The following is a 134,914-nucleotide window of genomic DNA, read 5'->3' on the forward strand; positions in this document are numbered from 1 at the left end:
TAAATATTGGGCTATATGTTAGTAGACCATGAATTTGAATATTTTACATGACTAAAATGACTGGGTACAAGTTACTAGATTTTTTCTTCCCCTAAAAAGCCCATAAGCAGTTTATGATAAATATTGGGCTATATATTATAAGCCCATGAGTTTGAATTTATTTTACAAGTCAACTATGTATAAGCCTAAATCTAATCCAACCCTTTTACATTAATATAGTTGTCATCTAATTAAAGTTGGTGAGAGTCTCGCTGTCTGATTCAATCTCGTCTGCACCAGAAGATTATTCGTAAAGGTAAAAACACACTTTGAATCTCAAATTCAACTCTCGTCTTTTGTTTTTTGTTTTTTGTTTTTGTCTTGTGAATCTGTGTGTTGTTGTTGTAAGGATAAAACAAAGATTAGGGCTTTGACTTGAATTTGATGTATATATATATAAATGGTTAGGATTTGAAGATGAGTAGCAGCAGCCTGGAGACGACGAGAGCAGAGCTAGGTCTACTAGTTGTGTATTTGAACAAGGCGGAGGCGAGGGACAAGATATGCAGAGCTATACAGTACGGATCCAAGTTCGTGAGTGATGGACAGCCTGGCACTGCTCAGAATGTCGACAAGTCCACCAGCTTGGCCCGTAAAGTCTTCCGTCTCTTCAAGTTTGTGAATGATCTCCATGCTCTCATCAGCCCTGTCCCCAAAGGCACTCCTCTCCCTCTTGCTCTCCTCGGAAAGGTATATGATCTTTGCTTTGCTTTGCTTTGCTTATCGACCTCTTTCTCATCTGATTCTTCTGATTTTTTCGGGGCAGTCCAAGAACGCATTGCTCTCTACCTTCTTGTTCCTCGATCAAATTGTCTGGCTTGGCAGGACTGGCATTTACAAGGTAAATACCGCACATAGATAGAGTCTCTGCATTTTAATATAAATATAGTGTAAATCTTCAGTTTTAAACTAAGGTTTCTTTTGAATCTGCTGCTGCTATAAGAACAAAGAACGCGCTGAGCTTCTTGGACGTATATCCCTCTTCTGTTGGATGGGTTCTTCCGCTTGCACATCCTTAGTCGAGCTTGGGGAGCTTGGTAGGCTCTCTGCTTCCATTAAGAAGCTTGAAAAAGAGATCGGCAACAAGGACAAACACCAAGTAAGCTTTGCCTCCAAACCATTTATATTCTCCTAAGAAGAAACTATGTATGCTTGATTTTTATATATTTTTTGACATTTTGTTTTTGGGCAGAATGAGCAATACCGAGCGAAACTGCAGAGATCAAACGAGAGGTCATTGGCTCTGATCAAAGCCGGAATGGATTTCGTTGTTGCTTTCGGTTTGCTTCAATTGGCTCCGAAGAAAGTCACTCCCCGTGTCACTGGCGCTTTCGGTTTCGCCTCCTCTCTTATCTCTTGTTATCAGGTATTACTTATTCATGACAACCCTTTTCCTTACTTTTATATGTGTTGGTTGCAGTCTTGGGGATAATTTCAGTGACTAAAGCCTTCGTCAATCTCTTGCTTTTTGCAGTTACTGCCATCGCATCCCAAGTCCAAGACGGTTTAAGAAAAGATGAAGTAGAGTGTCCTAGTGTCTGGATGTTCCTTAGTGTTCTTCTGCTTTAACTACTTTTGTGTTTGGTTTGTCCTTCCTACTTTTATTTTGTGATAAACGTTTCAGTCTGTTTGAAGAATCTATATATTACAATAAAGTTGACAAGTCTCACTTCTCATAAAGCCACCTCAGCCAAGAGGATTCTTCCTTTGGACACATGTCCTCTGTTTTTCAACTTTGACAAATTACGTTCGATCTTCGCTTCTTATGGAAGCCTATTGAAGTTTGACAAATTACGTTCCACCGGTTGTTACATACTGAAATTCTTTCTAATCGATGTTTGTGTAACATAAAATTGTTATTTTCTAGAGAAATAGAAACAACAAATGTTTCAAACCTCTTTGAACATCACCATTTTCAAACCTCTTTGAACATCACCATATATTATACAAGGAGAAATTATGCATTAAAGCAATATTGTTATATTTTTTTCAAAATTTATGTGTTAACCCCTACGGAAATATTGAGTTTTACGTTAAACGCTCTATATAGTGAAGCCTAAACATTTTAGTGTTGTGTTAAAATTTCTAACCACATTCTACATTTGTATTAATGTATGTTAAACTCTCTTTCATGGTATATGAGAATCATTATAATTTTTTATCAATTAATTTAGTAAAACTTCATAATACTCCCTAAATCGGTGGAATAACCACTATAAAATCATTATTTTCTTGAAAAATGGAGACAGCAAAGGCTCCAAACCTCTGTCAACATCATCATATATTAGTTCATGATGCAACTATGCATTAAAACAATATTCTCATATTTTTTTGAAATTTTCTCAAAATCTATGTGTTAACCCCTAAAATAATATTGAATTGGTAAATGCTTTATATACTTAACCATATAATCTTTAGTATTGTTTTAAAATTTCTAACCACATTCTACATTTGTATTAATGTATGCTAAATTTTCTTTCATGGTACATGAGCATCGTTAAATTTTTTTATAAATTAATTTAGTAAAATTTCATATACTCCCTAAATTATTGAACTAACCATTATAAAACCGCGAGAAATTAAGACAACAAAGATTACAAACCTCTTTGACCATCATTATACATTAGTACATGAGACAACTATGTATTAAAGCAATATTGTTATATTTTTTGACCTCCTACGAAAATATTGAGTTTTACGTTAAACACTCTATATACTGAAACTTATACTTTTTATTCTTGCTCTAAATTTTCTAATGACATTCTAAATTTATATGAAAGTATGTTAAACTCTCTTATATGGTATATGAGAATCATTTTATTTTTTTTAATTAATTAGTAAAACTACATAATACTATCTAAATCAACGGAATAACCACTACAAAATCGCAATTTTCTTCAAAAATGGAGACAACAAATGCTCTAAACCTCTTTCAAATTCATCATATATTAGTGTAGGATGCAACTATGCATTAAAACAATATTGTTATATTTTTTTGAAATTTTATCAAAGTATTCGTGTTAACACCCCTACAAAAATATTAAATTTTCGTAAATGTTTTATATACTTGTGTTTTTTACCGTTCTTTCTGGAAACGCTTAAATCAAGAAAATTTGTGTTTTTAATCGAGATCTTTGTATACAACTTTCACCTGAACCCTGTAAATGCCTTGATACTAATTTACAAACTCAACACACTCTAAACGTTCGTTAGAGAGCTTTTAGTATCCTCCCTTGGGTTGCAAGGCAACAGTTGTTCAACAATCTCCGTGAAATGGTAAGGTTATTTTTTACCGTTCTTTCTTCTTTTCTTATTTGACAAAAGGAAATACAGTTGTCACTTGTCAATCCCAAGTGACATGCATGCGTGATAGATTATTACCGAGTCCCGAAAAAATACGACCGTTACACGGTAAGAAAATTTATTACTTTTGTGATCAATTTCCATTTTTCTTTTGCAGCATTAATTGGAAAAGAAAATTATACAACGGACATATCTCTTACTTCTTCTATAAATACTCACAACTCTTTTACTTCACTCGACGCATCCAAATTTTCCACTCTTTATTTTCTTTATAAAAATTCATGTTTCTTCTCGAGCAAAGCTTTTTTTTTTCTGAAAAGGAATTTTTTGTTACGGGGAAACTTATATGTTGCATCACTTTGTTTCATGCATGTCATTTACTGTGTTCTTCTGGAGGATTTTCTGGCTGTGACAGAGGTTATTACCAGAGTGGAAACGAGGGAAGCGCAAGCCAGATGATGAAGCCATTTCGATCATGGAGAGGTTTACGAGCACCTTCTCGAGCCGGAATGTTTTACTGAGACGAACTCTTTCTCTCCGGGCCTCATGGCCCTCATCCATAATATTAATACGAGGAAAGCATCTTGTTTCGTGTCAAAAGATTGACATCGGATCCGGTCAGTTTTTCTTTTTAAACTAAGAAAACTATTTTTTTAACTTTTTATTTTTGGTTTTAAATTTTGATATTATATAATATATATTGCACAATTCTGTCTATAAAATTTTCTATGGTCCGTTAACGGGATATATGTTTAATATGTTATTCGTATTGTAAATTTAAGACTTATACTAGTTTTCATTTTGGAGAAAGGTGTGGGTGATAAATTTCAATATGTTGAAAACAGACCAAACTATTGCATCCAGTCTATAGAATTTCTATAGTCCGTAAGTTTTGGTGTACATGTTTAACATGTTTTTTTTATTGTAAATTTAACACTTACACTAATTTTCATTTTGGGAAAAAGTTTAAGGTAATAAATTTCAATATGTAGAAGCAAACCAAACTATAGTCCGTTAGCCGGTGTGTATGTTTAATATGTTATTCGTATTGTAAATTTAAGACTTATACTAGTTTTCATTTTGGAGAAAGGTGTAGGTGATAAATTTCAATATGTTAAAAACAAACCAAACTATTGCATCCAGTCTATAGAATTTTCTATAGTCCGTAAGTTTTGGTGTACATGTTTAACATGTTTTTTTATTGTAAATTTAACACTTGCACTAATTTTCATTTTGGAAAAAAGTTTAAGCTAATGAATTGCAATATGTAGAAGCAAACCAAACTGTTGCACCATGTCCATAGAATATTTTATGGTCTGTTAAAAGTGTAATATATATTTTTAGTATTGTAAATTTAACACTTAAAACTAATTTTCAAAGTTTTCCTTGAGTATGCAAAGTGTTTTGATTTATTTTTAAAGTTTTCAACAATATGTTTAATATGTTTTTTTCCCTGTTGTAAATTTGACGAGGGAAGGGCAAAAGTCATCGCGGAGGTGATCAAAATTTATTGATAAGAAGGAATCCGAGATCGAGGAGATGCACTGAAACAGAAAGAGGTATCAAGAAACTCAAAAGTAAGTTTAATATGTTTATAAAGTGTTTTGATTTTAATCACTTGCTTCATAGCACTTACTGTTTTGTCTTCTTTTGGAGGATTTTCTGGCCGTACCAGAGTGGGGACGAGAACCAAGTTAGATACTAAAACAGAAGAGTAGCAAGAAACTCAAAAGTAAGCCAAAGTGGAGCTGTGGAGAGTTCACATTCACAGCATAGCGAGATTTCCTTAAAAAAGAGAGAGTTCAAGAATGCATTTATTACAATGACTATTAACATACTTATGGGCGTAGATAAAATTTTCATAACAATTTGCAATAGCTAAGTTTATATTTCCCGAAATCAGAGTTAATAATATTTCAGACTGAAACTGAGAAACAGAATCATCAGAAGATTGAAAAAAAAAAACTGAGAAAGGGAAACTCCAAGTATCATTTTATTGGCATCATAAAAAAACAAGAAGATGTTGCGGAAACAGAAGAGTAGCAAGAAACTCAAAAGTAAGCCAAAGTGGAGCTGTGGAGAATTCACATTCACAGCATAGCGAGATTTCCTTAAAAAAGAGAGAGTTCAAGAATTCATTTATTACAATGACTATTAACATACTTATGGGCGTAGATAAAATTTTCATAACAATTTGCAATAGCCAAGTTTATATTTCCTGAAATCAGAGTTAATAATATTTCAGACTGAAACTGAGAAACAGAATCATCAGAAGATTGAAAAAAAAACTGAGAAAGGGAAACTCCAAGTATCCATTTTATTGGCATCATAAAAAAACAAGAAGATGTTGCGGATACGTGTTGAAGGGAAAGCTTTACGATGAATGATTCTCATCGGATTTGTAAATTTTGTGATCATCATCAGCCTCACTACTCTGATGTACATTAAGGATAAGAGAGTGTCAATGTTTGACAAATGACAAAGTGCCAATAAAAAGTAAAATAAACATTAGACTAACATTAGACTCAACAAATCTTTTAATTATAAATAATACTGGATCTCATGACAATGCAACTACAAATAGCCAAATCTTAAGTTTCACAAACAATATAAGACCGTTTTAAAAGATAGAAACTTTACGATGAATGATTCTCATCGGATTTGTAAATTTTGTGATCATCATCAGCCTCACTACTCTGATGTACATTAAGGATAAGAGAGTGTCAATGTTTGACAAATGACAAAGTGCCAATAAAAAGTAAAATAAACATTAGACTAACATTAGACTCAACAAATCTTTTAATTATAAATAATACTGGATCTCATGACAATGCAACTACAAATAGCCAAATCTTAAGTTTCACAAACAATATAAGACCGTTTTAAAAGATAGAAACTAACAAAACACACATATAACGCTCTTTGTCTCGAGTTTTAAAATGCATGAGAACAACACAAAGAACAAACATCCCAGAGCTCCACATGATCTCTCTTTGCCTGCAACACTCTTTTTGAAACCGATCCAGTAGGGAAAGAGAGAAAGAACGGTTGTATGTGTGTCCAAACGTGGCTCCGCCACTGTTCCCAATCATCTCACTAGTAACCCACTACATACATTGTTTACATGGTACAAAATATAGCTTCGAAGCTCCACCGCTCCGGCGAACTCAATCTGCACAACCCCGGCGAAATTCAAAACCGCTTCCGTGGATACTATTCCCAAAAACTCGACCAGCAAAGTCCCAGCAAGTCCACCACCAAAGTTCCAGCGAAGTCCAACACCGGTTCCTTAGATAAGAAATAGGATTTGCAGCTCCAGTGCTCTGCCAAATAGCCGCAGCATCCGCCATTGTATACATATTCTACCGTCCTCGCTAGTGGACTCCAACGTCTCTTCTCTCAAAGTTTGGTCACTTCGCTGGTACATTAGATATATGATGGTCACAAAGGCGTGGTATGCTGCAGTTTGTAAATCATTTAATTGATATGAGCAGTAGGAAGTTTAAAGGCCAACTTTTAGAAACGAAACAGAAGGTGGTATTTCGGCGTTTTTTTGTGGTCTTTCAAGACAAGTCCATCAAGAAAAGGATCAAACAAGCGTCCAATGATTGACCTGAAACCACTACATGTTCTCGAGAGTCTCTCTAATATTGTTTGTTTTGACTGTTTATTTGTTACTATTGTCTGAATTTTTTTAATGGTTTTTGCAGCTGGATGCTCATTTTGTGAAATGTAGGCGGCACGGAGATTATGGTAATGAAAGGTATTATATACTCAAACAACATCAAAGAAGCCAAGTATAATAAAGGCAGTCAAGTGGTCATCATTGGCTTATCCGCTTATTCCCTTCTTAACGAACTTGTACGCTATATCAAATCCAGTTCCACCGGTTGTTACATACTGAAATACTGAAATTCTTTCTAATCGATGTTTGTGTAACATAAAATAATTATTTTCTAGAGAAATTGAGACAACAAATGTTCCAAACGCTCTATATACTGAAGCCTAAACATTTTAGTGTTGTGTTAAAATTTCTAATCACATTCTACATTTGTATTAATGTATGTTAAACTCTCTTTCATGGTATATGATAATCATTATATTTTTTTATCAATTAATTTAGTAAAACTTCATAATACTCCCTAAATCGGTGGAATAACCACTATAAAGTCGTTATTTTCTTGAAAAACGGAGACAGCAAAGACTCCAAACCTCTGTCAACATCATCGTATATTAGTGCATGATGCAACTATGCATTAAAACAATATTGTCATATTTTTTGAAATTTTCTCAAAATCTATGTGTTAACCCCTAGAAAAATATTGAATTGGTAAATGCTTTATATACTTAACTATATAATCTTTAGTATTGTTTTAAAATTTCTAACTACATTCTACATTTGTATTAATGTATGCTAAATTTTTTTTCATGGTACATGAGCATCGTTAAATTTTTTTATAAATTAATTTAGTAAGATTTCATATACTCCCTAAATTATTGAATTAACCATTATAAAATCGTTATTCTCTAGAGAAATTAAGACAACAAAGATTTCAAACCTCTTTGACCATCATTTTACATTAGTACAGGAGGAAACTATGCATTAAAAGAATATTGTTATATTTTTTGACACCCTACGAAAATATTGAGTTTTACGTTAAACACTCTATATACTGAAATTTATACTTTTTATCCTTGCTCTAAATTTTCTAATGACATTCTAAATTTATATGAAAGTATGTTAAACTCTCTTATATGGTATATGGGAATCTTTCTATTTTTTTAATTAATTAGTAAAACTACGTAATACTATCTAAATCAAAGGAATAACCACTACAAAATCAGAATTTTCTTCAAAAACGGAGACAACAAATGCTCTAAACCTCTTTCAAATTCATCATATATTAGTGTAGGATGCAACTATGCACTAAAACAATATTGTCATATTTTTTTGAAATTTTATCAAAGTCTATGTGTTAACCCCCCTACAAAAATATTAAATTTTCGTAAATGCTTTATATACTGAATTCTATAATCTTTAGTGTTGTTTTAAAATTTCTAATCACATTCGACATTTGTTTTAATGTATACTAAACTTTATTTCATGATACATGAGCATCGTTAAATTTTTTTATAAATCAATTTAGTAAAATTTCATATACTCCCTAAATTATTGGACTAACCATTATAAAATCTCTATTCTCTAGAGAAATGAGGACAACAAAGGTTCCAAACCTCTTTGACCATCACTATATATTAGTACATGAGACAACTATGCATTAAAGCAATATTGTTATATTTTTTGAATTTTTCTCAAAATCTATATGTTTAACCCCTACAAAAATATTGAGTTTTACGTTAAATACTCTATATACTGAAGCATAAACTTTTAGTGTAGTTTTAAAATTTCTAACCACATTCTACATTTGTATTAATGTATGTTAATCTCTCTTTCATGGTATATAGGAATCGTTATAATTTTTTATAAATTAATTTAGTAAAATTTCATAATATTTCTTAAATCGGTGGAATACCCACTATAAAATCGTTATTTTCTTGAAAAACGGAAACAACAAAGACTCCAAACCTCTTTCAACATCATCATATGTTCTCTTTCATGGTACATGAGCATCGTTAAATTTTTTTATAAATTAATTTAGTAAAATTTCTTATACTTCCTAAATTAGTGGACTAACCATTATAAAATCGTTATTATCTAGAGAAATGAAGAAAATAAAGGTTTCAAACATCTTTGACCATCACCATATATTAGTACAAGAGACAACGATGCATTAAAGCAATATTGTTATATTTTCTAAATTTTTCTCAAAATCTATATGTTTTACGTTAAACGTTCTATATACCGAAGCCCAAACATTTCGAGTTTTATATACTGCTCTATATACTGCTCTCAAAATCTATGTGTAAACGTCCTACGAAAATATTGAGTTTTACGTTAGACGCTCTATATACTGAAGCCAAACATTTTAGTGTTGTTTTAAAATTTCTAACCACATTCTACAATTGTATTAATGTTTTTTAAACTCTCTTTCATGGTATATGGGAATCGCTATAATTTTTTATCAATTAATTTAATAAAATTTCATAATACTCCCTAAATCGGGAGAATAACCACTATAAAATCGCTATTTTCTTGAAAAACGGAGACAACAAAGGCTCTAAACCTTTCAACATCATCATATATTAGGGTAGGATGCAACTATGCATTAAAAAAATATTATCATATTTTTTGAAATTTTCTCAAAATTTATATGTTAACGTCTACAAAAATATTGAATTTGGTAAACGATTATATATTTAAGCCTATAATCTTTAGTGTTGTTTTAAAATTACTAACGACATTCTACATTTGTTATAATTTATGTTAAACTCTCTTTCATGGTGCATGAGCATCGTTCAATTTTTTTAATAAATTAATATAGTAAAATTTCATATACTCCATAAATTAATGAACTAACCAATATAAAATCAGTATTCTTTACAGAAATGGAGACAACAAATGTTCCAAACCTCTTTGGCCATCATCATATATTAGTACAAGAGGCAACTATGCATTAAAGCAATATTGTTACATTTTTTTGAGTTTTCTCATCATCATATATTTTTTGAGTTTTTCTCTCCTACGAAAATATTGAGTTTTACGTTAAACGCTCTATATACTAAAGCCTAAACTTTTTAGGGTTGTTTTAAAATTTCTACTCATATTCTACATTTGTATTAATGTATGTTAAACTCTCTTTCATGGTATATGAGAATCATTATAATTTTTTTTTAATTAATTTTGTAAAACTTTAAAATACTCCCTAAATCGCCAGAATAACCACTACAAAATCACTATTTTCTTGAAACACAGTGACAACAAAGGCTCCAAAACTCTTGTCATATTTTTTTAAATTTTCTCAAAATCTATATGTTTACCCTACAAAAATATTGAATTTGGTAAATGCTTTATATATTGAAGCCTATAATCTTTATTGTTGTTTTAAATTCTCTAACCACATCCTACATTTGTATTAATATATGCTAAACTCTGTTTCATGGTAAATGAGCATCGTTCAATTTTGTTTATAAATTAATATAGTAAAATTTCATATATTCCCTAAATCAGTTGACTAACCAATATAAAATCGTTATTCTTTAAAGAAATTGAGACAACAAAGGTTCCAAACCTCTTTAACCATCATCATATATTAGTACATGAGGCAACTACGCCATTAAAGCAATATTATTATATTTTTTGAATTTTTCTCAAAATCTATGTGTCTACGAAAATATTGATTTTTATGTTAAACGCTCTATATATGGAAGCTAAACTTTTTAGTGTTGTTTTACATTTCTAACCACATTCTACATTTGTATTAATTTATGTTAAACTCTCTTTCATGGTATTTAGAAACCTTAATAATTTTTTATTAATTAATTTTGTAAAACTTCATAATACTCCCTAAATCGCTGGAATAACCACAACAAAATCGTTATTTTCTTGGAACTAGGTGACAAAAAAGGCTCCAAACCTCTTTCAACATCATCATATGTTAGTGTAAGATGCAACTATGCATTAAAATAATAATTTCATATTTTTGAAATTTTCTCAAAATTTATGTGTTAACCTCTACAAAAATATTAAATCTTGGTAAATGTTTTATATATCGAAGCCTATAATCTTTAGTGTTGTTTTAAAATTTCTAACCACATTCTACATTTGTATTAATGTATGCTAAACTCTCTTTCATGGTGCATGAGGATCGTTTAATTTTATTTATAAACTAATATAGTAAAATTTCATATACTTCCTAAATTAGTGGACTAACCAATATAAAATCGCTATTTTCTAGATAAATTGAGAGAGCAAATGTTCCAAACCTCTTTGACCATCATCATATATTAGCACATGAGGCAACTATGCACTAAAGCAGTATTGTTATATTTTTTGAGTTTTTCTCAAAATGAATATGTTAACCCCCTACGAAAATATCGAGTTTTCCGTTAAACGCTATATATATTGAAGCCTAAAATTTTTAGTGTTGTTTTAAATTTCTAACCACATTCTACATTTGTAAATGTATGTTAAACTCTCTTTTATGGTATATGGGAATCGTTCTAATGTTTATCAATTATTTAGTAAAAATTCATAATACTATCTTAATCAAAGGAATAATCACTACAAAATCGTTATTTTCATGAAAAACGGACACAACAAAGGATCCAAACATCTTTCAACATCATCATATATTAGTGTAAAATGCAACTATGTATTAAAACAATATTGTCATATTTTTTGAAATTTTCTCAAAATCTATGTGTTAACCTCTACAAAAATATTGAATTTTGGTAAATGCTATATATACTGAACATTATAATCTTTAGTGTTGTTTTAAAATTTCGAACCACATTATACATTTGTATTAATGTATGCTAAACTCTCTTTCATTGTACATGAGCATCGTTCAATTTTTTTATAAATTAATTTAGTAAAATTTCATATACTCCCTAAATTAATGTACTAACCATTATAAAATCACAATTTTCTCGAGAAATGAAGAAACAAAGTTTCCAAACCTTTTGACCATCACCATATATTATTACATGAGGCAACTATGCATTAAAGCAATATTTTTATATTTTTTTGAATTTTTCTCAAAATCTATGTGTTAACACTTACAAAAATATTGAGTTTTACGTTAAATATACTATATACTGAAGCCTAAACTTTTTATTCTTGTTTTAAAATTTCTAACCACATTCTACATTTGTTTTAATGTTTGTTAAACTCTCTTTCATGATATATGAGAATCATTATAATTTTTTATTAATTAATTTAGTAAAATTTCATAATACTCTCTAAATCGCTGGAATAACCACTACAAAATCATTATTTTCTTGAAACACGGTGACAAAAAAGGCTCCAAACCTCTTTCAACATCATCACATGTTAGTGTAAGATGCAACTATGCATTAAAACAATATTGTCATATTTTTTGAAATTTTGGTAAATGAATTTTGGTAAATAATTTATATACTGAAGCCTATAATCTTTAGTGTTGTTTTAAAATTAGTGTAACATACCTTTACAAAAATATTGAATTTTGGTAAATGATTTATATACTGAAGCCTATAATCTTTAGTGTTGTTTTAAAATTTCTAACCACATTCTATATTTTTATTAATGTATGTTAAACACTCTTTCATGGTGCATGAGCATCGTTCAATTTTTTTTTATAAATTAATAAAGTAAAACCTCATATACTCCCTAAATTAGTGGACTAACCAATATAAAATCGCTATTCTCTAGAGAAAAAGAGACAAAAAATGTTCCAAACCTCTATGGTTATCATCGTATATTAGTACAAGAGGCAACTATGTATTAAAAGCAATATTTTTTTTATTTTTGAGTTTTTCTCAAAATCTATGTGTTAACAACCCTTAGGAAAATATTGAGTTTTATGTTAAACGATCTATATACTGAAGTGTAAACTTTTTAGTGCTGTTTTAAAATTTCTAACCTCATTCTACATTTGTAATAATGTATGTTAAACTCTATTTCATGGTATATATGAATCGTTATAAATTTTTATCAATTAATTTAGTAAAAACTTTATAATGCTCCATAAATCGATGAAATAACCAATATAAAGTCGCAATTTTCTTGGAAAACGGAGACAACAAAAGCTCCGAATCTCTTTCAACATCATCATATGTTCGTGCATGATGAAACTATGCATTAAAACAATATTATCATATTTTTTGAAATTTTCTCAAAATCTATGTGTTAACCCCTACAAAAATATTGAATTTTGATAATTGCTTTATATACTGAAGCCTATCATCTTAAGTGTTGTTTTGAAATTTCTAACCATATTCTACATTTTTATTAATGTATGCTAAACCTTCTTTCATGGTTTATGAGAATCGTTCAATTTTTGTATATACTTCATAAATTAGTGGACTAACCATTATAAAATATCTATTCTCTTGAGAAATAGAGACAACAAAGGTTCCAACCCTCTTTTACCATCATAATATATTAGTACTGGAGACAACTATGCATTGAAGCAATATTGTTATATCTTTTGAATTTGTCTCAAAATCTATGTATTAACCCCTACGAAAATATTGAGTTTTACGTTAAACGCTCTATATACTGAAACTTATACTTTTTGTTGTTGTTGTAAATTTTCTAATGATATTCTAAATTCGTATTAATGTATGTTAAACTCTTTTTCATGGTATATGAGAACATTGTAATTTTTTTTCAATTTATTTAGTAAACCTTCGTAAAAATATTTAAATTGGTGGAATAACCACTATAACGTCGCTATTTTCATGAAAAACAGAGACAACAAAGGCTCCAAACCTCTTTCAACAACATCATATTTTTAAAAATTTCTCAAAATCTATGTGTTAACCTCTACAAAAATATTGAATTTTTGTAAATGATTTATATACTGAAGCCTATAATCTTTAGTGTTGTTTGGAAATTTCTGACCAGATTCTACATTTTTATTAATGTATGTTGAACTCTCTTTCATGGTGCATGAGCATCGTTCAATTTTTTTTTTATAAATTAATATAGTAAAACTTCACATACTCCCTAAATTAGTGGACTAACCAATATAAAATCGGTTATTCTATAGAGAAAGAGAGACGACAAATGTTTCAAACCTCTTTGGTCATCATCATATATTAGTATAAGAGACAGCTATGCATTCAAGCAATATTTTTATATTTATGAGTTTTTCTCAAAATCTATGTGTTAACGCGTACGAAAATATTGAGTTTTACGTTAAACGCTCTATATACTGAAGCCTAAACTCTTTAGTGTTGTTTTAAATTTCTAAACACATTCTAAATTTATATTAATGTATGTTAAAATCTCTTTTATGGTATATGGGAATCGTTATAATTTTTTATTAATTAATTTAGTAAAACTTCATAATACTTCTTAAAATCGCTGGAATACAAAATCGCCATTTTCTTGAAACACGGTGACAACAAAGGCTCCAAACCTCTTTCAACACCATCATATGTTAGTGTAGGATGCAACTATGCTTTAAAATAATATTGCCATATTTTTTGAAATTTTCTCAAAATTTATGCGTTAACAATCTCTACAAAAATATTGAATTTTGGTAAATAATTTATTTACTGAAGTCTATAATCTTTAGTATTGTTTTAAAATTTCTCAACACATTCTACATTTTTTTAATATATATTAAACTATCTTTCATGGTGCATGAGCATTGTTCAATTTTTTTTTATAAATTAATATAGTAAAACTTCATATACTCCCTAAATTAGTAGACTAACCAATATAAAATTGCTATTCTTGAGAGAAAGGGAGACAAAAAATGTTCCAAACCTCTTTGGTCATCATCATATATTATTACAAGAGGCAACTATGCCTTAAAGCAATATTTTTATATTTTTGAGTTTTTCTCAAAATCTATGTGTTAACCCGTACAAAAATATTGAGTTTTACGTTAAACGCTCTATATACTGAAGCCTAAACTCTTTAGTGTTGTTTTAAATTTCTAATCATATTCTACATTTGTATTAATGTATGTTAAACTCCCTTTCATGATATATGAGAATCATTATAATTTTTTATTAATTAATTTAGCAAAACTTCATAATACTCCCAAAAATCGTTGGAATACAAAATCCCTATTTTCTTGAAACAGGGTGATAACAAAGGCTCCAAACCTCTTTCAACATCATCATATGTTAGTGTAGGATGCAACTATAAATTAAAACAATATTGTCATATTTTTTGAAATTTTCTCAAAATTTATGTGTAACCCTCTACAAACATATTGAATTTTTGTAAATGATTTATATACTGAAGCCTATAATCTTTAGTGTTGTTTAAAAATTTCTAACCACATTTTACATTTTTATTAATGTACGCTAAACTCTCTTTCATGGTGCATGAGCATCGTTCAATTTTTTTATAAATTAATATAGTAAAACTTCATATACTCCCTAAATTAATGGATTAACCAATATAAAAACGCTATTCTCTAGAGAAAGGGAGACAACGAATGTTCCAAACCTCTTTGGTCATCATTGAATACTAGTACAAGAGGCAACTATGCATTAAAGCAATATTTTTATATTTTTGAGTTTTTCTCAGAATCTATGTGTTAACCCCTACGAAAATATTGAGTTTTACGTTAAACGCTCTATATACTGAAGCCTATACTGTTTAGTATTGTTTTAAATTTCTAACCACATTCTACATTTGTATTAATGTATGTTAAAGTCTATTTTATGGTATATGGGAATCGTTCTAATTTTTTATTAATTAATTTAGTAAAACTTCATAATACTCCTTAAAATCACTGGAATAAAAAATCACTATTTTTTTTGAAACACGGTGACAACAAATGCTCCAAACCTCTTCCAACATCATCATATGTTAGTGGAGGATGCAACTATGCATTAAAACAATATTGTCATATTTTTTAAAAAAATTCTCAAAATTTATGTGTTAACTAACCTATACAAAAATATTGAATTTTTGTAAATGATTTATATACTGAAACCTATAATCTTTCGTGTTGTTTGAAAATTTCTAACCAGATTCTACATTTTTATTAATGTATGTTAAACTCTCTTTCATGGTGCATGAGCATCATTCAATTTTTTTTATAAATTAATATAGTTAACCTTCATATACTCCCTAAATTAGTGGACTAACCAATATAAAATTGGTTATTCTCTAGAGAAAGGAAGATAACAAATGTTCCAAACCTCTTTGGTCATCATCATATATTAGAACAAGATGAAACTATGCATTAAAGCAATCTCTATTTATAAAGTTGGGTTTGCTTCCCTCCGAGGCTATCTAAGTAGGCGGACATGTCAATAATTCGAGTCTTGAGAAGCCGACACGTGTTCGCGTCCAAAACGCGGCGTTTCATTAATTTGGAGTTGGAGATCGTATGGGCTTTTGGTGTAACTCATAAACATGCGGAAATATTGTTGTGTGGGCTTTACATCAAATTAAAAACAACAATTTTAACAATATATTTTTATATTTTAGTAAATAAATAATGTTGTGTTCTTCATCTTATGAATACGTCATAAAAACATATCTTATGATACTGTTTATATTCAGTCTGATCGTACCGATATGACAAATTAATATAAATCAACAGAATCGAGTACGATGATTTTAATTGGATTTACATGTGTTAAAAATACAATAAAATGTTTTTATTTATTTTAAAGTGTAAAATGGCCCGTAAAAACCAAAAACTAGATGAACCAATAGGTTTATAATATATTAGTGAACGTACATATAAAATATATAATATTATATAGTGAATGCAAAATTGAGTTTACTAATTTGATTTACATATACTGAGCAGTTAACATATGAATAATGTTTTAGCAAAATAAACATAGGAATAATTATTTTCTTTACCCATTTACATCAATTTAGTTTTTAAGGTCTATGATTTCATGATAAGTACTACTCCTATAATTATTTGCTTTAACGATTTAAATCAATTTATTTTTTAAGGTCTATGATTTCATGATAAATAGTGCTCCTAACTTCTTATTTCTTTTTCACACAATAACGCAAACATATTATTATATATTACTCCTACTTAGCTATTTGAATAAATGAACACTTTGATATTTGAAAATTTTGAATAATTCCCTTTGTATGGTAAACATTTTTATTTCAAAGTATTGATACACTAATGCAAAAATATATTTTGCAAGAAGATTACACATATTTGCAGCATAAGCTCTTTATTACATACGACTACGAGCATGGATTCTATAAAAAATGTCCATGCAATATTATCATTAAATTTAACGCAAATTTCAACAGTATTAATAACTTCTAAATTAATAATAAAGTCTATCTAATAAATTCTAAACTTATTTAATAACGATAGACCGTATTCAATTTAAAGAGTGGCAGAGAAGTTGAATTATGACATTATTAGGAGAAAACTATCACATTTTAATTAAAACATACACAAACCAAGTTACTCACTAACAAAAAGTTGTTTTGGCTTAGATAATATAAGTTTTTCGTTAACATATTTCTCTGGCATGATCATTGCATAATTATATCCTGACATCATTAATCTTATTATAGATTGTTTTTCATAAATTAATGAAAGTTAATGTCATTTTAATTCAGTCAAAAGATATTTATTAAAAATAACAACATGATCTCCGAATTTTATTTATTTATTAATTTTTGTTTATAATATCTTTTTCAATTTACATTTTTTTTTAAAAAAAATGCTTCATAAAATTAATGTAAATTCATATAAAAAGGTTTTTTTTTAACTTCCCACCCGTAGGGCGGGCTGACCCTAGTATTTTTATATTTTTGAGTTTTTCTCAAAATCTATGTGTTAACCCCCTACAAAAATATTGAGTTTTACCTTAAACGCTCTACATATTGAAGCTTAAACTCTTTAGTGTTGTTTTAAATTTCTAACTACATTCTACATCTGTATTAATGTATGTTAAAATCTATTTTATGGTATATGGGAATCGTTATAATTTTTACTAATTAATTTAGTAAAACTTCATAATACTCCTTAAAATCTCTAGAATACAAAATCACTATTTTCTTGAAACACGGTGACAACAAAGACTCCAAACTTCTTTCAACATCATCATATATTAGTGTATGATACAATTATACATTAAAACAATATTGTCATATTTTTTGAAATTTTCTCAAAATTTAAGTGTTAACCTCTACAAAAATATTGAATTTTTGTAAATGATTTATGTACTGAAGCCTATAATCTTTAGTGTTGTTTGAAAGTTTCTAACCAGATTCAACATTTTTATTAATGTATGTTAAACTCTCTTTCTTGGTGCATGAGCATCGTTCAATTTTTAATATAAATTAATATAGTAAAACTTCATATACTCCCTAAATTAGTGGACTAACCAATATAAAATCGGTTATTATCGAGAGAAAGGGAGACAACAAATGATCCAAACCTCTTTGGTCATCATAATATATTAGTACAAGAGGCAACTATGCATTAAAGCAATATTTTTATATTTTTGAGTTTTTCTCAAAATCTATGTGTTAACCCCTACGAAAATATTGAGTTTTACGTTAAACGCTTTATATACTGAAGTCTAAACTCTTTAGTGTTGTTTTAAATTTCTAATCATATTATACATTTTAATTAATTTATGCTAAACTCTCTTTTATGGTATATGAGAATCGTTATAATTTTTTATTAATTAATTTAGTAAAACTTCATAATACTCTTTAAAATTGCTGGAATACAAAATCGTTATTTTCTTGAAACACGGTGACAACAAAGGCTTCAAACCTCTTTCAACATCATCATATGTTAGTGTAGGATGCAACTATGCATTAAAACAATATTGTCATATTTTTTGAAATTTTCTCAAAATTTAGGTGTTAACCTCTACAAAAATATTGAATTTTTGTAAATGATTTATACTGAAGCCTATAATCTTTAGTGTTGTTTGAAAATTTCTAACCAGATTATAAATTTTTATTAATGTATATGTTAAACTCTCTTTCATAGTGCATGAGCATCGTTCAATTTTTTTTATAAATTAATATTGTGAAACTTCATATACTCCCTAAATTAGTGGACTAAAAAATATAAAATCGGTTATTCTCTAGAGAAAGGGAGACAACAAATGTTCCAAACATTTTTGTTCATCATCGTATATTAGTACAAGATTCAACTATGCATTAAAGCAATATTTTTATATTTTTGAGTTTTATTCAAAATCTACGTGTTAACCCCTACGAAAACATTGAGTTTTACGTTAAACGCTCTATATACTGAAGCCTAAACTCTTTACTGTTGTTTTAAATTTCTAACCACATTCTTCATTTGTATTAATGTATGTTAAAATCTCTTTTATGGTATATGGGAATCGTTATAATGTTTTTTTATTAATTTAGTAAAACTTCATAATACTCCTTAGAATCACCGGAATACAAAATCGTTATTTTCTTAAAACAAGGTGACAACAAAGGCTTCAAACCTCTTTCAACATCATCATATGTTAGTGTAGGATGCAACTATGCATTAAAATAATATTGTCATATTTTTTGAAATTTTCTCATAACAACTTCTACAAAAATATTGAATTTTGGTAAATAATTTATATACCAAAGCCTATAATCTTTTGTGTTGATTTAAAATTTCTAACCTCATTCTACATTTTTATTAATATATGTTAAACTCTCTTTCATAGTGCATGAGCATCGTTCATTTTTTTATATAAATTAATATAGTAAAACTTCATATACTCCCTAAATTAGTGGACTAAACAATAAAATATCTCTATTCTCGAGGGAAAGGGAGACAACAAATGTTCCAAACCTCTTTGGTCATCATCATATATTAGTACAAGAGACAACTATGCATTACAGCAATATTTTTATATTTTTGAGTTTTTCTCAAAATCTATGTGTTAACCCCTACGAAAATATTGAGTTTTACGTTAAACGATTTATATACTGAAGCCTAAATTCTTTAGTGTTGTACTAAATTTCTAATAATATTCTACATTTGCATTAATGTATGTTAAACTCTCTTTTATGATATATGAGAATCATTATAATTGTTTAGTAATTAATTTAGTAAAACTTTATAATACTCCCTAAAATCGTTGGGATACAAAATCGCTATTTTTTTGAAACACGGTGATAACAAAGGCTTCAAACCTCTTTCAACATCATCATATGTTAGTATAAGATGCAACTATGCATTAAAACAATATTGTCATATTTTTTGAAATTTTCTCAAAATTTATGTGTTAACCTCCACAAAAATATTGAATTTTGGTAAATGATTTGTATACTGAAGCCTATAATCTTTAGTATTGTTTTAAAATTTCTAACCACATTTTACATTTTTATTAATCTATGTTAAACTCTCTTTCATGGTGCATGAGCATCGTTCAATTTTTTTTATAAATTAATATAGTAAAACTTCATATATTCCCTAAATTAAAGGATTAACCAATATAAAATCGCTATTCTCTTGAGAAAGGTAGACAACAAATGTTCCAAACCTCTTTGATCATCATCATATACTAGTACAATAGGCAAATATGCATGAAAGCAATATTTTTATATTTTCTCAGAATCTATGTGTTAACCTACGAAAATATTGAGTTTTACGTTAAACGCTCTATATAATGAAGCCTAAACTCTTTAGGGTTGTTTTAAATTTCTAACCACATTATACATTTGTATTAATGTATTTTAAACTCTCTTTTAAGGTATATGGGAATCGTTTTAATTTTTATCAATTAATTAGTAAAACTTCATAATACAATCTTAATCAGTGGAATTGTCAATACAAAATCGCTATTTTCTTGAAAAACGGACACAACGAAGGCTCTAAACCTCTTTCAACATCATCATATATTAGTGTAGAATGCAACTATGTATTAAAACAATAATGTCATATTTTTTTAAATTTTCTCAAAATCTATGTGTTAACCTCTACAAAAATATTGAATTTTGGTAAATTCTTTATATACTGAACTCTATAATCTTTAGTGTTGTTTTAAAATTTCTAACCATATTCTACATTTGTATTAATGTATGTTAAACTCTTTTTCATGCTAAATGAGCATCGTTCAATTTTTTATAAATTAATTTAGTAAAACTTAATATACTCCCTAAATTAGTATATTAACCATTATAAAATCAATATTTTCTAGAGAAAGGGAGACAATAAATGTTTCAAACCTCTCTGGTTATAATCATTTATTAGTACAAGAGGCAACTATGCATTAAAGCAATATTTTATATTTTTGAGTTTTTCTCAAAATCTATGTGTTTAACCCCTACAAAAATATTGAGTTTTACGTTAAACGCTCTATATACTGAAGCCTAAACTCGTTAGTGTTGTTTTAAATTTCTAACCACATTCTACATTTGTATTAATGTATGTTAAATTTTATTTCATGGTAAATGGGAATCGTTATAATTTTTAGTAATTAATTAGTAAAACTTCATAATACTATCTTAATCAGTGGAATAATCACTACAAAGTCGTTATTTTCTTGAAAAATGGATACAACAAAGGCTTTAAACCTCTTTCAACATTATCATATATTAGTGTGAAATGAAATTATGTATTAAAACAATATTTTCATATTTTTTGAAATTTTCTCAAAATCTATGTGTTAACCTCTACAAAAATATTGAATTTTGGTAAATGCTTTATATACTGAATCATATAATCTTAAGTGTTGTTTTTAAAATTTCTAACCACATACTACATTTGTATTAATATATGCTAAACTCTCTTTCATGGTACATGAGTATCGTTCAATTTTGTATAAATTAATTTAATAAAATTTCATATAATCCTTAAATTAGTGGACTAACTGTTATAAAATCACTATTCTCTTGAAAATGAAGACAACGAAGGTTCCAAACATCTTTGGCCATCACCATATATTAGTACAGGAGGAAACTATGCATTAAAGTAATATTGTTATATTTTTTTATTTTTTCTCAAAATCTATGTTGCTACGAAAATATTGTGTTTTACGTTAAACGCTCTATATACTGATGCCTAAACTTTTTAGTGTTGTTTTAAAATTTCTAACCATATTCTGTATATGAATTAATGTATGTTAAACTCTCTTTCACGATATATTAGAATCGTTATAATTTTTTATTAATTAATGTAGTAAAACTCCATAATACTCCCTAAATCGTTGGAATAACCACTACAAAATCGTTATTTTCTTGAAACACGGTGACAACAAAGGCTCCAAACCTCTTTCAACATCATTATATGTTAGTGTAGGATGCAACTATGTATTAAAACAATATTTTCATACTTTTTGAAATTTTCTAAAAATTTATGTGTTAACCTCTACAAAAATATTGAATTTTGGTGAATCCTTTATATACTGAAGCCTATAATCTTTAGTGTTATTTTAAAATTTCTAACCACATTATACATTTATATTAATGTATTCTAAACTCTCTTTCATGGTACATGAGCATCATTCAATTTTTGTTATAAATTAATATAATAAAATTTCATATACTCCCAATTTAGTGGACTAACCAATATAAAATCGCTATTTTCTAGAGAAATGGAGACAACAAATGTTCCAAACATCTTTGACCATCATCATATATTAGTACAGGAGGCAACTATGGATTAAAGCAATATTGTTATATTTTTTGAGTTTTTCTCAAAATCTATGTTAACCCCCTACGAAAATATTGATTTTTACGTTAAACGCTCTATATACTGAAGCCTAAAATTTTTAGTGATGTTTTAAATTTCTAACCACATTTTACATTTGTATTAATGCATGTTAAACTCTCTTTTATGGTATATGAGAATCGTTCTAATTTTTTTAATTAATTAGTAAAACTTCATAATACTATCTTAATGAGTGGAATAATCACTACAAAATCGCTATTTTCTTGAAAAAAGGACACAACAAAGGCTCTAAATCTCTTTCAACATCATCATATATTAGTGTAGAATGAAACTATTTATTAAAACAATATTTTCATATTTTTAAAAAAAAATTCAAAATCTATGTGTTAACCTTTTCAAAAATATTGAATTTTGGAAATTCTTTATATATTGAACCCTATAATCTTAAATGTTGTTTTAAAATTTCTAACCACATTCTACATTGAGAAATACCCTAGGATAGCATTAGAAAAGTTTTTGTCACAAATATAGACTCTAAGAATCAAAATGACCACATTCTACATTTGTATTAATGTATGTTAAAATCTCTTTCATGGTATATGAGAATCGTTATAATTTTTTATTAATTACTGTAGTAAAACTTCATAATACTCTCTAGATCGCTAGAATAACCACTACAAAATCGTTATTTTCTTGAAACACGGTGACAACAAAGGCTCCAAACCTCGTTCAACATCATCGTATGTTAGTGTACGATGCAACTATGCATTAAAACAATATTATCATATTTTTTTGAAATTTTCTCAACATTTATGTATTAACCTCTACAAAAATATTGAATTTTGGTAAATGTTTTATATACCGAAGCCTATAATCTTTAGTATTGTTTTAAAATTTCTAACCACATTCTACATTTTTATTAATGTATGCTAAACTTCTGCGTATGTCCATACGGTGTTATGGTTAACACATAGCTCGACAACTTCACATTCACTGACAATGATCTAATAAAAATAGATGACACCGCCACTGGGAAAATCAGACACACCCCACCCTCGCCGTATGTTCATAAATTGATATGATTAACAAATTTTAAACTAACACAGAGGCCGAACATGAACGGAAACCAACCAAAGTTTTTTTTTTTGCTGAAACCAACCAAAGTTTCCCCACATCAACCTGTAAATTATTACAAACTCAACAAAAACTTCAACACATCCACTTGAAATCTGACCTACAACATCATCATCGCGGTTAGATCACCTCATATAACAAAAAAAAATCTTGAATGCCCCACCAAATTGTCCTCAAATGAATAAATAATTCCAAAACAATAACATAACAACATTCAAATCTCCCAGAATAAGCTCACTTAAAACATTCTTCAACCAGTAGAAAGGGAAGCATGGAAACCAATTATCAGAAAGCATATAAAGAGTTCAGTTCAAAAAACTCATGTCCTGCAACTACGATTCAAAAAAAAATATTTTTTAAGGGTTTCAACTTCAACACCAGCTCCTACCATCCCAGTTCATTACTATAATAAACACTTATTAAACATATAATCAACAAATTCATTCCAACATCCTTAATCAATAGCCCATCATATAATCTCAGCCCACCAACTTCAAACACTACAGTGGAAGAACTCAATTATTGGATCACAACATGAAAACTCTAACCACCACACTAGCTTAGCACATACATAAGCCATTTGTATCTCTTTACAAAACAACCTAAGTTCAAAAGTGGCAATCGATAATGGAATAAAAGTGTCATCGTTGACCTTAAAAACCTAATAAGTATATATAATTTTGACATTATCCTTATCATGGCCATGTTAGCCATTGCCACACTAGCACCTCTTCCCGTACTTGCATTTAAAACACTAGCTCCTCTCTTTCTTTCAAATACTAAAGTATATTACTCAAAGATTTAATTTGCAATTTTAACAAAATTTCAAACATCATCGTAAATTTTATAGAAAGAATATGAAGAAACAACACACAAACACGTGCAAAAAAAACAATTCACCAAAACAAACCTCCCCCGAGCCCTATTGTTTACAAACAACATTAGGCTACAAGTTCTCAACATCCTTATACTATACAGAGTATTAAAATTGGCAAATATTATAGCCAAACATTGTTTCACTATTGAGAAATATCAGAGTTTTTGCTTAGTATTTTCCACAATTTCTTAGTAACATTCTTCCTTCTTTCATCAATTCTCTCTCTATGACCTTAAAGACAACCCTAAGCCAAAACATTTACTATGTTACGCCCACTATATTTATACATTACACACATTACATAAAACTTTACACTAGCATGCCAAACACATAAAATGCAACCATATTAAAAGCTCTACATCTATTGACAATGAAAATTATCCAACAAAATCATAAATTTTAAACCAAACAACCTGCGCGAAACGCGGACAAACCATTGGTAAAATGATAAACGTTTCAGTACCAATCAACACTAGAAAATGGGCAAAGAAGAGGAGTTAATACCCACACACTAAATAAAATGTTCTTTAAGGTTTTGTATTTATTACCGACTGTGTCAACAAAACAGTACAATCGCCCTCCTAATATATTGATCAAAGGAGAACAAGTAATTTAATAAATCTCCCTCTAAAAGGACCCACCACAACACAAGAATGTTAAAGTTGTCTTTGGTTATAAAAAGAAAGTCCCATCAGATGGCGAGTGAACCACTTCCTTCGATGTTCTGGTTCTCCTCAGTTGCATCAGACGTTTGAGTTTTAGGCTTAGTAGTTGTCGTCCTTGAAAACCCATAGCCCAGAGAGCTTCCGCTTGCTTCACATAGCTGCCATTATCGTTATACACCATATCCCAATACAAATTAATCAAAGACCAAACCACTCTGATCACAAAATACAATTTTAAAAAACGTTGAATTTGATTGAAGACGCACCTCCGTTAGTTCAGACAGGTGACGAGTTCTGAACTCGTTGATCGTGTTTGCGATTTCTGAGGTTGGTAATTTGACCTGACAAGGTTTTAACAATGATCATACACTGTGATTATTACTAGTTAATATTTTCACAGACAAGAGATCATTTATGTTTATTACCTGAGCAAGAACAGCAGCTGCCAACTGTAGACTTGGCTCCAGCGTCTCCGGTACAACCTACAAAGTTTTTTTTGTGATTTAACATTTTTTAGTGTACGATCAAGAAAACATATGAATGGGAAAGTGAAGAAGTTTTTGTGAACATTACAGCGGTGGCACCAGCTTTTTCAAGATTAAGACCATGTACAACGTCGTGTGCACGGACAAATGTCTTCACATTGGGGTAGTACTTGCTCAGAGCCCACACACATCTGTAATTTGCTCCTGGTGCGTCTAAAGCAACCACAGCAGCACATGCTCTCTCAGCTCCAATTTTGTGGAGAACCTGTTCGCACAAGTAAGAGTAATGTTCAAATGCTGGTATAATCTGAAAATGTCTCGTGCAAGTCTTTTTTTGGTTCTCTATGTACCTCTTTACTACCAGCGTCTCCAAAATAAACAGGAAGGTCCAAGGAACGGGCGATAGTCACTCTATCACTGCAAATAATATATATGAGGTACTCAGGTAAGCAAAGAATGTTTAGATATGCAATTTTATATCAGAGAGGTTAAAACGTGATCTCAATGTGCGTGAATATAAATAGGTGATGTTATGTTACCTGCTGACATCGAGGGCAACGAATGGTATAAGTCTTTCTGAGAGAAGTTGAGCAATTATCTGCAAGTAACAAATATACAATGGACAAGAAGTTGGAAACTCCCACATACACTGTGACACAGACTATCTACACAAACGTTCTCGTCAAAAGAGCATAAGCTGTAGAAGTTCAGATAATGTATAAACCTGCCCAACTCGTCCAAATCCGCAAATAATTATGTGATCCTGCAAATCATCCGTCTGCAAAATAAAATCAGCCAAAAAAAAGTGGAATTAAACATCAGGCAGACTCGTAATGATTTCCTGAACCAAAGAATGTGTGAGCTTCAGAATGACACTAAAGTCAAGTGGTACCATGATTGAAATAGAGCTAAAATTCTCTACAAGTATCATCAAGATTCCTACCTCACTTTCAACCGGCAATAAACTTCTAACATCATGCAACTCAAACCGGGATGCAATTAACTGGCCACCAGCAGCTAACCAAGGTGTGATAGCCATTGAGATTCCCACCACAAGAAACAGCAACGAAGATAACTGAGGAGACATTATACCCTGGAAGAACCACCGGTTAGGCCTCTAGGGAAGAACAGTTGAAATAAATATATACATGATGTTGAGAACAAACCTGATTGACAGCTTCTCCAAAAGCAACAAATGCAAACTCTCCACCAGGGGCCAGAAGAAGACCCGCTCTAATTGCAGATATGACTGAAATTCCAAACAACTTTCCCATTACAACGACTAATATAGTCTTGCCCAATATCAAGAGTCCCAAAGTCCCAATTACGACAGGGAAGTTAGAGAGAAGAAGTTTCGGATCAATAGACATGCCAACCTGAAATGAGTATAACTCCTCTTTTAGTCTTATGACTGTGCTTACATATGTTAACAGTTGAAAGAAACATCAGAAGTGATACTTTCTTTCACCATCCACAGTTTCCTGCTTTTTCGGAAATGATAAATATATGAAGTTATTTCAAAACTCATAAATTACCGTCATGAAGAAAAGACCCAGTAGAAGACCACGATAAGGAGCAATATCTGATTCTACTTGCAGGGAAAACTCCGTTTCCGCAAGAAGTAGACCAGCCAAAAACGCTCCTAATGCCATGGAGAGTCCCGCCTGATTTACAGAAAGGAACATTTAGCAGAAAAGAAAGAATGGCATGGCGGCATAAATGTAAAAGCCAAGAACCAACAAGATGAAGGTCATACCCTAGCTGTCAGTAAACTAGTCCCAAGGATAACAAGAAGTGTGTTGGCAGAGAATATCTCAGCATTTCGATTTTCTGCAATCTGCTTGTAGATTGGTCGAAGAAGCTGTGGGCCACAAGAGTGTCAATGCCTTAGATATTATCTCCACAGGAATATATCTGGCATCTCAAAAGTTAGAGTATCTGAGACTTACAAGGCGGCCACCAGCAATTATGGCAGTAATAGCAACTGCTGCTTTGACTGCAGCAAGTCCAAGAGCTTCAGCAATGGCTTGAAACCCAATCTGAGAAGAACAATTAGAAACTTAGCCTTTTCCTACCATTAATACTTCCTAGACATCATGGAGTGTATGCAAATATCTGGCACTGAACAATACAGCTAACCGTACACAATTATAAGAAGGAAACCTAGAGATGAGCTTACCCCTCCTTTCGATGAATTGGGTGAAATAAGTGGGATGAGAATCAGTAAAACAACTACAGCTAGATCCTGAAAAAAATAACAAAATGATGAGAATCCCAGCATAGCTGTCAGAGACTCAGAATGAACTCTGCTCTGAACCGACCTGAAAAAGCAAGACGGAAAATGTCGCCCGTCCATGTCTAGATGTACTCTCACTCCGTTCTTGGAGAACCTGGTACCAAGTACATTGTTTTTATTCAACAAAATTCCTTTCAGTAAGATAGTAATCTGAATGCAACTAAAGATGTCACCTGAAGGACAACAGCGGTGGAGGACAGTGCCAGGCCATTTCCTATAACTATTGCCGCAGGACCAGCCTGACCAGCAACGTAATGCGCAACCAATCCAACTACTGCCGCTGTCACCAGAACCTAGATTACAAAAAGAAATGTAGATTAGGAACCTTGGACACCGAACTTGGATATATTATGTGGAATGAGATATGGGGATCTAATCAAATCACCTGAGCCGAGCCTAATCCAAAAACATACTTCTTCATGGAACTCAGTCTTTCAACAGATAGCTTTCAAATCAAAAGAAAACAAACTATTTGATCTTCTACCAAACACATATCAAAAGCAAAAGTACAGCATACGTATATATCAAATAGTACCTCAAGGCCAATGTTGAAAAGCAAGAAAACAACTCCAAACTCGGCGATGGCCTTGGTTGCGTGCACATTACGGATTATCGAAAGACCATAAGGACCAATCAATATTCCAGCAGCCAAATACCCAAGAACAGGGCTGCCTGTGCATTGAAGCAGATGAAGCCATCAAGACAGCATATTAATCTCTATGCAACATGATTGCGAGACTAAATATGTTTTTGACTGATGAGAACATGGAAATTGTAGGAGTTTGAGGAAAAGGGATGTATTGGAGAAATAACAAAAAAAAAAGAAAAGACTTCTACTAACCTCCAGGAATTTTCTGAAATAGAGGCACAAATATGACGCTTGCCAACAGTAACCATAAGAAATCAAGCAGGGAAGCTTCTTCCTCATTGACCTAATAATTGCACAAGTTTCAGCCTGCATTCTATAAAATTTGCTTGGGACTTTGAAAAAGAACGAGAACGATCATTCATACCTCCTGGTGAGGGATCATCGCAAGCAGTTTCTTAATTCTCTTAGGAAGTTTCTGCACTTGCCGTATCAACGGCTTCTTATTGGAAGAGACATCTTCGGTACTAGTGCTGATAACATCTTGCTGTTGAAGCAGCTGATTGTTCCCCCCTACTCCATTGGAGTATAATGTCAGTCTGGAACATTTAAGAAGCTCATAATCAACAAAAAAGACCAAGTTTAACGTACTAAAATGATCCTTCAAAAAATATTGAAAAAAAGAAGATTAGATTTTGAAACTGACCCTGCGCCGAGAAGTGCAAAACCAAAAACTAGCTTGGGCCATTGCTGTTTGACAGAATCAACCAGACTTGCAAAAACTGTTGTGGTCCCATCTGGGTTGGAAGAGAAGAAAGATGCAGAAAAGAAACGGGAGGATTTATTAAACGATGCCTTGGGAGCATTAAGAGAAGAGCCCTCTTTTGGCAGATCTTTCTGTGTTTCCTGTTTTTTCGTCTGACCAATAATCTTTGACTTTTCAGAATCTGATTCCACCACTTTAGAAGACTCTACACTTGGCTTTCCATTCTCAAGATCGCTTGAATCAGAAGGGTGCGTTAGTTTTAGAGCCTTCAGAGCAACTTTATCAGGCAAATGATCAGCTGTGTTCTGTACCGATGATATATCTTCATGTATTGGTGATTCAATTTCAAACTGAAGGCTAGCATCTTCAGTATTACTTAGGAGTACCACCTCATCCCCAAGAAGAGTTTCTTCATCGGAGAGTTGGCCCTGAGTTTCTTCTGGGGTCTGGGAGGTGGAAAGAGACTTGTCAGCTATCTGCAAAGCAATCTGTGCATCATTAACGCGTTGAGTAGCCTCAAGCTCAAAAGCGACAGCTTGTTCAGCCAATTTCATGATATTAGCGACATCCTCATCTGCTTTCAAGGCATTGATCTGTATAGTCTCAGCAAGGTCATTCAACTTGTCCACTTGCTTCTGCAGCTCGTCTTTTTTGCTCTGCAAACTACACAGCTGGGCCTCACAATTCGCTAAATTCAGTTGGCATTGTTTTATGTCATCTTTGGCAGCTAAAAGTGCTTCTTCTTCTTGATCTTCAAGATTGTCTCTTTTCACAGACTCCAGGGACGCTTCTCCAACAGCATTATCTCCGCCAGCTTCAAGTGACTCCTCAACAATTTGAAGCCTAGCTTCAGCGAGAGATAAGGCCATAGTAGCGTTTTGAAGAGCTTCTTTAGCAACAGATTGCTCATCAACGGTGTCACGAATGAGATCAAGGGTTTTGTTGACCTGAAGCCAGACACCAGCGGCTTCGTCCTTGAGAGCGAAGGCAGTTTCAGAAATCAGCTGAGCCTTTTCCTCGAACATAGTACTGTTGAGCCTAGCAACTTCCAAATCTTTGATAGCCTTGTGAAGTAACTCCCTGAGTTCCTCCAAAGTATCAGTTTCGTTTTCCACTGTCACATCTTTATCTTCGAATTGATCATTAGTTTCTTCGAATTCCACATTACCAAGAGAATCATTACTTTGACAACTTATCCTAAACCCAAAGGGGATATGTTTAGCTTGGGAGCAAATTGATTTTGAAGAATGCAAATGAGCTGCATTTCTCCTCAATCGATGACCAAAGTGCGATCTGTGATAAGTCGTTGGAGCCCAGAATCGAGTGCTGATTACTCTTCTGGGACTAAGCAGGCGATTAGAAACGCAGGAAGTGGCAGGATGAAACACGCTCGGCCGCTGAATAGTAGAAGCAGATTCCATGAGGACTCGATCTAAATTAGTATTTCCTCAAACCTTTATATACAACACCACCCCCACTGTGAAGCAAATCGAAAGAAAGGAAAAGACAATCACATTCATAGCTGTTACGAAAATCAGAATCAAGAGAGAAGGAGACTAACCAATCAAGCGAAATGGTGGGAGACAGAGAGAGAGAGAGTTTAGCGAGCGAGTGTGAGTGGCTTCGTCCGTCGTCGTTTCAACAGATTTTCTCGTCTCTCCAAAGTTTCTCCGGTCAAAGTTTAATTTCTCTCCTCCGTCCTTCTGAGGCGAGTTTCTCGCCAACCACCACCACCACCACAGTCCACAGACATGCTCAGGTTTTACTTTTATTTTTTTCCGTTTCTAATGACATTTACCAAAATACCCCTCCTCGTTTCGTAAACGCAAACAAATAATATTTTTGTATGATTCGCATCATTCGATAACCACACCACTTTGGTTACATTCGGTATATTACGCCTTAACCGACCACATATTCTTTCCCCCATGCAAAGCATATACGTTGTAAACAGATATTTTTCCATAAATTGACAACGATTTAATTCAGATATGGATTTTATTACATATATCATTGAAAACAAAAATAAAATAAAAAGATCAAGATTACGAAAAATGACACTTCCAAATGTTAGAACATCAGCAAGTAATTAATATGCCATAATCGCACCGTACGTGGATATCAAATTTTGCTTTCTTTGTGTGTAAATTTATGTATAAATAACGAAAACAAAAATATTAAATAATGTCTCGATCATATGGAAACAACTCAAATACAAATGAAATCAAATATTTTGTCGCAACATTAAATTCAAATCACTCACAAACTCACTGGAATATATTTTTGTTTTTCAAGACTGTGAATCGCCGTTCTCTTCCTTGGCTTCGACGGCGACTTCTTCAGTGGTCTCCGGAGGAAGAGTGTTACCTGACGCCGTGCGACGGTGGTTGGCGGATTGGAGGACGTGAGCGTAGTTGCCTTTCTCCAGGAAGAGTTGGTTAAAGTGATGCCGGCAATAGAGAACGCCATCTAGGGAAGCGTACGAGGAGTGAGTCAGCATGCAGCCACCGTGAGCGCACTTGAAACATGTCTTGTGGAAGCATTCTCCTTCCATTTGCACCTTTTTTTTATATAGAGAAGGGACACGTTAATTAACCGAACATATATATATGGACTTAATCCATAAGTCTCATTAAACCAATTGATTGATCCACACTTTCTTGGACCAGAGACGTTAACAATTGCAAAGAACACAAACAAACCTTTTCAAGAGGGTAGACAGTTTTGTCACAAGCAGCACACTTGTCTTGTGTTCCACAGAAGATTGAAGATATCTTGCTTGGAGTCTTACTCTGTAATTAATGTTTGATATCAATACATTTAAATACACATATCCTATATTGGTCAATCATAATTAGAGATGGGGAAAAAAAAAAAGAGATTTGGAGAGAAAGAGAATTATAATGAACGTACCTGCTCCGGCTTCTCAGTTTTTCCTGAGAAAAGAAAATGAACATGCATGTGTTCAATCAATGATGGTTCTATAAATTAATGGAGAAAGATGAGAGAAAATATATAAAATAATAAGAAGGGAACCTGGTTGGAAATTTTTGCTGAAATTGCCAGATTCCTTGAAGAGTTGCTCAAAATGAGTCTTGCAGTACAACACTCCATCCATGGATGAATAGTTGCTCATCTGCCATATACATCATCATCAACAGTTTCTCATACAATGAGTATTGTTTCTACATGTGGAATTACTAATAGACCATGGCATAGTCATATATATATAGAAGATCTAACACACAAAATCTAGCAAAAAAAAATAAGAATTGAACCAAAGAATCTTGTAAGTGAATCATATATATATACCACAAGGGTGCCTTTGCAATGGGTGCATTTGAAGCAAGACTTGTGGTAAGGCATTCCTTCAATGGACAACATGTCCATCACATAGACTGTCTTATCGCAAACATTGCATTTGTCGGTTGTTCCTGTGAAAGACATTTTTTTTTTGCTTTCTCTCTTTCTTTTTTTGGGTTTTTTTGTGTGTGTTTGTTGCTTCCTCGTCTCCAAGATCCTAAATGAATCAGATCAAGCGATCGCTGAGGAAGCAATTAAAGAAGGAAACCCACAAAAACAAAAACAAAAACAGAAACAAAAACAAAAGAAATTGACAATGATTTTTGTTTTGGTTACCTCAGACAAAAGAGGAACCAGCGAAATTTATGTCTTCTTTTATACGAAACTTGGTTGCAATTGTGAGGCTGTAACGGAACAAACTTTCTTCTTCTCTCTTTCTCTCTTTGTGTGTTTGCAAAATGAATTGAGATAAAATTGGGTGGCAAAAGTGATTGGAGTTGAGCAAAAGAAGGGTTTGTGGTTTCTGACAATTTCAACCCATTGAGAATGTTACTTTAAGCCAACTGTCTCTGAGTTGGTGCAACCCATGTCATATTTTTTAAACATAAAAGCTACCAAAGGAATATTTAACAACCTAACATTATACACACCTTTATTATTCTCTTGGTCAATAAACTATGCTTCCTAGGCGTATATATCAAGATATCGGGTTGTAAATGGAACCACTTTTTCTATATAGTATATAATTTAAAGGGATAAACAGAAAGTGAAGCACCACTAAAGACGATTTCTTGAATATAAATTATATATAGTGCAGTAGTACAAAGTCTCATTTGCACAAACATGATTACCACACAATTATTGAATTGAATAAAGTTAAAAAATTAGTAGTGTCATAACACAACTTGTTGACACAAGATGAGATCTGAGATTGTCTTTCCATGTCTATCAATTCTCCTGGAACAGTTGACTCCCCCATCTAACACGTTCCGTACCACAACATTCAAAGCATGAATGCCTTTCACATCATATATCTCTACTGACACATTTCCATCGACTGGTACTTTTGCATCCATCTTCATAAACGAAGAGGTTGATAACAGAACTGACATCACGTTTTTAACCCATTGAGGAGTAATGATGAGTTTCAGACGCTCTATATCTGGTGGATAGTGCGGGATTAGTGAGAAGTTTATGTCGTTTCCTTTATCACCTGCCCTGCTATGAGCAACAGAGTAGAGTGGGATCTTTTGGCCAAATGGAGCAGGAGAGCGATGAATTCCAGATAAATCCGTCCATTGATCCCCTCTCCTTGTCAGGATATTTTGATTATCGGTAGAGGTCTACAAGTGGAAACCAATACCAAGCTGTTAATTGATCATTTTGATAATATAACCGACCTGACCAACTACTGTCTCACTAACCGTTCCCATTTTCTCTCGAGAAACTGGAAAATGATATTCAGTGGCCTCTGACTCTGACGTGTTGGTGTGCTCAACTCCAGTTTTCCACATTACAGATCCACGGCTGACCTGGATAATCAACCATATAACATCAGAAGCCGAGAAATTGTTTTATGCAAGGCTAATATTATATATAATGCCATGAGGGAGACCACGTACCAAACGCTTTTCAAGAACAATCTCCATCTTGTGTCCAGTACTGCATTTTATCTCAAGCAGCCAAAGTCAAACCAAAAAAAAAAGACAATCCAGAATCTCATATATGCTCTCTTTTAACAAACAACTAGTTTCAATACATTGAGATTGCCAAGATATTAGATTATCAGATACAAAGACAGAAACCCACGTTTGTCAAGTACCAAGTCAGTCATAAGATAAGATGTATCAAATCAACTGGCTCGGATATCGCGATGCTACAAACAAGAACTGGATAGTGAAACGGCTGTAATGTATAGCAAACATGAACGTGAATAAAGTACCTGATTCCACCACCACCAGCTGGTCCGTTTGTATATAAAGCAGTAAACTCTTTCGTTAACTGGACCGCATGTTCCTTCAGTTTGAAAAGACCATCCATGCGTAATCTAATATCTCCACAGGACTTCCAAGATGATTCTGCGCCATTACTTGCGGCCTTCAAGCTATCAAGCCCAATCACATATGAAATAATACAGTTATCAACACCAGGAACGGTTTCTTCCATCCAAGATCGAACCTGAAAACACAAGTAAAGTACATGCACATTTGATAAGAAATAGAATTTTTATAGAGGCAAATAATATGCTCTACTACATCATAGACATTTTTAACCATAGACACACCAGAAACTCTGAAGCTTTAGCACGTTGAATAGATCCATGTCCTCCATATGATATCTCTCCCCATCCTTTCCAACCACACTCCTGCACAGAAAGTTTGATATTATAGAACCAAACCTAGCTTGCTCTTTAGTATCAATCTACTGTTACCATATTTTCTATGGATAAAAAAAAACCTTTGGAATTAACCGCAAGAGTTTCTCAGGCACAGAGGTATTAGCAGATGGTTTTGCTCCAATGCATTGTACTTTGCAGTCTGACAGGGGACGGAAAGAAACGTCTTGAATATCAATTACCTGCAAAGAAGGTTTACAAATCAACTCTTTCCGCTCTCGTTATAATTATTTCTTCTACATTTTGTACCACTTAACTTACCACATCTGGTGTAATGTAGGCGCTAGGATCAGCAATTTCGTATAGAAGTTGCTCAGCGCAAGTGCTGGTGTTTAATATGCCACCACTACCTTCAGCCTTTAATACACATAATTTTCCGTCATAGCCAATCTCAGCATACGGAAGTGACAAGTCCTGGAGGAGAGGGAAAGCCATGTCTCTATACTGGTCACCTAAATAACATTGAAGAATCAAATGACCGGTAATGAAAAGAAGAATGCTACTAATAATACCATGAGCCAGCAAGTGTGAAGCGCACCTGGATGCATGAAGTATCCACCAGTGAGCTGACAACCGCACTCAAGAAGGTGGCCAGCAAGAGTTCCCTGAGCTAGAAGCTCCAAGTCATTCCAATTCCAACCTAGTTCATAGACCTAACGATGCAACAAGGAGATGATAAAATTATATAGCCAAAAAAAACACTAGCCTCTTGAGTCTAATTCAAGCCAAATGAGATGAATAGTGAGATATGATTAAAAAGTCAAAACTAGGACGAAATCGCAGCAGTTATCAGGTACAACAAGAAAACCGGACTGGCAAATCAATGGTTGGGTAGCTATCCTCACCATAGGAGCCAAGAATAAGGCGGCATCAGCAACTCTTGAGGTGATGATAACGTCAGGTTGGTACTTCTCAAGGCATTGAACAATAGGAGCTGCTCCAATATAAGTGCTAGCACCCTTCAACAAAGAGAAAAGCAACTAAGGAAACCCACATATATCACTAGTAGAAGTGAAGGAAACAGGATGCTACCCCCTCATAGCAATATTGACCCCCAAAAGATGATCCAGAGCCTTAAAAAAAAAAAGGATTCAGAGCCAAAGGTTAGATTAGACACACACAGAGAGAGTGTAACTTAAGGGGTGAAAGTAAATTAAAAAAAAAAAAAAACTGTATTAGTACCGGCTTCAGAATGCAGCTCATGAGCAACAGCCACAGAGATAGTGAGGCCTAAATGAGTGGCTACCTCAAGAACTTTCTTCTGAGCCCCGAGAGGGTCAACTACAAGGGAGAAAGCAGTATAATTTATATGAAACAGAAAATAATAGGTAGGAAAGAAGGGATGAGATCATACTAGCACCCATGTTAGTGATAATACAAGTGCCTTTCTCCACAGCTAAAGGTAGTAACAAACTCATCCACTCTGATACTGTAAAAAAAAAGAGCAGAAAAAAACATGAGCCATTCACTCTGATGACATATATATATATATATAATCAAATCTCGAAACATATATACCACGAGGGTCGTAACCGTCGCCGCGAGAAGACATAGAGAGCCAGCGATCAGCCAGGGTTCGTTCGGCTAAGCACTCAAGGACAAGATAGTTTAACTCTTCCACTCTCTGGAGTAGTTTGAGAGCCGCCAGTGGCCTGTCCCCGCCGAATCCAGCTCCACATCCCACGTAAACCGTATCCTTTCGCCGCTTTGGGTTCTCTCTCTGGAAATTGAAATCCAATCAAATCTCATTATCGCCCCAACAAACAGAAAAAGAAATTGAGTTTTCCCTTACCAACTTAATCACACAGTCGCAGTGAATCTCGTTGTTCGCCATGGAAGCACCAGTGCGCAGGAGATGATGATGTAATCTGCCAAATAGTTAGATGATCGCCGATTGGCTAAGCTGAGGAATGTTTGAATTTTGGAGAGACGTGACGGATTCGAGTGGCCGCCGACTGTCAGAGTTTATTCTTTCTTTCTTTTTTTTTAATTTTTGAGTTGAGTGTTCATGCTTATCCCCATTTGATTAAAGTTGTAAATATTTAAAAAGAGGATTCCTATTTGTTTACAAGGTGACGATTTATTTGTTTGTTTGTTTGTGCAATTAAGTGGGAGAGCCTTGTTATCCAAACCAATCATCACCCGAGTTATGTATGTATGTCTTCCTCCTTTCTTTGCATCATCAGCTCATTATATAGTCAACAAGTTACTTAATTTTGTTTAGGGAAGCAATATTATTATATTTTGAATATTGCCATTCCAGAAAGAATGGTGAGACCTTGAATCACAGATCATACAAAGAGCCAATAAGTAAAACCGTAACAGAAGAAGAAGCAAAAACAGCAAGAAAACGAAAGCACAAAATATGAATTTGACTGAAAAGCACTAAGATGATGCATTCAGAGATTGACTCGGCCTTTGATGATGTCCAGGCTCATCTCGCTAGGGTCTGTTGCTTGCAACTCAACCTGAATCCCATCCAGTTCCCTCTTGAATCTGTCCTTTGAGCTTGCGTACAACATCTTACTCCTCACTCTTGAAGTATCTGGTGACCTGAAAGCATACCAATGTCTCAAATGATTGTGAGATAAAAAAAAGTCCACTTTATAATCATGAGGAAAAGAAGGTTGTACCATGCGATGAAAAAAATCTTGCTCTTCTGGCAATTCTCAGGAGTGGTGAAATCGAAGTCATAGACAGCATATCTGCACTCGTTCTCGGGCATACATTTGGTGAAATCGTCATAAGTTTTTTCTGGATTCCCAACCATCTCTATCATAACTTGCTGAGCCTTCTCATCAATTTTGAACACTATAAACCTATAGTTCCTCTTTGCTTTCAACTCCAAGAACTTGAGCTTGCACTCATCGTTTACATGCATCCCAGACGCTGAATTAGCCTGCATACTCAACACGATATATGATCAACCACAACACATTACATGATTGGTAACAAAAATGAATTACAGGAACTTACCATGTTCTCTGCTTGTTGATGATCGGAAACTAGAGGAGGAAGAAGAGAGAAAGAAGTAGGTTGGGCTGGGTCATTAGACTGGTCACGTCTTATAAAACCAAACAAGTCTTTGATGCTCTCACGTTGTGCCCCATATAATATCTATATTTTATTCATGTATGCATCTATGTGTATTGTGAAGTTTGTTCCGGACATGATTGAGAAGTTGAGGTTTCATGATGTCCATGTTTTTTCTTCTTGTTTTTATTACGAAATTTGACTTCTTTTTTAAAAAAATAAATTCCCCAGGATTGGTGGTTATTAAAGGAATGCAAAACAAAAGCTAAAGGTAATCTTCATTGTTTGTGTTCAATTGGTAAGCGTTGAGAACTGTTAAACATTGGTACTAATTAAACATTCATGGCAAGAGCTCCCATTGGTTTCAGTTGATACAACAACATAATGGGATGTACAGACACCAAAGTGCATGTACTAGACAATATTAAAACAAACAACATTAACAGGAAGGCTAAAGAAACCTTTTATAATTGAGCCTCTACATGTGCCTCTGCTTGAACAATTGGGTGAGAAGCTCTGTATTCTTCCTTGGAGAGGCCACAGTAAACAGCATCAGTGCCTCCATAGGTGACGAAGTTCCAGCCAAAAGCAGACCCTCCAACGACCTTGTCGTCACCAACAACAGAGTTGTTGTGCTTATTATCAGTAGTGCTTGTTGCCTCAGGTGTTTGACTGAATGCCTTGCCGTTGGATAAGGACTCGGTCTTAGTTGATTTCTCAAGTTTGGGTGTTTGTCCAATCATCTCTTGGTACAGTTGAAGCAAAAGCTTCATCTCTGCATATAATACTCAGAACAATCAATAATTTTAAAAAGAAAACAACAGAGTGCTATAATGAGAGAGAGAGAGAGAGAGAGAGAGACTCACTCTCTTGAATTTCGACTGCTGCCTTGCAGTTTCTGAAGTCGGGAGCTCGTAGTACCTATACAATTACCAGAACATATACTCTCCGTTGATATCTAATTAATTCCACAAACAGAGAGAAGAGTAGTGGAGATTTCATACCTCGAGAACGTGAGGGCGAAGATCCTTGACAAGGAGACGCATCTTGTAGTAGTTGGAGTTCTCCACCTTCAGATTCCCTTCCAGCCCCCTCTTTCTCCCCCTTGACGACGGATCTGACGGAGCCACCTGAGCTCCTCCTATATGTGGCCGACTCGGAACCGGCGGGTTATCTAAGTCCATCGCCGGCGAAGATCTCTGATCTGCTGCAGCTGCTGTAGGAAGCGGGAGAGATGAAGTAGCGGAAGGAGGAGGAGGAGTTGCCGCGGAGGTCGATTTCTCCATTTTCAAAAAGGGGGTTTTCTCAACCGTAACACCCCAGCACGGGACGCAGCAGCCGGGAACTTAAAACGACCGCGTTGTAAGAAATCTACTGATTCGGTTAGGGCCTACTTGGGGGCCCATTATCTTTTTTCTTTGTCTAAACGGCCCGTCTGTATCCGATGACCATCATATAGAAGGGTAAATCATCAAGTAACAACAACACTGCAACAGACAAGGGACATATGTAGCTGAACAGAGAACTCTCTATTCATTAGACTGAGATATATGTTCATAATAAATTAAGTCAAATCCTGCATAATAGCTCAAAGCTGGATTTAATCATTCATAATTCCATGAATTTTTTTTACATAGATATAGTCTTCAGTTTGACCCCAAAAAAAAAAAATAGTCTTCATATACTCATCTCTCCAAAGTGATTGCTAGTACAGGGTGATCATCTTCTAATCTTCACAACAAGTCAAGCATGAGCTGTTCCAGTAATTCATTTAGAATCAGTTCACTAGTCTCAAAGCCAATGCACTCAACCTCACTTCTAACGTCATCTAACCAGTTTCCGCGTTTATCCATGTCTTCTCTAATGATTTGGTCCACCGAGTCAGCAAACTGCAACGGGAAGAGACGAGAATAAACCTCTTTCTGAACCTCGTCAACGATGCTCTCATCACCATTGAATGAGAAGACTTGATCAGTTCTTGGTTTAACAAAGGATACCCATTGAGGAAACCTGCAAAATTCGAAGATGAGTTCGTTGATGGAGTCAAAGAGGAGCTCATGGTCATGGTCAGCAGCACAAAGCCGACTTGGATAGAATGGTATGTTGTTGAACAAAGCCGGGTTGAGAATCTGGTCGGAGAATTCTGTTTTCAGGTGCATCTCTTCCCAGCTTGAGTCTATTGCACCCAACACCGCTTTAACGTACTTAAACACTCTTTCTTTTTCATTCATAGGAACATCTTTTTCTTCATTGTGGTTAAACAGAGTCTGTCTCTTTGCTTCACCTGATTTTTTTGTTGAAGATGAGTCAATGTCAGCTCATAACTAATTTAATTTTTCTAAATCTTATGTTCAGCAGTAAGTATAGTTTTTTTTTAAAAGAACTCATACCTCTTGCTGGACTAATTTCATATCCAATGAAGAGCGGGTCAAGAACTAGTTCGTATTCATCGGTTCTAGATATGTAGTGAGATGGTGATGACGCAGAGAGAAGAGACGGTTGTGGTAGGCTCTCTTCATGGGAGCTCTGCTAGAACCCAAACAAAAAAAAATAACAACCATATAACTCTTCTCTGCTTCTCCATGATGGATGACAAAAGAATATGCATAGAAACTGTAATAAATTCAAATTTTGTAAGCAAACCTCATCATCTTTCTCTACATCAGAAGCTTCTCGAAGTTGTGATATCTCAAAGGTGACGAAGTTGTGGCTGCTACTGGACACGGAAGGGCTCCTACTATCCTGGCTTAACGAAACCACCCTTTCTTCTATCTCTTTGAATAAGTATATGCACAATATCAAAGACAAACAAATAGTTTAATATGTTTCTCAAACATGGGAGGATATATATAAACAAAAAGTACCTGCCAATGTTTCAGACTTCATAAAATTGTCTGAAGCAGATCTGGAAAGGAGAGTTGGATTCTGGTCCCATATTTTCCCAGGGCTCCTAAAAGGGGACGAATACCCCGGAAGCAGCGATACAATCCTTCCTTGAGCCTCTTCACTCGTTGCCAAGTGTTGATCGGAATCTCCATTCTCAGACAACAGATTATGTTTCTCCTTGAAGACATGGTGTTGTTGTAACTTCTGAGATATTGAAGCCATCCGCTCGATAAAGAAATGATCTTTAGTTGTTGTTGATAAACTCTTTCCCTTCTTCTTCCGCAGTACTAGTAACCTCTTATTGTTGTCATGTTGCGGTTTCTCCTTTTTGAAAGAATGTTTCAACTTCCTCATCAACTCAGAGAGAGACATATGCACATTCTTATTATTAGTTTTGTCTCTTCTCATCATCAAACGCGGATCTTCATTTGATGGTGATGATGATCCCTTCTTCTTCTTCTTCTTCTTCCTGCTGAACATACCAGATAGCAACACCTTTACTGATCTCTCGCTTGTCTTTTCTTCTTCTGCTCCCATTTTTTGAATTTTTAGATTTAAGAATTGAACAAGGATTTGCAATCTGCAATCTCTGATTTTCCTTTACAAAAACAGACAAAAGATTATTTAAAAGCCTAAAGTTCTTTGTTATAATTTTGTTTCTGACCAGTCAAAAAATCTTCAGCAAACAAATTGATTATGGGGTCATTGTCTTTGTTTATAGAATAAATATCTAAACGCAATCTACAGTTATTTATCATCTGTCTTTATATATACTAGATAAAGTATTATATATTGGTTCTTGTACATATCATATTTGGATGAAAATAACTAAACTTTGGTAACTATTCTTTTTTTTTTTTGCTAAAAGGTTTAGGTTTGGTAACAAAATCAAAGACCAAAAATAAGTTTCCTTATAGAATTCAATTCTTTTGGTACTTAATTGGAAGAATATGATAGGATTTGATTTACCCTTAAAACTCTGAGATAATATATGCAATGTAATTATAGGAAAAGAATATGCGAAGAGTTTCTTTATAAGGATTAGACAAATCGGGGAAAATAAAAGGCGAGATCAATGTCCAAAAGAAGAAGAAGCACTTGAAATATATTAAAGTGGGCATTCAGAAAAGTCAAAGTCGAGATTAATTTATCGATTATATATAGTTGCATGCAGCATGTGGGCAAAAATATATCCCTATCGACATTACATAGTTGCATGCAGCATGTGAGTGATATATCTCTATCGACATTACTTAGTTGCCTACGACATGGAGGCTGGAGCCTCGCATTAGTACTATGAGCATAATGCTTTATACATTCGATCTTACATTCACAATGAATTTTTCTTGTTGAATCTATAAGGTGGATTATGAAAAACGAATCTTCTATCTAGTTTGTGGTTTCTTGGTTGACACGGTACATTTGAGTTTGCGGTTTTGTTTTCTGTAGGGCATTGTTCTGTAAATTCACACTAGCAGCTAGCCTAGTTTAGACGTTTTGAAGTCAATGATTGGTTTTTGTTTTTTGTTTTTTGTTTTTTTTTTTGTGAGGAAGTAATGCGAGAGCCTCGTGTTGCAGCAGATGGTTTCACCTACGGAGATGGCGCCTTAAGAGAATGGCTCCAGGATGGTCACGAGACCTCACCCGTGACAAAGTTACAAATCTTAAGCTTGCCCACAATAACCTTGTCCCTAACCACGCCCTTGGTCTAATTAAGTCCAAGATGCAAACACAATAGTACCGCATAAAGTAAACCAAGAGACAAAACAATACAACCAACTAATATGTTTTATTAGAATCTCATTTAAACAATCTATTACAAGATCTGCTTAATTCAGCTTTTACACATCTAGTGTTAACACCCTAACACACGCTACTGAAAAATTTCTAAGCTACCCGCTTATGTCTCTCTACCATCAAGTACTTCAGTCACTGCTTCAGCATGACCCAAAACACTTCCAAGAGTTTCTCTCTCTCTATAAGATCAGCCTATGTGTCAATGTGTCGATACAGACGACCTCATAGCTATCTTATATTATTCTTCACATTCCCGAAACCCTAGTCTCCAAGGAATCCACAATATGGACATCTTCCATAACATTAAGTGCAATTTTCCTTTTCTTGGAATGCACTTATTCATCTTTTTTTTAAGTCATAAACTTGCTAGTCAAGTTTATTATTCTTTCCATATCTCTAAAATACTATTTTGCTCTCCAAGTTTACACGACTCCAACTCAGCATCTTGACTCCACATGGTCTTCGCCACTCAACACGACGTCTGCTTCAGCAAATACGTCATCGACTACTTCATGGCAGACATCTTACATCAACACTTGGTTCCACCGTTCAAGAGTGGCTTCAACGTAACTTTTAAATGAAACTCCGTTTAGCGTTTTGAATGTCATAAATCTCAAGTTGAGTTGGTTAAAACCTTTTTTTACATGTCCTGTGACGAGTGGACTTTGTAAAATATACAAACTGTTTGGTTCTCTGATTAAACAACCTGAAAGAAAACGACATAACCCATATACAAAAATGCTTGCTGTTTTGCTCTAACTCTGGAAACTTGTCTGCCGGTCAACCCTTTCAAAAAAACAACCTGTAGTGTGTATCTTGGCCTTTCCAAAACAACATACGTCCCTTTCTATGGGCCAATCTAACCATCACTTTATTAAACATGGCCCAACAAGGGTTTTTGCACACGTGAGATTTGGATAAATAACGGACGCGTGTGCAAACAAACAAATGGGCTTTTTTGGAACGTGGGATGGTCTTATTGGCCATTACACTGATCTCACTATGAGGTGAGGTCGGCCACATAAGATTTTCAATCTGATTTATTAAAACAGAATCCTATTTAAAAATTACTTTGACATGATTTTTTTAGACCTATTGAAAATATTGGGACTTATCTGTTAATTAACATTTACTAGATATTTTACTGCGCTACGCGCGGTTTGTTGGTTTATAAAATATATATAATTTTAATATTAAATATAACTTAAATCTTAGAGTTTTTTTACAGTTTTTTTTATGTTTATATTATATCATTTTTTTTTGAAAGATTATATTTTTTTCTTTAAAATATCATTATATATATATTATCTTAAACATATTAGATGTTTCTATTTATATTTTAGTAATCATATTTTAATCTTTCTTAAAATTTAAAATACTCTACATTTAAAAAAATATAAATGTCTTCTATTATCTAATGTATATTATATATTTTCTTATAGATCATCTGATTGATTTTTTAAATTATTATTTGAAGTACAGGTAAATAACCTTTGCTTCATATAAATATATAATTTTATAAATGTGTAATAATTTTGAATATTGAAATCTGTAAATATTGATGACCAATGAAAATACTTTAGTAACTATTTAAGTTTTGAAGCCATCATTTATTTTTAATATTAAAACTGTTTGGCATTTATTATTTGTGAAATTATTTATTATGAAAATGTGAAATCTGTAGTAGATTTCAATACGAACGATTCCATTTTTAGTTAGTTACTACATAAAAGTACTTTGAATAGATTTCATTACACACATGAAGATATATTAGTCATTGGTAATATGTAAAAAAGATTACAACCTTGGAATATCTTTTGTATGTTGAAGTAGAAACATATTTCCACTATTCTTAACCTTTAGACGGTGGAATAGCGAGATGTAAATTACAATTTTTTAAAAAAATTGTAAAAAAAAATCATTGCATTGATTGGTGATGCTCTAACCTTGATCTTTACACACATTTATTTCATATAACACTATAAACAAACGATGGACAAATCGAATGATATATTAAATTATTAATAGACTTGAGGTAACAATTTTAAAAAGTCTTTGTAATGTGATTTACTGATGTAATCAAAGGCTCTAAACAGCTTATAATTTTATAATGTTCATCTTATAATTTTGTAACTAAAATATATCAAAGCTTATTTCTATTTTATATTGACATATATGATTTTTAAGAATTTTAACACTTTTAATATTTAATTTGTTTCTTTATGTTAGTTGAATTTTGTAATACTTTAATAAATATTAAAATATTATATGTTAATTTTAAAATAATTAAAATATTATATGTTAATTTTAAAATAATTAAAATATTTGAGATGAATCTTTAATATTAATAAGTACATAAATATAAATAATGGTGAAAATATTGAATAAATAATTAATTAAAAATTAATTGTGATTAAGTTATTCACTTATCTTATTTTTTAGTATTGAAATATATTCTAAACCCTAATTGAATATATTCATGATTCACTAATCTTTAAATATATTATCCTATTTAAATCAATCCTAAACCCTAACTTGTTAATGAAGGTTTTCTAAAATGAGAAATTTTATTGATTTGCAAAGATCTCTACGGTTGCCTCGTATAGTCGACATGTCATGACCATTAGAACTGTATAACCCAGCTGTTAACTCATAAGGGTATGATCTTAGCCTGGGTCATGGGTATAAGAGAGGTAACTTCCCAAATAGAGACACCCCACCGCTAAATGTGGAGGAAGCAACAGAGAGGACTTGGTTTGCATAGGAGGTGAGAATAGACGAATACCAACTCAAGAAAAAAATCACCATACTGAGATTCCCAGGATCTTTGTATGAGAAGAAAGAAGTGGAATGAGGCTGTTGGTCGTAGGTAGGGGCGTTGTGCGGAGGACGAAGTCCCCAAAGAGGGTTTCCTGTGGATACGTACTGTCTAAGAGCGGAAAACATGTGTGTCTTGTTGATGAGAAGGAAATCTTAGCTTCCCGTCTGGTCCCAAACCAAATTTGATTCTCTGAAAATCATGTGAAAAAAATCAGAAAATAAAACCAGAGGGAACAAATTGAGAATGCAAGTACCAGCAATGACATATATAATACTTTGATAATGTTGCTCATATAATATGAAAGCAGAGTTGACGCTCTTGCAAAAATCACGTAAGAATTAGAATAAGAAACACAACTAATCATGAACTGCATTAAAATTATAATTCAAGGATAATTTTGATTAAGAATTTGGTTTTTTAATTCAAGAAAGTGTATTTACATGATTCAAATATGGAAAGATTGAATACTCTGCAATAACCTGCAATACAGCTAAAACAGATTAGTAAAAAAATCATCATTATCATAAGAAAGAAAGAGAGTGGTGAAGTACATGCTGCAAGACAATAGCTTCTTGAGAACAGGTAGGAAACTGCATTATCATGATTCCAACCATTAGTAAACACTACAAAGCATACCAGTATCTGGTGCAAACCAAAACATGGTTACATCTAAAAAATATTAGCTGGTTGAGAACAATAAGTAGCAAAAAAATGACAAATCAGCAGGGTCGTTTACTCACCAACCATGTATGAGCATGCAGAGTAACTGCAGCCAGAAAAAGAGCAATCTTGAAGGTAGAGACTGCCGCCAACAGCCTCAAGATCTTCACCACGTGCATCATTGTCCTTGAAACAAAGATTATGTAAGATGTAAGTAAGGTATGTAGACAGCAGAAAACAACACTAAAGCAATGCACTTTCACAATGACCCCCATAACTGGAGCTGGTTATAAACACAAAACACTCAACTTAAGACTATAGAAATTGCGTTTGAGCAATGAATCCCTTTTGAAGAAAAAAAGAAAAGCAATGAATCCCAAGCTCTAGAGCTAACCTCGGTCTGAACGCCGCCGCCTGAGTGTTGCATCCAGAAGGCTTGCAAAGATAACACCATCCATGACTTTCTTCCCCATAATCTTTGCACGTCGAAGGAACTGCACACTCATAAGACTACCTGCATCATTCATCGAATGCGTGATTGCAGCCTTCCAAACCCATAAGAATACAAAGCTTAATAGAAATTTAGACATGAGAAAAGTAACTGATTTTATAAAAAGAGCAAGGGCATTTGAGGTTCACGTATATTCATTGCTACGGTTAGACTAACGTGGATACTGACTCACATGTTCAACGCCTCCAAAGTCAACTTTCATCATTAGAAGAAACCATCTGCAAACCAATATATGCACACAACTCAAAGCTAAATCTCGGGTTGATCAGTGAGACAAAGTGTTTAAGCAAATTAAAGGTGTTACCATAAAGTTGAAACATGAAGTTCAAAAGCTAATTAACATATTCAATTAGCATATAAATTCTCAGTTAAATCAGTGAAGGACAGAAATTTTATGCATAAACTTGAAAACCAAACCACTAATTGGTATGAAAGGTATTACAAATTTGAAACATGACGTTTGAGACTTGAGAGAAAAGAGAATATGGATTTTTTATCTACCTTATGGTTGAGACGAATATTCTTCCTGCAAAAAATAAAAACAGAGCAGGATAAAAATTCAAAGATATTAAATAAAGAACGGAATAAAAAGTTTGATTATGAGATTAATAAAAAGTTTGATTATCAGATTAATAAAAAGTAATAACTTGTCACCGGAATGGATAAAATACTATGATTTTGAGATTTAAGATCAAAAACACCTGAGCATCAAGAGGAGAACGCTTGACATTTCGAGCCGCCCAAAATCTCAGCAATCAGACCTCCACTGTCGAAGACATCGGCCAGCCTTAAGATCACGAAGAAGAACATATGAAGTTTCCATTCTACCTATTTATAATTCTAAAATTACCGCCTTGAGCAGGGTAAAGTAACATAGAATGTGGCTTTGAAACGGGGAGAATATGAATGAACACGAAACAATTGTAATGAAGCGTAAGTGGAGTCTCAGCGTAGAGAATCTCAGGCGTCACCCCGCCGACCATCGAAGCCTTGTAGGGTTTCTTTTGAACTGGGCTTTTGGGCCAAATTTTACAACTCACGGATCGAGTAAAGAAAACATCTCAATCCCAGCGTGACATGGCAAAAACACAACTTTCCATTGGACGATTTAATTGGCTGACGTAGACACTCTCCCTATAACTTATATTGCCCTTTTAGTATTGTATTGATATTATTTCTACATATCCTTAATCTACAAATATTAAATAGATACCTTAATATTCGCTAATAATTGTTATCCTATATTAAAGCATGGATGCTTTAAAGTAATAAGATTCATAATTTAGAACTATACTTGGCATATCTCATTTGTTGGAGCTATCGATTTATGCTCTTCTTGACATATGTTTTGCATTTGTCTAGGTTTCAAACTTTTTTCAATTACTGTTAAATCAGCTCAGCATCCATTGATAGACTTATACTTCTTCAACTAATTTTAAACTCCTTCAAACACTACAAGAAAACACACCGAATTCCGACGGAGGTTCCGACGGACACCAAGGTCGTCGGACATTTGCGACGGAATACTGACAAATTTCCGACCAAATCCAAAAAAATGAAGTCGTCGGAATTCCGTCGGCCATTTCCGACGGAATTCCGACGACATACGGTTCGTCGGAATTTTCCGACGACTTTTTGACGACATTCCGATAAAAAATGTAACCGTTGTAGTCGTCGGAAGTTCGTCGGTATATTCCGACAGAATTCCGACGACATTCCGATTAACAGCAAAGTCGTCGGAATTCCATCGGTATTTTCCGACGGAATTCCGACGAACCATGTGACCGTTGCCGACAAATACATATGACCGTTGTATAGCCGTTTGGGATTGGACAATTCCGACGGAATTCCGACGGACTTCTTTACATCCGTCGGAATTTCGTCGGAAAGTCGTCGGAGGTCCGTAAGCAATTTCCTATAAATACAACCCCTCCTCATTCAACTCATTCACACTTCATTCTCTCTTCATTCTCTTTAGTCATAACAATTCCGTGAAAATCATGTCTTCAGAAGTTTATTATCGTTCGTGGATGGATAAACCTCATTTGGATCCGAACACCAATTTGCTTACGGAAGAATACGTTCAAGGGATTGGAGAATTCATGAGGCTTGTTCAACAGCAACCGGATGCAAAAAGTGGTATGTTAAGATGTCCCTGCTCTTCTTGCAATAATAATAAGGTTATAAAAGAATTTGATGTTTGGACTCATTTGTATATGAAAGGGTTTTCACGTAATTATAAAGTTTGGTACCTTCATGGGGAAACTGGTTATGAATATGGTAGTACTAGCGAACCTCAGCCTGTTAGTGAACCTCAGCCTGATATTAGGTTAGAAGAATCTAGAACGGATATAGATTATGGTGTAGGTACTGAGCAGATGGTACATGATCATTATAGAGGGGAAGAACCAAACCCCGAGTCTAGGAGATTTTTTGACATGTTGGATGCAGGAAAACAACCTTTGTATCAAAATTGTAGAGATGGTCATTCAGTCTTATCATCTGCAACTAGATTAATGGGTATTAAGACAGACTATAATTTGGCTGAAGAATGTATGGATGCGATTACTGATTTTGTCAAAGGTATTCTACCTGAGGATAACCTTGCACCGGGTTCATACTACGAGGTTCAGAAACTTGTTGCAGGTCTTCAACTACCGTATGAAGTGATAGATGTATGTATTGACAACTGCATGATCTACTGGAGAGCGGATGAGACACGGAATGTATGCAAATTTTGTGGGAAACCTCGTTATCAGGAGACGAGGGGAAGAGTTCCGATCCCATTCAAAAGAATGTGGTATTTGCCTTTGACGGAAAGATTGAAGAGGTTGTATCAGTGTGAGCGCACAGCAAAAGCAATGAGATGGCATGCAGAGCATTCCACAAATGGTGAGATTAGACATCCTTCAGATGCAAAGGCTTGGAAACATTTCCAGTCAACATATCCAGAATTTGCGGAAGAGAGAAGAAATGTTTATCTTGGATTATCTACTGATGGTTTCAGCCCATTTGGAAAGCATGGAAGGCAGTATTCTCTATGGCCAGTTATTGTGACACCGTACAACTTACGGCCGAGCTTGTGCATGCGACGAGAGTTTTTGTTTCTCTCAATTCTAGTCCCCGGGCCAGATCATCCTAAAAGATCACTAGATGTGTTTCTTCAACCACTAATATATGAGTTGCAACAACTATGGGCGCATGGTTTTGAGACATACGATGTTTCGCGCAAAGAAAACTTTCAGATGCGGGCAGTACTTATGTGGACAATAAGTGACTTTCCAGCATATGGTATGTTATCTGGATGGACAACACATGGGAAGCTATCATGTCCATATTGTCAAGATGACACAGATGCTTTCCAACTAAAGAACGGAAGGAAAACGTGTTGGTTTGACTGTCACAGACGATTTCTACCACCTGATCATCCATACCGCAGGAGTAAGACTTCGTTTACGAAGAACAAGCAGGTGTTTGATGGTCCACCTGAGGAAGTTAGTGGGAAAGATTTGTTGAAGCAGTTTAGGTATTTTGATGCAGAAAGGACGCCAGATGTAGGTGGACATGAAAACATTCGAGTCAATGCGGTTGGAGAGCTACATAACTGGCACAAAAAGAGTATTTTCTGGGATCTACCATATTGGGAGAGTCATCTATTGCGGCATAATTTAGATGTCATGCATATTGAGAAGAACTTCTTCGATAATCTGATGAACACAGTCCTTAACATCCAAGGTAAAACGAAGGATAATTTGAAGTCAAGGTTGGATTTAGTCGATATTTGTGATCGTTCTGAACTTCACGTTGATGAGAACGGTACGGCCCCTTTTCCCATTTATCGGCTAGATGGTGCTAGAAAAGAAGAGTTCTTTGATTGGATTACAGAGAAAGTGAAATTTCCTGACGGATATGCATCAAATTTGGGGAACTGCGTTGATAGAAGCGAAGGAAAGTTTACTGGCTTGAAGAGTCATGATTGTCATGTAATTATGCAGCGCCTCCTTCCGTTTGCCTTTTCAGCATTATTGCCACGTAATGTTCATGAAGCAATTGCAGGGATTAGTGTTTTTTTCCGTGACTTATGCAGCAGAGTATTGACTGAAGAGGGTATTAATAATTTGAAGACAAACGCACCAGTCAGCATGTGCAACCTTGAGAAGATATTTCCTCCATCATTCTTTGATGTAATGGAACATCTTGCTATTCATCTCGCAAGAGAATTGGAACTTGGTGGTCCTGTGCAGTACAGATGGATGTATATTTTTGAGCGTTATATGCATCATCTGAAGAAGATGGTCAAAAATCAAAGCAGGGTGGAAGGATCTATAGTGGCACAGGTGATCAATGAAGAAACTGCAATCTTTGCTGAAAATTATTTTCCACCAGAAGTGCAAACAAAACACCGAAGACCTGCTCGGCATGATGATAGAGGGGAGAGAGCAACATATCATGTTACTGTCCCAAGCATGTTCAAGGAAATAGGACGACTTAGTGGAAAATTCACGAAGCGGAGACTTACGGACACTGAGAACGCTCATTTGCAAACATATTTGCTCACCAACTGTGAAGATGTTCTACAATATGAGAGGTAAAAATATTTATTCATTTATTGTTAGATTAATATTCAATAAATTTATTTCATATTGATAATATTTTTGTATATAGTGTATATATGGCGGAGTTGCGTATGACTCACAGGCATGCAACAGAAGATGAGCTTCGACAACTTAGAGATAACGGATTTGCTGCGTGGCTTCGTAGTTATGTGAGTCATATATCCTATTACCCTATGCAAATGATTAGTTTAAATTTAATATATATAAACTAATTAATTTTGCAATCATATATGTTTTTTTTATAGGTGAATGATGGTTTGGCCAGAGGTCTTGTGTTCGATGATTGGATACGCGAATTTGTGCAGGGACCAAACTATGTGGTCAAATCATATCCTAAATTTTGTACGCGAGGATATGCATTCACAAGGAAAGGTCATTCTAAGACAACATATGATGCTGGTGTTTCATCTTCTTCTGGTGACGATGTCTACTACGGCAACATAAAAGAAATATTGGAAATCCAATTTCCTGGAATGGTTGGATTGCGTTGTGTAGTATTCTATTGTGATTGGTATGACACCACCCCAGATAGAGGAGTGAAGATTGATGCGTTTGGTGTTACATCAGTTCATTCGCGGCGGAAACTTCAATATTATGATCCCTTCATTCTTGGTTCGCAAGCTGATCAGGTATGTCAATATATTCATAATTTTTTACCAATATAATTAATTAATGTTATATATTGAACTAATACTTTGTATAATTGATATGTATAGGTGTGCTACATCAGTTACCCTCGGGTGACGTACAGAGACGATCCATGGGTTACTGTAACGCAAATCAACCCAAGAGGACGAGTGGATGGAACTTCTGATGATGATGAACCATTGCAACCAGAGTCTACCAGCAACGCCCAGGCAGTTGAAGATTTGGAAAATGTTCAACTCGTTGAGAATTTGACTGTGTTTGGACATGATGCTGTCGTACATTCAGAGCCGGAAGCCGAGGTTGGGGAGTTTGATGAAGATTCAGAAGATTCTGATTAGTTTTTTTTTTTTTTTTTTTTTTTAATGGTCCGTCGGAAATCCCTCGCAATATACCGACGACATAGCGACGACAACGGGTTTCATTGAAAATTGGAAAGGTCGTCGGTATTTCGTCGGAAATTACCGACGACATTCCGACGAACTTGTCGAGTTCGTCGGAATGTCGTCGGTATTTTCCGACGAAATACCGACGACATGTTTTTCTATAAAGTTTCAATCATAAAAATCTATAAATTTAGATGCCAAAACTATGAAAATAACACATAATAAGTGTTTAGTATAGTATTAGATCGCAACCGTTCAAATATAACAACTCATTAAAATATTTATGTATGCATATCATTGTTTTCATAACATCTCATCTTAACATTATGTACTTATACAATCATATTTATATAAGCTTACACTACAAAAAATATTGTTGTGTAAAATCGTGTTATAAAACATTTTTATTGTTAAATCTTTATGCAAATACTATATATATTATCAAAGGTTTGGATTTTGCATTTAGAAACTTGAAAAGAACACCCTAAACACTAAGTCGTCGGAATTCCGTCGGAATATACCGACGGAATGTGTCCGTCGGAAAATACTGACGGACACGTTCCGTCGGAATTTCAATTAGCCCGGGAGAACCAAACCGCTTGAAAATTTTCGCGAATCGGCATTTGGTATATTTTAAATATACCGACGGAATACCGACGAACCCGTGTCCGTCGGAATCCACGAAATAAAAACCCTTCTCCTTTCTTCTTCGTTATCTCCGCGGCCTCTCTCTCTCTCTCAAACTCTCCGACTCTCCGGCGATTTCGGCGACTCTCCGGCGATTCCGGCCTCTCTTCACCGGCGAATCCTCTCCTCACCCTCCTATCTCTTCCCCAAACCCCAAATCATGTAAGAATCATCCCAAACCTTTTTTTTTTCAATTGTTTAGGGTTTTGGAAGTTGATCTCGGATTTTAGGTTGTTTGATTGAACATTTTAGGATTGAATGGATAGTTTAGGATATATAAGTTAGGATTGTTGTTTTAGTTTTTTTTGGAACATTTTTTGATTTTTAAAAACGTTTTTTGTTTTTTAAAACGTTTTTTTTTTTATTTTTGAAAACGTTTTTTGATTTTTAAAAACGTTTTTTGATTTTTAAAAACGTTTTTTTGAAAAAAATATAAATATTTAACACCATTTTTCTTCATTTATAAATTTTAACAACATTTTTCTATATTTATAAATTTTTTATAATTTTGTATACATATATATATATATGTAAATCATGTATAGTAAAAATTTTAAAATTTTAAAATTTTTTATATTTTTTTTTAAGTTTCCACTAATAAATATTTAACAACATTTTTTTAAAAAAATATAAATATTTAACAACATTTTTCTTCATTTTAAATTTTTAACAACATTTTTCTATATTTATAAATTTTTTATAATTTTGTATACATATATATATATATATATATATATAAAGGTTTAATAGTTTTTTTAAAACGTTTATAAAACCTTTTGTAAATATATAAATGAAAATATGTTTGATGGGTTAATTTTTTTTTTTAGGGCCGAGGATGAAGCCCGCCCCGCAGCCCGTCTTCGACGTAGTTCGGTGAGCGGTTCCCGTGCATCGGTATCGTCTCATGACTCGGTTCCCGCATATATTCCCGCTCCAGCTCCCTCTGCCCCTCACGCTGCCCCTCACGCTGCTGCTCAACAGGATCCGGGGGTCATGCCGGTTCATCTATTGGTTCAACAACCAGGTCGAGAGCATCTCCCGTTTCTCCAACTCAACCCACGACGAGGCCATAGCACTTGGTTAGTATTTTTTTTTATTTGTACCGTTATATTTTTTGCTTTAATTAACTTGCTAACTTGTATTTTTTTTTAAAGGTTCACCAAGTCGAAAAATGGCATTAGCCGGAGCATCAACCAGATGATGTACTCCATGCTCCGTTTTGGATATCCAAAGTGGAGTGTGATCCCTTCCGACGAACGAGAGTTGTGGTTTCGTCAGTTTGCGGTATAGTAACCCTTCATTTTTTTTAAGTTTTTACATTTTTTTACATATATTTACTTATTAAATTGTGTTTGTTTTGTAGCAAGAGTTCAACTGGCACTCCGATCTTACGGAAACAGTCCGTAAGAAATTCAACGAAAAGGCCATGGACTCTTACACAAAGCAGATAAACGCGTGGAAGACAGTTTGGCAGAAGAACAAGAAGCCACGGTTCATCAACGGGGGGGTGTGGGAGCAGTTGATAGCTCATTGGGAGAGGGAAGACACTGCAGAGACGTCTTCTAGGAACTCCAGGAACCGGAAGAGCGATCGTGGCGGGAAAGGTATGTATGTGCACAACCTCGGCGCTTGCTCCATGTCTACTAAGGAGGATGAACTTGTAAGTTTTTTATTATTATTTATCTTTATATTTTTTAAATAAATATTTTATATATTTTTTGGCTAATAATGGCGGTTTTTTTAGATCGAAGCAAATGACGGTAATCCCGTTGATCGTCTCCAACTCATTAAGGTGGCTCACACTAACAAGACGACGGGTCAAATTCAGGACCCCGTGATCAGAGGTGTAGTTGATTTGGTGGAAGCTGAGATAGTTTCTCAATCTCAGCCTCTCTCTGATGACGGCGACTCCACGGGAGCTTCAACCAACCTGTCTCTATTGCAAATAAATGAGATGGTTGAAAAGGTAATTTTTTTTATTAATATATTTTTTTTATAATGTCGATTACTTACTTGTCCATATTTACTTACTTTAAATATTTTTGTAGGCGGTTCCTAAAAGGAAAGGAGGCCGTTTAGTTGGGTTGGCCCGTCGTGCTTCTTCGTATCCGGCATCTTCTTCGCAAGCTCCGTATGCCGATCCCATGATTCTCGAGGAGCTACATGACAAAGATGAACGGATTGGGGCATTGGAGGAGCAGAACACCACTATCCTTTCGGAGAATGCCACTATCCGTTCGGAGAATGCCACTATCCTTGCTGAGTTGGCATCCCAGAAGAAGTTCAACACCGAGATTATGCAGAAGCTAGATCGTTTGATGTCTTCGAGTTCATCTTAGTTTATTTCGGCTTTATAAAACTTTCGGAATGTTTTTTTTTTCTATTTCGGTTTGTATGAATTTTAAACTTTATGAATGTTTTTTTCCTATTTCGGTTTTTATGAATTTAAATTTTATAATATTATTAGTTTTAAATTTCCAATTTTTTAAATTTATTAATATCAAAAAATATATAAAAATGCAAAATTAATTTGTAAAAAAAAAAGGGTATATACCGACGGACAACGGTCGTCGGAATATACCGACGGACATATATCCGTCGGAATTTACCGACAAACTCATTTCCGTCGGAATATACCGACGAACGTGGTTCGTCGGTATATTCCGACGACCGATGTCCGTCGGTAAATTCCGACGCCCAAAGTTCGTCGGAATAAACCGAGGAACCACGTTCGTCGGAATTGTAGTTTTCCGATGAACTCTGGTCTCGTGTAGCCGCATCGTAATATCGTCGGAAGTTCGTCAGAATGACGTTTCTCGGTATTCGTCAGAAAGTCGTCGGAATTTCTGACGAAAGTCCGACGAATTTTTTTTTTCCGACGAAACGATACCGACGGACGGGTTCGTCGGAAATTCGTCGGAATAGACCAATTCCGACGAATTTCCGACGATTTCGGCCATCAGAATCCCCCTGTTTTCTTGTAGTGAAAAAAGTAAGTCTTATTTTGTTGTAAAAAAAAATAAGTCTTATTCATAATCGACATCAGACTAACTTATTAACATTGATAGACTTATACTTATGTATATTTGGTGATAACTGCATCAGACTACAACCATGTTACTCAATCTACTTTTAAAAAAAGAACATAAAACGATAGTAAAAATAACTGAAATAGAATAAATACTAGATTTGACGTGCAGATATATGTTTATTTTTAAAATAATATTGAAACTATAAAGTAAATATATATATATATATATATAATATCAAATTTTAAGTATATAATATTATTTTGAAAATTTCATATTTGTTAAAATTTGTTCTTGATGAAATTGTACTAATCATATATTAATTACTTATTTTGTTTATTTCTTTAAAAATGTAACATCATATTAATAGTTTAATTTTAAAATTAATTACTGATATATATATTACTGAAAAAACAAACTATACATGTTGAAAAAATTAAAGTAATATAATATTTTGAAATCTTAATGAAAAATGAAAATAAAAATTAATATTATAATATCCAAAATTATCATATACCAATAAAAGTTTCTAAAATAATATGATAGGTGATACTATGTACAAAATTTACTAAAATAATTGGGCTACATTATTTAAACAAAACAATGTTTCTACTTATAAAATCCCGTAAAAAACTAAAATAATATATGTTAAAGTATATTTTCTAAAACACAAAATGTAAATATAAATTATCTTAAACATATTTCTTTTCTATAATATAAATAAATTTTAAGATGTATTATTGCAAAATGTATAAATAAACGAAAACTCATATTTTTAAGGAGGTTATTTATTTGAGTGTTTCACATTGTTATTTTATTGTACCTAACTCGAAAATATATTAGTAAGTAATAAAAAATAATAATAAAGTAAAATGTACTAAACAAATCATTATATATTAATAACGCCGAATAGTAAATATAAATAATAATATTATAGAGTTACACAATATATAATACTAAAATAAAAATTATATATTTAAAAAATTATAATGATATCAAATATATTTATAAAATAAAAAAAAATTGCGTGGATTAAAATCTAGTTATAATTATCTAATGGTTAACTGTAACATGCCGTCTTGTCGGTACGGTTCACACGGATTCAATTTTTTAAAATTAATTAATTAGAAATTAGAAGTTATTGGCTAGCCGGTGATCGGTAGATTTGATGTACTTATCGCATTCATGTTCCACGCACATGCAAGTTAGCTCAGATGCATAAAACCGGTATTTTATTTTATTTAAGAAGTGTCACTTTTGTGTTGCTGAGGAAAAGCACTCAAACATATAGAAGATTAGCATCATTTTAACTTGTAATGGTCAGTAAGTAAACATACAATGATATCCTACTCATTGTGGTAGGCCTGGGCATTTTAAACTGGACCCGAAGACCCGAACCGGAACCGACCAAAAAATACCCGATCCGAAACCGGACCGAAAATTTACAAATACCTTTTGGGTCTAAATTTTTTTTACCCGAAAGAACCGGAACCGAAAAAGAACCGACCCGAATAGACCCGAACCCGAAAAGAACCGACACGAATAGATCCGACCCGATAAGAACTGATTTGTACCCGACTTAAAAACATGTATATCTAAAACTATGATGTTTTTGTGTTCTAATTTATATATATTATTTTATGATTTAGTTGAAATATCTTTTGTTAACAACATTTGTTATTATTTTTTTAACATTTTTAAAGTAATATAAAGCTTTAAAATGTAAAATTTAGAGTTTTAAAATGTTTTATTTTAATTATTAATAGTCTCATTTAAGTTATTTTGTAAAATTTTAGATATATATGACAAATATTCAACTAAAGTTGATGGAATTCGGTATATCATGTCCTTTTCAGATCCTAAATACCCGAACCCGACTCGGACCTGATATGGTCCCGAAAAATTACGGGTATTTTATGGGTATTTTAATTATAGACCCGAACCGACCCGGACCCGAGAAGAACCGACCCGAATCCGAACCGAAAATTTTAAGTACCTATTGGATCTAAATATTTAGGATCCGAAAAGATCCAGATCCGAAAAAAACCGGTCCGAACCCGATCCGAAGACCCGAACGCCCAGGCCTACATTGTGCTGTATGTACACATTGCAACAGCTAAAGGTTCCTGCATAAACTGTGTACGAACTTATCTTTTACGTGGTGATTGTGTATAATCATATCATTTAACACCAAATTATCATTTTATAGTTTTCACTTTATGTATATTAATCAATAAAATATACAGAAATTACATGAATTAATAATCACATCAAACAACATTTGATAAAAATAAGTGAGAGATGCATGTTGATGTTCCAGAAAGTTTACATCATTTAAACAAATATAGTCAAAATATTATAAAGTTCAGATATATGGGAACAAAATAGTCAATCATTCAAAACATTATTAAAAAAAAAAAGTCAGCAAAGCAAATGTATAGTTATGATTATTAGGGCTTAGTGTTAGTTATGTTGTATTCATTTGGTACCAATCCCGTTCATGACTCCACATGTGTTTGTTCTACAAAACTAATTTTGTTAATTGGCATATCACTTATCACTTGGATTATAAATGGAAAAGAAAATGTCGTACGGACAAATGAATTAAAATTGAATGTACGAGAGAACTCAAATGGTCTAAAAAATCACGCGACCCACGCGCAAAAAGGGAGAGAGTGGTACCAAAAAAAAAAAAAAAAGAAAGTCAAAACCACCGTTTCACTCTTGCTTATCTCTTTTAAACGACATCTTTCTTGTTGATCTGCCTTTTCATCTCTCTCTCTCCCACCAGAGTTTTTTCCCTCTCTCTCTCTCTCTGGTTCCTTGTACCTTCCTCTCCAATCTCCATATCTCTTTTATCTTCGACCTAGTCTTCTTCTTCTCCTTGGTAGAGTGAAAAGTATGATCCAGCGGAGATCTTTCAGCTGTTTGTTGTATGTTTTGGGGATGTTGTTGTTGTACAGTGCTAGTTTGGTTTGTGGTGGAGACATAGTTCACCACGATGATTCGATTCCACAGAGACCTGGCTGCAACAACAATTTCGTACTGGTGAGAAATCTCAGTCGAATCAGTTTTGTGTAGAGAGAGAGAGAGAGAGAGAGTAAAGTTTGGATGAGTTTCTGTTGGGTTTCAGGTGGAATTTAGGGTTTCCGTAAAGTTATCTGAATTGAATCTGTTTGATTGCTAGCTGTTGACCTACTATTATTTGTTCTTGCATAGGAACATTTGGGTCTGTAGAGAGGATGAGTTTGATTTTTTTTTTTTTTTTTTTTTAAAGTCAGATTTGACTCTACATTTTTTTCACAGCTAAAAGTTCTGAGAATAGCTACCTATAAAAAGATCGTTAAATGCAAAGAGGAAATTCATTGTTGTTTGAACTCTCTGATAAGAACAGGTTCTTATACTTTTTAGTTTAAAGTTAAAAAACACAGTTCCGCTGAGAAAGAACCCGGTCTAAGAATCCCTGGTTAATCATGGTCTAATTGTTAGAGCCAGTTTAGTTTCCCTGTCTGTTTCTCGAAGGTGTATTCATCTTCCAAACATAATGATGAACTAGGAACATAATTTCCATGGGTGACAGGTCAAAGTCCCAACTCGAGTAGATGGGAAAGAAAAAGAGGAGTTTGTTGGTGTCGGTGCTAGGTTTGGGCCTACCTTGGAATCTAAGGAGAAGCATGCTACCCTCATCAAACTCGCCCTTGCCGACCCTCCTGATTGCTGCACCACCCCCAAATCCAAGGTTACCCTTTTTCTTTGACACTTTTTTTATATCCAGTTTTAATTCTCATATGCTTCGTTTTCTTTTTGGGTTGGTAGCTTACTGGAGAGGTCATTCTTGTTCACCGTGGTAATTGCAGTTTTACCACCAAAACTAAGGTAGCTGAAGCTGCTGGTGCCTCTGCCATCCTCATCATAAACAACAGCACTGGTAATCTCTACAAGATGTTCCTTCCAATTACTTTGAGAATTCTCTTGAGCTTTGAATGTTGTTGCCTTTTGCAGATCTTTTTAAGATGGTATGTGAGAAGGGTGAAAACGTTTTAGATATCAATATCCCTGTTGTTATGCTACCTATTGATGCTGGTAGAAGCCTCGAGGAGACCGTTCAGAGTAACTCCATAGGTATACCACTCTTAGCTTGCTTCCAGTTCTACTTCACCAGAGATTGGTCTTTTTCGTGAGTTGTTATTATTGTCTTCTAGCTTTCTCTCTTTTATTTTCAGTGTTGTTGTTGACTGTATTTGTTCAGTTACCTTGCAGCTATATTCGCCTAAACGTCCAGCAGTTGATGTGGCTGAGGTCTTTCTATGGCTTATGGCTGTTGGTACCATCCTTTGTGCTTCTTATTGGTCTGCTTGGACCGCTAGGGAAGAAGCCATTGAGCAAGACAAGCTGCTAAAGGTGCATTAATAATCTTACATTGTGGTCTGTACCTTTTGGCTGCCAAGGAAAATGGAAGTCCTTTCTCTAAGGCTTTGAATGTAAATATTGCAGGACGGATCAGATGAACTGTTGCAGGTATCAACCACAAGCTCTAGAGGGGTTGTTGAGATCACCGTGATATCAGCAATTTTGTTTGTGGTGGTTGCTTCTTGTTTCCTCATCATGCTCTACAAGCTCATGTCATTCTGGTTTATAGAAGTGTTGGTGGTCCTCTTTTGCATCGGTGGCGTAGAGGTAAAGTTCGTTCATCTTTTCTCCAACTGAATCTATAGTTTACTGAGATTATTGTTGGTGATGTCAGGGGCTGCAAACCTGTTTGGTCGCTTTGCTCTCATGGTATGTAGTTATTATCACTCGTTAAAAAGAAAAGGCGGGACTGACGTTGGATTTTAATAATATAGTTTCAGATGGTTCCGGCGAATAGGAGAATCATATGCGAAAGTTCCTTTGCTGGGGGCAGTCTCATACTTGACTCTGGCCGTTTGTCCCTTGTGCATAGTATCTGCTGTTATCTGGGCAGTTTACCGCCAATACCCTTTTGCTTGGATAGGCCAAGATATCCTTGTAACCACCTCCCTTTCTCTCTTAACTGACTTCTCTTTCAGTCCCATGTATTATAATGTTTCATTTTTGCTTGCTTACAGGGAATCTCGCTGATAATCACAGTTCTTCAAATCGTCCGGGTACCAAATCTTAAGGTAATTTCCTTTTCGGATGCCTCACCATCAAATACCAGCTTCCTGTTTCAGACCATCATTTTAATGTAAAACAGGTTGGAGTTGTTCTTCTCAGCTGTGGCTTCATGTATGACATCTTCTGGGTTTTTGTTTCAAAATGGTGGTTCCGTGAAAGCGTGATGATTGTGGTAGCTCGTGGTGACAAAAGCGGAGAGGACGGCATCCCTATGCTACTAAAGATCCCACGTATGTTTGATCCTTGGGGTGGCTACAGTATCATCGGTTTTGGCGATATCATCTTACCTGGACTTCTTGTCACTTTTGCACTCAGGTTTGCCGCTACCTACAATCCCCTCACGCTGCTGTTGTATGGTGCTCTGAGCCAGAAGAGCTTTTCCTGATCTAAGTGTTAAAATTGCAGATACGACTGGCTGGCAAACAAGAGGCTCAAGTCTGGATACTTCCTTTGGACAATGTCTGCTTATGGTCTAGGTATGTATGTTCCCCCTCCCTCAAGTCAAACTAGAAATTTCCAGAATCTAACTTATTACTGTCTCACAGGTCTTCTCATAACATATATTGCTTTAAACTTGATGGATGGACACGGGCAACCAGCTTTGCTTTACATCGTTCCATTCATACTTGGTAAAGTCCTCAATTTGAAAACCAAAAAAAGCTGAGCCATGGGATCTGAGAATGGCGTTTGTGGCACATTTGTCAGGTACTTTGACAGTGTTAGGTCATAAGAGAGGTGATCTGAAGACCTTATGGACAACAGGGGAACCCGAGAGGCCATGTCCTCACGTTCGCCTTCAACATCAATCTTAAAAGAAACCCCATGGGATCAGACCAGATCATTCTCTAGTTTTATTGTTAATACGGACACACGCTTGGTAGGTTTATATATAAATGTATCTCTTCCTCACCCCTTACAGAACCAAAGTAGAACCCCCCGCCCTTCCTACACACCCTCTGGTCTTTTACTCTGTTCATTTTTAACCTCCTTTTCTTACTTACATCTTTCTTCTATTCAACAAAGAAGAAGAAAAAAGAATTAGACTGAGTGAGATTTATTTTTATTTTTAATTCTACATAGTAATCCAATAGTCTTAAGTAGGCATAGGCATAAAATCCGGAACCCGAAATCCGAACCGAATCCGAACCGAAAAATCCGACCCGTTATCCGATCCGAAACATAAAAATATCCGAACGGATCTTATAGGGTGGTACAAAAAATATCTGAACCCGAAATGTTATTAACCGAACCCGAACGGGTAACCCGAAAAATCCGAAATTAATAGTCAATATAAATATTTTGAAATATATATAAGTATTCCAATTATTAAATTCAATATTTGTGGTAATATTATACTTCCTCCGTTTCATATTAAGTGTCGTTTTCGATTTTCAATGCAAAATTTATTAATTTTATGCAAAATTTATTTTTCTATTGGTTGAAATATGGTTAGGTGTATATGTAATAGTGTTTTTTTATATGAAATGTACAAAATTAGTTGTTTTCTTAATCTGTGTGCCGAAACCTAAAACGACACTTATAATGAAACAGATGGAGTATATAATAATAAATATTAAAATTGTAATAAATGCTTTAAGTACACAATTAGTTATAAATAAGTATTTTATAATTTGTTCATTGAAATAAAAAATCTACTCTTTATAAGGCAATACATATTGTTGACAAATGATGTTTGTTTTCATGCTTGATTTAACATTTTATTGTTATTTTATATGTGATGGATTAATTTTTATTTAATTTAGATGTTTTTCTTTATGTTTTACTTCAAAAATTTTGTTTTTTACTTTGGTTATATCCGAACCGAACCGATATAACCCGAATCCGTACGATATATGATTACTTTATAGGTTTTATGATGCAATACAATTTTGAACCGAACCCGAAGTGCTATTATCCGAACCCGACCCGTATTAATAAAATTTTAGTATGAGACCTAGAAGCGTAAACCTGAAAATCCAAAAATCTGAAAAATTCGATGCGAATGTCAACGGATACCCGAACGCCCAGGCCTAGTCTTGAGCGAGATTAATTCTCAAAAGAGATAATAATAATATGGGAAAATGGTTTAGTATGGTTGTTTGGTGAGGTTGTAGGCTTGTAGCTAGAGTTCTCAATGCGAGCTACCCACTTTAGGACCACCTTGCAATGCGTCAAAATGAATTTTGATCCATCACGGTCGGCTCGTTTGATCCGATAGTGACAATTTTAAGAAACCCAAATATTCTAGGCATTAAAAATAAAATATAAGAGAGACCTAAGCCAAAACTAAAGACCAAAGATCTGCTATATCCGGCTGTCATGGCCCTCACTCTCGCAAAGAATGTACTGATGGACGAAACAGATTGAGTAACTAAGCATATCGATCCCAGTTGCTGAAGGTGATTGGCTTCTTTTCAAACATTAATTTGGTATTGTAACATTGTTCTATTAATTAGAGTGGCAGGGAAGAGCCAGTGTAAAATCCACTTCAGACAACATTCAACCCATTACTGATTTTTGTTGTAGTTTTTGCGAAACTATAAATGACTAAATCACAAATAGATACCAAATGGCAAGAAGCTTAAATTTTCAAATATTATAAATTTGGCTTCTTGTTTTTCACAATATAATATGTTGGCAATAGTCTTTTTAGTAGTTTTATTCAATATATAAAGAATAGAAGAGTAATAATTTGGTGGTAAGAGTTTGGGGCTTGAGTAGTAAGTAACCCATTCATCAATGGGAATCCTGAATAGGAGTAAGAGGCATTTTGCCACCGTAGATGTCTGGAAGTTGAGCTTCGTCGATGTCTTCAAGCAGAGTGGGAGTCAGTTTCTTGTTCTCCACGAAAACAATCTGCCCCCAAAAAAACAAAAATGTAGCAATCGAAGTTTCAAAACAATACACAGAGTCTAAATAAACAATAAGAGATGGCGTAGCTGTGTCTGAGCTAAATATATATACCTTTTTCTTGGTGTTGGTATCGACAAACGGGTAAATGACCTTCCAGGCGGTCATGAAAATGTAGGGAGCACGAACAAAATAGAGTTTATCTAGTCTCTCTGGATAGCAATCCTGATAAAGACAAAAAAATGCTTTTTTACGTTCAATTATTGCATATCAATTTGTGAAAAAGGAAAATGTTATTGCCAGGACCAAAATTATAGAATCGATATTTAGTAGGTAGTTCGGCAGTATTGCCAAGAAGTATTTATTAGTTGGGGGTCTACGTCTTTATTGTTGGTCCTTGAACCCCCAAGAATTCAGGATACAATAAAATTCATCTTAAAGTTAGCAAAAGACAATGTTTTTTTTTTTTGTTATTACTGCTAACGACTTTGACAAATGACTGAAGATTTATTATGGTTTATTTCATTCACACACAGACCCTAAATAGCATTATTTTGTGTGTGTTTTGGCTAGTGGGGAATAGACAAAGTGTTGTTACCTGCAAAGTGGAAAGAGCAGCAAGGTAGCCCCGGATGTCACAGTTAGAATATCCCCACCCTTGCAGATCCACTATAGCTCTGAATTTTTCTTCACCTCTCGGCATTCTTAATTAGATACAAAAAAAAAAAAAAATTGCATTAGAGGCATGGTTTGGCCTAATAATCATTTTAAAATATTTGGACTGACTATAAATAGATATTAACCTTGCACATATCTTCTCCAGCGCGTAAACTACAAAACCTGCTCGAAAACATTGAAGAAGATTAGGAAAAAAATGAGGTTGGAATGATGATACGTAAGAAGATAAATTTGGTGATAGAGGTGGTGTGGATGACTAACGCTTGAACTCCTCAGGGTTGCCTTTGGAAGGGTTGTGTCTGTTGCCAACGATAACAAGGATAGGTCGACCCTTCTTGTCATGTCCCTGCATGCACACTTTATGGTGCGACAGATCATTCGCAATCTCTGATTCTGGTATGTGCCCCTTTGGGAGAACGGTTTTTTTCCAAGCAAGGTACTTGAGGAATAATGCTGAAGCCTTTTCAATGTCCATATCACGCGCCCGAAGAAACCGCCTGATCATTAGGTCATCCACTTCCTGCCCACAAATTTAACAACATTCAGTGTAAGGAGACAGTAAGTAACACACACAAAAAGAAACAAAATGTTTTTTAATTAATTAGTCAAGATTATGGAAATTAAGTCAATTCAATACTTGTCAACCTTAGTGGAGGGATCTTGTCGGTCGCAAAGAGCTCTCATAATGCCAACTTTGCTCCTCTCCATCTCATCTTCGATCAATGGCTCGTTCTCAGCTTCACAGCTTCAGCTGATATTGATACACTCTCCACCACTTGTTGCTTGTTGTTCTCCTTTTCCATTCTGTTTCTCCAGGGAGCAGAGGGTGAGAGAGAGTGAAAGAGAAAGAGATTGGATCTTGATCATAATAAAGGCAACTGCTGGAGGGATAAGTAGCATTCAATGCGGTTGGGCTCCTCTCCCCGTCAACGTCGACACCCAACTTGCTCTTCTCATTTATTGACTTGTTCGTTCAACTAATCTATACATTAAGGAAGAAAAGAAGAAGACAATCTCCCTACTCAAACTCACAATTATTGGGTCTCTCTTGGGCTCAGACTCAAGGTATGATTGATTCGCGTGACTTTTGTTCTTTTGCTTGCTAGGCCCAAAATGAGCCTGTTCATAGATCATGAGACATTATAAATTCAAAATTTTAAATTATTATCAAACAAACGAGTAATAAAAAAGGAATATGAAACTCAGTTAAGCCATCCACGTCAGCTTGGAAAATCGTTCAATAAGGAGTTTGTTTTTTTGTCACGTCAAGCATCTGTGGGTCCCACTCAATAAAATCTGATTTTAATAATGAATTTTGTGATTTATAAAATGGATTTCCTAATCTGTCTACGCCAACTCTATGTTTCGTAAAAACATTGGGCCTAAATCTTTTCAAACCTTACTCTATCCTATTTTCATTTTAATATAAAATAAAATGATAACCCAAAAACTCAAAAGAAAACAGCCCACAGAAAAGTTTGTCGACATAGAAAAAGGATCGCCAGTGCTCACTATTCTTCGTATTCTTCCACTTTCCTCAATCGTATCGTCGCCATTGAAAGCAAAAGAAGCTTGGACACTGAAAAGCCCAAAAAAGACCAACGTTTCATCTACAGAGCTTAAAAAACCGTTTTCAATCCAAAACTTCTCATTCAATTCCAAATCATTTAACTCACTATGTATCATCACTGTAATTCCCACTCCGGTCGTTTCATGTTTATATCAACTTCCTTTATAAATTTAGGGTTAGAAACTCGAACCACACCCCATCATAAAAAAAAAACTGCACTCATCTATTAGTCACCGTTCCTGCTTCTGCGCCTTACGTCACTTAGACAATATGCATCTCGGACGGTCTTCCCAACAGATTTTTAAGCCACGCATCCGTTTCTGGTATTCTCTGTTTTTGTTATCTTTCTTCTCTTTTTGCAGCTGTAGAGTTAGTGATCGCAATCTGAGTTTATGTTCTTTTAATCTATTTTTTTTTTTTTTTTTTGATGTATTATGTCAAATATGTTTGTCTTGGTAATGAATTTAAATTTAGTTTGAGCAAAATCTTACTCAATTCGAAATGTCATGTGTGATTCCCTTTGTATAGGCCATAGGGTAGTGGTGATCTTTCAATAGTGCAAGAAACTCTGCTGTATATGAAGAACTCATGGAGAACTGAGGTATGAATGATGTTCTTTTTACTGACTTTTGGCAGGTGAATTTTCGGAATCTAAAGATGGCGTGGTGAGTCTCGCGACTTTCCCTGATATCCACCCCGATTCTAGAGAAGGTAGGCCAGTACTTATATTTTTCTCTTCAATACTCCAAGTCTATTATCTATCTCATTCTCTCACCTTGTGCTCTACAACATGGCTTTGTAGCCTGTTAACTCATAGCAACGATTTGTAGATACCATTTTTTTAATGTAATGATTTACTAACTCTCAACTAATCTCTCACTCCACTGTTCTGAACAGAGCTCTTTGGTCCACGTATTCATCCAAGCAGCATGAGCCAACCACTACCGGCATATCTTAGAAGAAGGTCTCAACTTCAACATTGGATCACAGAGTTTTCAAAGTCTTCCGATGACAGAACTCTACAAAATCATCAACCACTCTTTCATCATCTGATTCATCCCTTCCACAACAACCACCAGCTTGACTACCTTCAAGCACCGGAACACCTTATCAGCGATAAGGTGAGGTTGCATATATGACAACTGACAAGGACAATGTGGAGACTGACTAAAAATAGTTCTTAATGAAAATAGGTAAAGAATATTGTTATTTTTTTTTTTGAGAAAACAATATTATTGTATCTATGATTTATAATTAACCGATTAATGTGCAGACAGTATAATAATAGTCAAAAGGCTACCAAAAAAATAAATGAAATCTAGGGAACACTGCCATACCACTACGCGAAAGCCATAGACCCTCACTCGAACCTTTAAAATTGCAATGAAAAAAAAGAAGATGGACATACCAAGATTTTTAAATTAGAGATGTCTATGTGTTATGACTTTTTCACAGGTTCTTTTACAACGGAGGCTGTGGTAGAGTCGAGAGACACAAGGGATGGTGTTCAACATGAGAATGAAATTACCTCTAAAGCGTTCAGGACATGTAATATGTTTTACCTAGCTAATAGCCATGGAATATATATGTACGATCAAAATAAGAACACATTACATTTATGAGGGGAATCAACTGTGAAACTCAAATACATTGGAAAATATCACAATGTTTTACTAGAGTTAAAGAAGGAAGGAAAAAAACAAATATGTCTAGACAAGAATAAAATGTGATGATTTTGGGAGTTGGTGGAATTGATGGTCAAGGGAAATTGTGGTAAGCGAACAAATCGGCAAAAAAGAATGATCAGGGGGCACAACAACAAAATTGAAGAACTATAACAGTTGGTTTAGAAAGTTGAATTATCACAAGAACCACTCAAACTCTTAACAAAGATAAAAAAAAAAATATTAGTGTTTAGGCTAAACAAAACAATAAAGCCCAGAAAAATATGTTATATTATTTTCGACGTACAAATATTATTCTCGACATGATACCCGTGCTTTCGCGGAGCTAAGACTCCTAGTTACTTTTTTTTTTTTGAACATAAACCCCCCTAGTTACTTTAATATTTAATTATCCGAGTTGCCAGTGGTTAATAATAGAAATCCTGAGCTTTGACCAAAAAAATAAAAATAATAATAATAGAAATCATGAACAACATGCGGGTATGTCTAATCTAATGAGGTAGGTTTCTTGTTATGTTCATAACTCAACGTTATAAAATAATTACAATTCACGATTTTTTAAACATGCGGTATAGTTGTAATATCTTCACACATGTAGACGGATCCCCTCTTCGTTGTTATTTTACTCACAATAAACGGATCCGCTTCGTTGTCTTTATATTGCATGTACCAACTCGAGTACAGCTACACATGTATATTATTTATAATCAAAATTCATCACGCAATGATTTGCCTGATTAGTAGATATAATCATATGGATATAATGACAAAATTTGGGTTTTAACATAACAGACTGTTACACAGTAACATAAAAATCGACAAGTATATTTTTTTTTGCCATCTTATCTTATTTTATTATGTTATAAAAGACCAAAACCCATACAGTACAAAACCCCAAAAAAACCATACAGATACAAAGTCCAAACTATAGGTAAAGTAAAGAACTAAAGATGGGCTTCGAAGCCCAAACATAAGAACCCGAAACCAACCAAACCAACTCGACAAACACGCATCGAGATATTTTAAACGAGAAAAACACGTATTGAGCCCTTAGCGAAGTAAGGTACACGTGTCACCCAATCCTTTCATCTTCCTCACCCCTCGAGATTACGCCGGAGAAACTAGGAGGCGCCGGAAAAACACTGGATCTCGACACTGCATCACCATCCATCAGCGCTTGGAATCCCTAGGCGGAGAGCATCCATCGATCTATTCGAGATCTCCTCCAGTCTCCAAGCCGCCGAATCCGAGATTAAAACCGTAACCATGGATTAAAGAACCAAACAAACTCCAGTTTAAAACCGGAGATATCGCCACCAAAAAGAACACAGATCATCCAAAGCCGACAGACCATCACCTATAGAGAAAGGTGTGGTCTCCTGAGTCAAAGTTGGTCGCCCATCAATAGGTAGATGCAACACCAGAATAGGGACTGGACATGCAACGCCGACGGAGCCGTTCATGCCGGGAAGAGCGCGATAGTCTAAGGATCGTCGCCATAACACCTTTTCCCGACAGACGGTGGTAGAGGCACCACACCGCCGGTCGGAGATCGCTATTTCAAAGTTTTGTAGTGAGAGGCCAGAGCGTTTTTAGAGAGAGAGAGATGTACGTAAAATTCGACAAGTATATGTTTGTTTGGATAAATGGATTGGAAAAGAAAAAAATAGTGGGAGAAGAGAAACGAACATGTAATCACAGAAAAGCAAAATACATTTCTGAGCTGTGTTTTTTTTTTTGTCAACTACATTTCTGAACTGTTAAGTTTTTTTTTTGTAGAAACTAGACTCCAAATTTTCTTTTTATATATATTTTCTTTTGTATGCATTCGAGAGTTCGACTACTATGGATTTTCAATATATGAAAAGAACCTCAGATTTACAAATTTATTTTTGTCGTTAGTAAAGGTAAAAGCATAATGTTAAAAGTTATTCGAGGCCAGGCACAATAGTCCAGACGATTATGCTTTCCATAAGGAACCTCAGATTTTAATAGCATGATTAATCCGGATTCTTAGGATGGGGTTCTTAGCGAAAATTAAGAAACTGTTTCTTAACTTCCGCTAGGAACATCACTCTAAGAACTCCGGGTTAATCATGGTCTAATACCGCCTCCATTGAAGGTTTTAGGAAGGGGTTCTAAAGAAAAAAATAAATCAAAAATGGGTTAAAAACATAGAACCGGTCTTAAATATGAGGTTTTTAGAACTGGTTAGAACCCTAACGTGTCACGTTAATATTGGATAATAAATTTTCCCTTATTTCTCTCTCTTCGGAATTCTCTTCCTCATCCGACGACGACTAACCTTCTTCTCCATCTCCCTCCTCCGACAACGACGACCATCCTCTTCTCCTACTCATCTTCTCCACGTTCCACCACACGAACCTTCCATCTCACGCGGCGCCTTCGTTGCCGCGTCTCTAATTCCTCAGAGGTAGTTCCGATTCTGAATATCTCTCTGTATACATACATACATATATACATACATACATACATAAAAGTATTTATTCAGAATCCTTGTTTGATTCTCAGGTTAAATCAGAGTACAAGCCTGGAGTTTTCGAGGATTTCTTCATGCAATCCTTCCGGAACAAACTGGTGGAGGTGAGTTTGTTGCAAATTGGGTGGATGCTCATGACATTAGATTAGGATGCTCATGACATTAGATTAGGCTAATGTTTACTTTCTTGTTCATGTTTCAAGTAATGTAAATAACAGGAAGTAGGAATCCTTGTTTGGTGAGTCCTTGTTTCATTATTCAGTTCATGAAAGTTTGGACCTTTTGCATCCAGGGAGCTAAAAGGGTTTTCTTTTTTTTTGCCCATGTTGAAGCAAGGGTTAGTGTACTTACTTGTCAATGGCTCATGGGACCTTGCAAAGTAAACACCATTGATCTTCCTAATGGAGAAGCTTGGGAGAATGGGGTAATGATACTACTCATGTTTGATTCGTTCTCTTTTTTATTTTTTTATTTGATTTCTTAACAAAGAGAAGTTGGAATCCAAGTAGGTTCTTGTGGAGAAATGTCAGTATCTAGAGGAGAGCAAATGTGTGGGAGTATGCATCAATACTGTAAACTACCAACTCAGGTTTTCTTCTGCAATCCAACCCAACCAGTTCTTATTGTTATGTCTTAAACAATGTCATGAATTTGGAATCTTTGATCAACTCCTGAAACTGTAGAATTGTATTAGACTCATCCAGAGGATGTTCAGAACAGATCGGCTAACCCGAGACTGATATATCAGTTGAAAACGAGAGCTCAGAAATGCAGCGTTTGCAAGATATATAGAGCTTCAAAGGTTGTATTGGATGACAAGTGGAAAAATGAGAATCAATGATATTACTGTGATATTTGTTTTGGCCATCTGCACAACGGGGGAGATCTTCTGTATTGTGACGTTTCTGTCTTTGAGATTAAATTAAATTAGATTAACAACGATTCTAAACCTTTCAAATCACTATATTTATTATTAATTTATTGATTAGAGTCCATAAAAAGTTCTTATTGATGGACATGCTCTAACACTTCTTCCTGTATTTTTTTCTTTTTTCTTTCCAACGGTCGGAAGCAACTTTTTATGGAAATGCTAATTTCAAGTTTACAGCTTTTTCCTATTTTACATTTCAACTGTTGTGACTTAAGAATGGGCCCACTATACCCAGACCTGTCTAGACCGTCCAAAAGAGATTGGGACCCGCTTTCTTTGTTGGTAACTAAAACTTAAAGAAGTGAATAATAGACAGCTCACAAGAACATCAATCTCCATGATTACAATAAGCTGCATCGGTTTAGTATAAAGAAAATAATTATAATGGCCGTCAATACAAGGAATTATACAAGTATGGTAAATCATCTCAAACATGCTACGAGTATCCGCTTAGTTTAGTAGTTTCAGAATATAGTAATAGTAACTATGAGAATTATTACATGAATTAAAAAATGAAATCATAATGTCACGACAACTACTAGCGCAAACTGAAAAATTAATAAAAAAGAAGGTCATCGTTATCCACGGATGACTCCCTCCACCTATTTATTTTCATTTTTAAAAACAAAAGCTAGATAGACGTTACAGAGACTCTCTCCCCTCTACTCACTATCCGTTGCAGAAGGAAAGCTTTAGAACTTTTAACGTTTCTAGAGAGAAAAGAAAGGAAAAAATGGAAGGGAAAGAAGAGGATGTGAGAGTGGGTGCGAACAAGTTCCCGGAAAGACAACCCATCGGAACATCGGCTCAGAGCGACAAGGACTACAAGGAGCCACCACCAGCTAGCGCCGCTGTTCGAGCCAGGGGAGCTGAGCTCGTGGTCGTTCTGGAGAGCAGGAATCGCAGAGTTCATAGCCACCTTCCTGTTCCTTTACATAACAGTGTTGACAGTAATGGGAGCACCAAACATGTGTGCCTCCGTTGGAATCCAAGGCATTGCTTGGGCTTTCGGTGGCATGATCTTTGCCCTCGTCTACTGTACTGCCGGCATCTCAGGTGGGCACATAAACCCAGCGGTGACATTCGGGCTGTTCTTAGCTCGGAAACTTTCACTGACCAGAGCTGTCTTCTACATGGTCATGCAATGCCTCGGAGCCATCTGCGGCGCCGGTGTTGTCAAAGGCTTCCAGCCTACCCCCTACCAAACCCTCGGCGGCGGAGCCAACACCGTCGCTCCTGGCTACACCAAAGGATCCGGCCTCGGCGCTGAGATCATCGGCACCTTCGTCCTTGTCTACACCGTCTTCTCCGCCACCGACGCCAAGAGAAGCGCTCGTGACTCTCACGTTCCGGTAAGTTCGAGACTAACAACCCCCAAACATTTTGTTTGTGTTTTGATGTTTGTGTATTAACTCTTAAATTTTGTAGATTTTGGCTCCACTCCCGATCGGATTCGCTGTGTTTTTGGTTCACTTGGCGACGATTCCGATCACCGGAACCGGTATTAACCCAGCTCGGAGTCTAGGAGCTGCAATCATCTACAACAAGGACCACGCCTGGGATGACCACGTGAGTCCCCATTTTACATACAACTGTTGGTGTTGGATGATTTCTTCTTTATTATTTGTTTTATATTTGATGTTTGGGTGTTGCTTGTAGAAGCCGGAAAACCGGACCGATGTAAACGATATAATAAAAGCGAAGTTAAGGAAATAGACGAATATATAACAAACGAATACGAGGACGATACGAAACCGTATTCGCAAATAGACATGGAGGCGAGATATGATCTCTTTCCTTAACTCAAAATATTCGCTCCGTTAGTGAGACGAGACTGTACGAATATAGAGTCCCAGGATACAACCATGGCAGACGAATCACGCCTCACTCGTGATCGCCCTATCGAACTATAAACTCTACGAAACACTCTCGCAATATAGACTTACGCAGAGGGATTTTTTGCTGTTGGATTTCGATCAGGAAAAAAAAATTCTTCAATGAAGGAAGAGGAGAGACGATATTTTAAAGAGCCGGAGAAGACCCACTTCCCGCAACAGCTGCTTCACGTGGGCGAGAATCTCGCGGAGATCGAGGGAAGTTGAGTTCCGAAACTTCTTCCTCAAGACTCTCTCTTATCTCGTTTTAAATTTTCGAGAGGATAACATGCATGACGTTTTTATTTTTTAGACAAACTACTTGTCGTTTTAAATAAAATTGTATGCTGTTTTTCCCGAAATAACTGGCAAAACGTTGAGCTTAACTTGGTCCAAAAAGAATAGTTCTTATCGGGCCAAAGGCCCTCCACCCAAGCCCAAGCCCAAGCCCAAGCCCAAGCCCAAGCCCAAGCCCAAGCCCAAGCCCAAGCCGAGCCGAGCCGAGCCGAGCCGAGCCGAGCCGAGCCGAGCCGAGCCGGCCGGACGGCGGCGGCGGCGCGCGCGTGGGGAGCTCTCTCTTCCTCAGAGCTGTTTAACCTCTCATGTCATGAAGACATATATATACTCCTCAAAATCAACTCTCCCAACCAATGTGGGATGTTGTTAACTTCATTTCATTAAAGCCAACAAGGCTTTTTGTAAGAACCCATAGGCCCATTTCATTTTCACATTTTGCCATATATTATTTGAGCCATTAGGCTTAATAATTAGGCCCAACAATCCCCCACATGAATAGAAATGACTCTTCTAAAACATATGCAGACTAAATGCAGACTCGATAGACTCTAAAGAAAAAACTATACTTATTCTAATCATGATTAGACTAGACAGACTTATCGAGAGTGTTTGCGAAAAATTCACTGTGTTTGAGTTGGTGGCATTTTTAAGCCTTGAACCACTCATAGTTAATATCTGTCGGGTTTACTTTACCAGAAGGTGAACATGATGTCTTGAACCAACCGGTGTTCTATGTAAACCGAGACAACAGGCATAACGCAGCTTCATTTTCTCGTAGAACTTAGTTCTCTATTGTGTTCATTGTGGCCCTGAACTATTCCTGGTTTTCATGAGTGAACTTAGAGAATATAGCCTTGCATTCATTCTCCTAGAAACGGCCCCATTTCACACTCATTAGGTGATTGACCATGAAAAGTATTGAGTAATACCCCGCTTAGAAGCTATGGAATCATTAAAAGCTTATGCTTATCCTTCACACATTTGTTAGCACTTTTATCATCTTAGGAGCTGGGAATAGACTACTTTGTCTCAAGTGCTTTGGTTAGATTCTGTTTGATTTTGTTTTCCCTTTGAACCTACGTCTTGGGATCTCCAGTCATGATAGGTAGGGTTGCCATCAAGCATCCTCATTCGTTATAGGCTTTAAACCCATTCCTTTTGATGATTTAGCAACAACATCTCGTGGCAAACCTTTAGTAAATGGATCCGCTAGGTTGTCAGCCGATTTGATGTAGTCTATTGTGATTACACCAGTTGAGATAAGTTGTCTAATGGTTTTATGTCGTCTTCTGATGTGACGAGATTTTCCATTGTAGAGATTATTCTGAGCCCGAGCTATTGCTGATTGACTATCACAATGTATGCGTATAGCTGGCACAGGTTTCTCCCACATAGGAATATCTTCCAAAAAATTTCTAAGCCATTCAGCTTCTTCTGCTGCTTTGTCTAAGGCTATGAACTCAGATTCCATGGTAGATCTGGCTAACACTGTTTGTTTGGTAGATTTCCATGATATTGCTGCTCCTCCTAGTGTAAAGACATATCCACTCGTGGATTTTGAGTTTTTAGAATCTGATATCCAGTTAGCATCACTGTATCCTTCTAAAACTGCTGGTTCTTTACCATAGTGAAGCCCAAAATCTTTGGTGTAGCGCAAGTAATTGAGTACCCTCGTTATAGCTTTCCAGTGTGTATGACCTGGATTACTTGTATATCGACTAAGTACGTTTACTGCATGCGCCAGATCCGGTCTAGTACAATTGGTCAAGTACATGAGACTTCCGATCACACGTGCATACTCGTTTTGTGAAACCGCTTCACCTGAATTCTTTGTCAAGTGCATTTGGGGATCTAACGGAGTTTTCGCCGTACTATTAGAGTAATTTTTAAATCTCTCTAATATTGTTTGAGCATAATGAGATTGGGTTAAGATAATTCCGTTTGAATTTCTTGTGACTTTAACCCCGAGAATTACATCTACTAATCCCAAGTCTTTCATCTCAAATGTCCCTTTGAGCATGTTCTTTGTTTGATTGATAATGTCTTTATTGCTTCCAATAATGAGCATATCATCTACATATAGACATAGCAAAACATACGCATTTTTGGTAGTTTTGTAGTATATGCATTTGTCACATTCATTAATTTTGAAACCATTTGACATCATTGTATTGTCAAATTTTTCGTGCCATTGTTTAGGAGCTTGTTTAAGCCCATAAAGTGACTTTACAAGTCGACATACTTTGTCTTCCTGTCCGGGAATGACAAAACCTTCAGGTTGTTTCATGTAAATTTCCTCTTCTAAATCACCATTTAGAAAAGCAGTTTTTACATCCATTTGATGGATTTCTAGGTCTCTTAAGGCTGCGATTGCTATCATCAGTCTTATTGATGTTATTCTCGTCACTGGAGAATATGTATCAAAATAGTCAAGGCCTTCCTTTTGTCGGAATCCTTGAACTACAAGCCTAGACTTGTATTTTCCACCAGGTTTTCGTGTCATTATCCATTTATTCCCTAATGCTTTGCAGCCAGGTGGTAAATCCGTTATGTAATAAGTATAATTTTGCATGATCGAATCAAATTCACTCCTGACCGCTTCGTTCCAGAATGGAGCTTCTGGTGAAGCCATGGCTTCTGCCAAAGTTTTTGGAACATTTTCTACTAAAAATGCCATTAGGAAATCTTCTCCAAAAGATTTTTCCTTCCGAGCTCTTTTGCTCCTTCGAGGTTCATCTTTTTCTTCATTTTCTGAAATATCATTTATAGAAATCTCGACGTTTGTCTCAGTTTCTGAGTTTTTGTCATTGTCTCTTTCTTCTCGAGTTCGTTTTGAACCTTGTTTTTCCTTATATGGAAAAATATTTTCAAAGAAAGATGCATTTCTTGATTCCATGACTGTATTTTCATGAATGTCTGATATTTCAGATTTATGTACCAGAAATCGATAAGCATTACTGTTATGTGCATATCCGATGAAGATGCAATCCACTGTTTTAGGTCCAATAGTGACCTTCTTTGGTGGCGGTACTGCAACTTTTGCCAGGCACCCCCACACTTTGAGGTATTTATACGAAGGTAAATTACCTTTCCATAATTCATATGGAGTTTTGCCAGTTACTTTGTGTGGAATTTTGTTGAGGATATAATTAGTGGTAAGCAATGCTTCCCCCCACATGTTCTGGGGTAACCCAGATTCCTGCAACATTGCATTCATCATCTCTTTTAGAGTTCGATTTTTGCGTTCAGCAACTCCATTAGATTCTGGTGAGTAAGGAGCTGTAGTTTGATGGATTATTCCATGTTCTTTACAGAATGCATTGAATGGACCATCATACTCGCCTCCTCTGTCGCTTCTAACTACTTTAATAGTTGTTTTAAGCTGATTTTCGACCTCGAGTTTAAATTCTTTAAATTTTTCTAAGGTTTCGTCTTTGCTATGTAATAAATATACATAACAATATTTTGTGCAGTCATCTATGAAGGTCACAAAGTACTTTTTACCACCTCTAGTTTGTAAGTATTTTAAATCACATAAATCTGTGTGAATTAAATCTAGAGGTTTATTAGTCCTTTCAACACGAGGTGATGGCGTTTTCGTGAGCTTAGCCTGTACGCATACTTCACATTTTTGTTTACTTGTTTTGCATTTAGGAATTAGATTTAAATTCATTAATCTTTGTATAGATTTGTAGTTTACATGACCTAATCTTTCATGCCATATATTAAAAGACTCAACCAAATAAGCAACTGGCTCTTTCTTATTCATTGAAACTTTTGAAGCTACAACTTTCGGAGGGACTGTCATTACATTCAACTTGACAAGTCCACCCTTAACATACCCTCTTCCCAAATACATCCCATTTTTCCTAATCACGAGCTTGTCCGCCTCAAAATTTGTGGCGAATCCATTCTTGCTGAGCAAGGTTCCCGAGACCAGGTTCTTCCTCATGTCAGGCACATGCTTCACATTCGTCAGAGTGACCTCATGTCCAGATGTCATCTTCAAAATCACATTGCCGCGTCCTTCAATCTTGGAGACTGCAGTGTTTCCCATCTTGAGCTTCTCCTCAGTCATGCTTTTCTGATAGGTGCTGAACATCGCCCTATCGGTGCAAATGTGGGTGGTTGCACCAGTGTCATACCACCATTCCTTGGGGTTGTTGCTTTCAACCATGTTGGCTTCAGTCACCACAGCAACGAGATCCTCCTCTGTGAGATTTGCCTGAGCCTTCTCATCCTTGATCTTTTTGCGACACTCAACAGTCTTGTGCCCCACTTTGTGGCAGTAGTGACATTTCCCCCTGAACTTCTCCACATTCGCATTCGCATTGATTTCAATGCCTTTGTTCTTGAAGTTTTTTCCAGAAGCCTTCAGGGCTGCAGCAGTTTTGGAAGGCTTGGCAGGAGAATGGGCGTGTGCCTTTCCTTTGCCTTTGTGCTCAGCCATGTTGACACTGTGCTCCTTAGCAGTGACCTTGTCAGCAATTCGGTTTCTGGATTCCATCTGAAGCCTCATGATGAGCTCCTCGAGCCCCATCTTCTTCTTCTTGTGCTTCAAGTAGTTCTTGAAATCCGCATAGCTTGGAGGAAGCTTTTCAATGAAGCTGAGAGTTGTGAATGTCTCGCAGATGGACATTCCTTCAGCAGCGATTTCATGGCAAATGAGCTGAAGCGCTTCCACCTGATCCATGATGGGTTTTGAATCCACCATTTTGAAGTCGTGGAACTTTGAGACCACATACTTCTGGCAGCCAGCGTCCTCACCTCTGTACTTCTTGTCCAGTGATCTCCATAGCTCTTTCGCCGTGGGGATCTCACAGTAGACACGGTACAATGGGTCAATGAGACGACCCAAAATGTAACCTTTACAGATGAAGTCGGAATGCACCCATATGTCAACAGTTGCAAGACTGTGGACATCATCAATCCCGTACGGAATCAGGGGCTTGTCCTCCTGGATGAACTTGTCCAGTTTCATCGTTGTCAGGAAGAACATCATCTTCTTCTGCCACGTTTTGAAGCCTTTGCCATCAAACTTGTCTGGCATCAGCCCTTGAGTGAACAAGCTAGGTACAGCCGGAGGAGTTTGAACTGCCACCGGACCACTTGCAGTTGCTGATACTGAACCCGTCTGATAAAGACCAGCACCGAATAGGCTACGGCGAGTGGTTTCATCAGCAGCATTTCCCGCAGGGAGGATAGTGCTCGTTGTTGCTGCAGCGGTTGTCACGCCAGTGGCATCAGTTGCTGCAGCGTTGAGTGGAGTCTGAATGACATCTGTGGTGTCAATGGGGGTGTTGTTATCGTTTGTCATTTTTCTGTAGAGAAATCATGAAAAAACGGATTAGTACTCCATTCAACAAATAACATATTATTTAAAAGAAAATAATAGTCTAAAATCGATGTTCATTTTTGGTATTTGAACCAAATCATATCGACATAAGTCTGGAAAAAACGTTTTGCAAACTCGCTTAAAAGCGTTCGCAGAAACCATTTTTATAGACTTAGAATGTTTCACAAACTCGCTTAAGAAAACGGTTACCGAAACGATTCATGTATATAACGTTAGAAGAATGTATCAACGTTTTGCGAAAATGCTAGAAAGCAATCCGCAAAGCGTAATGAAATAAACCAGAAACGTTTCGCGGAAGTGCTCTAAGGCAAATCGCAAACACATTTAGGCATAAACGTTTCGCGGATAAGCGTATAGCAAATCGCAAACATCGTTGTGAGATAAGAACAAAACGTTTCGCGGAAATGCTAGAAAGCAAATCGCAAACACGGTTCCAAAACCCGTTTCTATTAATCGTTTATCAACCCGATTAAAGCTTTAAACATAAAGCTATTTTGAGTTAAGATTGTAGAAGCCGGAAAACCGGACCGATGTAAACGATATAATAAAAGCGAAGTTAAGGAAATAGACGAATATATAACAAACGAATACGAGGACGATACGAAACCGTATTCGCAAATAGACATGGAGGCGAGATATGATCTCTTTCCTTAACTCAAAATATTCGCTCCGTTAGTGAGACGGGACTGTACGAATATAGAGTCCCAGGATACAACCATGGCAGACGAATCACGCCTCACTCGTGATCGCCCTATCGAACTATAAACTCTACGAAACACTCTCGCAATATAGACTTACGCAGAGGGATTTTTTGCTGTTGGATTTCGATCAGGAAAAAAAAATTCTTCAATGAAGGAAGAGGAGAGACGATATTTTAAAGAGCCGGAGAAGACCCACTTCCCGCAACAGCTGCTTCACGTGGGCGAGAATCTCGCGGAGATCGAGGGAAGTTGAGTTCCGAAACTTCTTCCTCAAGACTCTCTCTTATCTCGTTTTAAATTTTCGAGAGGATAACATGCATGACGTTTTTATTTTTTAGACAAACTACTTGTCGTTTTAAATAAAATTGTATGCTGTTTTTCCCGAAATAACTGGCAAAACGTTGAGCTTAACTTGGTCCAAAAAGAATAGTTCTTATCGGGCCAAAGGCCCTCCACCCAAGCCCAAGCCCAAGCCCAAGCCCAAGCCCAAGCCCAAGCCCAAGCCCAAGCCCAAGCCCAAGCCCAAGCCCAAGCCCAAGCCCAAGCCCAAGCCCAAGCCCAAGCCCAAGCCCAAGCCCAAGCCCAAGCCCAAGCCGAGCCGAGCCGAGCCGAGCCGAGCCGAGCCGAGCCGAGCCGAGCCGAGCCGAGCCGGCCGGACGGCGGCGGCGGCGCGCGCGTGGGGAGCTCTCTCTTCCTCAGAGCTGTTTAACCTCTCATGTCATGAAGACATATATATACTCCTCAAAATCAACTCTCCCAACCAATGTGGGATGTTGTTAACTTCATTTCATTAAAGCCAACAAGGCTTTTTGTAAGAACCCATAGGCCCATTTCATTTTCACATTTTGCCATATATTATTTGAGCCATTAGGCTTAATAATTAGGCCCAACATTGCTTGCTGCTTGCTTGCAGTGGATATTCTGGGTGGGTCCATTCATCGGAGCAGCTCTTGCGGCTCTCTACCATCAGCTTGTCATCCGAGCCATTCCTTTCAAGACCAGAACCTGATTACCTTCTCTTTTGTTCTTTGTTTGTATCGGAGCCTTCAGAATATTTGACATGTGTGTTTTGTTAGTTTCATGAATTTGTCTGGGTTCCTCTGTTTCTTCCTTCTGTGGATGTTCCGGTTTAATTAATTTGTCATCGTTATTTATCTTTACAACAATACTTAGGTTCATCCAAACCTTTAAACCATAAACCTTATAACCTAAACCCAAAACTCTAAACGGTGTAATGGTGTTTAGAAGTGTTTAAGATTTTGTCTTTCTTGTTTTTAAAGAGGTTTACACAGGATGTAACGATGTTTTTTTGGTGAATAAAAATTTAACTTTCATTCCAAAAAAAAAAAAAAAAAAAATTATAAAAACCATAAATCCTAAACTCTAAATTCTAAACCCAAAAATTCAAATTCTAAACCCTAAATCCTAAACCCAAACCTCTAAACTGTAAACCCAACTACTAGATAATAAGACTAAGGTTTACGGTTTAGAGGTTTGAGTTTAGTGTTTGGAATTTAGAGTTTGGATTTAAGATTTAAAGTTTTGGATTTAAGATTATAGTTTTGGGTTTAGGGTTTAATATTTAGAGTTTAGGGTTTAGGATTTAAGGTTTTAGATTTTAGGATTTAGGGTTTAGAATTTTGAGTTTTGAGTTTTGGGTTTAGGCTTTAGGATTTAGATTTTAGAATTTAGGGTTTATTGTTTAGAGTTTGGGTTTAGGGTTTAAGATTTAAAGTTTAAATTTTAAGATTGGAGTTTATGGTTTAGTGTCTGGAATTTAGGGTTTTAGAGTTTAGGTTTTTGGAACTTAGAATTTTGCATACGGCTTTAATTAATGTCCGGTGTTTTTTTCTAGCTGTTTAATTTTTTTTTTTATTGCATTTTTTAATTATTCCCGTTGGTTACGAAGAATACGGTGAATTTAACCATTAACTACAGGGCTGAACCCAATTATTGTTTATATCTTTAGTTTAGTTTAGTTTAGCTTTAATTTAGCCCACATACGTTAAGACCATTTACATATTGGACTTCTTTTGGGCTCTTTAATTTAACGTAGTATGGCCCGTTATATATCTATTTGGTAAGACAAAATACATTTTGACAAGAATACTACAAATTTGGCCTGATCAATCAGGATTAAGGAAGCAAATATTACTCCCTCTGTTTTCGAAAATCTTGAAAATAATAAAATTTTCTAGAGTATGCATGTTTATTAAAAATTTAATAAATATTAATAATTTAATTTATTTTTTACTTTATTTTACATTTTCCAATAACTTTTCATTAATGAAATTTAATCAAGAGAAAAAGACAAAAATAGCACTAAATCAAGTTTTTGTTTCCAAACTAGCATTCAAAGTCAAAAATCACAAAAATAGTACTTAATGTTTTATCAAAAGTCACAAACTTAGGGTTTACAGTTAAAAGGTGGGGTTTAAGATTTAGGGTTTAGGGTTTATGGTTTAGGGTTTATAGATTAGGGTTTAGGGTTTAGGGTTTAAGGTTTAGGGTTTAGAATATAGGGTTTAGGGTTTAGAGTTTAGGGTTTAGGGTTTAGAGTTGAGAAATGAGGTTTTGGGGATAAGATTTCAAATTTTGAAAAATAAAAAAATTAAAATTTTCAAAGGATAAACTTAGAAAAATGCTATTTTGGTCATTTTAGTTTTGGAGTGCTATTTTTGTGATATAAACTTAGAAATGTGCTATTTTGGAGATTTGCCATTTAATCAATTCAAATATTCTCAATTAATATTTTTCAAAACTATAATAAATTACCTTAACAATATAGAAAATCTATCTTTGTGGAACGTGAAAAAATTTAAAACATTTTACTTTCCAAAACAGAAAGAGTATTAATCTTACAAGGTATATGTTTTTCTCAAGAAAGTAGTAAGTCAAAAGAGAGTCATTTTGTGTTGTTCCGATGGATGGCCAACCAAAGCTCAGAGAAAACATTTTAAATTTTATGACTTCTTCAAGAGGTCAAAACAATCTCCTCGAGTGGATTACCCAATCCAAAGCTATTCTAGTCTACACTTTATAATCTCGTCGAGTTCGAACTTTTCCAAGCAGACACAAAGTCTATCTTTTCTTTGTAAGATTCACGTGGTCGGATGCTGGCTCAAAGGTGTTCCAACCACCAACCATCTAACATATTATTACTATATCAATTGACTATGTACAAGAAAGTTCTTATTATTATATTTATTATGAAAAATAAGAAGAAGACTCAAAGCTCACTAAAAAGTCAAAATATGGTTAGTCGACAAACTCAAGAAAATAGTATATTGACTTGTTTTTTTTTTTTGAACAACAGTATATTGACTTGTTTAAAACTAAGTTTGCTATATAGCCCGAAAAAATTAAAGCATTTCAGTTTTATCTGTATATCTAGTTGGATGCACAACTGTAAGCTAAAGCATCATTCAAAACAGTTATAGCATGTATACACATAAAGTCATTGGTAAGCAATATGTACACAAACATATAGCCAACTACTATTTTAATAGATCACTCAACTCAACTAATTATACGGCCCGTCTATTTAGGTGAGCTACTAAGCTAATTTCTTTCGTGTCAATCAATAAATAATAGATCCCTCTTTTTGGTCTTAAACAGCATGACTTAAAGTATACTACATTTCGATCCGCGCAACCGCGCGAATTTTTGTTTTCATTTATTTTTATATAAATATTTTGTTTTTAATTCTAAATTGGCATATATTATAATATATATGTTTCTATCAATTTTTAAAACATAATAAATTTACGGTATATTTTTTCATTGAATAAATTGTTTCAAACTTTCACATGTATTTGTATCTTCTTCTATATATATATTTTTGGATTATTATTTCATTATTAAAATAGTAACTATATATATAAAGATTAGTAAAATATTGTTTTATTGTCATATTCAAAGATATTGTAACATTTCACAAATTTAGAAAATTTTTTAAAAAGTAAACTTTTCGCTTCATTGATTTATATTATCAAGTAAATAATTAAAAATTTAGTTTTTGTTTAATTTTTAAAATAAACTATATAGTTTTAAATCTGTTTTATTGGTTTAAGGTAGTAAAGATTAATCATTGTTAGATAATATGATTTTTGTTATTTTAAAAAAAATCTTTATAATTTTAAAAGTTAACATTGACAAATATTTAAATAATTAACATATGGAGGTATAGTATTATAAAATTAAATTATATCTATTTAATTTACACTATCTATAAATCCAATGGATCATCTATTATTTAAATCGAATTATTGATAGCCCAATAAAAATTTCTGGTAGGCCCAAAATTTAAATGATAAGAGTAGATACTAAATGTAACATGACTTTATAGGAATAAGTCTATTAAGTCTATTTTTTTAAAAAATCACACATGAATCAAGGCTGTGACTTCTATTTTAATATATAAGATTTATAAATTGATCCACTATTGATAATATTCAACCCAATTTTCATTATATTTAAATACTAATGTAATAGCCTATATACTAATTACATATTGAACTGTTATCCATAGTCGTAGTAAATCTAATCCCCTAGACTATATTTACGAAATGATTTTGCCACATGTTCCTTCTACAATTAATTTCACAAAACAAATATGACATGGCTACTGAAATTGATGACATGGCTTCCGGAAAAATACGACGTGGATAATTTCATTTAATGTTGATTTATATTTTTGGCAAACTTATTAGAATATAGTAATAATTCATATATTACATTTAATATTGATATTTATTTTTGGTAAACTTTTTTAAATATGGTAATAGCTCATACATCATCTAGGGCTGGGCAAAAAACCCGGATCCGAAGAACCGAACCGAACCCGATCCGAAAAAGTAGTACCAAACCCGAACCGAAATTGATTAAATATCCGAACGGATTCAAAATTTTGGTATCTAAAAGACCAAAACCGAATCCGACCCGAACCGAAGTATCTCGGGTACCGAATGTAACCAAAATAGATTTATATACCTAAATATATTACTTATTTTTAGATTTAATATATATTAAAAACATCCAAAATATATAAGATACTTTATAGTTGTCTAAAATACTTAAAAATATACATAAATAGTCAAAAGTAAATGTCTAAAATAGCTAAAATATATTCAGAGCACCAAAATGTTTGAAATATCTTTTGATTTTCAATCCAAATATTTAAATCAAACCAATTTATATGTTAATTTTAGGTATTTTGATATATATTATACAAAATTATATGTAATATATTATTTTGATTTATTGATTTAGAGAAATTTTAAGCATATAATGAATATTGAAATTTTAAAAATAATTTAAATGGGTTATCCGAACCCGAACCGAACCCGCAAAGATCCGAACCGAACCTGAACCGAAATTTAGAAATACCCGAATGGGGCTGAAATCTTTAAACCCGAAAACCCGAAACCCGATTAGATCCGAACCGAACCCGAATGGGTACCCGAATGCCCACCCCTAACATCATCTATAAAATAAATATATTCATATATAACATTTCAAATTTCGAAATATTATTATTTTTGTATAATTTGTATTACTAAAGTTTTCAAAAATTTCTACAATTTTTTTAAAAAATAAATATCTAATCGTAAAATCATTAGTTTCTTATATATCTACAAATTTTATAAATATTGTTTAGGCTAAATTTTTGATAATTATATAGTTTTTATTAATTTTATACAAATTGATTTAATATATATTAAATCTATATTAAATATTAGTAAAAAAATAGTAAAATATATAATATTTAATAAATTTATTTTTAAATATAAATTAGATTTAAAAAATTCCTTGCTGAAAAACACCTAGTAGTATATCATAAAGGATGTTTATTGCGATGTGTAATTTTAAATCTAATGGGGGACAAAGTGAGAATCAGGGTTATAATTGTTAGAAAAGGATAGTTAAAGGATAAAATCGTAAAGAGGTCATATTGATTGGAGTGATAACTAATAGTTGAGCGGTTAACCACTTTGAATGAGCGCATTTAAAACAGAGACCCCTTCCCTCTCTTTCTTTCCCAAATTGACAAAAAGACTCAAGAGAGAAAGAAAGAAAATGTCTCCGGCGAAGAAGAAGAGCACAAGCTTTCCTCCGATAAGCGAGTGTAAAAGCGGAGAGTATGATTCGATTGCTGCGGATCTTGACGGGACTCTTCTCCTCTCGCGAAGCTCCTTCCCTTATTTCATGCTCGTCGCCATAGAAGCAGGCAGTCTCTTCCGTGGATTGATCCTCCTTCTATCTCTCCCGATCGTCATCATCGCTTACCTCTTCGTCTCCGAAGCTCTCGGCATCCAAATCCTCATCTACATCTCCTTCGCCGGCATCAAAATCCGCGACATCGAACTCGTCTCTCGCGCCGTTCTTCCACGGTTCTACGCGGCGGATGTGAGGAAGGACAGTTTCGAGGTGTTTGATAAATGCAAGAGGAAAGTGGTGGTCACTGCGAACCCCATAGTGATGGTTGAGCCTTTCGTGAAGGATTACTTGGGAGGAGACAAAGTTTTAGGAACAGAGATCGAAGTGAATCCTAAAACGATGAAAGCCACTGGGTTTGTGAAGAAGCCTGGTGTTCTTGTTGGCGATTTGAAAAGATTAGCCATCTTAAAGGAGTTTGGAGACGAATCACCAGATCTTGGCCTTGGTGACCGCACCTCCGATCACGACTTCATGTCCATTTGCAAGGTGCGTATTATCTCCTTTTCCAAGCTTATTTTACGTTTCTTGAATCGTTTAAACACCCGATTTAGGTGGCCTAGTTAATTAAGTTGAGTGTCTGATACTTCAAAAACCTTTCGTAATCAAAGAATTTAAGTACTTTAAATAAATGCAGTAGGACCTATATTAATGCCGCGTTAAGGGTTCACATGATCTAGCTAGTGGGATAGATTATACAATAATTTGTCCATCCACCCCCTTTTTTTTAACATTAACAGCCTTCACATGATCCATTTACGTCCAGATGATTTATTTACTTTGTATGTGTATGTCTGCATGGAAACAATTAGATTAAGTATTCTTCTAATGTTTTTGAAAAACTGATTTAGCATACAAAAAAAACTTGTAATCATACGTATATGTGAATTCAATAAATGAATGTAATAAAATTCAACTTACAAAAAGTAGGTAGATAGAATATGATAGAAGTAGTAGTTTTCATAAATGCTTTAAACCTATCACCAACTACCATCCCCACGTAAGTTGGATGGTCCATTTAATGACCGATCCCATATGTCAACATTTTTTTTCTTTTTTTTTCTCATATACCCTGAAACTTTCAGTATTTTACCATATTTCTTACTATAATAGTGAAACTTTTGAATCTTTTAAATGATTGGTAACGAGTTGCTTATTTTAATTGTAACAGGAAGGTTACATGGTGCATGAGACCAAATCAGCCACAACAGTCCCCATAGAGCGTCTCAAGAACCGCATAATCTTCCACGACGGCCGGCTAGTCCAACGTCCGACGCCTTTAAACGCCTTAATCATTTACCTTTGGCTTCCTTTCGGCTTCATGCTTTCCATCTTCCGCGTCTACTTCAACCTTCCTCTACCTGAACGCTTCGTTCGTTACACTTACGAGATCCTCGGTATTCACCTCACTATCCGCGGCCACCGTCCCCCTCCTCCTTCCCCCGGCACTCCCGGAAACCTCTACGTCCTTAACCACCGTACTGCTCTTGACCCCATCATCATCGCCATTGCTCTCGGCCGTAAGATCTCATGCGTCACTTATAGTGTCTCTCGCCTCTCCCGGATGCTCTCTCCCATCCCTGCCGTCGCTCTGACCCGAGACCGTGCCGCCGATGCTGCCCGCATGAGAAAACTCCTAGAGAAAGGTATTTGTAACAGCAGTCCTTATTACTATAGGCAGAGTGACTCTGAATCTTTACTAGAAAATTGGTTTGAAAAAGATAATATAACAACTACTTCATAAATATCAGAAACAGAGTATCTCTCACTTTTTGGATACATAACTGGTCTCATTTTTATCACATTTGGTCTAGTCTGAATATTTAATCATATTCATGCGTAGAATAAGATAACTTTCGTCTATATAAAAGTAGAAAAGAGAGCATCTCTATAAGTGTTTTACTATATTTGCGACAGGTGATTTGGTGATCTGCCCTGAAGGCACGACTTGTAGAGAACCGTATCTGCTGCGATTCAGTGCTCTATTTGCAGAGCTAAGCGACCGGATCGTACCTGTGGCCATGAACTGTAAGCAAGGGATGTTCAATGGAACGACAGTCAGAGGTGTAAAATTCTGGGATCCTTACTTCTTCTTCATGAACCCAAGACCTAGCTACGAGGCCACTTTCTTGGACCGTTTGCCTGAAGAAATGACGGTAAACGGCGGCGGTAAAACTCCAATCGAGGTGGCTAATTACGTTCAGAAGGTGATTGGTGGAGTATTGGGGTTCGAGTGCACTGAACTTACAAGGAAGGATAAGTATCTTTTGCTTGGAGGCAACGACGGGAAGGTTGAGTCTATCAAGAAGACAAAGGATGATAAATCCAGCTAGTTACGGCTTTCTACTTTTTAATGGATTGTTGGAGGAAAAACTTTCGTTGAACATGCATTGGATAATGAATTACATTTAATGATTTTAGTATTTTCCCCTCATCTTTTTTGAATGATTAATTAGTAGTATACTATAAAATATATCCCCTTTCGAATATGAAAGAAAAACAAACAAAGTCCGGTAAAGATTGTGGCTCAGTCGTTTCCCATTTGTAGTTTGCTTATGATCATTTTTTTCTTGATGACTTTGGAATGTGGATACTACTTTTAGCAAACAAATACTTGGATAATATTAATATACAAGTGACTGGACATATAGTATATGGTAACTTTTCCCATGCAATGTTAAGAAACTGATCTCTAATTGGACGCCAAAAAAAGTTTTTTTAAAAGTTGCTCCAAATATATGCATGCAAACCTTATAAAACCAATATTCGGAGCCTTGTTTTTGATGCATGAGTATAGTAAATGAAGAAACGAGAGAGCTAGTTCGAAAGATTATAGAGAGTACAATACATTCATATATGAAATAAAATTTCAAAAATTTACATAAACAAAACAAAGCCAGAAAAATATTATTGAAATGTATATGCTTACAGTTTCATATTGAACAAATTTAAAACCATTAATCGTATTTCTGTCCAACATGTTTTTTTTTTCTTCTTTGGAATAAAAAAAATGTGTTTATAAATCAGAGACGTAATCAGCTTTAAGCCAACGTAACTTCTATTGCTTACGGTCATCCATCAAACAGCGACGCCGTCACATTTGCCGCTGACGACACCGTCACCCTTCGCCACCACTAGACTCTTTATGGTTCCTTCGAGATCCCTCTTATGCAGATTAACCAGAAGCCCATTCTTCATAAAAAGCGTCAAAGACATCTTCTGCTGCACTCTGTGTCCCGGAACCACCGTGATCCGGTGACGTAGAAGCACCGCCGCCGCGATGGTCTTCATCTGAAGATATGCAAGATCTTTTCCGAGGCAGATCCTTGGTCCTGCGTTGAATGCCACGAATCGATATTGATCGTGGTTGATGAATTTGCCGTCGATGGGGGAGATCCATCTCTCCGGGATAAACTCGAGACAATCTTCTCCCCACGTCGACTTCATCCTCCCCGCCGCGTATATCGAGTAACTCACGGAAGATCCCGCCGGCACGAAAGTCCCGTCAGGTAAAACGTCGTCGTTCTCCACGTGCTTCGAATCTTCCGGCACCGACGGGTAGAGCCTGAGCGTCTCCGAGAGCGCCGCCTTCAGGTAAACTAGTCGGTCGATCTCGTCAAAACCTAACGGCTCCTCCGTCCAAGACGCGGCGTTGTTCTCAGTGCCACGTGTCTCGATCAGAACGGAGCAGATCTCGCGGACGATTTGTTCCTCGACGGTCGGATGCATCGTGATGAGCCAGAAGAACCAGCTCAGCGCAACTGATGACGTGTCACGTCCAGCTAGGATGAAGTTAAGCACCACGTGTTGGAGGAAAGTGTCGCTGTACGCTTCTTTCTTCTTCATCATGAAACGCGAGAGGAGATCGTCGTGTCCACTCTCTTGCTGACTCATCAGTTCCTGCTTACGTGTATTAATGACCTTGGCTAAATATCCATCCATTTCTTCCAAGCTTCGGCTCAAACTGACTTCTAGGCCCAGTCCAAGCCATTTCTTCAGCTTCCACAGAAACTCCGGCAAAATAAACCTTTGGAGCGATGCTTCGGTGGCTCGGTCGAAAGCCGTCGCAAAACTGTTCTCAGGCAGCCCCGGCGCGCAGGTTTTCGTGTCCTTTCCGAAAGCCAACCCGCAAATGTTATCAAATGTGAGCCGGAGTATCAAGTCCTGGAGATCAATCGGCTCGGCTTTGGCTTGAGCTGATTCAAGAATTGGACAGAACCGGAGCTTAATTCCTCGGTTTACCCACCTTCCCATGGCTTGCCGCAACGTTCTGCATGATAAGTTTACATTACCAAACTGAGTATTATTACATTAGTAAACCGAAGATAACTAAAGGTTCCATTTGATTTGATGATATGTATATTAAAACCGTGAAAGCAACCCTGAGGCTGAGGGATTAGTTCAAATATTTATATTAACGCAAAACCAAAGATTAAACAAATGGGGTTGTTAACTTGTTTTTCCTGGTGGTGAACCGGAGAGAAATATATCAAAAGAATTGACTAAATGAAGGAATAGTAACTGAAGGAATAGGATTTGGTCAATATCAATGCATGATGACTTAAAAAAATTAGTATTAAACAGAACGGTTAATTTGGTGTATTAGATTACCTTGTTGTGAATTCAAGAGCAGCGGTTTTGCGTTGGAATAGCCAAATGTCACCGTCGGAGTTGAAAATACCTTGACCGAGAAGGTCGTGGAAGACGGATTGCCACGTTGGACCTTTAGGATAATTATCAAACCGGGTCTTGAGCATGTGTTCAAGATTCCTCGGGTCACACGTGACAGTCACGAGGCCTTGCTTCTTTGCCAAGAAAGGCACTGCACAGATACAAGTCTGGTAAGTACCGCCGCACGCACGGAGGTTCTCGGTGATCCATTCATGCATCCTGTCACGCTGCTCTATCAGACCAGGGAGACTGCCGAATACAGGCCACACACGTGGACCTTTTAGCCACCGTGAGATCCTCTTGTACCATAACCAATACGCTGCAACGATCGCTACAAGAAGCATCACATTGGATATTTCCATATAGCTCTTTGATTAATATGAATGTGGTGATTGAGATGAGAAGTGAAAAGATGAAGTTAGGATGGGAATGAATGAACTTTCCGGGGAAATTTATAGGGAGGAAAGGAGCTTCTCTCACTTATTTACAATCTTCTCACTCGTAACTATCAGATTCAAACACTCATTATGATATCGCGGTTCTCGTTGAGTTATAGCTATTTATGTGTATAATGAGAGGGTTTTTCAGTTTTGGATATCAAGAAGTGGTAAAGTGGTGTGTTTTATGCTTTGCTAGTACCTAATTTTGCAGCGAAAGGAATAGTTTCATCTAATGACCATTTATAGATCGTATGTCTAATGTAGCTGTGTGGTGAATTAAATGGGATTAGTTGAGAACATAAGGCACAAAAAGATGGTAGAGAAAAAGAAGAAAAAATCGTCTACTTTTTTTAAAAAATGTAGAAGATCAGGGCTAAACGTTAACACATGTTTGGTTTGCTACTGAGATAGGTTTTAAGATCTAATATCTTTTATAGGTACAGCTACAAATGATATCTTCACTTTTTGGTTTCGTTTATTTAGTTGTTTCAGTTTGAAAATATTTGGTTTGTTTTACAAATTCAAAGGAATTTTAAACTGAAGAAATGCTAATATTTAAATAAATTTATTCTGATCTAGTTAATTTTTTTTCTAGTTGGATTTGGTCTACTGGTTTGACGTTTTTTCTAGCTGGGTTTGGTTACTGGTTTGACGGGTTTTATCGATTACTCTATGAAAAATATTTTATGTATATTTTAGTTTGTTTCAAAAAAAAAGTTGGTACATTTTATATTATACTACATGATATAAATAAAATCTGTAAGTTAGCTAGACGTGAGAACTCACACGTATACATTTGGTCCAGAAGAGAGCTTTTACTTTTAACAAAATTCCTCGTTTTGGGTTTATCTGTTTGAGGATTTGGTAAGCAGCTCGAGACCTAGACTAGTATTTACTTTAGGAAAACACTTCTCTGAGTTTCTCCCCTCGTTAAGCCAACTAGAAACACTTCTTGTGTCACTGTTTTGACTTTTTGGTTTCTCCTTTTAATGCTTCTTTATCTTGGATTTTATTTACTGATGAAAATACTCAAATATTAACCATAGACTGAAAAATAAAATGGGACATGGAAGAGGAATATTAAGTAACAAGACATGTCATAAAATAGGATGAAAGTCAAAAACACAAAAGGGTTTTGCTGACTTTTGTTACTCTCCAAGACTGTAACTGGTCGTATGAAAGTCAAAAACACAAAAGGGTTTTGCTGACTTTTGTTACTCTCCAAGACTGTAACTGGTCGTATTGTTTCTTTTTATTTAGTCTTGTTTCAACATCATTTAACTGCTTCATATACTGATATATCATTGTGTCATTTTACCTTGTTTTTATGATTTAGAGAAAGGGCCAAAAGGATAATAAGATATATATATATTACGAAACATGCATGGAACATGCAATTTGGGTGTTAAGGATTTCTTAAGTTTAATTTGATTAATTTTCCCTAAGCATATATATTATATATATATATATATATTTTTTTTTTTATCGACTTGGGGAGCTTACAACATGAATGGCATGTCAATACTATTCAGTGGGATTTCACCATTCATCTCCTCTCCGTTTATCAGCTGGGCAAGTGTTTTGAGATGAACACTTCTTGAATCTTTCCCTTTATATGGGTTTTCGTGGCTAGACATGTCAATTAGAGTCGAAGTCCGCAGTCCGAGCCCGTAGAGCCCTAAAAATTATCGGGTTTGAGTTTAGTTTTATAAGCCCAAAAAAAATCGGGACTTTCGGGTTAAACCCATTTGGACTTTGGGTATCTTGGGCCTAAGTCCGTTTGATATAAAGCCGGCCCGAAAACTTGAAATTTAATACTTTAGCTTAAATATTAACAATCAATACCATTAGTAGTATTAACATTATTTTAATATTTTTATCCAAACTCTAATAAAGCAAATATAAAACTTATTAATTCACTTTATTATTTGATCACTACAAATGTCACATTTTAAATTTTGCAAATATACCTTCTTCTTTTATGTACAACATATTTTTTTAAAAAATCCAAAGTATGAAACATTTGATCAATTTTATCATAAATTTTGTTCTCTTATATAATTAGTTTTAATTTATATTTGATTATTTAAATTTTATTAAATTTGGCTTATTTATAATATATTTTTAAAGAATACGAAAAAAGTAAATGATAAAAAAGGTTTAAATTCACTTTATATTTTTAAAAACTACTTTTTAATGAAAATCCACATGTTTTAAAATGATGGAAGTGACAATGACAAATTGTTTTTCGAAAAGCAAAAAAAAAACCAGAAAAACCCTATAGCCTATAAGGGACGGACCAGGTCGAACCGGGCTCAAATATTAACGGGCTTAGCGGGTTTGGGCCGGGCCGGACCTGCCCGAATTGACACCCTTAATCGTGGCTTTGTTAATGTACTTTGGGATAATTTCTTCCGACTAATGAATTTTCCGGATGACAAAAAAAACAACGAAATTATGCCATTACAAATCAGTTAAACTGTAAATTCTCAGGTTAGAATGATCTTTTTTCGTTAAAAAAAGACTATAAATCCTAAGGTGATCGTGACATATTTGTTATCAGGTGAAAGTTGATGTGCATATCCTCAAAAGTATCTAGTACTATCTAAACCACTCTTACTTATTTTTGCAAGCAAAACAACTGTTACATAATATCGATATCAATTAAAATCATTCACCAGCTGAAGCTAATAGATTCAAACTGAAGATTCTCAGGCGAACGAAAGGAGCATATCTTTGCAACCTCTTGCCTCATCTTCCTCGGACCACACACAAGAACTCCCACGCTTGAACCTTTTAAACCTACTAGAAGCTCTGCTTTCACACAATGAACTGAGTGACAACTTAGAAAACTTAAAATACATGTATAAAAATGTTATATAATAAAAATCTTAAATAAACTTACTGTTAAGATTAGGCCTTTCTCCGTAATGAATGCTGGTGGATTGTGACAGCAACTGTTGTGGAGAGCTTTCCGTCACCAATGGAGACAAACCTTCGACGACTTGGTCATTTTTTGTACAGTACTGCTTTTTGTTAGAAAACACAACGATTGAAGACGTAGCCACCACGCTAACGGAGATTGCTAGAAGGTAGATGATAGATTTATAAGCCGATGTGTACTTATTCAAGCCTTGATCAATTGGGTAAATGTGATATCTCGTGATAATTCCGATGATGATAATAAAGATCATGAATGAAGAAGAGAGGATGGTGGCGAGACAGAGCCATGAGTTGGGTCCAAGTATAGGTGAGATGGGGTTGTCTGAGACATATGGTTTGAAACAGAGAGGTTTGATGATGTTCTTGTTGTGAGTTGATTCTGTCTCTCGGGTGACGAAGGCTTTGATCTGTATATCTAAAAACGAGGAGATCTCACTGGAGATGGGTAAGATTAGGTCGAGCATGGAGAGGTCAGAGGAGTGCTTAAACGCACAGATTAGCGTCATTTTGGGGATTTGACAAGTGCTAGTTGAGCTTAAATAGATTAGGTCTCGGATTATGGATATGAACGGTGTAATCCCACTACCTCCACTCACCATAACTAGAGAGTCATGTCTAAATGAAAAAAAAAATCAATGTTACTTTTCATGCAAACAAACCTAATGTTGAACTTATCTGTGTTTGTAACTACCGTAAGAAGTCAGTGGAAGTAGGGCCGTATGGTCCTTCAACGGAAACAGTGAGGCGGTCGATCTGATCAGAAGAAGAAAGCATCTGGTAAAGCTTAGTGGACCATTTGCCTTGGCCCTTTATCACAACACCTAGCTTCTCTGGTTCGAGTTTACTACTAGAAGTTATCGTAAATGGATGCCACTGAAGCTTGGAAATACTCGGTATGTTCACGAACAATATACTCGTCGGGCTGTACATCAGCACTGTAATTAATATTAATAAGCATATGGTTCTTGAATGGATAATCAACTGAATAATTTAAACCAGGGGGATGATTGTAAAAACTCACTAGGGTTTTTGGAGAAAGTGAGCTCGACGGTGTCACAAGGAAGGACACGAGCAGAGACTAGCTTGACATTGTTATGCGACTGGATCAGTCTCAAGAAACGATCGACGATGAAGATGTAGAAACCGGGTAAAGAGATCAACGAGTAAGAGATGCCAACGTGGAAGACAAAGAAGAGCATGAAGATGATGTAGAGGTGGTGAGTGTAGTAGAAGACTTCGAAGATTCTCCTTCTTATTGCCGAAAATGTGGTGGCCCACATCAGGAGTCCGGCCACTAAAGCTATCTCCCCGGCTAAATTCGAGATAGCCGTCCTATCCCACTCCAACATCTATTCACACAAACAATTTTTGAAATCCACTATAAATAAAGTAAGAAAAATGATATAAACCTTTAAATCCCCAAAATTAAAAAAAAATAAAAATAAAATCCCCAAAATTATATATAGATATAATAGCTTACTTGATAGACTTGATTTGTGGATATCCAATAGATAACGTAACAAACGCCATGGCTGGTGACTAAGGTCATGACCAAGTGGCCGAGCCATATATGGTACTTGATGCTTGACTCTGACGTTAGCCCAACTGCAGCCAGCAGCGACGAGCCGCGAGCCACCGGGTAGAACAAGAACGCCAAGCATATGTTCCCGGCTACACCTAACCGTACTGATATTGAATCCAGTCTTGCTTCCCATCTTTTCAGTTTTCTGTCATATGCAAACACATTGTGAAGAAAATGTTTGTCAGATAGCTTGTTAGCAACTACACGTTAATGTTGAATTTTGTATCTCATAATAATGTTTAATAAAAGGCCAAATTGTTGAAAGATATGATATGAGTGGTTCAGAGAATTATGGGTCAGTCAATTGTATTAATTATTTATTTGAGTTTCATATTGAACTTTTGACTAAAGTAACACACTAAATTGAAGACCCACAAATACAGTTCCTTTTAAAAACTTTTTAAATTATTTCTTATCATAATAGTATGAGGAAAGCATACTATTCATTTAATCACTAAAGCAAAAGTGGTGACTGAATCTACATGATCAATTATAAACGATATTGTGAATGTATCTTTTAGCTATGTATACAAGATAATTACGTTAATCGCCAAAAAAACATTTATAAATCTTACATTTTATCTCCGTGGACTGCTGCTGATTGAGGAGTGATGGTGACAAAAGTATAATAAAAGTAATTGGTTAAGCTCCAAAGAAGAAGAATCATGAACATCGTCAAGAACATAACCTCGGTCACTGTCACTATCCCTAATGGTCCCTTCACTAACAATGGTTTTCTCAATGCACCGAACTTGTCTCTCTTCTTCCTCTCCAACCCACTTTTAATTTACAGAAAGGAAAGAAAATAATAACATGTGGTTAATTAAAATAATCAGTTGATAGTTTAAGTGTTTAATTACCTGTGAAATTGGTCAACACTAGTTTTCTTCTTCAAGTGAAGGTAGATACATCCGAGAAAAGCCAGCAGAATCATCGGGAACATATAAACCAGAAGATTCACTCCTAATTAAAAGAAAACCAATTATATATATATAAACATATTTGATATTCATATAAACTAACTGGAAATTAGATTTAGAATATCCAACATGAGAAACCTGGTTTCCCGAAAGTAGTCGTTTTGCCGAGCTTGGCACGCATGGATGTTAACCAGATCTTCTTGTAAGTAGAAGTTGGCATCATGATCCAAATCACCATAGTCCCCCCAAGAATCGCCATCGCTAAGAGCTTAATCGTCACCTTCATAGTCACGTCCTTACTCATTTCTCCTAATCCCATGTTACAAGATATTAAATTACAAAAGATAAGAAAGAAAAAAACAAAGCGATATATATATGGAGTTTGCAATGGCTAATGGATGACTAAACCCATATATATGCCTATATAAACGCAAATTTTAAATATTTTTATAATTAATTTTTAAACTACATTTTCCTTTTATTACTGATTTTAAAATGGTGTTGGCTAGACTCTAGCGTGTGGTAGACTAGTGTCTAGTGGCAGGTCCCCTCCGAAAGGAGATAGTATGCACGCTAGTTCGGACTTTCAATTGGTGCGCAATCTGCTCGTCAGCACTTAGAGATCAGGGAATAAACCGAACTTCCTGGAAACTTTATGCCAACAAGAGAGAGAGAAAATAAAGCTGACTCTTGGAAAAATCCTAAATGTCAAGTGCCATTTTTCCTGGTTTCATATTGGGAACGCTGGATTCTAACGTTTAGTTTTTCTTTTTTCATAAATTATACTTTTCTGTTAAACTTAAATTATTTTAAAAATAATGGCCACCACATATTAAATTTCATTTGATCCATATTATATTAAAGTATACTCGTTTACTTAAAGATAATAATAATAATAATAATAATAAAAATAACAAATTGTATTAATTTTCTAAAATAAGTAAATTTTATTAGATTTATTATTGTATTATGCTTTCCTAAATAAAATAATACTACATTATATTAATTTTTATTAGATTTTTTTATTAGAGAGTTTATCATCCAAGGAACAAAACATTGATGTTGCTATGGATTGTAAATTCGCAGTAACCAATTACTCTCACATTTTTCCCAGTAAGATGCACTACATCCAACACATGCATAACTACAGTCTATACACTGAAAATGTTAATATGTCGCTGTTGTTAGAACAGAAAAAATAGGATAAATGTGATACTTGAGATAACAAAAACAAAACAAAAGGTCAATAACTGCAATAAATAATGTTCAGGAAAAAAAAGGTGCAGCAATCTAAATACTTTGGGTTTTTTTTTTTTTTTGAAACACAAATACTTTGGGTTAGTATTACCAAATAATGGGAAGTTGAATAATCATTGAGCTCCTCTGGAGTGTGACTTTCGCACGCGGATGAGTGTCAATGTCTCTTTGTACACGAATCTTTGCGTGTCGAACTAGTTCTTATTTTGTTAAAATACAAACATAGAGTTTTTTATATCATACTATAATTCTACTCCTTTCTTTTGCCTTCGATTTTATTCCTTGTATAATCACTCACTGAGAAAATCTCACATAATTAAATGCATGGATTTGATAATTAATGAGATAGCAAATTCTTGAAAGCATTCCGATATATGCAAATTAGGATGATCTCTTTGATGCATTGTTCGATCTGTTTGAATCTTAATGTGGAAAGAAGTTGTGTTGTTGTGGAACCGATTATCTTTTCTCTTTCCATAGAAAATATATAAACTTTTTTTAGTAGTAATGCGTTTTAGAATTTTGGTTTGTAAGAAAATGAGTAGCGATCATGAATGTAGAGGAAGTTATTAAATTATAAGAAGATTTCAAATTTCTTTGACAAAGTAGGCATTCAACACGGGATCTCCACATCGTAGAAATAGAGACAGATCGGTAGAACCATATTTTATGACTCAAAAAGATTTTATTATTTTGTCACCATTTACAATTTACAAAAGCTACATGCCCCGATTCGTGACCGAGTTTGTAACATAAAGAAACGTACGTAAGGATTACAAACAAAAGGGTCTCGTAACTTCGGGAGGGTGGGAGCAAAACAAAAACCAGAAAAAGTCAAATGTAACAAGCACAGAAAGATAGGTCAAGTCACAGGACCCCCCCTTATTAACTTGCGATGCAAGCAGCTTCCACAAAAGATGAAAACAGTGTGTGTACTACATAATAAGCCCTCACCAGCTGAAACTGATAGATTCAAAATGGAGATTCTTAGCCAAACCAGAGGAACATATCTCCGCAACATTTTGTCTCATCTTCTTTGGACCACACACAAGAACTCCTACACTCGAACCTTCCACGTCAAGTAGAAGTTCTGTTCATATAAACGGACAAACACCTGATTAGAATTTAAAAAAAAAAAATACTCGTATACGTATAGATAGAAATGGAGAAAGGGTAATGTATAATATTACTCGTGAGGTTAGGTCTTTCTCCGTAATGCAGGTTGGTGCATTGCACGAGAGATTCTTGTGGGGAACTTTCGATTTCTCTCAAGGAATTGTTACCACATGAGGTCGGAGAAGATGTTGGAGACGGAACGTCGACGTTCTGAACCTGTTTATTTTCGATGTTTCCGTACTTGTTCTTCTTGTTCCAAAACATAGCTGCACTTGAAGTCGCCATGATGCTCACACAGATGACTAAGATGTATATGATGTTTTTTGAAGTCAGTGAGTAGAACTTGTTGGTGTTGTGGTCGATCGGGTAAATGTAATACCTAGTGATGATACCGATAATTATCAAGAAGATCAAGAACGAGGATGAGAGAGTTCCGCCGAGCCATAGCCATGAGTTTGGTCCGAGGATTGATGAGATGGGCTGGTCTGAAAGACTTGGTTTAAACCATAGAGTTTTGATTTTCTCCGTGGGAGATTCGCTTCTTGGTTCTTTCTCTCGGGTTATGAAGGCTTCGATTTTGATGTTTATGTCCGATGATAGTTGTGTTTGGAGACCGGATAATGGCAAGACAAGATCAAGCATGGATATTTCTGAAGAGTTCTTAAAAGCGCAAATCAGAGTGATTTTGGGGATTTTGCATTTTTGGTTTTGGCTTGTTGCGATCATATCACGGATGACCGAGATAAATGGAGTTACCCCGCTTCCTCCGCTCACCATAACCAGAGCTTCATGCCTAGACCACCCCCAAGAAAACAAAAATAACGTTGAGTTGATATATCAATTGTTTCTTGAGACCCAAGCAATCAAACTATTATTGTGTCTTTGAGATAGTATACCTTAAGAAATCAGTGGAAGCAGGACCGTAAGGACCCTCGACAGAAACAGCGAGGTGGTCGATCTGAGCAGAAGAAGAAAGCCTCTGATAAAGCTTAGTTGACCATTTTCCTTCGCTCTTGATCACAACACTTAGCTTCTCTGGTTCGAGTTTGCTGCTTGAAGTAATCGTAAATGGATGCCATTGCAACTTCGAAATGCTCGGTATGTTCACAAACAATATGCTCGTCGGACTATAAACCAACCCTGTTTTTAACAAAGAATATTATAGCTTATTTATAAACTATTTGAATCACAATTATAAAATTTTGAGAACTCACTAGGGTTTTTGGAGAAAGTGAGCTCGATTGTGTGGGAAGGGAGAATCCGAGCAGAGAGGACACGGATGTTGTCACGTGACTGAAGAAACCTAAGGAAACGGTCGACCATGAAGATGTAGAAGCCAGGTAAAGCGATGAATGAAAATGTTATGCCGACGTGGAGGACGAAGAAAAGCATGAAGACGATGTAGAGATAGTGAGTGTAGAAGAAGACTTCAAAGAATCTCCTCCTCATCGCCGGAAATGCGGTGGCCCACATCAGAAGTCCGGCCACTAGTGATATCTCTCCCGCTAAATTCGAGATATCTTTTGTATCCCACATGAGCATCTGCGCCATTAATTAATTCCACTGCAGTTTTATTATTTACTACCAAGTATAAAGTGAAATGAAATACGTACAAGGTTGACAAAAAAATTCACTGGATTTATCGTAGACTTCAATGAGATTCTTTCGGTTTATAAAAGACACTTTTTTTGTCAGCGTTTATAAAAGGCACATAAAAATGACATTAAATTATCACATTAATCAGATCGTAAAAGTCGTATACGATTTTCTTAGGATGAACACTTATCCTAAAGTTTCCACCTTGAAATGCGAGCTTCATTATTTTTTTTTTTTGTATCAACGAATATTAATTGCTTAACATTCATCCCCTGTGAAGACCCAATCTTAAACATTTGACGGCAATATAATACTCCCTCGCAGCGTTGTAGAGATTTCGCACAAATTAAAACACTTAGTATAATTCCTTTTCTATCATTCTTTATTAATTGAGATCATGTCTTGTAAAGCATTTAAACTAACCTAAATATAGGTAAATATACTATTTTGTCACTTATTTTGCATTGTTTTCAGTAATTTACTGTCAGCTATATTAAAACTAAAAAAAATTCCAAAACGTCATTTAAATAAAAGTACTATTTAATTATGATTATAAAAAGAACTTAATTGTATGGAAGGTGCTCTATTCGGAGTGACGTTGACCGGGCATGGTCTATTTAGGGCATGATTATCGCCCGTATGTAAAGCCCATTTCTTCTTATTTTGGGTCGAAAAATTAATGTAAAATAGGTGAAAATATTACAAACGGACCGAAGAACTTCTTAATTAAGAAGTTTATTTCTCCGTCCTTAAGGGGCAGGTGGCAGAAAATGAGTGGGTGTAGGGTTAGAGGAAGAGAAATTCGTGTTCGGTGTTTTCATTTTCGACTTCTTCTTGTTTCGAGCTCGTCGGCGATTCAATCGCCATAGCTGTAATCCGTCGAAATCGAAACCGCCTCTGTGCATGTTCTCTGTGTAAATCCTCTCGGCGAAATCGAAACCGTCTAAACCCCATCTCCTCTGTCGATATCCCCTCGGCGAAATCGAAACCGTCAGACTCCATCTCCTCTGTCGATATCCCCTTGGCGAAATCGAAACCGTCTCACCCAATCTCCTCCGTTGAAATCCCCTCGGCGAAATCGAAACAAGAAGAAGTCCATCTCCTCTGTCGATATCCCCTCGGCGAAATCGAAACCGTCCAAACCCCATCTCCTCTGTCGATATCCCCTCGGCGAAATCGAAACCATCTCACTCCATCTCCTCTGTCGATATCACCTCCTCGAAATCGAAACGTCTCTCCCCCTCTCCTCTGTCGATATCCCGTCGGTGGTAGCTCCTCTCGTTGGTAGCCGATATCTAAACCCTCTCCGAGCATAGCCCAAAACGAGGTACGTGTTCCTCCTCTGTAGTTTAATTCAAGAATTTTTGTGGGATTATACGATTGGGTTTGTGATTGGTTTGAATTAATTTGTGTCTGAAAAATTTGGTAGACTTACTATATAAATATAGCAAGAATCTCGTCTACGATGATCATGAATTTGCGATGATTCTCTTTCTTTGAATTTTTTTCTGAATCTCGTCTGCTATATGATACTTATTTTTATGTGAATCTCGTGTGCTAGCTGAAAATATATCTTATCTGAATCTCGTCTGCTATCTGAATCTCCTCGTTTGTTACATTGTTATAGATAAGTCTTCATATTTCTTATCTGAATCTCGTCTGCTATTGCTATCAAAATAGATTGGTAGAGTGACTATTGTTTTAAATGTTAGCTCTGCTTTTGTACCATTTCACTGTGGTGGTTAATGCTTGCCAACTGTTGTTTAGTTTGAAACCAAATTCAGGTTTATATTTAATTGAACTGGACTCTGTTTGTAACCAAGTTTGCTTGATCTTGATAATTAATTTGCTTGAGAAGTGTATTTAATGCTTGCGAAGTGTAGTTTGTTTGTAACCAAGTCTTCGTATTGTTTGCTCTTAGTTTAGTGTAGGTAGTTTGAAAGTTCAAACGAAATCACGTTTTGATTTAATGAACCTATAAAATTGAAAGCTTTGTAGTAGTAAAGTGTAATAACTTTTGATTAGACATTGGTAGTTTATGGTTAGTCTTTAGTATTGGAACTTATTACACTTAAAGTTTCACCTATTTAACGAAACTCATCCTCTTTTATATCATATACTCTCCATCATCTTCTTTCTCTCTTCTGTCATCAAATAAGTAACCATTCCGGCTTCTCTTTATTACTCCCTTCTCTGTTCTTGTATCTATCGATTCGATGCATCCATATAGTAATTCCTCTAGCTATGTAGGACTTCTCAACAGTCAAAATGAGAGTGTTCTACAGGGAAACTTTCATTATGAGAGTTTTCCTTCTAGTATGAACATTGGAGCTTCAGATATCCCTCCCTTTAGTTCACAACAATCTGAGGCTCCAAGTCCCCAAGAAGACACACCAGCCCAGCGTAGGGAGAGAAGAAAATGGAGCCCTGCCGATGACGAGGTTCTAATAAGTGCCTGGTTAAACACTTCTAAGGATACTATAGTTGGTAATGACCAAAAGGGAGGGACTTTCTGGGAGCGCGTTGGAGAATACTTTGCAGAAACTCCGCATGCTAAAGCGAGTGGTGACAGGAGGATGCATCTCAACTGTAAGCAGAGGTGGCACAAGATCAATGATCTCACAAACAAATTTTGTGGGGCCTTTGCAGCTGCCGAGAGACAACAGAGTAGTGGTCAGGGTGAGAATGATGTTCTGAAGGCCGCTCATGATATTTTCTATAGTGATTACAACATTAAATTTAACCTTGAGCACGCATGGTGTGTGTTGAGGTATGAACAGAAATGGATCAACCTCAACACTCCCAAAGCTACTGGCCCTGCAAAGAGGAAAACTGGTGACGAATCCGCACAATCTTCAAGTGTCAATGTCGATGATCATCAGATACGGCCTGAAGGGATCAAGGCTGCAAAAGCAAGAAGGAATAATGGTTCAGGGAAGGCTCTCGATGATTATAAGACCATTTGGGAGATCAAGAAGGAGGATTTGGCTATGAAGGAAAAACTGTCAAAGCTGGCTATACTAGACACTCTCCTTTCGAAAAAAGAACCCCTAACTGAGTCTGAAGATGTTGTCAAGAACAAACTACTCCTCCAGTATTTCTGAGAATGATGTGTTCAAATAATGTGTTCTATGGTTTTATATGTTGCTTTGTTTGTATGTTCAATATGTTTATGCTCGTTGCTTCATGTTTCTAGTAGTTGCTTCATGTCTGTTGCTTACTTAATTTGTATGTTGACTCTGTTCCCTTCTAATATTTATGCTAAAGCTTCAGTTGTGGTTCAAATAAATTTTTTAATGGTCAATCTGTTGCTTACTTTGTATCTTCAGTGTGTATAATTTACTAATATATTTAATAATTTTTTTTTGCAGGTTAAGTAACAATGAGACTTGATTACAGCTATAGTCAGCCATCACAATCAGATACGTTTGGTGGGCACACAGTATCCAGTGGCTACGACGAGACAGCCGATCTTATTCGTCGGGATCAAGAAGAAATAAGAGACAACATTGCTGAGCAAGTTCATTACCCGCCTCAACCTCAGGTGGAGTTTGGAATCCCGCAGATATGTTACTGTGGTCGTCTACCCCTTCTCGCAAGCTCTCATTCTCGAAATCATCCAGGTAGACTATACTACACCTGCGCAAATGTTGATGATGGCGACTGCCATGTTTGGAAGTGGTGGGATGTCGCCGTTATGGAAGAGATGAAAGCAAGGGATTTATACACCCTCGAACTGGCTCAAAAGGTAGATTCTCTTACCCTTATGGGTGACTATGTGACTGAGCAGAAGGTGGCTAAACTAGAGGAGATGGTTTCTAAGCTAAGTAACAAGAATCCAGTGTTTACCAATCGGTTTGAAATGGTTGTTGCTTTCATGGTCGTTGTTTTAGTCGTAATGGGGATGATGGTCATGTTTAAGTAGACTGCTTATGTATTTTAGCTGTAATGGTCGGGTTGTTGCTTTGCGGTTTGTAATAAGGACTTATGTATTAGGGATGATGGTCATGTTTGAAATGGTTGTTCATGTCGGAAATGTGTAATATGATAAAGAGTATTTGTATGTATTTTACTTCTCTCATGTCGGTATGGTGTTGTGATCACCAGAGTTAGAAACATATAAACACGTGAAACAACACAACAAAACAAGCAAACAACTGTCAGAAGAAACTAACAACACAACAAAATTATCAAATCTGGTGTCACAAGATTTCAAAACTATTAACATCACGGGAGTTTATAGGGAAAATATCAGAAGGGAAACATTGTGTGCTATAAAAATATAACATCTTCTCTCATTACCTTCACCACAACTCATCTCTCTTGAACTCTCTTTCCAAACATTTTCTCCCCATTCATTTTTTTTTAAAAATGGCTTCTTCTTCTCATTATCATTACCACAAAGATGATGATGTTGAATTTGAATCCCTTTTTGAAGAATTATTAGAAATCCCAGATACTTTTCCCGAACCGAAAGAGCGTAAAAAACGTATATTTATTGAGAGAAACCGGGAAGAAGGCCACATCAACCTGTGGAATGATTATTTTTTTGAAACTCCTACATACCCTCCCAATATATTTCGGCGACGGTTTCGAATGAGCAAGTCATTGTTCCTGCGTATTGTGCATCGTCTCTCTACGGAAGTAGCTTATTTTGCTCCAACACAAGATGCAGTCGGAAGGTCAAGTCTATCACCGCTCCAAAAATGCACTGCAGCCATTCGTCAATTAGCATATGGTGGTGGGGCTGATACAGTTGACGAATATGTAAGACTTGGTGAAACCACAGCTCGAAAATGCTTGCACCAATTTACCGCGGGAATTATCCACTTGTTTGGAGATGAATACCTAAGACGTCCAACAGCGGAGGATCTTGAAAGACTACTCGCTAAAGGAGAAGAACGTGGATTTCCCGGGATGATTGGAAGCATCGATTGTATGCATTGGGAGTGGAAGAATTGCCCCACCGCTTGGAAAGGTATGTATTCACGAGGAACCGATAAACCAACAATTGTGTTGGAGGCCGTAGCTTCTTATGACCTATGGATATGGCACGCATTTTTTGGAGCTCCAGGTACTATGAACGATCTTAATATTCTAGATCGATCACCTGTTTTTGATGACATTATTAAAGGAATAGCTCCGCAAGTCAACTTCAATGTCAACGGAAGGGAGTACGATTTCGCCTACTATCTCACGGATGGTATTTATCCGGAGTGGGCGACATTTATTCAATCTATCCGACTACCACAGGGTCCAAAACATTCACTATTTGCTAAAACCCAAGAATCTGTCCGAAAAGATGTTGAGCGTGCCTTTGGAGTCCTGCAAGCTAGATTCGCCGTTATTAAAAATCCATCTAATTTATGGGATAAATCTAAGATAACAAATATTATGAGAGCATGTATCATACTCCATAATATGATTGTCGAAGATGAACGACGTACACAGACTCAAGATGAGACGTTTCAAGATGAGGATATTTCTTTTTGCGTCAAGATGCCTACCGAGCTTTTCAGTACACTTGATCGTCGGGCAAAAGTTCGGGGTAGACCAATCCATAGACAATTAAAACTTGATTTGATCGAACATATATGGGATCAATTTGGGTTTGAAAATTAAGATTTCATGTTTAAGTTTCTATGAATTGAATAAAAAGATGCTTTTATGCATTTTTTTTTCAACTTTGTAATCTTTTTTTTTTAAATTTTTGTTCAACTTTGTTATTTTCTTATGTTTAATGTTATATGTTTTGTTATAAAGTCCTCTCAAAAAATTTACAAAATAAAAAAAATATTACTATTTAGCTAAGAAACTACAAAAGTATCTACCAATAATCTCTATTTTTAATTAAGTATCTTAACAAAATCTCTTAATCTAATTATATTAATAAACTAACCTAAGATATGCAATTAAATTCCTAGCAATGAGGATGCCTTTAGTTTGGACTTTGTCTTCGTATCTAGAGGTGGGACCCAATTACTGGAATATTAGGCCGAGCCAAAATCGAATCCATATATTAACCTGGTTTTGAAACAAAAACCTTTGCTACTTAAATAAACCAAAAATATACCTGAGAGGTTTCATGCATAGACACCCAATAGATGACGTAACATAGACCATGAACGGTGAAAATGGCTAGGACCATATGGCCGAGCCAAATATGGTATTTGATGCTTGACTCCGACGTTAGTCCCACCGCCGGTAGCAAAGACGACCCACGTGCCACCGGTAAGAACAAAAATGCTAAACATATGTTTCCAATCAGCCCTATCCTTAAGGCCGCTGACTCCAGCTTGGCTTGCCACCTTTAATTCATCAAAATTTTCTCAACTTTTGAAACATACTAAACTGTCTATATAGTTCTCTTGAGCTATTAAAACTTCATTTGATCAAAATGATTTAGTAAAGTTATTATGCAAAAAAAAAATTATTATGCAAATTTATCATGTGATAAACCATGAATTAACCATCATATAATAGACTAATAGTATTTTAGTAATCAGTATAATTATATTCATTTGTTTTGGCATAGATTTTCTATAATAATAATATTTTTCAGATATACATAAAATAAACGAATCAGATATAATAATAACACAACCATATATTATATTTTGTATGGTTGATAGCGAAAGAAGAAAGAAATGCTTACAAAGATTCGCCATGTGCGGCGGCTGATCGAGGAGTGATAGTGGCAAAGTTATTGCGCAAGTAAGTGATAAAGCTCCAAAGAAGAAGAGCCACAAACATAGCCAAGAACATGATCTCAGTCGCTGAGACGATCCCCAATGGTCCCTTCACTAACATTGGCTTTCTCAGTGCACTCAACACTCCTCCATTCGTCTCCCTTTATTATACAGAGAAACAAATTGTCAGAAGAAGATGAAAGGTATACAATTATTCCGTCGACACCGAATCGGCGAATTTTATACCTAACGATATGGTGTGGATTCTTTCGTTTCTTGAAGTGAAGATAGACACATCCTAAACAAGCTACGACGACCATTGGGAACATATACATGAAAAGTGTCGTCCCTGTAATGCAAAAAGAAGAATATTAAGAAAAATTAATTGTTTTAAACAATTAAAAAGAAAAGATTACTAAACACAGACATTTATGTTTATAACAATCGGAGGATCCTAGAAAAGTATATGAGTTAATGAGAGTAAAATAATGATTGATGGCTGGTGTAGTAAATCCATTTTTTATTTGATCTTACAAACCTGAGGAACCAAAATAAGTTGATGCTCCAAACTTTAAACGCATATAAGGAAGCCACTTGTTGCGATAGGTAAGTGTTGGCATCATGATCCAAAGCATGATAGTTCCAAGGAAAACAACCATCATGAAGAACTTACTCACTCCCTTAATCATACCATTAAACTCTTCTCCCGCAGATGGGCTCAAACCACCATTATTTCTTTTGACGATCTCCATCCTCTCTCTCTGTCCTATGATTTTAAGAGATATGATCGCTTTAGTGGGAAGGATCAGCTAGCTTGTTGTGAGGGAAGGAGGTTAGAGAAAGTATATATATATAAAGAGAAAAATTTGAGTGGGAATTAGATGAAGTAAGCTAGTTGCATGCTCCATGCATGTGACTCTCCCCATGGATCTTGTTTTTTGTTTTCATTCATTATTTTTCATCCATTTGTTTTTTTTAAGGTCGAGATTGCGTAGAAAAGGGTATGAAGGAATACAATCGATTTCTTTTTATATTTGAATATACCATATTTACACAACAAGAAATAGAATATACGGTATGTGCAACGTACGATAAGTTGGACAGAAAGTTGTGACACGTAGTACGTAAATATAAATTGTAACCAAGTTTTTGAAACCAAACATTTTGTTTAGTTCGATTACAACTAGATTCAAATCTGTATTGAACCACTGGTGGCTAAATTACATTACCGCATGTAAAGATATACTTCTCAAAATTCTATATGGTAAAGTATATTATACATGCATGAACAATCAAGATCTTCGTGTGTACATCCTCCCGATCTCAAACAATTTAGTTCAGCTATAGGAAAATGATTACGATTTATGTTGTTTCAATGGCAAGGTAGGGATATAAGCCTACATGGACTATAAAATTATAATAGAAGTCTCTGACTTGAGGAAGAAGAAGCCAAGGACCATGCTACCTTTTATTGCTCATAGCCTATTTGATAATTAACTATTCTAATTAAGGTGTTGATCGGTTAAAACCTGTCCAAATACATTTCAAGCTCTTTAAAAAAAAGATACATTTCAAGTATGACATTAGATTTTCGTTTTAAGTAAGATATATATATATATATATATAACAATTAAATTAAATACTAAGCTATATGGGTCAAAAAGCGTTAGTGTCAAAAACCCTCTATATACACAATTACGCGTAATAGTGACGCAATAATTAGAAAAATTCTCTAGAAAACTTTTCACAAAAATAGATTTTAAGGAAGAAAAATCAGAAGAAATTTTATTAAAAAATAAAAATATATTTATACTTTACGATTAACTTATATAGATTTAGAATTAAAATATGGGATTTTGAAAATAAAATTTCAAATTTTTAAAAAATTAAAAATAAAATTTTCAAATTTCTGATAAAAATTTAAAAAATGCTATTTGATAGAGTTGTCTCAATAGTTACTAAAAGGTAACATAAAACAAAACTTAGAAGTGCTTGCTACTTGCTAGGGATAAAAAGATATGATACCCCAAATTGGATGGTTGTAAAGAAGCTGGTTCGTGTTCGGTTCTGGTAGGTTCACCGAGTTCGTGCCGGTACATACGTGCGGAATGGACACGAGTTATGTCAACTTATGTGTGTCATTGTCTTTCACCGTCCACGAATCTCACGCGTGTCAAAAAAAAGAATGTGCATTTTAAAGCCAACGAGGAAAAGATGAATCAGGCCCATTCCCATTCATATTCTTTTTTCTTCCTCATCATCATTACATCACTTTACATTACACCAAGTTTTGACTTTTGAGTGTATACATTTTTTTATTCGAATTCGTTTTATATTGTACATTTTAAAACTTTTGAGTCAAATTCCGAATAGCTATAAGTTATATAGCCTATACCTATCAATGGTGGGGTGGAAATTTTATTTTTTGGTCTACAACAGAAACTATAAAAAAAAAAAATGAGACACATGAGGTTCCGGTTAACCGTTTAATTCGATTCTGGTTGTTTTCATAAATTTGTTTATTCACTTACAATTAACAGTTTAAGTTCGATTCTGGTTGTTTTCACAAGTTTATTTATTCACTTACAATTAAGTGCACTGGGTGTTAATTGGAGTATATGTTGGACACAAGAAATAAATTACCGACAGAACCAGCAAACAAAAAACAATAAAAAAGAGCATTAAGAACTTTAATGAATTAACACACATGGACAATCTCCAATATACACCGAAGGGTATCAACACACATCGACAATCTCCAAAGTGGTTGATAGTTACACGTGTTTTTACCTCTTGTACATGGCTCTTGGGTAGCGTAGTAGGATTAATGTAGGGAATTGGGCTTCGAGAATCACTTGTACTACCCATTTGGGATTTTAATGATCTTTGTGGGAAAACGTCAAAAACGCAAAGGCAAAGACTCGAGAGCCCAAGAACGAAAATACTATGTAATTGACACAATAATAATAATAAGAATCAATGCAAATAGAATGGTCGTGTGAGAAGCAAAATCACTTGAGTGACTCTTTTTTTTCATCTTATGATGCTGATGATGCCCTCGCCGCTTTCACTAGCCGTTGTCTCTTGCTTATCGCGGCTTCCACGGTCCCTCGTTGTTCGGCGTTCCTGCAAAAACATTGTCTAACCTTTAGACATTTTTCTAACTCGTAAAGAAATGTATAAGAAAAAAATGGTTTACATCACGAAAGAGTGAGTCTTCAGCTTCAAGCATATGTATGATATGTCCCATTTTAGGTCTCTTGTTTGCATCAGGATCCACACAACGCAAAGCAACGAGCAGCACTCGTTTAAGAGCCTTTGAGGATGGTGGTTCGGCTATTTTGGGATCAACTACTTCTTCTGATCTTCGGTTTCCTACCATTGTTTTCAGCCACTCCACTAGATTCGTCTACAACCAAACATAACAAAGATAAAAACATAAGAGGTAACAGAAACAAGGAGGGTCTAAGATATCCACTAAAAAACACAAACCTCTCCTTGAGGGAGACTATAATCAACAGGGTTTCTACCAGTGATGATCTCCATGATTAATATTCCAAAGCTATAGATGTCACTCTTCTCGTTTAACATCCCGGTGCATGCATACTCCGGTGCTACATAACTGAACAAGTACAAAGTTATTCCCTAAAGATTCAGATTCCTAGAGATTGTCGTCACAGGAGAGAGAGAGAGAGAGAGAGAGAGTTTTACCCGAAGGTTCCCATGACACGGGTGGTCACATAACTGCTGTCGGAACCCAAGAGCTTAGCAAGTCCAAAATCCGAAACCTTAGCATTCCATTGGCGATCAAGCAATATATTGCTCGATTTTATATCCCGATGAACCACTTTTGGTTCAAGACCCTCGTGTAGGTACGCCAATCTATATATACCAAAAGGTTTACATTGTTTAACAAAGATAAAGAGTAATAACATAGTGGAATCTGTTTCAAAAAAAAGAAAGAAAAAAAACATAGTGGAATGTATTTAAGTTACCCTTTAGCCATCCCGAGTATAATGTTGATACGGATATCCCAAGTAAGAGGGCTAACATCGCCAACGTCACCGTGAATCCATTGCTCCAAATTGCCATTATCCACAAAGTCATACACCAGCATCCTGTTGTCGTAGAGACAGACAACTCACACATTATTAGATCACAACAAACATTGCTTTCTTCCCAATTTTTTTTTATTTATTTTAAAAATAGGAGGAATAAATGAATGAGCAGCATCAACATTTGTTACCTGTAAGCACCTTCAACGCAATAACCTAAAAGCCTAACGAGATTCTTGTGTCGTACACGACCAATCACTTCCACTTCTACTTTGAATTCCTTCTCCGCCTGTCCCCTGTAAGTTAAAAAGACACACCAACTTAAAAATCCTACAATTATTGATAGAGATCAAATTCCAAAAGGCATATTCTAGTATAGACGTTACCTATCAAAACCACATGTGACACATGACATAATCTATATACATATAAATTCAATAATCCTAATTTAGAAACTGAGTAAAGGATCAAACTTTAGATTGTAATTCGAGAGTAATGATACCTGTTATTAAGCAAGTTCTTGACGGCGACTTTAGTTCCATCGTTTAAAACTCCACGATACACAATCCCGTAACCACCTTCTCCGATCACATTCTCTTCACAGAGCCCATTCGTGGCCGCCTCAAGCTCCCTCAGAGTATACCACCGTCCCCACCCGAGATGCGACACCTCCGGTCCAACGTTTCCGCTCCCCGAAAACGACGCCGTCTCGCTGGCACTCGCAGTTCCTCTACTCTCTCCACTCGACACCCGACCTGAGAACACCACTCTGTGCTCCGTCTTCCCTATATCCACCTGGATCTCCCCCGGCGCCGGCGCCTGAACAATCTCTTTTATCTCCTTGGAAGCGAAATCGGCTCTCGGCTTTCGATTTTTGCGGCGAGAGGTTAGGCAGAGGGAGAGAAGGAAGAGCGCGATGACGATTAGAGATCCGAGCAAGATTCCGATAACGACCCATAGCCGGAGGCCGAAGATGGACGTCGGTTTCGAAAGCTCTGTGTTGAGGAAAGCAGCATCGTACATCGACATCCTAACTCTACTTTTTCTTTTACTTTCACTCGCATTTCTTGCCGGGGAAATACCCAAACTTCCCGGCGAATTAAGTCCGAGAAACTCCGGTCTGAATCTATGCTTGTTGTCGACTGTTGAATCGATAACAAGGAGAGTCGAGCACAAACCAACGAGAATTAAAAACAAAAAAAAATTTAAACAAAGGCTTTCAAGTGATCTGTTTCTGTGTCTGTGTGGAATGAGCTGTCTTTCGAGTTTCTGTCTGATGGCGAGTGAGAGATGGTAAGCTGAAAAGACGATTTTGTCCTTCTTTCTCGTTTAAGTCAAAGATTGCATGTGTAGTTTCCCAGTGGTTTTTCAGTAATTAACCAATGATGACATGACGGACGAAGGGAGGGATAGATAGTGAACTGCGAATTTACTTCTGAACTCTTTCTTTTGCTGTTTTGACTATATCTGGACCTTAAGCTTTGATTATTTGTTTGTTTGTAGGAAAAAAGTATCTTTAGTGTGGCCTCTAAATATTTTAGGTTTCCTCCTAATAAGGGTTTAGGTGGTGGGGCTGAAAGTGAACGCATTATCGCTATATTCAATTATGCATTCATGCCAACCAAGTAATGTAATAAACTACAATAAATTAATATTCCAACAAGTCAATGACCCCCTACCTTACTTTTTTATATAACAAAATCATCATATAATTATTGTACATTGACTTCTTAGAATTTCCAAATCACTTAGTAGCTTTCTATACTAAGGCCCATCTAATTGTTACTTTCATGTTTTTTTAGAAAGTGAAAATTAGCACATGTGTTGGGCTTTCTATTACCAAGACCCAATCCAATCCCCACGATAAGAAGCTGAGAATCATAACACATGGCCATGGGAATACTTCAATCATGGCCTCATGGGCTGATCACAGGTCCCGAAGATGAACAAAATAATGGCATCAGTCTTTTTTACTGGAAACTGAAGCTTTTTTTTTGAAACAGTGAAACTGAAGCTATTTATATTCTAAAAAGTAAAGTTAAATAGTATGCTTTATGAAAAAAGTATAATTTACATATATATTTATGAGAATTACTTTTCAAAATTATAAAAATAAGTAAACAATGCGTGACAAAAACGATTATGAAAGTATATAAATGAATTAGAGGTATTGAAAAGATAACAAATATAGACAAAAAAATGTATATATATTCCATTTCTATATGAGAAGGTAAGATATAGGAATATTGAAAATATGAGCTAACAAGTTATTTTGTGTAAATTCATTCATAGTCATAACTTAGAACACCTCCAACCATAGATACTTACTAATAATTAAAAAGAAAAAAATTATGAAAAGAAGTAACAAAAGTTCTCAAGATATATGATAAGTTGATAACGCATGTTAATATGCGACTAGTCTAAGTTTCTTTTAAACATTAAAATTTAGTTACATAATTAAACTTACTAAAATACTAGTTTTATTTGTTGATTTAGAACCCCATCTTAGATACTAAACCAATGGAGGTGTTTTAAAGGTCCTAAAAACAAAAATTTTCTTTTTCAGGGTAAAGGAAGAAAGGGCATATATATTTGGTCTGAATCCAATCATTGAGAATTTGGCAGCCACAACAACATGAAACTCCTTGTACACAAAAGTAACAACATAACACAGAGATTTGAGAAAACAAAAGCATTTTGACTGAAGAGTCAAAGGGAACTCTCTCTTGTGCAACTAAAGCCGACCATATACACTCACAAGAAGGACATAAGCGATGAAAAACGAAAAGAACTCTTTACATCTATCTACCAAAATTCTATCCCCTTTCTATAACACCACAGCGGAGTCCACAGTTACCATTATCATTCATAGAGCCCGAGATAGTCTCTGCGTGGGGTTTAGAGTAGATGGTAGGTGATGATCAGATCAGATCAGAGGAACCTCCTACGAAGGTTACTAGTAGTAGCTTGATAAGAACGCATGAGCAATCCAACACCAATGCCAACACCAAGACACATCCCAACTCCAACTCTGACACCCGCATTGAACCAAGAGAGTTGACCATCCTCGTCCACGTACATCCCTTCAGGGTAGTAGTAGTAACTATCTCCCATTTTCATTTCAGACTCATCAACAACTTGTGATTCTTCCATGATCTAATCATCAAACAACAAACAAGATAAGAACCAAGCTTGGACTAATCATCAATCAATCAGAAAAAAGAAAAAAAAGGGGTAAATCCGAAGCATACATGTAGTTTCCGTCCATCACCAGTGGCAACAACGTCAACGTCGTGGTCTTTGTAAACTTCATCGTCCTCAGGGATAGAGTCGAGAGTCACGTGCCTAGCCACCTTCCTCCTTGGACTCGCCTGAATCGTCTTTGTCAAGATCACCGGAACACCCCCGCAGCAGCCAGCTATGTAAACCTCCACGCCTAGCTTCGGCCGGGAAAACGCAGAGTAGGAAGAAGAAGAAGAGCCGTTTCCTCCCATAGCCATGTAACAATCCAATCCCCATCCAGTCTTGGGATCGCTCACCGTTCCGTTGTTACTCCACGCGCCTTCGATTCTATCTAGATTCCCGCACAGTACCATATCCTCGCCATCGTAGACCTCGAGATCCACGTATCCGGCGACGCGCACGGTCTCGGTGCTGACGTAAGTCGCCTCCGAGGACTCCCGGTCGACTCTGTCGCGGCGGAGCTTAAGAGACGCCGTCTGGGGGGAAGGAATGCGAACGCCGTTGACCTCGAGGGAAGCGCCGGTTTCGCGGCGAGGGTGGCGAAGGGTGAGAGAGTCAGGGACGCTGTCCACGACGCACGGGGCGATGCGGACGTAGAACAAGCGCACCTCCAGCCACGACGACTGCGACAGCGTTATCGATGCCGGCGCGACGCTGGAGGAGGATTTCATGCGGTGTGAATTGGTTGTCTACCCAAAGGATCCTGATGATTGTTATCACTCGAAATCATCCAGAACGATCAATTCAAGAAAATCGAATTCCGAATCAGTTTGATGCTCAGATTGTGATAAAATTCAATTCCAATTCAAGCGAGGCTTTGATGAACAGAGAATTTGAGAACAAATATTTCGTTTTTAGGTTGAGTTCTTTTTTTCTTTTTTTTTGGGGTTTGAGATATTTTGGAAGGTAAAAGAAGGTCAAAGTTAAATTTGTCTCGAAGACGAGGTAAAAACGGAGGGGTCAAAGGAGAAACCGACAAGATTATTACCCTCCCCACGATAACTATTCAGACTCCTCGCCACGTGTGACAGTTTTTCTTTTGTTAATCAGCTTTTTCTTTTATAAGTAATATTTTAATATTTTTATTTTAGCGTATTTGAAAACTATGTAGCTATATTAAACAGAAAAATTATTTAAAATTATTATTTAATTATATTTTAACTATTTCAACCCATTTTATTGTGAAGTTTTAATAAAATATACGTAATTTGTTTGATTAAATTTTTAATTGTAAAACTTATTTGAAGTTAACTTATTGATTATAACATTTTATTTGTATACAACTATCTAATGCTAATTTAAATCAAGCATGATCTTGCATAGTTATATGTTCTTAAGAATAAGAACAATTTAAAAATTTAAAAGAAGATAAATAAAAATTATTAAAAAGTAAGATTTAAGACAGTTATAACTATTTTAAGGTTTTGAATCAAATAATTTAACAGAGGATAAATAAAAAATAATTAAAATGATAGGACCTAATTTTTTATATTGTTTGGATATAAAATTAATTATTACGTTGTTTAAAAACACATTTGATAGTATAATGTTGTTTTTGATAACTAGAGGAATAATTAGAAGAATGAATTTTTCTGTATAATAAAAATGTGTATTTAATTTAAAAATTTACAAAAAAAAATGTTTGATCATGATTTTATCTTAATAAAAGAGATAAATAGAATGGTAACTGGGCCACAACTTCTGCAGAATCCTAATTTTGAGCTTAATAAGTTCTGATTTGGGCCGCAATAAATCTTATTAGCTGCTACGATCCATGCATCTTAATAATCTATAATGAATTGCTAGAACAAAATATAAAAAAAATGTGTAGGGTCTGGTTGCTGTGTTTAGTAATGTAATTATGTAAATGGTGTAGTTAGCGTTGTCGTATGATTAGAGATATACTGTATAACAAAGTACGATTCACAAATTTCAGTTAGCGTTGTCGTATGATTAGAGATATACTGTATAACAAAGTACGATTCACAAATTTCAGTTAACTGCTGATCAAATAGTACTATGTTGTAATGAAATGGTATGGGCCATTAACATTTTTATTTTAATAATAAGAGTTTAAAATTTGTCGATATATACATATAGGTGTGTGTGGCCAACACCGACTAGTTTACAACATACAAGGTGTTTTAGAATAGCAAAAATTCTAATAAAGTAGGTTTGTGCACTGCACCAAACATACTAACTGCAGCTTAAATTATGTATGTGATGATTCATTTGCCAAAAGTTATGGATATAGTTTTGTTATCTTTCAAAAGCAGATCACGTTCATATTTTTTCAAAACTAATTTATAGTGTAAAGCAATAAGTATCATTTTATTCATCTTGGTCATTGACCGTACCCAGCTACTTTTAATCATAGCCATTATATTCTCCCTAGACGTACTTTTCTATGATGATTAGAGAAAGAACATTTGTGAGCCATTGAAGCTCTACCATTGGAAGAATTGACACCGTTTGATCTAAGATCTTGTCGGATAAATCGGACCAGCTTTAAATAGGCCAGCTATAATGTTTTTTCCTCCTCCTCTTTTTGTAACACCGAAAAGATTTGGGGCTTGTCATTTCACCATCCAATTAGGTATGCGAACTTAATCATAATAAAGTAACTAGATTTTGAAAGGGCGGGATTATCTTTTTTGTTAACAAATTTATTAAACCGTATTTATGTTCTCAATATGATTAGACCAGACGTAATTTTCGATTCCGCTCCATAATGCTTTTTGGTTTTCAGCAGTATTTTGAAACCCGGCCGGATCCGCGGTTGAACCGGTAAACTCGATGACCGGCTTGTAATCCGATTTGGATTTTTGGAAAAAGCCATTATTTAAAAACCGGTAAAAATTGATAAAATCCGGAATCCGGCTACCGGTTGAACCACTACGTAATTTTTACTTATTTTTCTCTAATATTATTTCAATTACATTATTAGAATCTGTTTTGTATTCTAATTAAAAAGTTAGATTTTTTAGTTTAAAAAAATAAAAAGATGGTAAGACCATGACGATTATGAATCTATTATAAAATTAGTTGATGAAATTTGATATTAGTTTATTTACCTTGTCGATAAGCTATTATAATTTTATGTTTTAATTTCAACTTATTTTGGATTCAAGGTTTAATTTAATTATTCACAGTAGACATTTTAATATGATATTAAGTCTTGATATATTTTTTATTATATGTCACGATTCGTAAATTGATACAAAAATTGTTAAATAGTCTACATTATTTTTTCTTATATTTTGTATCTGAAATAAAAATAGAAAAATAAAGAAAATGAAGGTTAAGTATTTTTCTAAATGTTTTTAGAAACAAAATGTTTTATATATTTTTCAATAGCTAATATATTATTATATAAACAATTAATTAATTAGTTAACCTGGTTGACCCAAAAACTCGGTGACCCGATAAATTATCTGGTTTAATTCTGGATTGGGTTTCAAAACACTGATTTTTTCAGTTTACTTCGAGTTTGGTTGTGGTTTTTGTTTTTTTTTGTTTAATATAGGAACCATTTTTATTTATGAATTTAGGTTTGGTTTTAGTTTGGTTATTTTGTTTTTCAATTTGGTTCATATAACATAGTTAAGAAGCTGATAAAATTTTGAGTTCAATTGGGTTTCAGTTTGGTTCCTGGTTTTTAAATAATTTTGAATAATTCGGGTGAAAATCATATTTTGGATAAAATATTAGATAACTTGGCTAAATTTAAATATTTCAGATAAAAATATTTAGTTGATTCAATTCTATTGGGAAGTTAGAATAACTTTTAAATATTTTGGTTCTATATTTTGATCTGCACGTCGAGACTGATATTTTTTTAATAAGCATGTTTTTTGTTGACAACATAAACAATGTATGTATAATTACGCAAATATAATCACTATATTATTTTGACAAAAAAATATAGTCACTATATAATATTTATATGTACTTAGAAAAAAACTAATGATTTTCCATTCTCGGCGGGAACCATCCTTGCCTAATGTTCTAATGTAAAAAAAAACATTAATTACCACCCTTGAATATATGCAAACACCGTAGATTTTGGTTGAAAAAACTTTATATATCTGAATGTATACTAAGGGGGGGGGGGGGGTCATTGGTAGTTAAATTTTGAAAGAGTTATAAAATTTAGAGATTATATTGTTATTGGTTTATGTATTCTTACAATCTTGTTAGAATCCTTTGTTATTGGTTTATGGACTTTTAAATTCTATATAAAATCCTTTGTTATTCAAAAAGTTTAGTTTTTATTGATTTTTTAATTATAGTAAACTCTCTTGTTATTTGGACATAAATTCTCTCTAGTTTTACTCATAACACTCAACTTTATAAATATCATCTATACTCATAAGATTCTTAGAATCTATGTAACAAAAAACAAAACTATACAAACACAAAAAGTTGTGTATTACATTTTTGTTGTCATGTGAAAGATAATTGTAAAAAGAAATTTAAAGATAAAAAAATTAATAAAGATAACATAATCAAGAATCATGAAAAAATGATAGGTTGACCTTATAAAACTTTAAACAAAAATCAAACAAGATAAATTCAAATATTAAAAAATAAAAAAAATTATTTTAACATCAAATAACTATATTTCTTGAAATAAAAAAAATTAAATATTTTTATTGAAAGATAAATCTGGAAAGAAAAACATATATGGAAATTCATGCTATTCAATCATAATCAATGACAATTTATGCAATACATATGACAAGAATTCATCAAATCTACTAAACTCTTAAAAATCTTTGAACTTTAAAAATTTTCAGATTCCACACAAATTCCATTTCCAATAGGCCCCCCTAATATATGTGAGATTATAAGAAAATACACATGTACATTTTCATCTCATAAAATAATCTCTAATGTTTTACTCGAAACTATAGTATATTCTTTTGAATGGTTTTATATTTTGTAAGCTTGTGATTTTCATAGTAGAAATCTTGTTTGATTTTCACAGAAAATATTTCACCATGTGAAGGTTTAACTATTGATATTAAATTTATGAAAAGGGTAGAATATGGTTTTTACGTCAAAAAATACATTTTAAATATATTCCGTGTTTGAAATTGTGAAAGAAATTCCAATACAAACTACATTCTGGACTGTATTATAATTAGTAATTCAAAACAATGTCATCTTTTATTTAATAAAATAATTATTGTATTTTTTGGGGACTATGTTTCTTTTCTATTAATTTATAAATGATGGTAAAAATTGTTAAATCCATTGTTTAAACCAGGGGCGGACCCAATGTACAAAAGGGTGTGGCACGTGCCCCACCCTAATTCTTTTTTTTTCATTAGTAATTAGTGTAAGTTTGGTTCAAGTAGATATATGCTAAGCTTTTAGTTATAAGAAAATGGCTATGTGCCCCATACCAAAAATCATCTTGGATCCGCCCCTGGTTTAAACATCAGTTAATAATGGAGATGTTTAATATGCTATAAAGTTGTTAAGAAGTATGATATAATAATTTCTAAAATAAGTATAAGAGTAAGGTATATTAAAGACTTTACAATAGTACAAATATAAAACATGGTTATTATAAGGTTGTATGAATATACAATTATGTTCGCACAATGTTATAGGTGTTGTTGCTAGTAGTTTCAATAATAATTTTTTTTTAAAAGCTTAAAATAGTTCACTTTAGACCACATAAAAATGTATGTTGCTAATATTTCGGAATGAAAACTACTAATATATACAGTACACTATTTTTGGTATATTAAGCGTGACCCACCGTATTTAATTTTTAAAATTGTACACTATTTGATTTGTTTATGATTTATGGTGTAGAGAATAGTTTTGTGATTATAAATTTAAATAAACAAAGTTATAATTATTTTAATCATTGATACTGAAGTAAATATATCATTGTTCTAAATTTTTTGGTTACTTTTATAATCAAATACTTTATCTTCATTAATGTTCTATAAAAATAGTATTTCATGTCATAAAATATTGTCTAAAGTCTAGAGGTCTCATATGCACACATTAACATCTCATCCAAGTCAAGAACTACATGTAAACACATCTTCAGGTCTAAGACCTACGTTTTAACCTACCAATAGCTACTAAAGCACAATTCTTGATTGCTCACACCCAGACTCAGCCAAAGGATATACCAAGCTACAAACTTTAAAGGCGTCCTTAATACCTTTCACAAAAAGCTTTCACCTTGACGTATAAATGGACAAAATCAAACTAAACGTAGATGGCTTTGACTAATCGATGAGAGGAAGAAGAGTGAAAGCATGTACCTTTAGTCTTAGGAAGCGGCTGTGTTCTACTTCGCTGGTGGAGTCGACTTCTACGGTGTCAGGAAACACCAGCGACCTATTTTCAATGGCAGGTGAGTACCATACCTTCATCAACACAAACGAAATAGCAAGGTTGTTTTCCCAGGACTCGTATAGCCTATTTTCCGACCAACCTATAAAGATCAAACATTTGAAGCAACACAAACAAAACTAAGTGAGCTTCATAAACCGGACTTCAAGAGCAACACATTCAGCAATCCATACCACTCATCTATAAGAACATTCCCGATCTGTAAAAGACAAATCATACTTCATAAGCCACTATCTAACCTTTCGCAGCCCTTAGGATCAATTCATTGATACCCATATTATCTCTAGACATCATAATCTGAAAACCGCCATCTGTACATTCTTTCCACCTTCGTAGTCTCGTAGAATCCGCGAATCAAACCTCACATGATACCAATGAAATTTTACAAAAAAAAAAACATACCTATGACACCAATAAAGTATTGTCTTGTGAATCCTTGTCCTCCATAAGAACCCTAGAATCTCCTATCCGGAAAAGAAATTGCATCCTTTGTTAGACTCTAAGTAGCTATAATACATTCATATCGTTAAACACTTATTAAGCGGCGACAATAGGGAATATTTGTTTGGTTGATTCAAATATTGAATTAAGGAAAATCGTGTTTGTTATACCAAATAATTCCATTGCCGATTTTTATGTAAAACTAGGGTAGGCCCGTCATACGGGCGGGAGTTAAAGGAAAAAATAATATTTAGTTTATTTTCAATTTTTAAAAATTATTTTTGATATATATATTATTCGGTTTTGTTATTTTTATTTCAATTTTTTTTTTATGATATATAGTTGACTTTTATAATTACAAAATATTGAAATGTAAAACAAAGGTGAAACCCGTAGGGGAGTCCAACGGTTGTATGGTTTACGATTATTGTAGTAAATAAGAGTTTTGACATACAGTGATATGAGTCAGAGAAGATGAAAACCATCGGTGGTTATGAAGGACGAAACAAGAAGGTGAAGCGATGATTCAGAGGCGTTGCGGAGTGAGACTCTTAGGGTTGGTCCCTATCGGGCTGGCCAGTTGGGACCTTTAGCCAAACATAAAACCCCAAAAAATAGTAAAGCCTGCATCAATAGATTCTCAAATAAATGAACCGATGAGTTTAGAAGTATGGGACACGCATCGCCTGCTAGTTTCATGATTTAATGACGTGGTCTCTCAAGAAGAGAATAAAATTCTTCTTTATAGTATAAGAAGATGTTACTTATTTGATATTTGAAAGATGGAATGACTAAAATATGTGTTGAATTTTTATTTTTTTATTTTTTTATTATATTGTAAATTATTTGTTATATAGAATGTTTTAGTTTTCTTTTTAAAAAACTGTTCAATAACAAAACAATGTGACTTTTAAAGTACATCAGCTGATTTTTTATTGGTTGGTTGATAATTATTATTTTGGTTATGATACAACATGTACATATGTAATTGATTGATATCTTATACTATAAAGAAGAAGCCAATTCTCTTCTCCTCTTGATTAGCTCATACCAGCTCTCATATCATCTTGTGGTGTAAGTGGAATTTTTCAGATTTTCATCCGTGAGGAAAGTAGCTTAAATCTGATGCAACAAATATTGAGCTTTAGTATTATTTTATGCAATAAAAAAGCTACACAGAGAGTTCTTTTTTGTGTATACCTCTTGTTGCAGAGCTTCAAGTTCTTGTTTATCAGTAGGATCGAGTAATGTTCTTTGCATATAACTGTGTAAAACAATCACATATCCTGATAACATTGAAAAACACATCAGTAATCAAGTGTCAGTAACTTGGGAAAAAAATCTACAGACCTTCCAAACTTTTGGAGCAAAACCAATGATCAAATTGAGTGGGATAAGCAAATAAGACCAAGTCAACATGCTGATTCTTGAGAGCATTACACACCTATTCAGGAGTCTTTTTAGCAGCAAGAGCCTCTTGAGAATCTCTTCAATGTTGGAGTCTGTTGTTGCAGGGCCTGATCTGCGAACATATCAATCAAACATTAAAGATACATAGAGAACAAAGGAAGTTAAGATTTTGCAAGTTACTTTACATGCAAAATCGGTAGAAAATTATAGATTCTGTGGAATGAACTTCTGAAAGCTTCTTAAACAGTTAAAACAAATACAAAAGATTTATCTAACCCATGATGCAGAGCTCAAAAACTCATAACCTCAATCATGGGAAGGAGAAGAAAACGTATATCACTAAAGATCTGTCGAATCTTCTTACTACATAATCAATGTAAAAAGAGAAGTCAAACCTTATCATCAAGCAGAAGCATGTGAAGTTCCATCAGCTTCCCTACTTTCTTAACGTTCCGTGCTCACGCCGAAGGCACGATCGGACTTCAAATCATATATATGGGCTGAAACCATTGTTGCTGAGCGTTTGCGTACAGAAGCAGAAGGGTTATATTAGGTGAAGCAGTGAGATTCTGAGTTTTCTGAATCCATATTTATAGTTGAAAAAATTAGGGATTAGCGATCGAAGTTAGGTAAGAGGCAACTAAATCATGAGAGCTTGAATGAAAGAGTTAATGGTGAATCTTAATAGTATTGTTTCAGTGGCGTAGAAAAGCGTTATGTTTCAGTTATGGCAAAGCCGGAGAAGGTATTCGAGTAGACAACCATCATTGGAGAAGGAGAAGAGATTACATTAGGCTTTTTGTGTTTGTGAATTGGACCTCATCGTCTCAAAAATAACGTAAGTGGTTGGCCCACATCGAAGCCCATATGTCGACCAAATAAATGAAATGCTGCGGATCAGTGTACGTGACACGTGGCGCAACCTCCTTTCACTATTTTCTTAGGTGGCAAAAAAAGAAGATAATTGACTTCTTCTTTATAGTATAAGAAGATAAGCAACATTAATTATGTTTTAATTAAATAAGATGTGAGTGTTTAAGTAACAGGAAATTCAAAAAATATATAATTTAATTAAAATCATAGCTTAAAATAATTCAGTGGCAGAATCTTGTAAATATTGTTGAAACATGAGAGCACCTCAAAAAAGGGCTTCATGTTTTAATAGTATTGATATCACAAAGATTAGTATAACATTAATTGCGTTTTACTTTTAATTGAAAAGAGTTGTAGTTCATGTGGATGCCCGTAACTCATGATCCGTGTCGGAAGTTCACCTAGTTGATTTTTGCTTCACTTGATTGCATCATGCAGTATGAATGTATGATTTCGACCGTATTTTAGATTCTCCTAGTTAGTCTCGGTTGAATTCAACTAATACATTTCGTAGATTTTAATCAACATTTAATTCGTAATCATGTTTTACGCTGACGCAGGATTATAACAATACATAGACAGCGTTAATTAACTGACGATATGATTTGTTTATACGTCTATAGTCTACAACTATGTTATCGAGTTAAGATCGTTGTTTCTTTTTTTAATATTTAGTTAATAAATCTTTATTCTCCCTTATCTAATGTTGTCAAAAGGGATTTTGAGGGAGTAAACTAAAACCTAACGAGATAGTTTTAACGTGGTATACGTGATGTTAATGTCAAAAACAAACAAACCCATTACAGCGGCTGATAACTAAACTATTCAAACCATCAAAACACCATATTAGTTTGGTCAGCAAAGTGTTTTTGTATAAAGTTTGCCATAAAATAATAAAAATTGGCCAATGTACGTCAGTCAAATTGTGTTTACTAATAAAATAATAACGGTCCAAATAAAATGCTGAAGAGGAAAGAACCGACGGGATGTTGCCCTTAGAGTCACTTGAATAGAAGCCGCCTTTTTTAAAGTAATAAATAGATTTATGACAAAATTGTCTAAAACATCAGAGTAGCAGGGCCCACATTCCACTCTATGTGGCCCAAACCACAAATCTCATCACGTCTCGTTCTTCATTCGCAGACACTGCGTGTGCTTACGCGCAACCTAAACCCAATCCATGAATCCAATGCAATTTTTTTGTTAGAATTTTATAAAAAACATAAAAACCTCTACCTGTATATATTTCGTGGACGTAAAATATTAAAAATGAGAAGATCAATTAATATACGTGGCAAATACGTGGAATTTGCAGCTGTTTTCCACTACACACGTATTTATATTATTTTATTATATTATATTTTTGGCTCTGAGAATATTTATTAGTCTATTTAGGGAATCAAATTCGTGTGGGATTGGGAAACTGATGGTTGTATAGTGAAGACTCAATTATTATTAGACCACTACGAATATATAAAACCTAAGAAAGAAAAAAATCAATCATATAATTGTAATACATAAACTCAAAAGGAATTCTGACAATTTGAGTGAAATATACATTGTTAATAAAAGTTGTTTTCCTTCTTCTTCCTTGCATTTTACCAAGAAACCCAAAATATAGTTTAAAACAAGCTGAATATACAAACAAATAGCCTTATTAGAAACAAATCTTGAAATTTGTCTCTCGGTACCATTTTTATAAAAAGACAAACTTATTCTCGTCCCAAAAGACAAAAAATTATGGAATCGCAGCAATATATATTTAAATTCGAGTTAGGAATCGGTATAAAAAGAAAAATGACGTGGATAAGGTGAGAGATGGATTTCAAGGGGTCAGAAAAAAGGAAACAACACAGACCAAACACCAAAGGATGGAAAGTAAGATGACGCTGGGTAGCACTTGCAGACGTAATCACAACATGCGCCTTACCTTATCTCACGCGCATGAATGATAAAACAAAGAATGAGATCTATCCGTCCCTCTGCATGCATCTTTCTTTCTCTCTTAATCTCCACTATTTGTCAGTATTTATGCTTTTTTAAAAATAAAAACGATCAGAGCGTCCAATCTCTCTTATCGTTTCTTCAAAAGTTTCTAATTATTTCATTCTCAGTTTTCTCTCTTAAATCTCATAGACAATCTTCTTTTGCATCTCTCTCCCTCTCTCTGCAATGAAGGTACATCCCTCTCTCTCGACGCATATGGGCAAGATTTGATTCATAGGATTCGAATATCTATGAGAGAATAATGAGTTTAGATTCCTTGTTTCATCTTGAAATCTTAAAGTAACAAAGCTTTTCTCTGTTATTCGCTATTTACTGTATAAATATATATTCCTTTTTTGCTTTACTTGATTCCTTCTTCTTTCTCGCCGCACATATGTGTGTATCATTTTTACATGTGATCTGCTTCTTCTGGAGATTATAAAAGAACTACCTCCAAATTACCACTAATCTTATTATTTTATCCTTGGTTATCTGTCTAGTTTGCTAAGTTGCTATTAATTACAGAAAAATAAATCAAATAAAATCCATAATAAAATGAATGATGAGCATGCTCTGCTTTTGCAAAAGTCTGGTTCTCTATTATGTTCACACACATACACATGCATGTCCCTATGTGTGTGTATGCACACCACTCATCACTAGTTTTTTTTTCTTCATACATATTCTTTAAAACTTCAAATCTCATGTTTGTTCCTTTTTGACTCTGTGTTGTTCTTGGTGATTCAATGCTTTTTAGTTACAGCATGATTTAAATAAAAGAAGACTACTTAATCTTTATGCCCTCAAGGCTTTAGCTATTTATTTCACTGACTCCCACACAAATTGTTTTGTCTTTTTGTGACAATTTTCAGAAAATTGTGTTAAAGTTGGATCTGCATGATGATAAGGCAAAACACAAGGCCCTTAAAACAGTTTCTACTCTCCCAGGTAATCAATCCATCTTCACCAATCATTTTTTCTCAGAAAATAAATTCTTAAGGGTACACATTACGGTTCTCTATATAATTCTCACTTCCATGTAACTAGACCAACTAATTAACCATGGATTTCCGGTCCACTTGTTCCGGTTTGTTTCTGATTTGCTTGGTGGGGGCACACACGTAGATAAACAAGAGAAAAATGTTTAAAATTTTATTTTCATCAATCACGAGCTGTTCTGACAGTGGTGTCTCTCTTTTGGAACAGTGATGGTACGGTAAAAAGTTGCACGATATTTCAATTATTGTTTATTTGTGAAATTCATTGTTTGTTTTCTTAGGAATCAAATCATATCTAGGGCCACTATAGCTTCTTTGAAATACGTGCCCATCAAACTAGATTAAAAAGATGAAGTCAAAGATTTTTCTGTATGTTTAATAACAGTGTTTTACTTTCCTTATTGTTATTTTGTCAAAAATGCGGTTACTTATATATTAATAGGAAAAAACTTACGTGTCTATAAGAGGAAGAATTACAACTTTGAATTTCTTGTTTTTATTTTCATAGGAATCGATTCGATTGCAATGGATATGAAGGAGAAGAAACTAACCGTGATCGGAACCGTGGATCCAATAAATGTAGTAAGTAAGCTAAGAAAGTATTGGCCGATGACTGATATCATACTAGTTGGACCTGCCAAAGAGCCAGAAAAGGAGAAGAAGGAAGAGCCAAAGAAGGAAGGTGGTGGCGAGCAGCCGAAGAAAGAAGGGGAAGCTCCAAAGGAAGAAGGGAAAAAGGAAGGAGAAGCGCCAAAGAAAGAAGAAGAAAAGAAAGAAGGCAGTGATAAGAAGGAAGGAGAGAAGAAAGATCAACCGCAGCCACAGCCTCAGCCACAACCGCCACCACCAGATCATGTGTCGGAGCTTGTGAAGGCATATAAAGCATATAATCCTCATTTAACAACTTATTACTACGCCCCAAGCATGGAAGAGAACCCTAACGCTTGCGTTATATGTTGAAAAAAACATGTATAATAATATAATATAACTGGAAAAATGTGAAAGAGATGGACAGATCTATGATGAGGAAGAAGAATAAGAACCAGAGCATATATCTTAGTCGTCTAAGATATATCATTTGGATTAGATGGGATATGTTCTTTTTTTCCTTGATAATGCGGGGCGAGTTCATTTGTTTAAACCGATTTTGATGATATGTTTTGAGTATATATCGTCGATGGTACTAGAATTTTTATTTGTTTGTTTGGAATTTGAAGGGAACTTTTGTACATAAGATGGTGTAAACTAGTATATATATATATGCGTTAGTAAATTAATCTTTTCTTGTAGCTGTTTTCGGTGAAAGACAAAATGCAACAAACCGGCTTCGATTTCTTGGGGGTATTTTGACTGCTGGACTTTAAGCTAATAGCTTGTTCAATGTTGGCGCACTCGAAACCTTTTTCATAAAAATAGTTCATGCTGGAATTTTGTGTATATCTTAGTTTATGTGGTTCTTATTTGATCCCTTGTACACTTTCTCAATTTTATTAATTCATGGAAAACTCTTTAATCAAACAAAAAGTTGAAAGTATTTTTTTGAGTGTGTTAAATTTATTCAACTCGAAAAAACGTTTTTTCAAAAGATGCAACTTTGTTTAAAATGAGATTTCTAACTTAGACTAAAAACATAACTTGTAGATCATCTCATCTATTTGCAAACCAAATCGCAAGGATTCGTCAAATCGTCCATTTCCAGAGCCGCGAAAATTTCCGAACCAGCTTGTCGATATAGTTGCTTAGACGGGCTTGGTCTTGAGAGTGTTCTCCATGTTTTCACCACCCACCATATATTGGCCAAGGGAAATTATATTTTAAAAAGAATTCAGTTAACATACATAACTAGTTTTGTCAAAAAAAAACATACATAACTAGTTATATATTATCCGTAATAGAATGTTCAACATTTAGTACATTTAATGATTATTGAGAAAAGATAGGCATGGTGGCATGCATGTGTGACGTATGGGGCGAACAACAAAATATGGTTCTAGAAAAATCGAATAATTAGCTTAACTAATCCAGGTCTTCAAAAAATAAAAGCTTAACTAATCCTCCATTACGTACATATCAAACTCCCCCAACTAATACATAATCCCAATTATAATATATATTTTCAATAGATAATATTTCATTTATTACATACACAAGTTAAAAACCTCACAACAGAACAAATAGTACGCACCAGCACCACTAGGATACTATACCATTCAATACTAGCAGGGGCAGATCTATGTTGGGCAGGAAGGGGGCAGCCGCCCCCACTGAAACTAATTAATTACCAAAATTGTTAGCTAAATATTACAAAATTAGTCGGGCGGCTCTATTGGTAAATTAATCAAAAGGTTAAAGTTACTGAAAACTAAAGAATAACTCCATGTTTTTACATTCACTGTGGATATTGGAATATTCCATAGTAGAATAAAGAAACTAGTACTCCATCTCTTTCTAAATAATGTATCTTCTACCACTTTTTACTTGTTTATAAGAGATTAATGTTTTAGATTTTTTTATGTATTTTCAATAATGAATTGTAAACTTCTAGATATGTTAATTGACAATTTTGGATTTGTTGAATTGCTATTGGTATAAATTTATGGGAAGTTGTTATAATTTTAAAAATTAATGCATTGATAGTTGAATATTAAATTTTTCTTAATATTTGTGAAAAAATCTAAAACATGCATTATTTAGAAACAGAGGGAGTATTAAACTAACAAGCATATTCCCTCACTTTAATTAACATAGAAATATTAACCAAATAAGATTGTAAAGCTAGAGTAACCCCTATACTGGATCAAAGATCAAATTAGACATAACAATCTTAACTAGTATCATTAAGAAGGCTATTTCACCACATAAACAGTATCTGATAATAAATTGTCTTAAAATGCAAAAGTCCAAAATATTACAAACTGGTTAGATAATATAAAATTTCTTGAGAAAATAAATTAAGAGAGAATTTTGATATAATGACTCATGCGTTTTGGCCACATCAAACTCTTGATATAATGACTCATGCTTCAAACCACTCAAGCACAATAGTACCAGCGCAATAGTATATGGAGATTATAGAGTTTGAAGCATATCCTCCTTGAACTGTGGGATAAAGACAGCTGAAGAGTTGTGGCAGCAATTCCTTTCAGACTGTTTTGAAATGACTAGAGATAGTTTGGCAGACTTTTCAAAAGTTATACCCACAACCGTGACTTTGTGTAGCCACCGTTATCTGAAATAGATGTATTGAGACTCACCTTAACAACATTTTTAATGATATCTTCTCTGCTGAAGAGCGCATCCAAAGTGTTTTTTGAAATGTTTGTCCACCTCTTCTACAAATGTTTGTACAACTCTTGTACTAAAAGATTTGAAATCTGAAATCTGACCCAGCATCAGAGGTTTCCATTGTAGAGTGATATTAAATGGAAAACATGATAGCTTTTTTTTTATAATAGTTAAGCAGCTGTGACGACAGAATTGAAAAAGTTTATGAAAACTTCTACTTTGATGAACGGGTTTTGCTCTCATGGGCCGGAGATTTTGATCTGTTTATGAGTCTAATCCAAATTAGTCAAATCTTTAGTACAACTCTACTGTAATTTTATAATAATAACTGTCTAAGAAACTATGTGGGTTGCTTAACAATAAAACTCCTGACTAAGTTTATTTTGGAAAAAAAACTTTAAATTAAATATTTAACGTAAAAAGACTTTAGTTAAGTATTTAACGTAAAAAATCTTAAAACTATTCCACTTTATTTAAGAAATTAGACTTTCTATCTACAACACTAAGAAAAAACCTGGAGTTATCAGTAATCTATAGCTTAATTTTTTTTACCCTAACCAAACTTAGCTAAAGGTTTTTGCATTAAAAATCTAAAAAAATATTAAAAAGAGAAATTTCTTTTAGTAACTCAAATCATACATATAATTACTATACTAACTCATACGCTTTTGTAACTACTATACTAAAACATTTCTAAACAAAAAAAATACAAAAACCTTGCCCTTTTTTTTATTATTCACAAGAATGCCATTGAAAATTATTAATAGGAAAATGTTAATTTCCTAAGGGCACTTTATAATTCAGTTTTTTTGTTATAACTACGTAAAATGCAATTTCGATGAGAAAGCATTATAATAATTTCTTCAAAAATATGAACTATTATAGTAATAACACAATAAATATGCGTCATTTTACTTAACTTCCTTTAAACATTATGAAAAAATCTTAAATTTACAAAATTAGTACTTCAAATAAGCTATACAAATAGATGAGTTATATTTGCTTAAAATTCTACACTATATGCAATACAATTTGATATTTTTAAAAAAAATTACATGCTTTTTAATCCAAATCGAACCGATCTCTTATGATAAATATATGAAGTGGTTTAAGCCCATGCTCCCAAAAATCTAAGACAAATAAATTAAAATAAATGAAATGTTATAGTGAAAGACAAGAAACAAAAATGTAGGATATTGTCGGTGCATAAGTATAAGTCATTCAAAATGCCACCAAAAAGACCATGAAAGACGAAGAAGATAGCGACTGACCTAAAAAGCTAATGTATTCTAAACTCTCTTTCATAGTACATTAGTATTATTTTAAATTTTAAATGTTAATTAAATAAAACTTCATATATTGTCTAAATCAATGGACTAACCACTATGAAATCTATATTCTCTGGAGAAACAAACACAAAAAAAATTCTAAATTTCTTTGAAAATATTCCTATGTCAGTGCAGATGCAACTAAGCAATAAAACAAGATTTTCATATTTTGATTTTTCTCAAAATCTGAAGGTTAATTCCTACGAAATTAAATTTTTCGGTAAGTGCTCTTTATATTTATGTTTACACTATTTAGTGTTGCTTAAAATTTTCTAGCTACATTCTACATTTGTAATAATGTATTCTAAATCTCTTTTATGGTACATAGACATCCCCCCAATTTTTTTAACAATTAATTTAATAAAAATCTATATACTGCTTAAATCATTGGACTAACCACTATAAATATATTTTCTAGAGAAACAGACACAGAAAAAATTTCAAACCTTTTTGACAATCATCCTATGCCAGTGCATGATGCAATTATGCAATAAAACAATATTGTCATAATTTTCAAGTTTTTCTCAAAATCTAAGGGTTAACACTCATACAGAATTTGATTTTCGGTAAATGCTTTATATAATGAAGTTTTCTATGTTTAGTGTTGTTTAAAAATTTCTAACCACATTATAAATTTGTATTAATGTATTATATAATTTTTTTCATGGTACATGAGTATTGGCTTTAATTTTTCAACTATTAATTTAATAAAACTTCATATATTGTCTAAATCAGTGAACTAACATGAAATCTCTATTCTCTAGTGAAAATGGCCCAATAAAGATTTCAAACCTCTTTGACCTTAATCTTATGTCACTTTAGGATGCAGTTATTCCATAAAGCAAGATTTTCATTTTTTTATTTTTATCACAATTTGAAGGTTAACAACCCCTGTGAAATTTAATTATTCGGTAAGTGCTCTATATATTTAATTTTACACTCTTTAGTGTTGTTTAAAAAATTTCTAACCACATTATACATTATGTATGCTAAAATATCTTTTAAATTAATTTTATAAAACTTTTTACTGTTTAAATCAGTGGACTAGCCATAATAAATATCTATTCTTCAGAAAAACGGACACAAAAAATATTTCAAATCTTTTTGACCATCATCATTTGTCAGTGCATGATGCAACTATGTAATAAAACAAGTTTTTCATATTTTTGATTTTTTCTTTATTTCTAAATGTTAACACCCCTACGAAATTGGGTTGTCGGTAAATTATCTATAAATGAAGTTCACGCTTTTTATTGTTGTTTAAAATTTTTTAACCACATTGTACATTTGTCTTAATAAATTCTCTATAAATGAAGTTTACACTCTTAAGTGTTGTTTAAAAATTTCTAACCACATTCTATATTTGTATTAATGTACATGAGTATCATCTCTAATTGTTTTACAGTTAATTTAATAGAACTTCAGTGCACTAACCACTATGAAATATATATTCTTTAGAAGAGAAATGACACAAAAAAAAAAGAACTTCAGTCAAACCTCTGTGACCATCATCTTATGTAATTTCAGGATGCACTTATGCAAAAAAACAAGCTTGCGATATTTTTTGAATTTTTTTCAAAATCTGAAAGTTAACCCCTATGAGATTGAGTCTTCGTTAAATGCTCTATATAATGAAGTTTACACTCTTTAGTGGTGTTTAAAAATTTATAACCACATTATACATTGGTATTAATGTATTCTAAACTCTCTTTCATGATACATTAGTATTGTCTCAAATTTTAAATGTTAATTAAATAAAACTTCATATATTCCCTAAATCAGTGGACTAACCACTATGAAATCTCTATTTTCTAGAGAAACAAACACACAAAAATTCCAAACTTCTTTGAAAATATTCTTATGCCAGTGCATGATGAAACTATGCAATAAAGCAAGATTTTGCATGTTTTTTATTTTTCTCAAAATCTGAAGGTTAACAACCCCTACGAAATTAAGTTTTTCGGTAAGTGCTCTTTATATTGATGTTTACACTATTTTGTGTTGCTTAAAATTTTCTAACTACATTCTAATTTTTTAATAATGTATTATAAATCTCTTTCTTCGTACATAGAATTCGCTCCAATTTTTTTAACAGTTAATTTAATAAAGACTAGATCTCGATCCGTGCAACCGCGCGGGTTTTTGTTTTAATTTATTTTTATATAAATATTTTGTCATTTCTAAATTGGTATATATTATAATATATATGTGTCTATCAATTTTTAAAACATAATAAGTTTACTCTATAATTTTTCATTAGATAGATTGTTTCAAACTTTCACATGTATTTGTATATTTTTCTATATATATATTTTCGGATTATTATTTCATTATTAAAATCTTAACTATATATATAAAGATTAGTAAAATATTTTTTTATTGTCGTATTCAAATATATTGTAACATTTCACAAATTTATAAAATTTTTAAAAGATTAGTCTTTTCGCTTCATTGGTTTAAAGTAGTAAAGATTAATCATTGTTAGATAATATGATTTTTGTTATTTAAAAAAATTCTTTATAATTTTAAAAGTTAACATCGACAAATATTTAAATATTTAGCATATAGAGATATAATATTACAACATTAAATTATATTTATTTAATTTATACTATCTATAAATACAATGGATCATCTATTATTTAATCCAATTATTGATAGCCCAATAAAAATTTCTGGTAGGCCCAAAATTTAAATGATAAGATTATATATTAAATGTAACATGACTTTCTAGGAATATATCTATTTTGTTCATTTTTAAAAAAAATTACACATGAATCAAAGTTATGACTTCTGTTTTAATATATAAGATTTGTATACTGCTTAAATCATTGGACTAACCACTATAAATATCTATTCTCTAGAAAAACGGACACAAAAAATATTTCAAACCTTTTTGACCATCATCCTATGTCTGTGCAGGATGCAATTATGCAACAAAACAATATTGTCATATTTTTTGTTTTTTCTCAAAATCTGAAGGTTAACACTCCTATAAAATTTGATTTTCGGTAAATGCTTTATATAATGAAGTTTTCTCTGTTTAGTGTTGTTTAAAAATTTCAAACCATATTTTAAATTTGTATTAATTTATTATATAATCTTTTTCATGGCACATGAGTATTGGCTTTAATTTTTCAACTATTAATTTAATAAAACTTCATATATTGTTTAAATCAGTGGACTAACATGAAATCTCTATTCTCTAGAGAAAATGACACAATAAAGATTCCAAACCTGTTTTTTTTTTGTCGTCAACTTTACAAACTCATACAGACTCTGTAAACCAAGCCGGAAGATATTGATCCATATGAACGACGAAAGACGGCTGAATCCTAACACTGCGTGCTAGGCTATCCGCCTTTGTATTATGCGCTCTTGGTACATGAACGATCTCTGATTGGAGGAAACTTGCTCTCAGATTTTTGATGTCTTCCAAATAACTTGCAAAAGCTGGCCACTCTTCTGGTTCCGAAACCAGCTTCACCAATTGAGAACAATCCGTTGCAAACGTAACTTGAGATTGACGTAAATTCCTCATACATTCCATAGCCCAGAGTAATGCTTCCATCTCCGCATGGAGAGGAGAAAGGCTAGCCCGAACATTCCTCGCCCCCAGCAACCCAGCGAAGCCTTCTAAAGTGATGTGCCAACCCTGGCCGGAGAAAGTATCTTTCTCTTTCCAGGAACCATCTGTGAAACACCATCGTCCTGGATTTAACAGTGAAGACCTAATCTCTTCTTGTGGGACAATCCTCTGTTCATTCACTAG

General features: G+C 34.6%; 15 protein-coding genes, 2 long non-coding RNA genes and 2 pseudogenes across 23 annotated transcripts; 6 read left to right on the forward strand and 13 right to left on the reverse strand.

Annotated features, from left to right (window-relative positions):
- Window positions 1-149: 149 nt before the first annotated feature.
- LOC106426084 (peroxisomal membrane protein 11C) lies at window positions 150-1,702 on the forward strand. The gene is made up of 6 exons (XM_013866797.3): window positions 150-295; window positions 448-729; window positions 806-880; window positions 983-1,138; window positions 1,232-1,405; window positions 1,514-1,702. Exons 2-6 carry the CDS (start codon window positions 457-459, stop codon window positions 1,547-1,549), a joined length of 714 nt encoding a protein of 237 aa, XP_013722251.1. The 5' UTR covers window positions 150-295; window positions 448-456; the 3' UTR covers window positions 1,550-1,702.
- A 23,383-nt stretch (window positions 1,703-25,085) lies between these two features.
- Window positions 25,086-31,169, reverse strand: LOC106426070 (K(+) efflux antiporter 1, chloroplastic-like). 2 transcript variants are annotated; one of them, XM_048765476.1, is made up of 21 exons: window positions 30,924-31,169; window positions 29,303-30,839; window positions 29,024-29,195; window positions 28,852-28,942; window positions 28,546-28,682; window positions 28,396-28,455; window positions 28,184-28,303; window positions 28,036-28,104; window positions 27,894-27,959; window positions 27,664-27,753; window positions 27,471-27,575; window positions 27,250-27,378; window positions 26,881-27,090; window positions 26,658-26,807; window positions 26,439-26,492; window positions 26,254-26,312; window positions 26,065-26,131; window positions 25,803-25,979; window positions 25,655-25,711; window positions 25,496-25,570; window positions 25,086-25,387 (listed from the first exon to the last, which is right to left on the reverse strand). In XM_048765476.1, exons 2-21 carry the CDS (start codon window positions 30,781-30,783, stop codon window positions 25,256-25,258), a joined length of 3,501 nt encoding a protein of 1,166 aa, XP_048621433.1. In that variant the 5' UTR covers window positions 30,784-30,839; window positions 30,924-31,169; the 3' UTR covers window positions 25,086-25,255. The 2 variants fall into 2 exon arrangements, with proteins under 2 accessions (XP_048621433.1, XP_048621434.1); XM_048765477.1 differs by having other exon boundaries at window positions 29,303-30,816; window positions 30,924-31,119.
- A 353-nt stretch (window positions 31,170-31,522) lies between these two features.
- LOC106425994 (LIM domain-containing protein PLIM2b) lies at window positions 31,523-33,320 on the reverse strand. The gene is made up of 6 exons (XM_013866710.3): window positions 33,002-33,320; window positions 32,675-32,882; window positions 32,399-32,498; window positions 32,276-32,298; window positions 32,065-32,154; window positions 31,523-31,922 (listed from the first exon to the last, which is right to left on the reverse strand). The coding sequence occupies exons 2-6, from the start codon at window positions 32,807-32,809 to the stop codon at window positions 31,653-31,655; spliced, it is 618 nt and encodes a 205-aa protein (XP_013722164.1). The 5' UTR covers window positions 32,810-32,882; window positions 33,002-33,320; the 3' UTR covers window positions 31,523-31,652.
- A 112-nt stretch (window positions 33,321-33,432) lies between these two features.
- On the reverse strand, window positions 33,433-37,101 carry LOC106426092. The gene is made up of 14 exons (XM_013866806.3): window positions 36,853-37,101; window positions 36,579-36,780; window positions 36,415-36,489; window positions 36,243-36,341; window positions 36,093-36,133; window positions 35,906-36,019; window positions 35,599-35,713; window positions 35,322-35,512; window positions 35,123-35,242; window positions 34,950-35,030; window positions 34,608-34,843; window positions 34,288-34,327; window positions 34,090-34,197; window positions 33,433-34,008 (listed from the first exon to the last, which is right to left on the reverse strand). The coding sequence occupies exons 1-14, from the start codon at window positions 36,892-36,894 to the stop codon at window positions 33,559-33,561; spliced, it is 1,914 nt and encodes a 637-aa protein (XP_013722260.2). The 5' UTR covers window positions 36,895-37,101; the 3' UTR covers window positions 33,433-33,558.
- Window positions 37,102-37,279: 178 nt separating this feature from the next.
- Window positions 37,280-38,192, reverse strand: LOC106426093 (actin-depolymerizing factor 10). 2 transcript variants are annotated; one of them, XM_048765479.1, is made up of 3 exons: window positions 38,037-38,192; window positions 37,694-37,959; window positions 37,280-37,613 (listed from the first exon to the last, which is right to left on the reverse strand). In XM_048765479.1, the coding sequence occupies exons 1-3, from the start codon at window positions 38,037-38,039 to the stop codon at window positions 37,460-37,462; spliced, it is 423 nt and encodes a 140-aa protein (XP_048621436.1). In that variant the 5' UTR covers window positions 38,040-38,192; the 3' UTR covers window positions 37,280-37,459. The 2 variants fall into 2 exon arrangements, with proteins under 2 accessions (XP_048621436.1, XP_022566799.1); XM_022711078.2 differs by lacking the exon at window positions 38,037-38,192 and having other exon boundaries at window positions 37,299-37,613; window positions 37,694-37,965.
- Window positions 38,193-38,406: 214 nt separating this feature from the next.
- On the reverse strand, window positions 38,407-39,445 carry BNACNNG08850D. Of its 2 annotated transcripts, XM_048765478.1 has the most exons (4): window positions 39,098-39,432; window positions 38,960-39,014; window positions 38,561-38,868; window positions 38,407-38,522 (listed from the first exon to the last, which is right to left on the reverse strand). In XM_048765478.1, exons 1-4 carry the CDS (start codon window positions 39,377-39,379, stop codon window positions 38,508-38,510), a joined length of 660 nt encoding a protein of 219 aa, XP_048621435.1. In that variant the 5' UTR covers window positions 39,380-39,432; the 3' UTR covers window positions 38,407-38,507. The 2 variants fall into 2 exon arrangements, with proteins under 2 accessions (XP_048621435.1, XP_013722160.2); XM_013866706.2 differs by having other exon boundaries at window positions 38,407-38,868; window positions 39,098-39,445.
- A 232-nt stretch (window positions 39,446-39,677) lies between these two features.
- On the reverse strand, window positions 39,678-43,010 carry LOC106426016. Its single transcript, XM_048767046.1, has 4 exons — window positions 40,958-43,010; window positions 40,737-40,867; window positions 40,484-40,619; window positions 39,678-40,377 (listed from the first exon to the last, which is right to left on the reverse strand). Exons 1-4 carry the CDS (start codon window positions 41,514-41,516, stop codon window positions 39,827-39,829), a joined length of 1,377 nt encoding a protein of 458 aa, XP_048623003.1. The 5' UTR covers window positions 41,517-43,010; the 3' UTR covers window positions 39,678-39,826.
- A 15,865-nt stretch (window positions 43,011-58,875) lies between these two features.
- On the forward strand, window positions 58,876-62,342 carry LOC106425987 (signal peptide peptidase-like 4). 2 transcript variants are annotated; one of them, XM_013866703.3, is made up of 13 exons: window positions 58,876-59,179; window positions 59,712-59,870; window positions 59,948-60,059; window positions 60,134-60,253; window positions 60,381-60,532; window positions 60,626-60,808; window positions 60,876-60,910; window positions 60,976-61,138; window positions 61,219-61,272; window positions 61,347-61,582; window positions 61,673-61,743; window positions 61,813-61,896; window positions 61,973-62,342. In XM_013866703.3, exons 1-13 carry the CDS (start codon window positions 59,033-59,035, stop codon window positions 62,077-62,079), a joined length of 1,623 nt encoding a protein of 540 aa, XP_013722157.2. In that variant the 5' UTR covers window positions 58,876-59,032; the 3' UTR covers window positions 62,080-62,342. The 2 variants fall into 2 exon arrangements, with proteins under 2 accessions (XP_013722157.2, XP_022566809.2); XM_022711088.2 differs by having other exon boundaries at window positions 58,924-59,179; window positions 59,989-60,059.
- A 1,502-nt stretch (window positions 62,343-63,844) lies between these two features.
- Window positions 63,845-65,765, reverse strand: LOC106425988 (phosphatidylinositol transfer protein 3-like). Its single transcript, XM_013866704.3, has 6 exons — window positions 65,441-65,765; window positions 65,057-65,315; window positions 64,921-64,957; window positions 64,716-64,821; window positions 64,232-64,342; window positions 63,845-64,123 (listed from the first exon to the last, which is right to left on the reverse strand). The coding sequence occupies exons 1-6, from the start codon at window positions 65,501-65,503 to the stop codon at window positions 64,004-64,006; spliced, it is 696 nt and encodes a 231-aa protein (XP_013722158.2). The 5' UTR covers window positions 65,504-65,765; the 3' UTR covers window positions 63,845-64,003.
- Window positions 65,766-66,169: 404 nt separating this feature from the next.
- Window positions 66,170-69,088, forward strand: LOC125591365. 2 transcript variants are annotated; one of them, XR_007327314.1, is made up of 4 exons: window positions 66,190-66,688; window positions 66,894-67,076; window positions 67,263-67,558; window positions 67,821-69,088. It is a non-coding gene; the product is annotated as an uncharacterized LOC125591365 (long non-coding RNA). The 2 variants fall into 2 exon arrangements; XR_007327313.1 differs by lacking the exon at window positions 67,821-69,088 and having other exon boundaries at window positions 66,170-66,688; window positions 67,263-67,644.
- A 2,692-nt stretch (window positions 69,089-71,780) lies between these two features.
- Window positions 71,781-80,872, forward strand: LOC106377376 (annotated as a pseudogene).
- Window positions 80,873-85,655: 4,783 nt separating this feature from the next.
- Window positions 85,656-88,359, forward strand: LOC106377375 (glycerol-3-phosphate 2-O-acyltransferase 4). The gene is made up of 3 exons (XM_013817600.3): window positions 85,656-86,414; window positions 87,097-87,571; window positions 87,843-88,359. Exons 1-3 carry the CDS (start codon window positions 85,707-85,709, stop codon window positions 88,256-88,258), a joined length of 1,599 nt encoding a protein of 532 aa, XP_013673054.2. The 5' UTR covers window positions 85,656-85,706; the 3' UTR covers window positions 88,259-88,359.
- Window positions 88,360-88,807: 448 nt separating this feature from the next.
- On the reverse strand, window positions 88,808-91,249 carry LOC106426066 (cytochrome P450 86A4-like). The gene is made up of 2 exons (XM_013866777.3): window positions 90,537-91,249; window positions 88,808-90,195 (listed from the first exon to the last, which is right to left on the reverse strand). Exons 1-2 carry the CDS (start codon window positions 90,956-90,958, stop codon window positions 89,004-89,006), a joined length of 1,614 nt encoding a protein of 537 aa, XP_013722231.2. The 5' UTR covers window positions 90,959-91,249; the 3' UTR covers window positions 88,808-89,003.
- Window positions 91,250-93,635: 2,386 nt separating this feature from the next.
- On the reverse strand, window positions 93,636-97,056 carry LOC106377373 (probable ferric reduction oxidase 1). Of its 2 annotated transcripts, none has more exons than XM_013817596.3 (8): window positions 96,620-97,056; window positions 96,422-96,524; window positions 96,137-96,340; window positions 95,460-95,706; window positions 95,001-95,328; window positions 94,671-94,914; window positions 93,942-94,594; window positions 93,636-93,850 (listed from the first exon to the last, which is right to left on the reverse strand). In XM_013817596.3, the coding sequence occupies exons 1-8, from the start codon at window positions 96,798-96,800 to the stop codon at window positions 93,711-93,713; spliced, it is 2,100 nt and encodes a 699-aa protein (XP_013673050.2). In that variant the 5' UTR covers window positions 96,801-97,056; the 3' UTR covers window positions 93,636-93,710. The 2 variants fall into 2 exon arrangements, with proteins under 2 accessions (XP_013673050.2, XP_013673049.2); XM_013817595.3 differs by having other exon boundaries at window positions 93,636-93,868; window positions 96,620-96,933.
- Window positions 97,057-98,389: 1,333 nt separating this feature from the next.
- Window positions 98,390-108,064, reverse strand: LOC106377370 (ferric reduction oxidase 2-like). Its single transcript, XM_013817594.3, has 8 exons — window positions 107,678-108,064; window positions 107,386-107,488; window positions 107,106-107,300; window positions 106,524-106,758; window positions 100,069-100,396; window positions 99,751-99,994; window positions 98,929-99,647; window positions 98,390-98,828 (listed from the first exon to the last, which is right to left on the reverse strand). The coding sequence occupies exons 1-8, from the start codon at window positions 107,889-107,891 to the stop codon at window positions 98,689-98,691; spliced, it is 2,178 nt and encodes a 725-aa protein (XP_013673048.1). The 5' UTR covers window positions 107,892-108,064; the 3' UTR covers window positions 98,390-98,688.
- Window positions 108,065-109,815: 1,751 nt separating this feature from the next.
- Window positions 109,816-112,679, reverse strand: LOC106377369 (probable serine/threonine-protein kinase At1g01540). Its single transcript, XM_013817593.3, has 7 exons — window positions 111,697-112,679; window positions 111,386-111,490; window positions 111,135-111,257; window positions 110,851-111,021; window positions 110,632-110,761; window positions 110,339-110,548; window positions 109,816-110,265 (listed from the first exon to the last, which is right to left on the reverse strand). Exons 1-7 carry the CDS (start codon window positions 112,221-112,223, stop codon window positions 110,173-110,175), a joined length of 1,359 nt encoding a protein of 452 aa, XP_013673047.1. The 5' UTR covers window positions 112,224-112,679; the 3' UTR covers window positions 109,816-110,172.
- A 1,088-nt stretch (window positions 112,680-113,767) lies between these two features.
- LOC106377368 lies at window positions 113,768-115,320 on the reverse strand (annotated as a pseudogene).
- A 6,251-nt stretch (window positions 115,321-121,571) lies between these two features.
- LOC106375037 lies at window positions 121,572-125,213 on the reverse strand. The gene is made up of 4 exons (XR_001275177.3): window positions 123,068-125,213; window positions 122,707-122,784; window positions 122,463-122,548; window positions 121,572-122,384 (listed from the first exon to the last, which is right to left on the reverse strand). It is a non-coding gene; the product is annotated as an uncharacterized LOC106375037 (long non-coding RNA).
- Window positions 125,214-125,337: 124 nt separating this feature from the next.
- Window positions 125,338-127,615, forward strand: LOC106377367 (heavy metal-associated isoprenylated plant protein 39). The gene is made up of 3 exons (XM_013817591.3): window positions 125,338-125,723; window positions 126,404-126,479; window positions 127,038-127,615. Exons 1-3 carry the CDS (start codon window positions 125,718-125,720, stop codon window positions 127,487-127,489), a joined length of 534 nt encoding a protein of 177 aa, XP_013673045.1. The 5' UTR covers window positions 125,338-125,717; the 3' UTR covers window positions 127,490-127,615.
- Window positions 127,616-134,914: the final 7,299 nt, after the last annotated feature.

This window comes from Brassica napus, chromosome C8 (genome assembly GCF_020379485.1).
Source record: "Brassica napus cultivar Da-Ae chromosome C8, Da-Ae, whole genome shotgun sequence".
In the NCBI taxonomy this organism is placed as follows: domain Eukaryota; kingdom Viridiplantae; phylum Streptophyta; class Magnoliopsida; order Brassicales; family Brassicaceae; genus Brassica; species Brassica napus.

Coding starts and splice junctions, on each gene's coding strand:
- LOC106425994 (XM_013866710.3), bottom strand. CDS start 32,809: ATGTCTTTCACAGGAACAACCGACAAATGCAATGTTTGCGATAAGACA. Junction 32,499..32,674: donor ATTGCAAAGGCACCCTTGTG/GTATATATATAT, acceptor TGTATATGGCAG/ATGAGCAACTATTCATCCAT. Junction 32,155..32,275: donor AAACTGAGAAGCCGGAGCAG/GTACGTTCATTA, acceptor CATTAATTACAG/AGTAAGACTCCAAGCAAGAT.
- LOC106425987 (XM_013866703.3), top strand. CDS start 59,033: ATGATCCAGCGGAGATCTTTCAGCTGTTTGTTGTATGTTTTGGGGATG. Junction 59,871..59,947: donor GCACCACCCCCAAATCCAAG/GTTACCCTTTTT, acceptor TTGGGTTGGTAG/CTTACTGGAGAGGTCATTCT. Junction 61,139..61,218: donor GGATAGGCCAAGATATCCTT/GTAACCACCTCC, acceptor GCTTGCTTACAG/GGAATCTCGCTGATAATCAC.
- LOC106377375 (XM_013817600.3), top strand. CDS start 85,707: ATGAGCGCATTTAAAACAGAGACCCCTTCCCTCTCTTTCTTTCCCAAA. Junction 86,415..87,096: donor ACTTCATGTCCATTTGCAAG/GTGCGTATTATC, acceptor TAATTGTAACAG/GAAGGTTACATGGTGCATGA. Junction 87,572..87,842: donor GAGAAAACTCCTAGAGAAAG/GTATTTGTAACA, acceptor TATTTGCGACAG/GTGATTTGGTGATCTGCCCT.
- LOC106426093 (XM_022711078.2), bottom strand. CDS start 37,965: ATGCAGGCTAATTCAGCGTCTGGGATGCATGTAAACGATGAGTGCAAG. Junction 37,614..37,693: donor AAGATTTTTTTCATCGCATG/GTACAACCTTCT, acceptor GTATGCTTTCAG/GTCACCAGATACTTCAAGAG.
- BNACNNG08850D (XM_048765478.1), bottom strand. CDS start 39,379: ATGGAGAAATCGACCTCCGCGGCAACTCCTCCTCCTCCTTCCGCTACT. Junction 39,015..39,097: donor TTCGCCCTCACGTTCTCGAG/GTATGAAATCTC, acceptor GTAATTGTATAG/GTACTACGAGCTCCCGACTT. Junction 38,869..38,959: donor AGCAGTCGAAATTCAAGAGA/GTGAGTCTCTCT, acceptor TATTATATGCAG/AGATGAAGCTTTTGCTTCAA.
- LOC106426092 (XM_013866806.3), bottom strand. CDS start 36,894: ATGGCGAACAACGAGATTCACTGCGACTGTGTGATTAAGTTG. Junction 36,134..36,242: donor TGAGCTGCATTCTGAAGCCG/GTACTAATACAG, acceptor TTTTTTTTTAAG/GCTCTGGATCATCTTTTGGG. Junction 34,328..34,607: donor GCTGGTGGTGGTGGAATCAG/GTACTTTATTCA, acceptor GATAAAATGCAG/TACTGGACACAAGATGGAGA.
- LOC106426070 (XM_048765476.1), bottom strand. CDS start 30,783: ATGGAATCTGCTTCTACTATTCAGCGGCCGAGCGTGTTTCATCCTGCC. Junction 27,960..28,035: donor TTTCCGTCTTGCTTTTTCAG/GTCGGTTCAGAG, acceptor TATTTTTTTCAG/GATCTAGCTGTAGTTGTTTT. Junction 27,379..27,470: donor CTAGTTTACTGACAGCTAGG/GTATGACCTTCA, acceptor TCTGTAAATCAG/GCGGGACTCTCCATGGCATT.
- LOC106377373 (XM_013817595.3), bottom strand. CDS start 96,800: ATGGGATTAGGAGAAATGAGTAAGGACGTGACTATGAAGGTGACGATT. Junction 96,525..96,619: donor GACTACTTTCGGGAAACCAG/GTTTCTCATGTT, acceptor TCTTTTAATTAG/GAGTGAATCTTCTGGTTTAT. Junction 96,341..96,421: donor AGTGTTGACCAATTTCACAG/GTAATTAAACAC, acceptor GTAAATTAAAAG/TGGGTTGGAGAGGAAGAAGA.
- LOC106426066 (XM_013866777.3), bottom strand. CDS start 90,958: ATGGAAATATCCAATGTGATGCTTCTTGTAGCGATCGTTGCAGCGTAT. Junction 90,196..90,536: donor GCTCTTGAATTCACAACAAG/GTAATCTAATAC, acceptor CTTATCATGCAG/AACGTTGCGGCAAGCCATGG.
- LOC106426084 (XM_013866797.3), top strand. CDS start 457: ATGAGTAGCAGCAGCCTGGAGACGACGAGAGCAGAGCTAGGTCTACTA. Junction 730..805: donor CTCTTGCTCTCCTCGGAAAG/GTATATGATCTT, acceptor TTTTCGGGGCAG/TCCAAGAACGCATTGCTCTC. Junction 881..982: donor GCAGGACTGGCATTTACAAG/GTAAATACCGCA, acceptor TGCTGCTATAAG/AACAAAGAACGCGCTGAGCT.
- LOC106377367 (XM_013817591.3), top strand. Junction 126,480..127,037: donor AACAGTTTCTACTCTCCCAG/GTAATCAATCCA, acceptor TTATTTTCATAG/GAATCGATTCGATTGCAATG.
- LOC106425988 (XM_013866704.3), bottom strand. CDS start 65,503: ATGGAGAGGAGCAAAGTTGGCATTATGAGAGCTCTTTGCGACCGACAA. Junction 64,958..65,056: donor CAACCCTGAGGAGTTCAAGC/GTTAGTCATCCA, acceptor GTTTTCGAGCAG/GTTTTGTAGTTTACGCGCTG. Junction 64,822..64,920: donor CTGGAGAAGATATGTGCAAG/GTTAATATCTAT, acceptor TATCTAATTAAG/AATGCCGAGAGGTGAAGAAA.
- LOC106426016 (XM_048767046.1), bottom strand. CDS start 41,516: ATGGGAGCAGAAGAAGAAAAGACAAGCGAGAGATCAGTAAAGGTGTTG. Junction 40,620..40,736: donor ATGTAGAGAAAGATGATGAG/GTTTGCTTACAA, acceptor GGGTTCTAGCAG/AGCTCCCATGAAGAGAGCCT. Junction 40,378..40,483: donor TGAAATTAGTCCAGCAAGAG/GTATGAGTTCTT, acceptor CAAAAAAATCAG/GTGAAGCAAAGAGACAGACT.
- LOC106377370 (XM_013817594.3), bottom strand. CDS start 107,891: ATGGAGATCGTCAAAAGAAATAATGGTGGTTTGAGCCCATCTGCGGGA. Junction 107,301..107,385: donor AATCCACACCATATCGTTAG/GTATAAAATTCG, acceptor TGTATAATAAAG/GGAGACGAATGGAGGAGTGT. Junction 106,759..107,105: donor GCCGCACATGGCGAATCTTT/GTAAGCATTTCT, acceptor GATGAATTAAAG/GTGGCAAGCCAAGCTGGAGT.
- LOC106377369 (XM_013817593.3), bottom strand. CDS start 112,223: ATGTCGATGTACGATGCTGCTTTCCTCAACACAGAGCTTTCGAAACCG. Junction 111,491..111,696: donor AAGAACTTGCTTAATAACAG/GTATCATTACTC, acceptor TTTAACTTACAG/GGGACAGGCGGAGAAGGAAT. Junction 111,022..111,134: donor ATACTCGGGATGGCTAAAGG/GTAACTTAAATA, acceptor TGGTATATATAG/ATTGGCGTACCTACACGAGG.